This window comes from Bombus flavifrons, chromosome 8 (genome assembly GCF_040668555.2).
Source record: "Bombus flavifrons isolate JBK064 chromosome 8, iyBomFlav1_principal, whole genome shotgun sequence".
NCBI classification, from domain to species: domain Eukaryota; kingdom Metazoa; phylum Arthropoda; class Insecta; order Hymenoptera; family Apidae; genus Bombus; species Bombus flavifrons.
In genome coordinates this window covers 16482443-16605297 of record NC_138449.1, presented here as the reverse complement: position 1 = coordinate 16605297, position 122855 = coordinate 16482443, and the positions used below count along the sequence as shown (strand labels likewise).

Here is a 122855-nt window from a genome sequence, read left to right as displayed (position 1 = left end):
TGGAACCACCGCTTTGCTGTTGCATTCGATACTGTACTGGGTCCATAAACAGCACAAATTTTTTTGGCCGCCTGCTCCGCCTTTTCACCTTGGTCGTAGTGGTACTGAAGAATGTATCGAATTTTCTCTTTTTTTATCTCCATTTTCGAACGCTGTAACACACAACTGGCTTCACCGAACACAAAACTGACAAAGAACCTTTTTGATGCGTAATATCACCTTGAAATCGGTGTATACTATGACTCGATGCGATGTGCACATCGTGAGATATGGCTCACTAAAGACATCTAGCGAAAAACGCTCAGAACTTTTTACTTAACCTAATATTTATTGGCAGAGCGACGCATTTCGGAATGCGTAGGACGCTAGTATCGCTAGTTGCTAATTAGTTGGAGATAATGCAACAGATATTACTTATCGTGGCATTTAAAACTTTATAGATGATAAATATATGCAATATATATATATATATATATATATATATATATATATATATATATATATATATATATATTATAAATACTGTAGCGAGTATTCAAAGAACGATAGTTTATCGTAGTATACGTTATTGTATAATACTTTGATCGCTCTTTTCTATTATACATTCATTTACACTTTATATGTTTTCTTATTTTATGGAGGATGATTATTGGATAGACATTTGAGAGCAACAACAGAGATGGAGATAGAGATAGAGGTAGAGATAGACGCGCATAAAGGATGTAGATGTGCAGAGAGCGGTGATATGGTACGTACGCATCTCTGGGGAATAGGAGAAAGAGCAAGTTTGGAGGAGATTACGGAAGAAGGAGGATGATGTTTAACGTTACGGCGAACAGCATAATGATGTAGGCGGTAGAAATATAGGGAATAGAAGATAGAAAGTGGCAGAGAAGAAACGAAAACGGGGGAAAAATATATAAAAGCTGACTGCTTAAGCCTTAATGCGCTCGGAAGAGAAATTGATATATAGGAAATAGATGTATGATAATAGGGACGAGTGGAATGACACGAGCAAGGGAGAAATTCTGTGAGAAAGCAGGAACGGGCGGCTGGAAAATGGAAAGCAGAGACGATAGAAGATATAGCGGAAAGATGGAGGAGAGAAGCGGAAAAGGGGGAAAGAAAAGGAGAGGAAAGAATGGCAGCTGGAGAACTCAAAGTATGACAGAGAATACGTGAGACGGAGACAGGGAAAGGTACGCTTAAATAAGTGAAATACCAACAAGAAAAATGAAAAGCAAAGAAGACAAAGATGGTAGCTAGATTCAGAGTATTCGGAGTATTCGGAGTAATTTAAGTGGGTGGCTAGTAAATACTGGACGAACGAGGAGAAAAAGAAATTTAAGAATGGACGAAGAAGGTGATAGACGAAAGAAACTTAACAGGCAATAAGTGGAGAAAGATATTTGTTATATATGTTAAAAGATGCCTCTGATAAAAGATGACCTTTTATACCCTTAGAAAGGGATCGTTAGTTGTAATAAGAAATAAGTAAAAACAAGGATCAAGGAAACGTTTTCTACTTTCTCTACGTGTACGTACATATTTCGCTATATCGTGTTCTATTTATTAATAAACGTATATTCGTACATTACATATATTACCCAGAAGTTTCGCTACTTTGTTTTACATTCTACTTTCCACGATATCATTGAATTCTCTGAAAAGAGGAGAAAGCGATCCATCCATATTTTCATCTTGTTTTAATATCGGAACAGATCGATAAGAGAAAATTGGAAAGATAAACCTTTCTTCGCTTAATGCATACCTCCCTTTTCTTCGACTTGTTTTTTCGTTCCTTTCGGTAACGGACTACCGACCGATTCTCCCGTTTTGCATCCGTCTGTCATGGTCCGACTGTCTTTTTTTCTTTTCGCAGAGACGTTGTTTTTTTCACCGAAGCCGGCCGGCCATCGAGTATCGATACAGTTCTCCTCTGGTTCGTACGTATCCAGAGTGCAATAAACTTCAAAGAATCTCTGACCAACGTACCAGCGAATTTTCTCCAAGATGATTGCAATAAATTACAATACTATTATTAAATCATTACGATGCGATTAGAATAAAACTATAACAAAACGTAATCTCGTTTCTGTGTTGTCTTTCGCGTAGAACGTAAGATAGATGTTTTTAGCTGGTTAGGCGCTCGACCATATTGATATTTAAAAAGATGTAAACGATTTTAGAAAGAGAAAGCATTTAGAAATAAGATATCATAAATAGTGGGACAGCGATAGGGCAGAGTGATGGAATGACTGACAGAGTGACGAAAGAAGACGAAAGAAGACAAATTCGGTGAAACGAGCAACAGTCTGTGCTAAATAGAGCGGCAAAGCGACGAAAGTACAGAAAGGCGAGCGAGTTGGCCGAGGCGACGGAAGATTTAAAGCCGCGAATAAAAGAGAGTGTGTGTAAAGTGTAAGGCGTAAAGAAGCGGCGACTGCGAATGGTGCTCGAAAAGATTCGTAATTTTCGTAGAGCGAGAAAAACAGAGTGGTGTCCATGGAAAGAAAAAAACAGAGTTTACGGTCGGAGCGAAAGTAACGATGTAACGAACGGAAGGACGAGGTTAAAGTAACAGGAAGAAGATGCGGTACGAAGGGCGAAAAGAAGACGGAAGTGAGGTATGTGTAACAGCTTGGAGAGACGAGTAGAGAGCGAAGGAACGGGTGGAACGAGGAAATAACATGGCAACGACATGGTTAAATAGAAGGACACGCAGAGAGAAAGAGGACGTGGGAGTGGAAGAGAGGCAAAAGAGAGGCGAAAGAGAGGCGGAAGAGAGGCGGAAGAGAGGCGGAAGAAGAGGAAGAGGCTGTAGCTTATAGCTACGGCTCGTGCTTGAAATGAAACGTTCGTGTTATATTTTACGGCCTTGATCCCGGACGAACATCTTTTGGAAATTAATTACAAGTGGCGCGCTCATCCTGACTAAGAGGTTATGTACCGGCTATGAATTAAGTTTTATACTCGTTTCTACGGTTATACCGTTACTGCCGCGGCTAACGAACGAGTCGGTGAGTTTAAAAAATGGTTTCGCGCGAGATGCGCAAACGCGGTAAATTGACGGAGGTGGAGACGAGAATGGGGGAAGAAGGAATTACAAAAGGGGGTGGATGAAGGTTGGCAAACGACAGGATGGTTCGCAACGAAGGCGATTAATCGGAGAGCGTTAAACGCAAGGTCCGTGGCGAAAATTAATTTCTATTCCCTTTTTATATACGTCTGCCACGGAGAGGTGAGAATAACGACCAACGATAAATAACGATCACCGATAAAAATATAGCTAGTTTGATAAAAAGATAGATTAGGTAAACGGAATGGGAATAGATCGATAGAAAATAAATTACGAAGAAAAATTCGTTGGTTACTCGCAATATTTAGATACGATAATTTAACGATGGTCAAATTTTCTTCATCCACCTACGTATAACGATAGGATCTAGTTGTTAGGAAATTGGGATTAGTTTATCCTTTTCCATAGCCATTTACGTAAATATTTCAAATGCTAAATTCTCTTATAATTGGTTTCGCAAGTTGTAGAAATTAGAAAGTTGATTCGAATGATTTCAAAGTAAATGGTGAGAACTGAGAGAGAGAGAGAGAGAGAGAGAGAGAGAGAAAGAGAAATATCTCGCGGTAATGGAAACGTCAAAGGGAAAATTATAAACAAAGAGAGAAGAGTATAGTATAGTGTAGTATAGTAACGGTGTGTAAGACACAGTGGAAGAAGAAAAACGCTTGCCAGCTAAACAGGTTTTAGGTTAACGAAATCGCTTCATCCTGTTTTCTCACTAGTTCACTGTCGATATCGTTTCCGGCAATGAGTCATTCTTTATAAAAGGGAAGATCCAGATACCAGAAACCAGTTTCACGCTGAATAGTTTATTTCAATCGTGTTTCGTGGTCGAATACTATACTAAGGCGTGTTTCGTCTAGACAACGAAATACGATACCTCTTTTTCTATCGATGACGCGCAAATTACAGCGTCTTATAAACAGCCTAGAAAAATGGGGGGAAAAACAGACAGACTAGATTTGCTCGTATCGAACAAAATTGTTGGTTAAGCCGCTTCGGGCAAGTAACTAAACGACGATGAATACATAGCGAACAAATTTTAAGTGCTATCGAATATCATCCGTGTATGAGACTGATGCGAGTCTTTGTTCGTGCTGTTCGAAATAAAAAATTGTCTACAGTTTGTTCGTAAAAACATAGCCGATGATTATCTTCTTACCATTTTATCGTTATACAAGTTTCAAGTCGGTATGTTTCTAAAAAAAACCAATAATACCAATCTAATTAGTATCCATTTAATAACGATTAATTAATAAATTTATCTTCGTTACGAATAGAAGGACGAGGAAGAAAGAGGATGCGTCTACTATACGTAAAAGATTCGAGTAGTTCCGCAAAATGTAATCTTACGTCATACGCAACTGTAAACAAATTATAAATATAACATTCTCGACGATAGGTTGGTTTATTTTTCAACTTGGAAATTGTTCACTTGCATTTAGCTAGGTACAAAGACGTGCAAAGAGTCTGTAGGTCGTCTGGCGTAAATTTGAATATCGAAAAGCGATAACGATACGGAAGATTTTGTCAACCTCTTCTCGTGCTCGTTCGTCGCTCGTACTGTCGCTGCACTTTGTTGCTGTCACGGATTCTCTCTCAATCGATTCTCTCGAGTCACGAAAGTAAACTTTTATCCGTACTTTTCGGCCTGTACTTTTTATACATGCGAGTGCCGTTCTTACAGCGGAGGTTTCTAGGTATTACGATGCTTGTCGCGTGTACTGTATACAGGTGTACCATCGATCAGATTCTATGGCGTGCTCAGTACGACGCGTACGTTACGCACGCACGATACCTTTTGCGAGTATCTCGGAAACTAGATTTTTCGCAACTTGGGACAGACCGATGGAAAATGTTATTCGCAATCATGACCCCGACCACGTATTCGGAGATGGTCGAAATTAGCGAGAACCTAGCTTCCCGACAGGTTCACCTTATCGGTGGAATGGCATGATCATTTGTTTGAACCGAACGGAATCTGACAATAATTATTTCAATTGAAAAATTTAACCAGAGGTGATATATACGTATGTATGTACAGAGCGTCAAACAATATCTTTCTTCGTTGAACGATCATTTTACCTTACAGTTTGATCGTAAATCACTGCTTCTTCTACTGCTGCTGCAGCAGTATTGATACTAATGAGCGAAAAATACGTGCATTACGTATGGGCGATGTAACGAAGTGACGTACAAAGTGTTTCTCGTATAAAGCAAATCTTACATAAAGCAAAATTAAACGGATTCGAGCGGTACATTACGTGGTAAGCGAATATGTATATACTTAGGTGGGTGGCTGTCTCGAAAGTAGAATTGTTCGCACATTCGAAAGATAGAGGTATTTGTGCGTGAAAACGATTAGTTTAGAAGATATTACGATTGTAATTTTGTAAAATCTAGCTGGATAACTTAATTACGAATATCATTTTCTCGATCGTGAAAGAGTTTAACGACCGACCTCGTATTACACCTCGTCTTTCCAAAAAACCAGAGTAGAGAACGCGAGTCGAGACTAATTACTTTGATCCGATCGATCGATCGATCGCGATCGAATTAAACGGATTACGTCGAGAACATCGAAGACCAAGAAGAAGGAAGAAAAAAGACGAACGTTGAGGTGGGGATTCGTGGGAAGGGAAGGGAGGGGTGGGAAGGGGAGGGAGACTGGGCGAAAAGAGGCGCGTCGTGTATGGTCTTGTTGTTGTTGTACTCAGCGGCAAGCCTAGTCGAATTTCTCTCTCATCTCCGCTGTCGGTTGGTGCGAGCGTACAGTCGCGTTTCTACGTGCGTATTCACCGTGTCGTGTCATATGGACGCATCGCGCCGTTGTCGAATACGCGGCGGTACGTTGGCGGGAATGCGAGAATGGGGGAATGCAGGAATGCGGGAATGCGGGAATCTGAGCCAGCCTGGCCGCGGATAAACGATAAGGGGGCAAGGAAATCGGCAGTGACGATCGTAGGATTCATCTATCAAAAATAAATGCTCGAATAATCGTTTATCGAATAGCTTTGTCGGTACAAAGATTTGCTTATTCGGCGTGACACGGTATGATTCTCTCTGTCTAATTTTAGAAACGAAAAAGAATCTCCAACTATTTGTAGCAGTATGATGTGAATTACGTAGGGGCTGATAACTCGCGCGATAAATCACGGTAAATCGTTTCGAATGTTGAGAGGTGGAAATTGTAGGACGAAACTAGAATATAAAAGGATTAGGTTAGACGGAGTAATTTCTTTATTGCAATTCGATGAACTTTGTGAATTGGGTGGACGAGAAGACAGGAAGAAGGAGGTAACGAGGAGACGGCGGTGATCTATTTGTGGATCGATTATTCGCGTGAGGAAAAAAAAGAAGAAAAAAAAGAAAAAGAAGAAAACTGTAAAAAAGGGAAACCGAAAAGTGAGATTCGAGAAAAGATGTCTTGTGCAAGGTACTACTGCACTTGGGAATATCGAAATGGCGAAAGAAAGAAAGAAGCGAGGCGTCGTTGAAATAATTACGAGCCGTAAGGCGAAGGGGCACGATAGGTTTGTGTCCGAGAATTAAAAACGCTGCTGGAATAATTCAAATTCAGGAAAAAGAAAGTGTGACGCGAAGAAGAGTGAGAAGTTGTAAAAGATTGGAGCAAAAGTTGGCGGAGATTGCGAGACTCGTCGTGTAATCGTCGCGTAATCGTCGCGTAATCGTCGCGTAATCGTCGCATAATCTTCGCGTAATCTTCCCGTAATAGAGAAAAATGGGGAAAGAAGAAGCAGCGGAATAGTAACATGACCGAAATAGATAAAACGAACGAAATTTGAACGGTCTAGGTGCGTTTGTGAGTTAAGTACGAATTTCTGATGGAATAATTAACCTGCTTCTTTCGGTAATATCGTATATGATAATATCGCAATTTTGTGTGTGTGTGTGTGTGTGTGTGTGTGCGCGTGCGTGCGTGCGTGCGTGCATGCATGCATGGGTGTGAATGAATGGATTTATCGTTGAAATTTATCGTTGAGAAAGGGGAGGAACAGCGAATTAAATAGATGGGCTTTCTCTTATGCAAATTCGAGAAACAAACAGGTATGTGAAAATAATTCGTAATTGATAATGTGATATAGAGGAAGATAAAAAGATGAAAAGATAGAAAATATACGCGTTTTATAGAAGGCTCTGGTATAAAAATATCAATGAAAAATAAGCGAAACTTGCTTTCCTAACACTGCGAATAAAAGATAAATTGGAAACATCTCGAAGCAAGGAACAACGAGGAAGAACGAGGAAGAACGAGGAACAACAAAGAAAAAACTCGAAGCTTCGAATTGAAAGGAAATATGTAAAATACGCAGTAGGAACGGAACTGTGAAATCAATCGCGATACTTGGGAAGGTGAGAGATTAGCAATTTGCTGCACCTGCGCCGATAGGTTATCCGCTGCATGTGACGGAATCACGAGAAGAATTTGAGATTAAAATTCAAGTTGCCCTTAAACTGACGCTGCTGCTCTATCTGATTTGGAACAATAAAGCTACCTTGTAATTGAAGATTATCCGAATGCAGTTGGGTGCGTGCAACACGTTGCATTATGCGATGGACGCGACAATTTAATCGATCGGAGACGGCTTACACGAATTGTACGAATTGAATTTTACGAAGATTAACGACGAGTAACGACGAGTAACGACGAGTAACGACGAGTAACGATGTCTACCGATCGCGCAAATTCCAACACACGCGTTAAAAGTTTATAACACAACGACGTCTCATTAACGGACAAAGATTGCCGATTCGACAAACGATTCTCGTGAAAAGGCGGTTCTCGTTTGTACGTTTGTCATTTCCACTTGTACCTTACCGTTTTCTTCGTGCCGTTTAACGTTAGCATCGGACCGTTTTATTATTATTTACCACCACGGTGAATTTACGCGATAAAGCGATACATATAGAGAATAATATAATAAATAGAGAAATAAATCAAATAGTAAAAGAAGAAAAGCGAATAAATAGAGGAAGAAAGGAATAACGGTAGGGAAAGCAGAGTGTATTTGGTCAAATAATTCCACGTATAACGGCCAGAAGTCGTGTGGGTTCTTGGAAAATCCGACCGAAGATGAGACTTACTCGAGTCAAGGTCTCCAAGTATACATAGCAGCAGAATCGTCGAGCTCCGTGCTTTTCAGAGTTTGTTGGAAGTTGTGTGGACGAGCAACGGTCATTTTGATGCTTGTCGATACTTGGTTTCGCGATTTAGATCCTTTCCTTTTTAATCGATCAACGAGTTTGATTGGCTTAACAGCAATTAACGGCAAATAAGGGCAAACAACGGGAAATATTCGTTACCAGGCTTCGTACAAGCTTAATATTTAATATTTCAGCTGTTGTAACGGTCGGCGCAACGTTCAAGTCGAACATCTAGTTAATTGAAATATCGAATATCTAATTTAGTAGGACACCGACGTCTCATCTTTAATCGTGAAAAGCAGCAGTCGAGTGCGATTTTCAACGGAACGATGTTGGGTGAAATCGGTGAAATTACGCAGCGATCAGTTTCGAGATATTCAAAGTGCTGTTCGTGTCCGACGCTAACGAGAAATTTTCTTCTTTTGTGGTTGCTGTCTCTGTCAGCCGGTGTCGCTTGTTCCTTCAACAAATGTTGCCCATTTGGAGAAGTTTTCTCAGGGATGTCGAAAGTGGATTGCGTTGCGTCGCCACGTGCTCCGCAAATCGTTGCCAGTGATCCTACTAACAAGAACGTAACTTACGGCCAACTTCCTATTTGCCAGAAGCCTGAATACATTACCACTCTGTCTCTTGATGAAATCAACTCGGCTGATATTTTACAGGTACGCGATAGCGGTTGTTTGTTTTACTTTATGTTTGTCGATACATGTTGCAAATCGTGCTATATAAAGAATCGATGCAGATCTTGCTACCACTTTTCTCAGATGAAACATTTATGATACAACAACGATAAGGGAAAATATTACGATAATAAGCATGAAAAGTGACCGCAGGATGACGCAGCAATTAAGTTGCCAATGAAAGTTTAAACTTTTTCGTATTTACAGAGTCCGTACTGTATCGATATTCTGTACAACGATATCACTCGGGTCGTTGTTCCGACACTCGTGCATTGTAAATCGAACGAAGACAAGGATCGAACACGTCCATTCCCAAAAGCACCATCGTTATCGGAATTTTTAAACGTCAGAAAATGTTGCTCGAATAATACAGTTTTTAACGTAGTAACGGGAGGCTGTGAATTCGATCGTTATTACTCGAAAACGAACAATTTCTTGCCGTTACTCACTGATTACTTACGGGAAAACGAGCATTTTCCGAACGTGGAGTTATTTCTGCTTCATACAGGCATGCCGAAATGTTCATCAGGCGCGATCTTTACGCACGAGATCGATTCAGCAGACATCATCAATGGAACTTTACAGGTGAGTGGATCCTCGAACGTGAATTCGCGCCACGCCAGATTCTCCATTTTTCAATCTCCAATCTACGATCTCCAATCTCCAATCTATTCGTTATATATGTAACTAATTATTTCCTAATCATTTAGTTTTCAATCGAGTTTCTAGAACGAACGAAGAAAATATAGGAAAAGGAAAGAAAAGAAAGAAATGAAAAGAAAACTTGCCCACCTTGCCCCAATTTTTTGAAATTATACCGTAAAATGTAACAGTGTTGTAATGTATACCATCTGGATCGTTAAATCCAAACCATTTTTTTTCGAAACCACAATATCTGTAACAACGAAGGTCGTAAGATAAATAAACGAGTTGGTCGAAGGATCTTGGAATTTGGGGGAAAAACCATCTTGTTACACGAGGAGAAACAAATTTCAAGGATAGCCAATTATATGTATATTTTTCCAAGCGTTCATTTACTTACGTGACGCATCTTCTTGCTCAACTGTACTCTCTTTGTTGCATTTATTTGAATTCTATACCATTTATAAAGATATCGTTATCAGCATATCGTTAGGGGCACGCCAAACTCGATATTCCTGCTTGTTCTCTGCTTCAGATAATATGTTTTCACAAACGTTTCAGCGTTTCTGTATACTTTTGCGTATACAGAATGTATATAGTATATACAGAATGTATGTAGTAAAAAGTATAATATTCAGTTAAATATAATAGATCTGTATATACTTAAACTATTCGATATTCATAAAAGAGATACGTATACGTGGTATTAGGAAAATAGCGAAAAAGTAGAGGAAAGCCGGAGCAAATTGATACGGTTCTTAGCTTTCGATTAAAGAAATTGTTGTTTTACCTCTTGATACATAGGTTAGAGGCGAATATTCGAAAGAGTATGATAGAGCGTGAATAAAACTAGTGGTTAAATTTCACTGTATCAAGGCACCCACACGATTTGAATTTGTCGAAGCGTTTATCCAACAAAAAGGTAGGAACTTTCCGGCTTTAGTTACGCGAACGATGAAGTCACGCATGCAGAAGCTACGCCTTAAATTATAATAAACAAAGTTGGGACGCGACGCAAGCGTTAATTCGTTCCAGGTTGCAGCAGCGGCCAGGCATTCTCTAGGCTCGTTGTTCCGACCCGATTTTTTCTCACCGTATTCAGCAGGCACGGTTTCGAACGGATAAACGGAATATTATTAAAGCTCTTATTTCCATGCAACACTTTTACCTTGCTTTCTGTTTTCTTTCTTTTGCTGTTATCCACTTATATATGCTTACAATCTGTATTTGGTGTATTTTCCTTTCTTTTCTACAACTGATTGTTTCTTCTTCGAAGAATTTTCTGTTCTCTAATTATCGAATATTTCAAATATATCTTGGAACGTGAACGTGTTATTAGCTGTTCGATGAAAGATTTCTCCTTACTCACAGAGAGTGTACGAATTTGTATTTTCGTACGACAATCTGATCGAGGGTTCGAGAAATTCCGGAAAAAGAAAAGGAAAGAAAAAAAGATATCTATATACACGATTAAACAAAATAGATTTAGCTATTATTTTTTATTATTTAATTAATAATATAATATTATTATTATATTTATGCTAGTTTACTAGAGATTTCGCAATCAAAGCAAATACAAGCAAAGTCGGGGAGATTCACTTCAAAATACATAATACGAAAATCAAATTGTAAGCCTAGTTTTCGACAAAATTCGGTTTGAAAATTTGTTCAGTACGCGTTAATTTACCAAATTGCCAGTTAGACAGGCGAGATAATCGACAGGTCGTTCCACGCGTGAACGTTGAAAATGTAGAGTACCATTCTTTCGTCTCGAGTCTTGTCACGAGGAAAGTTGAATTTTAAAATCTCTCTAATACCTAATGCGTATCCCGAGCTCGTTGTCGACAACAAGTATTAAAACAACACATTAGAAAGGCTACTTTATTTATATATTAAATTATATTTTCGTACGGGGAACGACCTTCTGTCGATTGTCCATTACTGTGCCTTCCAATACGATCCTCTTATCCTTCGTGTTTCAGCCTTTTACTCCGTGCCGTAGCAGACTGCCTATTGTATACTTGCCGTGATTACGTTATCCGTCGTATAGCAACGAAAAGTGTAATACGCAATGTTACGAAATTACTAAGTTAGTCCATATCCTACGTATTTGACGCGTCTTTTGTTTTAAATTGAATTTTAATGGATCGCGCGATAGATGGTTCACGAGTCTTCTCTTTTGTCGATTGGAGATTCTACTTAATTATTGCGTGGTATTAGATCGTAATGGATTTTTAATTTGCTTTGTCCTTAGAGTATAATGGACTTTTAATGGCTGTTTTCGTTTAATTGGTTTCCTTTTAAAGCGAAAAACATCGCGACACGGATATTACGTTCGTATACCTCGTGTTGTTTATGATCTTTTACAGATATTAAAAAGATCAACTGTTCAACTTTGAATAGCATCCTTATGTTGTCTCGTAGGTACTTTAAAACTACAAATGTGTATGTATTCCTGCTACACCCGCTTTTCTCACTCAGGTATACGTTTCCTTTTGCCTTTCTATTGAAACGAGAAATGCATTCCTATAGAATTACCTGCCGAAGCAACGTGTAAACGTATAATAATATTTTATGCATTCTTTAACGTTTAACGCGTTTATCTTCTTTATGTTATATACATAGGTACGTCGGGTAATGTATATCACGCAATCGTCGTTTAACATAATAATTTTTATAGTATAAGATATCTTTTTTGAGGTTTTCTTTAAAAATAGATTATCGGATCGAAATACAACGTTGAAGCAATTTTTCGGAATTCCTCCAACGACCATCTTATTTTATCGAGAAGGTCGGAAACTTGTTCGAACGGATTTTGTACGACATTTTATACGAGTAAATTTTATTTTTCATTCCTAACTATAGGACGCGATGCTTGCTCAGCTATTTTGCAGTATATGCTTCGATAACCTTTGCTCGATATCCAGAAGCGGAAGCGACTAGGTGCAGGATTTGATATTTGAACTTTATGGTTCGTGTCCTATAACTTTAAACTTCCACGACGGGTAACGAATTCGATAAGAAGACATTCTGTCGGTCCCCTTTAATTCGTACGTCGACCGTGACAAAACGAAACGAAACGAAACGAAACGAAACGAAACGAAATGAAACGACAAAATCAAGTTACATTTTCCCTCCCGATATTTCCACCTCTGAGGGCACGATACTCTTAGGCATCTTTTACCCTTTGTGTCGTCGAAAATAGACGCGACATCGCGCCAGATTTACAGATACACGGCCAATATTTAGGACCCTTGTTTTCAAAAGAATATTTGAAAGAGTATTTGACTGTCCGATTTTTTAAAAGAATATTTTCAGTGGCCCACCCGGATCGAACGAAGCGTTGCGACAGAATCCACCGTGATTTTTGCATTTTGTGTTTGTCATGAGACGCTTATGTCGCGTGCACTGTATAAACGACGGATAAACGACGGATAAACACGGATAAACGACGGATAAACGACAGATAAACGACGGCTGGAGAAGTTTGTATTATGAAATTTTTTATTTAGCTAGCATTTTTTCCCCACTCGGTTCAATCGCGGTAAAAAGACCTATAGAAAAATATTTGTACGGATAAAAGTGTTTCGCGTTTCGATGTTTTTGAATTTGGAAATCCGAGTCATAGCTTTCGCGGATGTAAATTCTACTTTCTTTTTATTCCGCATGGCAAAGCTATTGCGATACTTTGGTTGACAAACAATACGATTAGTTTAATCGCGTTAATCTTGTAACGAAACTTGCTATACGAGAGAATTATCTCGTTTTCGAGGACCAACCTGATGCGTAATCCGCGAGCCTGTAGGATGGAGTCACTCGCGGGCGAACCTGGCGCGAGATGAGCGAGCCGCGGCAGATTGAAATGCGATGCGAAATTGGCGGCGAGTTTCTGGGAGAAAGGTGACGCAAACGAATTCGATGCGAAATCGACGAGTCACTGGCAGATTGGCAAGCCTGGTGGAAGGTGTTAGAAGGGTGAAAAAAATACAGACGAATCTGACGCGCGTGAAATCGGGCAGCCATTGGGTTGGCAAGATTTTCTGTTCTATCGAGGCTTTCCTATTTCCTCGTAATTTACCAGCTTCGTAATTTTCATTGACAAAAGTCGACACGACTCGAGCGATAAAGCCGTATCGTGTGAGTAGGCACGTTCAACTAAGTTGCGAAGGATCGTTGACTTGATCGTTAGGTCTCACGTAACTAGACTCAAATTTTCAAACGCCGCTGTTTTCATTTTTATTTTTGCACTGTCTACCGACAGAAAGATGGCTTTCTTTAAGCATCGCCTTCTGATCTTGGAGAAAAGGTAGAAATCGCAAGAGGCGAGATCTCGCGCGTAGGATGGGTACTCGAGCACGGTGTTGTTTTTGTTAAAAATGAATAATTTGTTTGGCGGACAACGCGTCGTGGGTGAGCAATGGCTTGGTTGTTAACTTTTGCAATCCGACATTTTTTGACCGAGCGTAAAAACACGCTTATATTTGAAAATGCGTCAAGTTGTACCGACTGACACGATCGAGCTGAATTTTCTCACATTATCGGTAGTCGAAACATCTTTTATAGCTGTTTGTTTTTTTATCTCTACCCTACCACTCTCGGTTTCCAAGCTGTGTAAGGTCATTCTCGTCTTTTTCTGTCGGACCTCGTATCACCAACAATCGCGGCCTCTCTCCCTCTTTCTCCCTCTCTCTCTCTCTCTCCCCCCCCACCCTCTCTCTATAAATGTTTAGAACAAAGGTGTTTTTGTTTCCTACGTGTTTTTCAAGGAATTTGTACGCTGCAGATGGATTTAGGATGTTTTCTATCTGTAACATGTGCGTTTCTGTTTCCATTCTTTTTATATGATAATCGAAACTACAGTTATACGAAATTAAAGTTAACACATCCGTTAAACGAATCTTTACCACTACTACCTTGCCGCTATTAGGATCGTAATCCTATGCTAATACACATATATATATATATATGCGTATACAATTTTATTTATAACCACTTATGTCGGAGTGAATGTAACGTAACAAGTAAAATTTTCTTTTTGTCACAAATCGTAGCTCTGTTACTCAGGATGCTCGCTTCTACGGCACATTGGAAATTCAACAAAATTTTCCAGACAATCATCGTTGTTATAGTAAAGATGGTTCCTAAGATTTTTCAACGAGTATGTTTCCAAACACCCTCCTCGTCCGTCATTTCACATGTAATTGCTCTTGCATCGTTCGTATGAATGCAAATACAACATCCGTACTTAACGATCCGTACCCTTACGATCAATTCCTGGACGATACTCACTGACGATAGCAGCGACATCCATAGCGACGTTTCGAGCTACGATTTTTTCCCGGTCATCCGGCGATAAATATTGTTTACCATAGTGTAGCGTGGCGCAACACGACGTAGTAAATGTAGTTTCGGATGGTCAGAACCTTTATCCCGACCGGTGAAAGGATGCGAACGCGGTAAATAAATCTACGGGGCGTGGTGGCGGTAGCGGTAGCGACATAGCAGCTGTAGTGGCGGCGGCGGCGGCGGCGACGGCGGCGGCGACGGCGGCGGCGGCGGTACGCCGGTGTGCAATGGCGTAGCAGCGATGCGCCGCCGATGAAACCGAGGACCGCATTGCGGACGGTATCAGATAGAACAGAACTGTCTAGTTGCAATCGAGTGTGTCCTTGCATGCACAGTGCGCCCGGCCGTTGTAGCCGCTGCTCGATAGTTTCAATTTTGCTTTTACCTCTAAATGCTTTCCATTTAAGAAAATTAAAGAGACATCGGAAACATCGATGATGGATTACGATAATAATACACTTTTTTTTTAGCATAAAAGATCGTAACGCGGCATTACCGTGATAAAACAAGACTCGTTTCCCATAGAATGCCGTTGTTAGACATTTTTTCTAGTTTTGCAGTTAACCGCACAGATAAACAACACTGTTAAATATGTCTGGTGAAATAAACAGTGCTGCTTTCTCTTGAAATACACCAGTACACTAATTACACTATGCTGATGTATAGTACAATAGTACGACAGTGTATTGGTTCGTATGTTATCGATTAGAAATGAAACGATCTTAATATGTATCGATTCGTAGATAAAAGTGGAAGCAACTTGTTGTAGAAATTTTCGTTAACGAGTCTGAACCGTTATTCGGAATAATAGAAACGAGAGATTGCGATGAATCTGAAATGTGGAAAACACTGTTGTTGGCTGTAGAGAATCGGAAGTTTTATTATATTAATTAATCTACTAATATCTTGGCAATAACTAACAAATTCCAATTACGTAATCATAATTTTCATAAACGCATTGGAGTTTAACTAGAGTATTTTTAGAAATTCATATAGACAAGCCAGATCTTGCTTCAGTGAAACGTATTATGAGACAAATACTTCTTATGCATGGTTATTGCGAATTATAAAAATCTGAAAATGGTTATACCATATTATATTGGCGTAATATTGTTCATTGTATTGTAAGAAAAGTTAAATTAAGAGAAACTTTATACCGACAGATTATCATCTGTTATTTTATGAAATGTGAAAAAGAGCGGTAAGAATTTTGCTGGGGAAATTCTTTCTGCTTGTCCGTGTTGTCTAAACGTTAATATCGACGATAATATCGATAATATCGTTATATCGATAGGAATGAATATGTTATATCGTTGAGGCACACTGTTAATTCGATATAGCGGATATCCGGTTTTCTTCGCGTGAACGTGAAAACAGTCGAAATTTTTCTCACAGCGGATATCGAATCTTTGAATCTCGTACGAATCAGTCGCCTCTCGTTTAGGATTACGTAAAGTGGTCCCGTGTAATTTTCTAGGTGACACTGGCGACAGGGAAAAACGAATCCACGATGGAGAGTTTCTTCATCACCGAACGAAACTCCTGTCTGGAATTGACGCCGCACTTGCGATCGAAACGCCGGTTCGTAGTCCGTGTGTGTAAGGAGGTAGAATACTGTCGGGACCACCGATGTATACAAAAATGTTGTCCGACGGATGCGGACGATGGCGGCAGTTACATTTGCTCGCACATTGCCAAGTCGGAGAAAAATTTCTACGAGGAAATTTCGAATATTACCGGAGCAACTTGGGATATGACAGGTCTGTATCGCGATGTTGCACGATCGATGGCTGTTAAGTTAAGTTACGTTTGCCTAGCGTCGATTGCAGAAAGGTCGTGACATTTTTAAAAGAACAGAATATAGTATGGTAATACGTGATAATATAGATCCATGTAGTAATATGGGTATATAACGTGAACGTGGTAATATTTTCTCGAACGAGTTGTGTTGCACCGAAATCATAGAGGACGCAGCATCCGAAACACACCAAGCTATATATATATATATAAAGTTACTATTATTTTGCAATTAGTTACTTACACATCGGTACAAAAGATTCTGTCGGAATAAAATCGATTGGTTCGAAACGACGAATATCGCCATTCTATCGTGATCTTCTCTCTTTGAGATAATTTTTTTCTGTTTCCTAGCTTATTATGTATGTATTTTTTTATTTCAATAAGGCTCCGTATATATTTTCTTATACACCGATCGATGCGAATTATTCCTCTCTACGTATAAAAAGATGTTTTACACGTTTGTACTGCATAGAAATGATATCATTTTGTATGAATGTTAATTTTGTAAAACTTGTCGCACGAAAGAGGAGGAAAGAGGAGGAAAGAGGAGGAAAGAGGAGGAAAGAGGAGGAAAGAGGAGGAAAGAGGAGGAAAGAGGAGGAAAGACGAGGAAAGACGAAAGAACACGTAAAATAGTATTGTTGCGCTTGTGTCTTTTTTTGTCTCTTTTATAGAACAAGTTGGACGAAATCGAGCAAAAAATATCTCTCATCTAAGAAATACGTCTTGCGAGAGGAAGGTGACGAAAGTAGCTTGTCCCGAATCAACTAATCTTACTTATGTATATCGTCGGAAAGAATAACCAACGTATTAACGAATTGGTACTAACGTAAATTAATACTAAACGTAACGATCTGTGTAGAAAACTAATTCTCCGTTTCCTCTGTTATTCTCTTGCATTATTTAAACTTGCATTTCTTATCCCTCAGAATACGGTGTGCGGGTTGGACTCGATTGTCCTAATTTTTACGAAGAAAACATGAACGGTACATACAGTTTAACACCAAACGGATTCCTCAAACTCAGTCCGTCGGTCTGGTTACCACCAGACATGTACTGCGTGGACAGTCTGGTTACCGACAACACCGACGGTTTATTAGCTTTTATCTGCTTCTTGAACGATAGCGACGATACAGCCAGGTGAGGGATTTTACTTTCTACTAGACTCGAATAATAAAGAAAATATTTTCCGTTTTATGGCCTTGGTTTATTAATATTATTTCCGATATCGATGCCTGATTTCGATGCCTGTTGCTTGTCTATTTCAGCATAAACCGATTTCGGTCAAATTCCGCATCTACGTATCGTACGACTGACATAAATCATACGAAGTATGTTGTTTAAATTTCCATTCACTTCTTCGCCGTCCCGAACAATTGGAATTTCTTCAAAGTCTTTTTTACACGTGGTCCGCCTAATCTTATTTCATTTTATTCGCGTAAACCACGTCTTTGCAGTTTTTTTTCGAAAAACTCGAGTCGGTTGGTCGAATTTGAAGAAAGTCGATCCGTTTTAAAAGGGGTGTTTGGCGAGTGTTAGGCGAGTGTTAGGCGAGTGACTGTACATATACGCGCGCAATGTTCAAAGTCTTGTCGTCGACGTCGTCGTGCATTATTCGAGAAACTGACGATATAAAAGATTGGACTGCTCTGGAGAGGGATGCTGGTCAGCCGTTGAAACCGGAATTCCACATCTTTCGCGGCAGCGCGTATTGTGTCTGCGCTGCATCAATGCCAGATAGCCAGGTTGTTTGCCAGTGATGCTGTGACAATGTATACGCTCGTACATATATCTTGATGCAGAAGAATAAATAACAATGCTACAAGTCCATTTGCCTGATGAATAGAAGAACGGCGGCCATTCACCGGTCGTCATACGAGTCGCAACGAAGTGGCTATACATTCGTGTTTGTTCATTCGCTTCTTCCGCTATAATATACATATGCCTGTACATATCAGTTTCTTGCGTTCTTCCGCTGTTTACCGTCATTTATTGGTGCACTGTCTCGATCATCTATCGATGATATTGCAGTAAAGCCTGCTGGTTTAACCATCAGAGATCGTTTAATAACACAACTATCCGTTAAATCTGTTAAAATAACGGTATTAGCACGGTATTATTGGTCGTTGCGCGTGGTGAAACCATACGCACGTTTTTGGAAAAATTAATTTTCATTATTATTCGAATAGAAATAGAATTCTGTGTACTTATATTATACGGTATATATAATATCAACGTACACGATGTACGTACGTATGTATAGAAGTAATACATTGCCGTTTAGAAGTATGTAGTCACTTGACATCTACGATCGTATTTCGCTTTGTGTACGTAAGTACGTAAATTATCGACGTAAATTCGGTTTTTAAACAAATTCGTCGCATATATACGTACGTATATACCCAGCTTACGTTTTCAGTATTGTATTTCACATTTAATATCGTCGTTTAATATCGTCGTCAGTCCGCTTTGTAGGCTCGATCCTTTCGTTTTACTATGCACCGTATAATTTTAACGCGACTCTTTGTGTCGTTAGAAAAAGTAAAAAAGAGCATCGGGTGTTATACAAATATGCACATACATATGTTGAGTGACCGTCCCTCTATCAGCCGTGATTCGCAAACGGTCGATAGACGAGCGATACCGTTTTGGAAGCCAACTTGTTGGACTTTTTGCGCTTTTTGGACACAATTATTCAGAGCGTGCTAATTTTCCCTATGAAGCGCGTTATAGCAAAAGTCGTGATCATTTTCCTTTTGCTTTTTTTTTTTTTCTTTTTTTTTCTCTTGCAACGAAACGACATTTTCACCTACGAGTATAGTGTAAACGTCGACAAAGTAAAAAATATCAGTTTGCATTGGTTTTTACAGGCGTAAGTATTTTTCCATAAACGGGATTCACATTGGTTCTATTCTTTCTTTTCAGATTGATAATTTCCTCTATTCTAATGGGAACCAGCTGTATCTTTTTATTTTTGACACTGATCGTCTACCTTTCCCTACCGGTGCTTCAGAATCTGCATGGTAAAACTCTGATGTGCCATATCGCGAGCCTTTTGGTAGGTTACCTTTGCCTAACCGTAATACCTTGGATAACAGCGGAAAATGACAGTGTTACACCGTGCGGTATAGTAGGTAATGCTGTTTATTTTTTGTATAGTTTTCGAAATAAAAGTAAAACAACACGTACGAAATATCCAAGTTATCGGATATAAATCGTTTAAGGTCTAGAACTGCACGTGGAAAGTTTCAGCAAATGGTAAAATTCAAATTTTTTCACGTAAAATTATTCAAACGATCCGTTGACGGCTTCGAGCCATAAATTTACGTAATACGATAGTTTCAAAAATAGAGCGAAACCACGGTGCTTCGATACGCGCGAAACTTTCGCTATTTTCGTATCGCGACCAAAAATTATCGTCAATGCACGAACTGACTGCTATCGTGAATGCTATCACGAACGTATCGCGCTTTTGTACCTGTAGATGTAAACACATTGCGAATAAAGTCGTTCGAGAATTGTCGAAAGTTGAACATTCTTTTCGAGGAAAAGGGTCGAGTCGCATCCCGTGGCCCCCTTTCGATTGGCTTTCGATTCTCACGACGAGTAGCATACGACGCGATACAAAAAGATTTCATCTTGAATTTCAAGGTTGAAAGGTTAATTTTGCATTGACTTTTTTTTTTTTTACAAATCTTCGCCGATCAGCCTCGCGCTGATCAGTACAGGTTTTCACATTCTCTTTTTTTCATACTCTGTATATATTAAAATTATGCAAAAAGATGTTGAAAATTATGGCGTAAAGATTGTCAAGAAATTACAAGCCTATGTTCTACGACCGCTTTATTTATCAGCGTTTGTCTTCGTATTTAGGGTACATCATGTTCTTCTCCATGATGTCGGCGTTTTCCTGGTTGAACGTCATGTGCTTCGATATATGGCAGACATTCGGGTAAGACTACTTACTACTAGTCGTTTAAGTTATTTTCTTCGGACCCGTTGCTCAAGCTTTTTACATTCTTTCCTGTCTATTCCATCTTTCTTCCTTCTTGCTTGGTTATAATTTTCGTGTAGGTTTTCGATCTGAATCGAATAAATGTCAATTATAAATGAAAATTGAAATGGTAGAAAGAAAATTAGTTGGAAAATATGAAGCGCCCTCGATCAAGGGGAATCTTTATCTGCAAAAATTGTCGAGACTATCGCGAAAAATACTTTACGCGTTAGATTCAAGCATCTTCCGCGTAATAGATCGCTATGATAAGCTTTATAAAGACAGTTTTTCTCTGGGTTAATCTGTTGATTTCCGCGTTTGAAAAACGTATAGAGGTGTAAAATATTTGAAATTGTTTCGCGTACGATGTTGGTTTATCGAAGGTTTTAGCATGTAGTTTCCCATCCGACGTTGAGTCGTTGTAGAAGTTTGTGTCTCCTAGTTGTTATTTTGCCCGGTTACATACATATGCACATATATAAATATATAAATATAATCATCATAAGCGCGATATTTGCCGGTAAGCTTAAACGGTAATTATATCGATCGCGATAGAGACTACGGTGAGCGGGAAAATTGGCATTTGCGGCGGCTAAATCATACCGCTACTTGCTACTTCTTTCTATATTCGATCCGTCATAGATTTGTTTCCGTGATGTTTGTGATCATATCGTTATAAAATGGGCCTACGCTGCTTCTCGGCTATTAAATTATTAGTTACTACGTAGCCGGTACATGTTCGCCGCTTGGTCACCTACTAAAACGATAAACATACAAATTGGTCGCCTCTCTGCCGCTCGTCCGCACTATGGCCTATTTCACGTATAAATCTATCGCTTTCATTTATTTTTCACGGAGATGCGAAGATAGAGTGCGTGAGCGTGCCGAAGAAGCGATGTAGAAATAGAAAGAAATAGGAAGAAATAGGAAGAAATAGGAAGAAATAGGAAGAAATAGGAAGAAATAGGAAGAAATAGGAAGAAATAGGAAAAAATAGGAAGAAATAGGAAGAAATAGGAAGAAATAGGAAGAAATAGGATGAAATAGGAACGCTGCATAGAGGCCCGTCATTATGACTGAATTGTCTAAGAAGGGGTGCACGTTCGTACACGAGCAAATATGCGAGTGTAACTCCGATCAACGGGCGAAAAAGACTCTGCCTCTATGCAGCCTCGTCTTTTCTATTCTCAAATTTTTATTCGCCGAGAAAGAAATTTTTACTTGATTTTTCATTCGAATTCGTACGTACACGGTAACATGTGACGCGCGTACTTTATCTTTATATTTCTATGCTTACTTTCTGCCGTTATCTGTCACATTATTTGTTTAACTCGTTTAACTCGTTTTACCCCTCGTCGCCCTGCTTGTCGTTTTCTCTTTTCTCCGTTCTTCTTTTCTTCTTTCGATTAACGAACATTTATAATTCATCGTATAACGACTTTTCTATATAACGCCGTTTCCGCAATAAAGAAAATCGTGCCAAGCCTCTGTCGATATACACAGAGATTATAGGAAATAACTTCGTGTTAATGTTTGAAAGATTATTTTAGCGGGATCTGAGCGACTTGGCTATAGCCGACGCTCGGCTTTAGTTTTCAAGTTACAAAGCAATTTACGTTTAATATTACATGGAAGTGCATGTAAAATAATCATTATGCGATTACGCGTGGCGATGATGATTTCGTGGTACACGATTCCTATTTAAATCTAGAGGCGATAATCTCTACGCTCTACTAAAGACGTCCGCTATATCTATTTTTCGTTTCGAATGGCACGTGAAATGGCACGCGAAATAGCACAGATAAAATAACATTATACGCTCTATACTATATAAGCATATATATATATGTAAAAACCTCGCGATATCGCTTGCAATTTCGCTTACCAACACTTTCGCTTATTCGCGATATTTCACCAAAACAGATAGAAACTTTAAACATTCGAAAATCTCTTTTGCCAGGAAAGTACACAGTATCAGGAGTCAAAATCAGAACAAAAGATTCCTGTTATACGGTGTATATGCGTGGGGCGTGTCGATGTTCATCATGTTCATCTGTATCCTGAGTGACCAGATGCATATTCTGCCAGAGAATTTGAGGCCTGAATTTGGTTTAGAACACTGTTGGTTCAACCGTGAGTTATCAATTATCGTAGAAACGATAAGCTCCCCGTTTCTTTTTAAACGCTTAAGACGAGGTTGGATCAAGATGCGACAATTACGAACGTCATTTTTATCGGGCTTGTTATATTCTATTGGGTTGAAAACTTGGATGAAACGATAACGTCGTGCTTCGACCAGTGCTAAGATAAATTAAGCTAAAAAAGCTTCAAATAGCTCGCTGCTTATGATAATTTCAGGTTACTATATTTCTGTGCGTTTAGAAAATCAAAATTCAAATGAAAACGTTTCGTATAGGCATCTTTTCAACCACAAACATTGACATCTCTCTACGAAAGCTCGTGGTTAACAAAATGACGGCAATACCATCGAATTTACCGATTATCCGGCTCAACTGGAATTTCGAGTTGTCGCGGCTCGGTGAGAACGTACGATAGTACGTTGCGGTAGAGCCGCAGCTAGCTATATCGCCATATCGAGAGAGAGACGTTAGTAACTTACTACTGGAAATATCGTTGTTGTTGCAGCGCTTTTGGGACACGCGGAATTAATTTTCTTCACGGCACCAGTCACCATCCAATTGATAACGAATATAGCGTTCTTTATTCTCACGGCGAAGGAATGCAACAAGGTGAAAGCTGAGATAAGCAGGGTTTCATCTTTAGACGTTAGGAGCAAACGATTTCACAGTGACAGAACTAAGTAAGTTTACTTGTCCCTTGAACGCCTTTTGTCCTAGTATTATGTCGGTTTGCGAGCATCGATTGAACATCTGGTTGTACGTCGAAGTTCCGTTTAGTAAAGTAGTAAGACGACGAAAAATGTAAGGGAATTCTATTTTGTAACGATAGCGAGTAATTATGGAAAATATCTAATAATTGAGATTATAATTGTTGTTACGAGATTAATTTAATAATTCACTACCTATAGGTTACGATCGTAACGCTATATATTGTTACTAATTCAGGTTCATCATGAACGTGAAGCTATTTGTCGTCATGGGTATATCCTGGAGCGCCGAGATCGCCTCTAGGTTGCTGAAAACATACACCGGAGTCCAGTACCAGGATGAATTATTCTATGTGACGGACGTGGTGAACAGTCTTCAGGGTGTTTTGATATTCGTTTTATTCGTGGTGAAGCGACGAGTTCACAAAGCATTGAAGAAACGACTAGGCTACGGTTCGAAGAAGAAACGCGAAGCCAGTTCGACGCTACAAGATCCGTACAGAGTAAGAAAAAGCGCGAGTAACAGCACGCTAACGTCCAGCTTTGGAGTTAGCTTGACACCTTGACACCTTGACCAAAGAATATAAAATTCAACTCGCGACAGAGAATCACGTGTTACTACGTGTTTCAAGCTCGATCCAAAGCTTACTTCCTTGTGTTTCTTGTCTTATTAAATACGTACTTGGTTTCAGGTTGTGTCACTTCGCCTTTCTCACAATTCTCGTCTCGTTTACTATCGTTTACTATCGTTTACTATCGTTGTCATTTTAGTAATTAGCAAACGTTTCTCCAACGACGAGAAATGGAATGTCGTAGGGGCGTGCGAAACGACTCAAAGAAATTCGTTGCCGCCGAAAAAGGGAACGAAAAGTATTGCAGCAAAGCATTTGTAGATCGCTACGTTAAGTTTCGATAAAGTTTCAACTTTTTGTAGGAATAAGAATTTATCGCGTAGTCGTAAAAATTAATATCACTCGTTGTTCGCGGAGCTGTTTACATAAATCTGACGAAACAAGCTTCTACTATCTTTTTCTAGCTTTAGTAGCTTTTCTACCGTATATCACTGATTTTCAACTAAATTTAACGAATCACATAAAGTAACATAACGTTTATTAGAGTCTGATCCATCTTGTCTATCTTAGCAGACGTGATACTAGCGAATAATAAATAGGAGATAGTAAGGCAAAAACGGGCCTAAATTCTAACGAAGCGAAATTTTTAAATATGTCCTGCCGATATTCGTTATTCGTTATTAGTTATTCGTGTTTCTCCGTGTTTCTCCGTGTGTGTAATTGTAACGGTAACTGTGTGTAATTGTATTATTTCTATATACATATAGGTTATACTATATACATGTTTGCAACGTTATATTCTCGGCCTTATATTTCTATTATATTATATAAAGCTGACATAGGTGACGAGAAAGTTTAGGAATTGGCGCCGGTGATTCAGTGACAGAGAGCGGCGGCGGTACTCTCTTTTATAATTGTCGAACAAAAGGCGTGCACCGTTGGGGAAAATGGTCGCAGTTTTAAAACCGGCCTTGAATCACGCGGACGTACGATACGCGGCTGTTTTCGAAATTTTTCTGTTCGCGCGAGTCGAGGGAACGTTGCGACGATTATTCGATGCACACGGAAGGAAAATAATCGCGCCACACTATATTCGAGATTTTACAAAGTGGAAACAGCCGCAGAAAATTACTGTGAATCGTACACGACTTGCCCGAACCTTTGCAACATTCCCTGTTGGATTCGAACGTTTTCTGCGAATATCGGTTTATGGTGTCTCTCGTAACGTGCATCGCACGGGAATTATTCACGCGTAAGAGCGTTTATTAAAATATTAGTTGTTAAATATAGGTTCGACAATCGAAGGTGAGGCGGTACGCTTTCACTTTGAACGGTAGTTCTTTTTAAAACAGATCTCCACCGATCCGAAGCCAATCACAATCACCTGCCGTAGCTGTGAAAAATATTTTTCAACGCTCTGTACAATCTTTAGATACGAGACAAGATAGTTCGCGACAGCTTACCTCGAGACAGAGTCTGTTATTCTATTTTATGTTATTTTGCGAAAATTGTGCTAACAAAGGTACTTGGTGAGTGCTCGGCGTGTTACGCGTATCTCGAGTATTAAAGGGGAATCGGCTCGGACAGCTTACGGCAGAATAAATTAATAATTGCGCTCGTATGTACCACTTTTGTCGCACTTTCAAACGGGATAAAAACCAGTCGTTTATTGGTTAAAACATTCAAGCGAAAAGTACTCTTGTTTTCCTATAGTTGCTCTATAAAAAAAGTAAACAACATGATGGATTTATTTACGTTACGAGGTATCGATCGTTCTTTATTACCTTCGTTCTTTCGCGCCACTATCGACTTCCGTCTCGCTTTCCGGCTCGAAGATCTCCAGTCTCGAAAATCCGATTTTTCCTCTCTAATTTTCCTGCTTCTTCTTGCGTCCACCGCATCGATGCGCAGTCACGTTGTCTTTTTACGTTTGTCGCGTTAAACATATTCGCGTAATAAGAACGAAGCGAACGGAAACGACAATCTACAGTTTGATGTCTTCGTAGCACGTATTTTTACATTATCGTTGTTTCCACCCGTTGTTTCCGTAAAATAAGCTGATTTAAGAATATATATTCAATTTCACGATTATACTATTTCTAAAAAAATTTCAATAAGAAATTGTTTCAAGAGAACCGAAGCACAGGTAAATTGCTAAACAATTCCTAAAGATCGAAACAATTGCGAACAAGCGACTACGAAAGAAAGCGAGAACCACGAGAAAAATTGACATTATAATTATTGCCTTTAATATTAACGTAACAATAAGATTCAGAATTTGGCGTGTTTAATAGTAAAATTTTATTCTCGTGCACAATCAAAGTTTTATTCTCTTCCCTCTGGCAGATTAATCCTGAGGTGCTCTTGAGCTAATTAATTAATCGAGTAATTTACGCGCAAATACAGAGTTTACTTCAAGTTTCAGTCGATCGATTAATCAATTTCCCCTCTCTCCGCTACGTTCCTCTTTCGCTCTCGTATTCAAGGTTAATTATACAGGCGGTTAATATTCACAGATATCTACACGCTTAAATACGTGCGCACAAGGAGACGTATAGGTTTCTCAAACGTCTGTAAATTATAACGAACAGTTTTAGAGTAGACAGTTTTCGATTGAATTTGAACTGGAATTGGAATTGGAATTCGAATCTAAACGAAGATTATTCGTTTAGTGGGAGAAAATAAGAGCTTTCGGTCAGGATTCTTATGGAAAGTCCAATCTTACGTTATTTCTATTATTTCTGTATAGATATGTTTCGATTTAAACAATTTTCGATCGCACTTTAATCGGGATATAGCCAAATATTTTTAAATTTATATTTAACATATAGATAACAAACAAAACAGTTTTTAGTTTATTTTGAGCTTATGTTGTACGTAAAACAAACAAGAAATAAAGCGGTAGAAGTAATATTTTGCTTTGAACGGATGTTTCTCTTGGCGATAATTCTTAGATTTCGTCTTAGATTTGATATATGAAGAAAAACTAGTACTAAAATAATTTGTCTAATAATAATGTGTATATGATCTGAGACAAGGAAATCCCATTAAATCCCATTTATCGCAGATTGAACATCATTGTATCGAATGAAAAATAACAATAATAATATTAGAAAAATATTTATATACACGCTTGTAAAATATATGTATGTGAAAAGATACTTATTAACGTGAGAAGGCATTCGTTTTACGCGGAGATGTTTGAAAAAAAGAAAAAGGGAAAGAAAAAGAAAAAGAAAAGAAAGCAATTTGATCGTAGATTTCGTTGTAAAGTATACTTTATGAAAATAAAGCGAAAGACACGCGTATAATTTGATATTTCTCCTAAAAGATGTCGTGAACGATCGTCGAATCACACACGGGATATTCATTCATTCTCAAAGTCCTTTTTATCGCAGGATTATCAAACAAAAGAAAAAGAAAGAAAACTCTAGATCGTGGATAAATTTCATCGATGATAAAACCTATTAAATCACAACAGTCTTTATTTCTTTTCTCTTACATTCCTTTACACATTTAGATTGTGTTGTAATAAATGTCAAGATTCGTCGATTACATACGCGTACGAAAATGTTTGTCGATTATGTTTGCTAACAGTAAAATTTCTTTTCGTCAAACCGAATCATTTTATCTTATTTATCTTATAATTATTCATTTTTATCGCTAATTATCCAAGTATTATAATTCCTTGGTCACGTTAAACGCTAAAAAGAACGAAAGTTAGGACTTTTCGTTTAAACAGATCTAAACTTGAAAATTCAGAAACGATGCCACGTTTCTCCACTATTTCGTGCGATTTCCTATGATTTCCTATGATTTCCTATGATTTCCTATGATTTCCTATGATTTCGTATATGCGCATCGTTAACTGCAAGATCGCGACAAGATTTCACTTTCTGAAAACGAAGCTCGTTGATAAATTGCTCCATCACCTGTTATCGCAGCTTTTACTACGCAAAGTCATCTTTCTCGAACTAGAATCAAGATGTCGGCTGACGCTTCGAAGCAGGAGACACATTGATGCTCGGATACGTTTCAAAGTTTTTTAATCTACACGTTATATTACGGTTCCTGTGGTGATGTTGGACGGTAAAGAGAAGAAATAGGGAACGTTAATTTAACTTTTCGCGATGACTGGGCATAGAGAATTGTCGAATCACAAAGGATCGTTAAGTAATATCAAATAATATTAATTTGATGTATTGGCTTGAAAAAAGAGGATACTCTCCACTCTTTTTCGCTGCATTCCGCTATTTGCGACCAGCGGCCAGGAGTGAGAAAGTATCTCGGTGTTACTCTCTTTTTGTTTTGATAATAACGAAATTTTGTAATTCTGTGTCGGTATTCTAGACCGTTGGATTCGGGAAAAGAAAAGAATTAAAACAATATAGAAAAGTTTCTTTTCTCCTTGCTTAATTTTTTGTTACCCCTAACCCATAGGGTTATTATCTTTAACGATCGAATTAAATTTAACGAACGTTCTTTCTTTGCTTATATTATTATCATCATCATCAACATTATTATTATTATTCTTATTATTATTCTTATTGTTATTATTGTTATCGTATCGAGGACAGATTTTGTCTAAGTCGTCCTCTGTACATTTTCTCCGTAGCAACAACGAAAAATGATGTAAAAGTGATATTAATACGCTTTTTAATCTCTATGAATCTAGCTGGTACGATTGATATTCTGATCGACGTTGCGCCAAGTTTCTTTCACGATTTTATCCAAATTATTCTCTAACCTGTTTATCTTATTCGGATATGGGAGTGAAAATAATAAGACAAAGGGCTTGTTCGTCGCAAGATAATAACAATCATCGCAGTTGGCCAGTCGAAAACATTTCATCCAACCCCGTCTATCTATTTATCTACGTAAGATTTGTAAGATTTGAAACAACCCACTGTTTCTGCTAAATGACCTATGTAGGATTTAAAACAACCGACCGTGAATGTACGAACTACGAATAAGACACGGTATATCGTCAAGCTAACCTTGACCGTTGCAATTTCGCAGGTTCGTTTCATTTCGATCCACGTACACAAACGCATACCTGCGCGTACGTTTTCCATGATCTCGTCAAGGGAGCCCAATCACCTTTTTCCATTTCCTCGTCCGAGTCTGGAACTCGATATACAAAGATATACAAAGTAACGAAATAAAATACAAACGAAATGCGAAATGCCTGCTAGAAGATCTACAGAGAGAGAGAAAGAGAGAAAGAGAGAGGTGGAACAGGGAGAAAGGGAGAAAGGGAGAAAGGGGTCGCGTCCGTGCCCGTTCAAGGGGAACGCCTCAAGCCTTCCTCTCGGTTGCGGTCTCCTCGAGGTCTGGGTCTTCGTTGATGATGGAAATGTCTCGAATCGAGGGTCTGCGTGCTTTCCAGCCCTCGGGGGATGCCGTAGGAACCGTGGTTTTCTTTAGAAGTTTCGGCCCTGTCAGCGAGATAATGATCGCACCGGCTGGAGCGGTGAGTAGAATCGACAGAACGCACATGGTCACCATAGTCTCGGCATAATACACCTGTTCCGGATCATTCGGGTCCACCTTATCGAGAGTAGTCGGTGCAAGTGCAGCTTGCACGGTTGCCTTCGCCATCCAGGATAAAGCGATGAATACCTTTTCCTTGAGGTTCAGTTTCGAGCCGATTCCGACAAAAATGGTCACCACGATGCGAATTACTATACCGGCTAGCAGGCAGCTTACGCCCAAGTACACCGTTTTCCCCTCCAGTTCGTCGATCTTGATTTGAGCACCCGTTACACCGAACAAAATCGGCTCGCAGATCATCCAGAAGATCTCAAAGGCTGTTGCCACTGGGTTCTGCAAAGAGAATGTGCGACGATTAGCGAGGTTCACGCGGTGCGACAGTAGCTAGCGGTCGATATTAGAATAGCTCGTATTCTGTTAATTGTATTTCTACAAATAGATTACAGCAAGGAACAACAAGTAGATTATAGTAAAGGATAATTATCGAAGTGGGACACGTAGGGCGAGCCACGATATTTCACAGATATATTTCCATGGTTCTGTAACGTTTAAAACAGTCCTTTTTTCCGCTTTATGCGTATAAAGACGTTGGCGTAGCGAGAAAACAAAATATATATGTAGGAGCGCGGAAGGAGAGAACCACAAAGAGACAGAGATACAGCATAAAACCGCTCTAACACACAGCTCTAACGTAAGAAATACAATAGATATAGAATAAAAGTTGCTCTGTTTTTAGTCGGTCTGCGAATATCGATGCGACCGACCGTACGGGTCGTTTTAAAAATATATCGTAAGTTGTATAGTTATCATACTACGCATATCGCGTAGGTTATCGTTTCAACCAATATACGTATTGCGTGATACGTGATATACGTGATATACGTGACGTACGTGATATACGTGACGTACGTGATATACGTGATATACGTGATATACGTGATATACGTATATTAAATCAACAATTTTTCAATCATCGATCGTTTAAAAGCATACTCGTCGGAAAACCTTTTAATAAAATAACGTAGATCATTTTGAAATTTCAGGGAACGACTAGACGGCTTCGAGTTTGTCGAAATACTCGTGATGTCCGCTGTTGGAGTTTTCGTTACTCGATCAGCGATAGTCCGCTGTCATTTGTTTCCAGACAAATGCGATACACCAACAGTTGGCCAGCGACTAATCCTCTTACGCGTGGCTATCGCTATGTAACGGTGATACGTTCGTTAGGCGTTCACCGATCGTATCGTGAAAATGCGAATGAGAGAAAGAAAAGTGTGTGGAAAAGGTCAGGAGCTGATAGGAGTATCCTTTTACAGAATTGCGTTGCTCCGAAGAACCACTTTCAACTCGGCGTATGTTGGTGGGACAGATTTTATCGAAATCCGCCACAGTAGGAAGAGGTGTATCAAATTAACGTTAAAAGTAATTTCCCCTTCTGTGATCAACGAGAGAGTCCCTTGATAAAAAATGAACTAGCACGGCAGTGATTCGGGCGTAATTGCACCATTTGATTTATGTACCTGGTAACGACCCCCGGGATCTTAGTGTGTCGCCAGTTTCTATATTATATCGTACGGACATTGATATTTTTCACAACGCCTTTAAAACTTGCATTAGCCCAGATCCAGCCTCGAAGCTGGATTATTGTTGTCACGATAGTCGAATATTTCATAAAACCAACAACCGGCTGAAGAGCTTTCCAGACTTATGCGATAATTAAACTTTTACAAGAAACGATATACTTTCTGTAATTTAATACGATGAATAGAGTAGTAACACGTGAATGCAATTTCGAACGTAATAAACGCGAAATATGTATCTATGCGAGCCAGAACCGATACGGTAGTTGATATATTAGCATAAAGCGGAAAATTATCTCTCTCTACTTTACTCTACTCTTCTCCAATCTTTATACGCTAATTTTACCATGCATATCTCACACACATAACGCGTATAAATATTGGCTCATTTTAATTATTTAAGTCTAAATCGTTGAGGTTGTATTTAACTTGAACTAAGAGAAACCTTCTAATATCCTATTTATTCGTGATTGAGTTCCAACTACTATTGGGGTATAGTCATATATATCCGAGGTAAATCATTCGACAAGTACGACCGTGATTTGCTAAACAATTGTGACAACCGTGACACGATTGTAAAGCGTCGTAAAGCATTGCAAAGCATTGTAAAGCCAAGTGGAGACGATAATATTAAATATTAAATGTACGTTTAATTTGTAAATATTAAAATATCAGAGTCAGTCGACGCGGTTGGAATAATTTACCATATCGTAGTACCGATATCTCCTTGGTTGTAAACATTAATCGAAGTAAGACTTTTATCGAAGTATTTGGTTATTATCGTCGTAAATCCAATTTTAACAGACATAATGATAACTCACTTTCCTCGCTCGTCTTTCTCACAGTCATTTTGTTACTTTCACCAATTAGCACGGGGTATCGTGATCAAATTCTTTATCGCGTCTTATATATGGATCGTTAACAGGAATTTGAAATTTTCACGATAAAAGGATAGGACAAGTATATATCGCTGGAAAGCTGAGCCCGTTGATAATTAAAGTTTCACGTTACAGGCATTTTCCCCGAGAAATCTCCGGCTAAAATAGGCTTCGAATCTCTCATGAATCACGGCTTCTCGGTACGTGGCATCGCCACGATACAATTAGCTCGGTCTGGCTGGCGTCGTAATTCTTCCATTCTCTGTCGTGATAGATCGTCAATATCATTAATATTTCGCCTTGGATATTGCGGCTCTTAATAACGTCGACTTAACGGCTTCGCTCTTTCTCGCTGTAAATCAACATCATTAATACAGCAGCCAACACGCTGTTGGCTTTATCGTCTCCAACCTGCAGTCCAACCATTAGAACGACTAAATAATTTCTCTGCATCGAATAGCTTCGGTAGAATAGCCGTACGACGTGTAGCGATGGTTGTTTCCCCGTTGGAAAGTTTCCGTTCAAGTACGTATCGATATTTGTGATTTTCACCGCGATATTGAAACGATATTTGACACGACTCGATCGCAGCCAAGGATCAATTTTGTCGTACGTCATCGATAGAAGTCGACGCGACGCGGCGCGACCGTTGTTGATTTCGTGTAATTGAATCGCATCGCTTGTACGCCCGGTATGCGTTAATTAACGCGGTCCGATCGAATAAGTTAATGAACGGGTGTGCGTTGCCATCGTCTTACCAGCAGCTAGCGTCGCTTCGGCGAGAGGCTTTTGGCGCGATCTGTAACCAGAGGAGCCCTCGGTATTTCGCATAATCGACGAAATAATCGATCGTCGGTGGAAAAAGGCGAACGTCGTTGTATAATTCGTCGCATTCTTTTCATCGCCGTTTACTTCAGCTTCGTGGAAGAGATAGCTTTCTGTATTCGCAAAACCGACACGCACGCGCATTAGAACGTAGCGAGAAATTAGTTGCGCGATCTTTCTTGTCTTTCTTATCTTTCCTTCAAAGACAGTTCGCTTCGATTTATCGTCTCAAAATCGCAAGCTTTGTCGAGAAAATGTCTCTCCGTGTATTATATACGCGTTGCTCGAACGAGAAATTGCTTTCGCGTACAACCTTGACACACTTGTACCGTACCGTTCCAATACCCATCCACCGAACATGGGGCCAAATCGACAGCCGAGAACATAACTAAATCCAAGGACTTCGTCAAACTCTAAAGACAAACCTTCCTCCTGTAAACTACCTTGGAAACCAACAAACCCATCCGCAATTTCATCTGCTCGACGACAGATACGCCGCAAACGCACGACGTTTCTCTCCCTTTTACCTTAAACGGAAACAAACTTTGTTACTGCCAACTGCCAGCTGCCGCTGAGTTTAAGCTAACGGAAGGGCAAAGGGTTAGAGTACGACGCCCGACGTTCCTTCTTGTCGCCAGCTTCCGGTTGGTCATTCCGTAAGTTTGGTCGCGATATTTTTCCCACGCGGACAGGTGATTTGTCTGTTAGCGATCCGTGTCTTTGTTTCCGATCTCTTTTAGAGATCGACGCGTTGACTCGTTGGACGGAAAAAGAGGAACCACCGATCGAGGAAAGAGAAATATTTTCTAGGAGTTGGCAGCGCTTCCTGTCTTCCTTTTAGCGTCGTCGTTGGGCAAAAATTCGACTCAACTGGAAAAACTCGTCGCTTCGATAATCCTATTAGGTCTTTGCGATAGAAATGGCCGAATCGTTGTTTGATCGTCGAGCGCGTGTTTCAGATAACTTTTCTAGTCAAAGCATTTTCTGGTTTAGTGCAACGCGTCGAACGTTAGTGGAACGTCGGTTGAATCGTTACGAGCCGCAGCTTGGGACAGCGCGTTTTATGGAATAAGTTTACGGCGTATTGGGATGGAGATACGCGCGGACGTACTCGACGCTAGATTAGCAAGCCGTAGAACATGTTCGCAGAAACACTAAGAGAGATAGTGGCGTAGACGATCGTCGATGCGAAATCGAGGAGTTGCTAGGAAGTTGGAAAATAGCACGTACGAATCCGATGGGAAGTCGGGGAGCTGTTAGGAGGTTGAGAGAAACGAACGAACGAACCTGATGCGAAATCGGAGCGTTAGGCTTCGAAGTAATTCGAGTCGAATTTATATGAGAACGGAAATACGTATATCGTAACGGAAATCGAGTGTACGTATACGATATTACGTAGGCGTGTACGTTCGGTTTCACGCGCTGTCGTTGCGAGGACCAACGTATCTTACCGTTGTAGGAGCAGACTGATCTTCCTCCGATCTAATCCCCGATCCAACTAACGTCCGTACAGAGAACAAACGAAGAGATAACGATACGAAAAATTAAATCTCTATAAAGCTGTTTCTCTGTATAAAAACGAATTCGTCTTGCAAGAATGGAGAATTAAACGAAATTTCGGTTAAACATCGGCGTTAGATCGAGCGCTAGAAGCAGTGGAAAGTTTCAAAGAATTAGAACGTTAGCGATATTCGCAGCGAAAGGAGCGCGTCGTTCTTTGTTCCGTCGCAGACGAATCAAATTTTCGCTGGCAGCCTTTCTGCCGAAAGCCTCTCACGTTGACAAAACTTCGAAATGCAGTTTTCCCTCTTGCGTTTTAGCATAGACACCGCGAAGACAACGTTCCGTCCTCTCCAAACGTCGTTTAACGTAACTCGGATTTTCTCGTCGCTTTTCATCGAGAGACTCGAAACCGTTCAGGACCGTTTGTCCTTTCATTAGGATTTAAGTCTTGTAGTCGCGATCAACGCGAGGAAATATTATTAAAATGCGGACGTCGGAATCTTTTTAGTCGAGTTAGTCAAAGTCAGAAGTAACTTAACGAAACGAGAATTTTAGATTGGTCCAGGTTTTTATTCGAATCGGATCGTTTATTTGCAAAGTTACGAATTAGTTGATAACTGCATATATTAATATTCATCTTATTCGAATCGCTATAATTATAGAATATTTTATATTACCATATTTTCAGCCTGATAGTGCTCGATGCTTATTCGTGATCATGTTACAAGATTTGCCAACGAAAGACCATGAATTTATTTCGCGTTTTCAAAAATATTTCATTAGTACTAAAAATTCAATTATTTTGTCATAGAGAGAGAGAGAGAGAGAGAGAATTATTTTCATCAGATACTCGATTCTGTACATGTGGTCTGAAGCTTCGTTCAATTTTTTCGAAAATCGGGTGGAAAAAAACTGTCAAGTACAGTTTTTGTTACTTCACCGCTCGTCTATCTAATTCAGACAGAATCACTGGGACGTCTTTAACGATCGCGAAATGTCCATGGAATATCGCTGGGATTACCGGAACGTCGTAAAAGCATCACGTCGCTCATAATACCGAGATTGTGCGGAATTAAATTAAATAAATCAATATGCGGCTGTGTTACCGTTAGGTAATCTAGATTGCAGGTAAACAGCGACGGTAAATATGGAGACTGGTGGTGCGACGTGCGAATTCCACGTGCCGTTTGCGAATGTGCATCGACATATTTCCATATTATTTGGATATGGAACGGGAGGAGTACAGGAGGAGTACAGGAGGAGTACGGGAGGAGTACGGGAGGAATCGGTTACGCGTAATGGTAAAACGGATCACGAAACTATAACTATAGTATAGTATCGATTCAACGAGGATCGCGCATCCGCGAGTTGGAAACTTGGATGGATTTCAATTTCCACTCGTACCATTGTAAAATTCGTGTGACTGGAATAAAACAGAAGCGATGTTTGGCGATAAAGGCGACGGTCGCAGTTAACGGCTGACGATTTTCGTGAAAACGTTGTAAACAAACGAGAGAATGGACGAGGTGAATCGCGGTAAATATAAAAGAGGTAAATTTGCTTTATTTTACGAAAGAATAGACGCGGTTGTAGATGGAAAGGCGAAAGCGACGCTAGATGTGGAACCACGCGAGAACACCGATGGATTCGGCATCGAATCTTACAAGATAGACGAACGGGTCGTCGTCGTCCCAGAGGAAACGTGACAGTCCGCAGCAAGAAATCGTGGTATATTCGTCAAGTTGAAATCGCATTTCGGGCTGATGAATTTCGCGATCGGAGGATCAACGTTGACAGAACGGAGACGTAATCTGCGCATAAAGCGAAATCGTATTTCGATATTGACCGTGGGACCGCGATACAGGCTACGTGCCGAGCCTCCGAGTCGAAGGATTTACGAGCAAAGTGTGAAAAATATTAACAGGTTCGCCGTTACGGAATCGCCGGTCGACTGAAACGGATTTTTCCTTCGAGTTATGGGACGTGGCGATAAGCGACAGCGTACTTTTATCACCGTCCCACCGTGGTGCTGAACTGTTGGTGCTATCGAAAATAAAACGATCCGTGTAACGATAAAACTAAGTAAAAAGTAGAATTATCGTTAGCGCGTTATTGTCTGACGTTAAGAATAATTGTTTCAGTGCCGTCGAGGGAATAAAGGCGTGCAGTTCTACGACCGTGTCGATTGCTACACGCATCGGAAATATTTTCTTATTGATCGTTGCGGTTGTTTGAATTTTCTGCCGAATGATCTTGCCTGAACGACGATAGACATGGAAGATCGCACCGGTTAGCAGCGGTGTCCGCTAACGACGAATTCCAACTTGGATTTTCAAGATTCGCCATGGCCGATCCCCCATACAGCGGACGGTATACTACATATTTAAGAAATAGTTTGAGAGTTTCCGCTTTGAATCGAGAGCATAAAGACGCGATATATTTAGCCGCGATGGCTACACTTTAGTTTCGAGCAAACTACGTTTCATCGCGTTTGCCAGTTGCGAATTGTAATACTCGCTGGTAAGTAAACCATTTCGAACGTATGTATTTCTTTATCTATATCTGTTATTTTATGAATCAATTGTCATAGATTCTCCGTTTCCTACGCGTAAAACCGTTGTCACGTTTTCTCGTTTGGCTTATTCGAAATCAAGCCGAGTCCGGCAAAATCGTTCGACCCGCGGTTCTTACTGTTTTCTTCGCCTTGTTAAGAATCGGCCGACAAGCAAAGGTAAGTTGGACTCTGCTGAAATTTCTAGAATTTTTGAAGAAACGTATCGTTCGCACTCCTTAATTTATACTGCCATTTTGTTTAAGGCCGTATAAAGCCACGTTATTTAGACTCTTGGCTCGTTTGCCTTTTCGATTGCATTTTCCTCAAGTATACGTAATAACAACCGTCAAGTACTCACCTACATACTTACCGTACAGATGTATTCCCTTTCGTTACTTTTACTCTAGTCGACTAGGTCTTTCTCTCGGCTATCCGAATTATAATAAAAATTAACATTTAAACTTAAAGTTCTTTCGCCAGAGTCAGAGTCTTCTCGCATACGTATAACGATTTCCCTGGGCTTTGTCAATACCTTCTTTATTTTATTAATTGTCAAATATCTCATTCAGATAGCTAGTAACGAATTAAGAAATCGTAAAAATTTACAGTCATTTACCGATGTCTCGATTCCGAAATTGTGGCGGTGAACACGCGTAAATCGATACATAAAAATTTTGCACGAAAGGATGGATCCGTCTAAAGGATGGATGCGAGCATCGAGAATCATAATTTTGAAATAATGTAAAACATGGATGTCGTCGTTTTGTCTACTAATTATCCACGTTCCATTACACGTATTTAGCCGAACCGGCGATCTCGAAAAGCTTTTGCTCCATCCGCAGTTATTAACACGGTATTGTTCCCATGTTAGTCAGTTTCCATGCTTTAACCATTTCCACGCAATTTAACGATCGAACGAAAGCTTTCTACTCTACAGGTTGGCAATTGTGTTGAAATCATTTTGCCCCGGATAAATAAAATAATAATAATAATTGTTTATGTGATTAACGATCTCTTCCCCGAAGATATCATCGATTTGAGCAAATTTGGGCAAAATGTACGTAAATGTAATATATGATTGCAGAATATTCGTAACGTGCGTAAACACTTAGTAATTACGTTTAAAAATTTGCGAAGACAGGAATGAAAATTGTTCCTAAAATTGTTTAGAAATAATCGTCAGTCGTTTCCACGTGATACGAAAAAACGTATGGCGATCGATTTAAAATTCTAACGTCTTATCATTGCGCGAAGATGATGGATCGCGGATAGTGGCGAAAATGGCGAAAAGGTAACTTTGAAAGAATAACTTAAATGTATAAGAAATTGACTATGACGTTATTCAACGCCTCGACCTTTAGATCGATACGGTGAAGCCTATCGTGGATGATCGTCTTAAAATCGGAATATGACTGTTACAAGGAGAACATTTATGATTCCGAAGACATATTTTCGGATTCGAATCTGGTTGACGGCGGTGAAAAATCGTGTATTACGATATTCGATATATTCGAAGGACGGTTTTTATTCCAGCTGGCATCGGCGTACCGGAAAACGATCGATTCTCCGCATCGCATCGGGTCGATCGATCGTTATTGGCATCGTCGATTTTTAGTCGCGCTAATCGTTCGAAATAAACGACGAGGACAGCATCGGTCATAATTTGCGCTGGCAATATCTGGCTGGCCACAGTCGCGTCACGAAGAATACGTGCCAGCTGGTGAGCGCGACATACCGATGGCTACGTGTCCAGCAAGCCCGACGTTCGAAACGAACGTCGCGCCGTCGGCTTGAATATTTCACGAACGCCAGGGATTATCGCGACCGCCTCGTGAACGCCGACTTCTCCACTTTCCAATCGTTTTGCGATTTTACGACGGTTTTTCGTTTCTTTTCGTAGCGTTCCGAAGTCTGTTTTTAGGTCTAGCCGGTTGCTTGGCCTTTGCTAAGAGTGAAATGGTTGCTTTCAATTTTCATAAGTTTGCATTGGATCGGTAAAAAACGTTTCTTCTATTTCAAGGCCGCAGGCATTTTCGGGAGAAAATATAACGTTACGATAAAGCGATAATTGAAGTTTAGCGGAATTTAAAGATACATTTTTCACCAAAGTTCTTTCATCCTAACGAATTTTTCCCGTCGATAAAGAAAAACAAATAATCGAGTAGATTGGAAGGTCTCGACTCTTTTTAAACGTATCTTTTTAATCGTATATCGTACGATATAGCAACCAATATTTTTCCGTAAGATTTACGATACGATATCGAAACATGTTCTTCAAGATATTTTACGTATCTGCTAAAATAAATATCGTTCTCTTTGTCTGGAATCTGTCTGGAACAAATTAGCTTAGAGTCTAGTTATAAAACGAAAAGTTTGACGAGTTTGCAAGAGCATTGGGATCCGCCGTCACGAAAGAATGTATCTTTCCTAATTTCTAACAGAAATTGAACTACCCCTTTCGCGGTAAAGTCTCGACGTTAGCATTTTTACTTTCGGCGATTTAGAACGATCCAATAATTGTTTTATAGAATCTATTTTCTCGAATGTGGTAAAATTCGATCGAATAGAAAATAACAAGAAAAAAGAAAAGAATAGATATTGTTAGAAAAAAGGACGAAACGTAGTAGTAATGAAAAAGTGGGTAGTTTAGTTTTAATTATCGCAATTATTGCGTCGAAGGTAATTGATTTAACGATGGCTATATCGGTCTATCGATGCTTCGTTTTCATTTAAAGGAGCAGAGGGACATCTATAATATTTAATGAAGCGATTGGTGATAGTCGAGTTTACTATTGTAGTTTCGTTACGATTCGATTAAATTGAAAGCAAATAGCACGCGCAAACTGAAATTGTTTTATTTATGAAGACTTCGGGTATATATGTATTTCGGAACTGAAACTAGTTCATCCGATATACATCCATGCGAGAACATACTTTTGTATTTTTGTAGGTTTGTCGGAAAATTGATAAAGCCAATAAACATATTTTGTGAACGTATCAAGCTATAAAATAGGACTTGGATTCGAATACTGATTTCGATATAACAGTCACGCGTGAAACATTGATTTTCTAAAATCGAAAGTTAATGTATGGAATAAAAACCATATTTAAAATAAAATAGTCTGTTCTTATGGTAAGAGAGTATTCTACGCTAAAAATAAATTGGGAATCTGATAGAACGGGGAACACTGTATCGTATCGTATCGTATCGTACACGTATTGTATCGAGACGTGAAAAAAATTCGCACGAAAGAAAGATTTGGGATAAGTTTTACGCGTCACTTCCACCAGCATCTATAGCGTATAAATCTATACTTGCGTTTAAACTTAGCAAGAGCGTGTTTTAAATCGTAATAAATGTGTAATTATTTTCATAAATTTTTCCAAATTGTAGATAAAATAATTAAAATTCATGAGTAAACAAAGGGGCACAAAATAAGAAGATAGAACACACATGTGTAAAAACAAAATTTCGTTGCCTTTCTCTAAATATGCAAAATGTACTAAGAAATTTTGATCGACACGTTTTAGAACATCGTGCGTATTTAAACAAAAATGTATTAAATATGTAAATGTACTTACGTCGTCAACTTCCCAGCCTTGCGTCTGCCAAAAGTAACAACTGACGAAGGCCGCTGCGACTACCGCTAAAGGTCCAGCACCTCCAAGCTCGATCGCCTCGCTTCCGAATACTGCCAGTAACCCACCTCCTAACAGCATCAGTACTCTCATAGGCACCATGAAAGGCTGAAACATCCCGAACGAGCAGATCGATTAGGACCTTCGATCAGGCCTTCGAAGATAGTCGTTTTCACGTTGTCTAACTTAATGAGAATTCATTTCTAAAGTTTCCGTACTGCCGATGCGTCAAATCGCGAATATCCGTTTTTTCAACTTGGTACTGTGAGAAAAACAAAAGAATTTTCGGTTTTTGAATGGTCGATAACCGAACGATAACCGAAAAAAAAAAAAAAAAAAAAATCGTCCAAGATGCGTCGCGTTTGATAGGTCGATAGCCAATTCGATGCTCGCAATCGCACGTTCGAGTATCCGCCGAACGATGACGAACGAAGCCTTCGTTACAACGAGTACTAGAAAATGCCTGGGCAAAATCTAGAGAGTGTCTACTATCGAAAGGTGTTCGATAGTCTTCCCGAGAAGAAGAGGAGAGGTTTGAGCGGCCGTCGGTTACCGTATTTGGAGAAAATGGATAAATTTTGGACAATGCGAGATCAAGGTTTGGCAAGGAACAAAGGGAAACGAGAAAGAAAGACTGTAGAACAGTTTTTTTTTTTTTTTTGTCAAACTAAAAAGTAATTTTTATGTATTACGCATACATTTGCAAAATGAAATTACAATTTTATTTTAGCTACTAGAAACTAGCAGCTTATTTGCGTGGATTAACGTTGTGGATTAAAGGTGCGAGGTAAGGTGCGATACATAGATGCTAAAAAAATCTACGGAAAGTATTGGAATAATCCCAGCCGTATATACCGTATACTCTATGTTGTAAGTACCTTTTACTCGACTGATAGATTTTTGCCTGATTTATATTATTCCTTTTGTTGGGGAATTACTCTGCTGCAGTAAGATTATTCACAGATTCATAGGCACGTACGGAACGAAACGGCCTTTGTTTCGGAAACTTCTAAGAAATTTATCATGTAAATTTTCATCGAATAAACGAACTTTCGAGTTAATTACTTGTACGTAACTAACTCGTACGGAATGTATAAAATTAGTTTTACTGGAACCAAAACCCGGATTAATCTCGTCTACCAAACAGATCGAGTCGCGATTCCGTTCGTGTCGACAATTAGATTATTCACCTTGACCTCCTCGAAAGTGCTCCACTCTGTTTCTTACCCACGCTTTTTTTCTCCGCTCGATTCTTTCGAGCTACACTCCCGCTTCATCTCCGGGCAATTTCGTCGGCGACGGTAAATCCGTCCGCTTTTAACGAGCGAGTCGTTAAGGGTAAGCCACAGTTTGCGAAGCTTCACGGAATAAGACGCTAACCCCCCGCCTCCCGTCGTCGCCACCTTTATTCGTTTTGTTCGTTCTTTTCTTTTTTTTTTCACGAACCGTCGAGCGGATCGAAGATCCACTTTCGTTTGGAATTTAATTCAATAACGCCGCGGATTTGTCTCCCTACTGTTCCCGTCGTTGTAAACTTTCACCAAGGTCGTTTCTTTTTCCACGTAGAGAGCGAAATTAAGTTTACTCGTGCTGAATTTTCGTCCGAGTTTCGAACGACGAATATTATTTTTGTCGCGCGTTAAGGGCGGTGTACATGCGAAAGAGGGCGAGGCGAAATGTTTGTTGGAAATTCCATTATGTCACTTTTAATTTACCTTGTGGAAGCTAGACGTTCTAAAGCTACCGTCGAAAAAAAATGAAATCTCGTTACTCTCGATAGTTGATATCGAGATATCGATATTCTGATATCGATATTATCGATATATCGTTGAAAAGTATATATTCCGTTTGCGACCGTTGTAAGTCCGAAGAAAGTCTCAGGTATTTGTTTGTATGTTGTCCTTTGAAACATCGATTATTCATGGAGATATAGAGAGAAATATTAGACATAGAGTAGATGCGCGATGATACGTAATTTTGAAAAGAGTATCGGAGCAGAGAGTGATAAACCGCGCGACGATAAAGCCTACTTATGCCTCTGCGTAGCATCGTTTTTTTTTTTTTATTTCTACCGAAGGAACGTTACTGGTGAAGTTTGATCGTTGAAGCTTTGCACACCCTATACGGATATACATGTATATGAACGTACACAGATATATACGGTTTTAAAATATCTATTTATACAGATATTTTTGATTTTTTCATTTAACAAACCCGAACGATTCATGCTACGTATCGTTGTCTTACCGACTTTTTACATGGCTGTAAAATATTGCTAGATTCGCTTTTGTCGGTTCCAATTATTTTCAATTACACGCTGTACGACGCGAATGACGGTATTCTACGATATTTCAAATACGACGTAGTGCTCGACGCTTAATAAGTATTTAGTAAAATCTCTCTCTTTAAATCGTTCAAGTTGATATCGTATTATAATTTATTATAATTTCACTTGTGCCCGTTAAAGTTAAAGTTTATCCTAGTGGCTTTTTCCAATTATATCAAATTATATTAAGCTTAAAAATCTTGAATCGTAAAATCGTAATCGTTCTTGGTCTGAAATAAATTCGCAGAAATTGCACGAAACTCGCTTCCCATTTCGAGCGCTGAAATTGAAGAATATGTAGGGAACGAGGCGAACTTTTAAACGGTCGAAAGCAATCTGAAAATTTTAGAAGTACCCAGCATCCACGGGGAAGCTCGGTGTATCTGGTATTCGATGGAACCAAGAGTCCTACTACCGTTGCCACCGTGCGAATGAGTTTCGCGATACGATGCGACGTCGTCTTCGTTCTTTTTTCCTCTCTCTTTTTGTTCCTTTTCCTTCCGTTTTCCCCATTCGCGATCGATCTCCGACAAGAAACGTAGTCAAAAGGATTCGATTCCAATATCTACCGACTATCGTCACGATTTTTCTCGCTGCTATTTTCTATGCATACGATTCTTCTCTCTGTCTCTGTTTTTTTATTTTTGTTGAACCAACCTCGTTTCGCGAGTACCGAGAGAATTTATTGGTTCTCCGAGAGAGCGATTAAAGATCGATATTTATATCGACGCGACGTATAAGGTTATTTTTCTAGAGAAATACGGGACGAGGATTTCGTACTCATTCGATACTCGACGCTATTGTGGCAAAATATTCTAATTCTTGCGTGTTTCGGTAAGGTTTCGGTAAGGTTTCGGTAAGGTTTCGGTGCTATGTAAGTAAACGAAACGGGAATCGTTTCTTCGGAACGATATTTCGTTTACGTACTGACGCGTTCCTATAGACGCCGAACCGATAGAAAAGCGAACCAACGTCGTGAGAAACCGAGAACAGATAGGAACGCCGGACAAAGAGAAGAATGGAGAAATCCTTTAAAACGCGAATGTATCCTCGAACAAATGTAACGAACGTCTTTGAAAATACGTTTAAGTACGGTTAAAGCTTGTTGCACGGTTAAACGCTAAATCGAACAATTATTCGACAGAGTGGAATTACAGTTTTTATCGATATGGTAAAACCTTGATTATCCGAACCAAAACACGACACGGCTATTGGACAGAGATTCGGACGAGAAGGCGAAAAACTTTTTTCGCCAACGCCAACAACGGCGCGTGACGCCGTTATATCGGAATAATATCGGAAAACGCGACAGGGATGTCGGGTTTTCGAAATTGTCGGATCTTGCGATATTCTCCAGCCTCGAAATACTACCAATTTCAAGTTCTTGCACGCCTCTGCCGTTCGAATAATCGAATAATCGAATAATCGTCTTTGTATACAACAAGGTTGCTCATTGTGAAATACGTATGGAGTATATCATATACAATCTTCGCTCGTACTTTTCCGATTCTTTCGAACGGAAATAGTACCGTCATTGTTTTAAAACGTTTCTCTGAAATCTAAGCAACGAGTCTTAGCCGCTGCAGGTATCTGCCAGGATACCTTATCCGTTGGGAGGTGACACCCGGAAAGTACCGTTGTTCTTGGGAATTTTCAAGCGTTACGTTTTCCGTTTGCGCACGATAAACGTTTCATCTTCTTCTACCACGAAATTTTCCATTTTCCATAGTATATAGGCAGCCGAAAAACGAACGGACAGAACTTGCGGCAATTCCTCGAGTTGCTCTCAGTGCCTCGTATAGCATAAGCAGTCGTAAACTAAACGGTTTAGGCGATACGTGAAACAGTGAAAAGAAAAGAAAAAAAAAAAAAAAGAAGAAAAAAGAAAAAGAAAAGAGAAAGAGGAGGAAACACGCAGCGGGAAAGGTAGCGGTGGCCTTTGACAAACGGATTGCGAGGGACCACAGTCCTTGTTGCACGCAAGAGCGCTTACCTTGGAATCTCGGGACAACAAAGCTATCCAAAGAAATTTCGAACATATACATGTAAATCCAACTCTTTGATCCGATTATTATTCGATCGTCATTCGCGACTATCGAGAACGCGTCCTTACGAAGTTCTGCTTTTCTCTTGCAACGTTTCCCATCGTCTACCGTCAGTCCCTTTCACGATTTGCCATCGGAGACCCGTTTTTTCCAGTCTAGAATTGGTCAAGTACGCGATTCAAAGCGAATTGCAGGAAGAAAGAGGTTGATCGCGCGGGTGGCGGAAGAGCACGGGAGGCGATGCAGGTGGCGATGCGGCAAGCAAGCGTTGGCCGGCTTTCCGACCGAATCCGTACACAAACGTTTAATTCGCGCGAATCGATAAAACGCCGTTGGCAGCGTCGCTAGCTAACCCTCCGGCTTCGATTCAATTTCGAACCTTTGGCAATCGATATCTCGCGGACAGCGGCGCGTACGCGTCACGCGTGCAAATTGAATATCGTTCCGGAGCCCGATCCTCCGCCGGATACCTTGTTGCGTATGATCGTATTCGTGGACGGGGAAAGGTTCGTTGCACGCGTTTGTTCGCACCTGTCGCGTCTAACCCGACTTCTCGTCGCAGAAATGATTCGTCACGCGACCAACGTTCCCGTATCGAGGGAGATTTCTCTCGCCTTGATTATCTTTCTTTCCGGGGGAAGAATAGGATTTAAAGGTAGCTTTTAATCCTTAACTACGCAATGGTCAATACGGTTACGGTATGATTTCGCGCCTCTTGCGCACTCGGCTGTTTTCTTCTTTTTGTGCCCACCTCCTATTCATACCATGCAGATGATTAGTCGCTACACATCGAATAACCATTTATTCGACGGATGTCTGAGTCGTTGTATTTTTGTTTAACGTCTGCGTAAAATTCGATATTTGGTACGTGGATCGTTTCGTGCGCAAGCGTTGATAATTCTTCTTTCGGCCGATCGAAATGGTTCCAGTAGCAAGTAGTAAATATCATGGAACGAGTGTCATAGATGGATCGAACGGTCTTCCTCCGATCTGAACGCGATACGATTCGTTTGGAAGACCCAAACGAATAAAACGTTAAATACGATTTCCTCTGGAACATCAACGAGATATTCTCCAAGTCGGTGTTCGAAGATGCTTTTTGCGTCGCGTTGGCGCGTTTCGATATGAAATGCTACTTGGGGCACACAGAGTCAATGTAACACCGATTCTAGAAAACAGTTGAGATTCGATATTTAGACCAAATAGATATTTAAGACTAAACGGCACGTCAAATTTAGACGTAGCAGCGATTAATTTTGCCGATGGATCCTAATTCGTAGAATGTAGGATGTAATTGTCTCGTGAACTTTAGAAGCTACCCACTAAACCAACGCTTTTCTCTATCTCTAGCCGATTAGTTACTATCCGTAATTAGCGATTAACTGGTATAATCTGAAAACGACCAGAAGTAGAAATAAACGTTGGATACGAGCAGACGATAAAATTGTTCCGTTAGTTGGATAATAAATGAAAAGGGGAGACGTTTTATTCACCACTGAAACGTAAATCACGGCGCACTGGTTGCAGGGGCAAATATAATTACTTATCCCGGTGAACGTTTGGCCGAACCTCGGAGTCATTCGACCGTGGAATACGTAGAAATTTAATCAAGTATCAAAGTTTGCTTTAGGTTTAGGCACGTTCTACCGGATCGCCGTGACCGAGGACTTTGCGGCGAGTAGCCTCTTAGGGATCTAAACTATATTCTCCGCGCGTATTAAGTACGAATCGCGTAACTGTCCGCCTACGTAAACTGCATCCCATTCTTGCGAGTAGCAACGATGCGATTCAAATTGAGATTTGAAAAACGGAGCAGAAATTGCTTCCGCTCTAATGGCGACACTGTACGTTCATGGACATTCCAGATGGCATAATATGTACGCAACTGTACGATAGGTAAGTTGTTCTCGTCGTACAAACAGATTGATTCGTCTAGCTAGCAGGACAGGAATACTGGAATCTGGAACGATTAATTATATCGTACGTAACGGTACGCATCCTTAACGAAGTGATGTTTAACGTTCGAAGGACGACTGTTCGTAAAAATCGATCGTGTAATACGAGAACTCGCCATGTCACGTGTATATGTGTGAGCAGTTTTCGATCGACACAACAAGAAGACGTACAATATTTTTCTTAATTATTGCTTTTTTTCCTTCCATTTTTGTTAATCGTATCGTTACTTTATCGTAGATATATATAATTGCAACGCTACACACCATTTAAAATGGGATAATTTAACCATTTAAAAAGGATAATTGTAAACCCTGGAAAATATATAGGTTCGGTAGATAGTTTGTCTATTATAAACATATAGCAAGGAAAGAAATTAAAACTATCTCACGATTGTAAGAACCTTGTACAATGAAAATCAATGGAAGGAACAGAGAAGAGAAGAGAAGAGAAGAGAACGAAACATAGATAAACGAACCTGTTTTCCAATTATTCGAGCAAAAGAAAGGATTTATCCAGCCACCTTTGTCTAGCGACAACTAGCGGATCCTTCGTCAACATCGAGAGACGAACTTTTGCCAAGTCCTACTTAAAATTGGGTCTTCGATCGTTTACTTTTACTCGGTTCGTAATTTTAGTTGGGATGGCGATTAAAAGTTCCAGAGGGTAGATATCTTCTTAAACTCGTGGCAAATTTTTCGATCGGTTCGTGCGACTGACAAAGTTTCTTCGAACATGCGATTAAACGTAACTCGGTTTCCTGATTATTATATAATGATAAAAACAAACAGTTGGAAAACAGGTATTTGCGGATAATAGGAGCTATCGCGCTACTGCGTTCGCGCAGTACGTATTTTGTATTATTTCATGCTCGATAGAGAGAATTCGACTGGTAGGTCTGCGGACAGTGATATTCGCATTCGTTTTCCCCGTCGTTGAACGAGTCGTGTTCCAAGAAGGAAAAAAGTGCGCGAAAAATCTGCGAAGATAGGGGAGAAAGCCAGTGGCGGGGTAACGATCGAAAGCAGGCTTACAGATCTAACGGTAGTTGGGACGCGGCCGTTTAGCCTGCTGGAGACAATCGGTCGTGTTGGAAGAGGGATCCAGTCGGTTAAATAGACGTAAAGCAACGTGACTCACGTGCAAAGACGAGATACGATCGACGTGATTGCGCGATACGATCACGAAAGAAATAGCCAGAAACAGAAAGGAATGTGCTTTTTCTACGAGCTTGTTTTCCACGTACTTTTCTACGTGCTTTCTACGAGCGGATTCAGCTTCGCTCGTGGTTAAGGCCGGATGAAAGCTAAGCGAGAGCATCGCGAATCGGACATTGTGGAAACATTGTTTTGTTCGCGAAGAGCAAGCGATCGATCGGTGTCCTCGCGAGGCACGATCTTTTGCCAAGGGGACTGAAATTTCGACGAGCAACGTTTCGACGAACAATTTCTGTTTTTATTCGATTATATCGATCGTATCGATCATATCGATACATTGGTACATTGGTGCGTGGCAATTAACGTTAGTTGGTAACAATAGCAATAAACGGCAGCTCTTTAAGTGGTGCGTTAATAATAGCCGATTATATACGGCTATTATATCCGTGAGGATATCCGGCCGGATATCGATCCAACGTCTAACCCAACCAACCTATGATCCGTTGATTTATCTATTTTTCATTTATATATGAAAGACGATCGGTATCGGTATAAGTTTAAGTAGTAACTAGGGCTTGAGTGTGGACTATATAAAAATGCGGTCATCTGTATGCCAGAACCAAGTGCAGCCGTAACATAAATTTAATTGGAGCTTTTGCGAATATCTCGGAAACGAAGGCCGAACGGGGCGGTTACGTGTATGGGAAAAACATATTTCAAGGTCGTAATATAACTGCCTACTTAAAATTTTCAAGTTGGCAAGACGCGTATAATTCATCTATCCGACATATTCGATAAATAGAGATGGATAGTGAATTTTGAATTTGTCGAACGAAAAAGTTTGTCCTACTTCGGCTGAAAGCAACGAACAACCAGTTTCTATCCGCGAGGGTTGATCGAAATAATTGCTGCGTCTGTCGCGCTAAAATTTCATTCGTCTCGCCGTCGTATCGGTCTTTTAATTTCTTCTCAGGGTGTCGTCGGAGCTGGAATTCGCTACGACAGATTCCAATCCCGTAGCCTCGTATCAAATCTCGTCGGTGACAGATGGCGGTGACGCGGGTTTTCATAAACTTTGTCGCCAATCGCGTTATCGACGTCAAATTCAACGGCGGATGTTACTTTAAAATACAGTCACGATATTTTGCCTGATAAATATCCTCGTCACCGTGTCGATTTTCGTTAAAGCTACGCGTTTCTCGTCGGGCAACCATCTTAAGCGACGTCTTTCACTTGCTTCCTTCGATCTTGACGCGTTCCCGATTTCGACGATGTCTAAGTATGCCGCAGAAATTAGCAATCTCGACAACTTTTTCCTACATACGTGTAGGAGATGTGTAGGAGATACGTAGGAGATGCCAAGCCAAAGTACCGATTCATTATTTTCCCGCTATCGATAAACGCCAGCCACGTCTAATCCCTGAAACCGGAAGTTATATAAGCAGTTCTAGCCTTCGTCGTCGGGGAAGTTTCGATTACAAGAGCAACAAATTCTGCCCCAATCCGATGTCCAACGATATCCAACGATATCCAACGATTTCCAACGAAACATCGGGCGATCGTTCATCTAGGGACTAGATCAAACGAAACGACTATACTGTCGACTTGCTGTCGGAGAAATCACTGATCCCGCCAATACACCTTTCGCTTTTTAACTTACGTCTTTACCGATCCAGGCACGCTCGTGACAAATCATTTTTCAACATCCTGTGCAATCCTTTTTCAAGTCGATAGTTCCTCCAATTAATTTTTTTCATTACTTTTCATTACCTGTCGCTTTCGCGGTTTTCTTTCTTTCTTTCTTTCTTTCCTTCTTTCTATCTACGATACATACGTATTATCCGTACACGCGTATGTATATAGACGAAAGCCAAACCTCTAAACAACCTATCGAATCGTTATTTACCGCTACGACGATGAATAAAATTCAACGCGGTAGCAAACAGAGTCGTTTTCGAGTATCGGAGAATTGTATGCTCGGAGAATTGTTGCTCGAGAGTTCTTACGAGCGTCGCGCGTTGCATTCCTTCAAGATCGTGCAACGTTTCCGTACTTGTCCACTGTTACGCTGTTCCGCTGTTGCGCGATAGACCGGCGATTCGCGTCAATGTCGTTTCCGCGAGATCCTGCCCCTCGACACCTTCGTACGCGCCACCGAAAGACATTCTTGCCACGCGGCGAGACGGCGAGCTCGTCCTCTTCCAACCCCTTGGACGTACGATCCATTTCACGCTGCAGCGAGCATACCCGTCGACTAGAGTTTTCTTACGATTGCTCGGGTTTGCGGGATTAAAAGAATTTCAGTTTATTGTAATTTTATGGCGAATGCAAGCGCGTTCCTTTCTTCCTGTTACGCTGTTCGTTACTGCTATTCTAGGATTTAATTTTAGTGAATTTTATGCAGTAGCTGTCTGTTCTTGGAAGTAGCTGTTTGACATATATCTTATAAAATGACGACGTTAGAAGATTTTTATATTTATATATCTTAAATTTTGATTTGTTAATTTAAGCGAAATGCCTTGAAGGGGAAGTCTGTACGAGTACACCGCACTCGTATCTGATATATCGGTAGCTCCAACCGTGTCCATAGGCAATTCTATCGACATCGATAACGATAACGATGTCCACTATTCCCTGTGCAGAAACGTACTCGAACAGGGGGACACCAGAGACGATCGTGTGCGATTCTGCCGATCGACCTATTGGTCTATTCTCTTGGCTTTGTCTCGAAACACCGTTTTGGAAATCGCATTTCTTACCAGACTATTTGCCCTGCCTTGCCGAGATGAAATTTATAGCAGCACTCGATCTGTTCGAATCTTCGTCCGTATTTATCGTTTGTCGCGAATTCTCGTATCGCGTGTTTCGACCCTCGTGAGAATTACGATACACGCGTCCACTATTTTGTCATTATAAATTTACGTTCTGTACGATCGAGCCAATTTTATCTCGTTGCGCTTTGATTTCGTTAAAACGGTTTTCGCTACGGAACTTTTATCGTACCAGACAAGGGGATCGGCAGTTTGCTATTTTTCAACATCACCGTCGAACGAATTGTTTGATCGTATTTAATTTGGAATACCAATAGTAGTTGGAGAGAAAGTCGATTTATTTGTAATTCTTAATATGCCTAACGTTCGACTATCTCCTCCATGGCCTTGAAATACGTTGTCAAGGTCGTCATTCCTATCAACTTTTTTCCACGTACGTTTCCATTTCATCGATTCCAGCAACTTGGTGGTCAGCGTCGTGTCTGAACGATTATTTATCGAAACGCTTTTCCTTTCTGTTTGGTTGGATTAAATATCGTAGAGTATCGACGTTCATCGAACGTTCATCGAACGTTCGTCGAATATTGGTAACAACGGGCTCTAATTATGTTCAAGCTGACCCTGTCAGCTGTTTGCAACAACGTAACCAAGTCAAATGTCATGAATTTACGACATAGTAATTGGCAGTGTTTAATTAGTGGCAATTTCAAATATGTCTGACAGCAGTTTTGAATTAAAGCGTGTCTATTTGCGATTAACGAGCGTAATTAATTATTATCGACAAATTCGTTCGCTACGAATCGCTACCGTAATCGAACACGTTTCTTTCTGTCATTGCATTTACGCTGTATACCGTTTCTTTCTCTAATAGCTGAAAGGAAGATGTTTCTCTATCTTTGTCTCTAGTCGATTAAATAAACGGAGTACAGCGCGAATATGCGTTTAAAACGTTATCAAAAGTACAAATACGTGAAACTGTTTCGACTTGTAAAAATAGAAACAAGCAATTATTACCCAGTTATTATCCGTTTCAAAGGATCCAGCAGTCTGTGAATTTTAACCGATATTCCATGCTCTGAATTATAGTCTGTGAACTCGTACCGTTACAGAGGCAAGAGAAGAACAAAACGTAATCCGTTAGCCGTGTTAGTTAACGGAAACGAAACGATACGTAAGAAAATTAGCGGCCCTTGGATAAAGACGATCCGAGTGCCAAATTACTTGGTCTTGCGTACTTGATAGTTTAATTATAAACGTAATTACGAAAATAGATACGCAAGAGATAAAGCGATAAGCCGATTTTTCAGATTTAAGCCGTATCGTCTCGCGGAGGCTGAGACGAATAAGCAGATTTGATGTACGATCGCAAAATGGTTGTTGTACGTGGTATGCCAGGTAGGTTATACGGAGGATGGTACCGGAGGTTACGCAGGTTCCTAATCCTGAGAAACTGACCTATAAATCTTCGAGTACGCTTGTCGCGGTGTCTTGTACCCACTTGGCTTTACGATACGTTAATTGCCATTCGCTGCTATTTGGCTAAGGTAAGGGTTCTCGGACCTTTTGGCCTTTTAAGGGTACCGGGCACCTTTTGGCCACTCGTTACTTTACCTTCATTACTTCTTTAAAGAATTAACATTTTCTTAAACGTTCAACGTACCTTTCCGTTTTAGTACATTCAAACTAGTACATTCTTTTTAAACGTTAATATTCGAATTGGTTTGTACGATCGAGTAGATTTTCTGCTCCAATTTTTATTCAACGTTCTTTCTTCTTTTTCGTTACGAACGACGACGAAAGAATATTTAAGAATCGTGCAAGTTATACGAAAAATCGGTTCGAACAAAATACGAAAAGCTCTAATAGGTTAGGAGGTACGCGTGATTCTTTCATCTCAATGTTGTGCCAAACATCCTTTTACACCGTTACGAATTCTTCTTGTTCTCGTTCGACTCTTACTTGAAACATTTTTCCACCTAAGCATCGAAATACTATCGAAAATATCTCGTCTTATAGCTCTCAGCTCTATACGTATATCTGTATCTATATTTATTTATTTTACTTGCGAACATAGGACAAACAGTGTTACGTTTTTCAAATAAGAGAAGCGACGAAAAGAAGATCGAAGATTCCGTGAAATTGTTCCTCCTTCTTTCCTTTAGTAAAGATACTGAAACTCAACCGAGATCAAATACTATGATAATTCGGATGTAGTAGACGAATTTCCAAGCGAAACATCCTGAATTCCAAAGCCAGCTGCGTTCATAAGGCTGCTATAGTATATCTTAACGAAGTTGTTCTCGGCATCGTCAAATTTTACCAAATTTCTACGATCGAATTCGTACGATGGAAAACGACAGCGTTGTTCGCGAGAAACCAGGTCGTAAATCGGAAGCAACTGGTCGAGAATCCAGCTCTGTCCACCTCCCTCGACAAAGTATCCGAACGTAATAAAAAAGAGCCTGAGAACCGCGCTCTTTCCACCGTTAACGAACCTCCCATCCGCACAAAAATTTCAATACGAATCAAGCTCTCGAAACGATTCGGCTCTCCGGTTATCATACGTCGAAAGGACTCGGTTCTTATTGGCAAAAGTTGGAAATAGGAAGAAGAAAGGAGAAAAATCTTTCCGCAGCTTCTTTTGCCGTATAGAGATGGCTCGGGACGAGTATTCCTTGGCGAAACGTTGCCAAGGTTGCGAAAGGGACAAGAAGAAGGGGCAAGAAGGGGCAAGAAGGGGCAAGAAGAGGCAAGAAGAAGGGGCAAGAAGGGGCAAGAAGAGGCAAGAAGAGGCAAGAACGGGCAACATCGGTGAAACGCTGCCTGTTCGTCGATCGACCCAACGGCCCGCTTTTACGTTTCTCCTCTCGCGTTTTTAAATCATCTCCACCTCGGTTCTCTGAAATTCGCGGCGAACGAGCCACTTTGCCGAAGCCGGAAGCAAATTTCAACGACTCGTAGGAAATCGATCTGTCCCTTGTCTACTTCTCTTTCCACCGGTTCGTTCTTTCCTTTCTTTCTGGTTTTGGCTCGTGGCTGCGGGAAAGTTTGTTACCGTTGTTTGTTCAACTCCTAGGAGAAACAGGTCGCTTGGTTCGATAATTTTTGAATACCTTGTACGCGATATCGCTGTTGGTAGACATTTATACGCGATGAAAATCGCGCAGCCGATTTTCGGTTGTTGGCTGTTTACTAACAGGATTGAACTAATCTAAGCTAAAGATTTGCTTCGCAAGCAAATAAATGATCATCAAAAGCATGTTTACGATAGAAAAGTGGAACGAGCGACTAAAGCGGTCGAAATCAGTGGAAGAAACGGCACAGAATCGTCTAGGTTTCGCACTCAAAGTTAAATTAAATTCCTCAAAATTACGTGGCTGATATCACAGGCTCGTAGACGATACCCGTTATTTCCGAAAGATCTGCTTCGATCTTTCACCTCGAAGATCTAACAATCTCGCTGAACAGCAACGACCAACGGAGAGCGGAAGATATTACTAGCCAAACGGCAAACGGTAATAATTATCGGTAGGGGAAAGGTAATAAGCGGACGGTGCCTACTTCCGCCACGGAATTGATAATTTAGCCGCGCCGTGGCGGGCCAAGACGGATAACGTGCACATCGCGTCGGATCGTGCGTCCGCGTGAACAACCAGCGTATATTATACGTCGGAACGCGAGGCGAATAATAAATTCTGTCGGCTCCTTCTCGCTGGCTCAGCCCGGTATCTCGCGATATAAGCGATATAAGCGCGGCTGGTCCGCAGGGAATCGTCAACAACCGCGAATGTGCCACGTATCCGATGAAAAACGGCACCACCGAGCCACAACTGGCATTAACGAGCGTAAACGCGAGAACGCTTCGTGGCAAGGTCGACGATCTGCCGATGCGAGCAAGTTGGCTTAAAGATACTTGCTCGAAATAAAAGTTATCGTTTCTTAAAACGTCGATCATCGACCGTTAATATTTCGCCTACCGCGATATTGCTCGTTCCTTTTCAAGATCGTTACAGCGCATTTTTGTTCCCTGTTAAAAGGGTATTAATCGCGTATATCGAAAATATTCCGACGGTAAGTAAAAAAGAAGCGAATCTAATATCGCAACCGTACCGAGCAATTATTATCGCGAAACGATGATATTGGAAAGACGACGCCGCGCGAAATATTACGCCGATGTAGGAATATCGTTTTTCAAGCTTAACGCGTTAACAGCACAGCCAAAACTGCTGTTACGCGATGATCTCAGCCATCGATAACTTTCTAATCGATGGACAGATGGTACGTGTTATGAGTAACCTTCGTATAGATTCGTCGCATCGTCGTCCACTTTCGGTATTGTCAAAACCACGCGAGATCAAAGAGTCGGGAAATAAAGAATCGGCCCAGTTTTCCTCGAGCCCCGTGTCTCTGGACCGGTGTCTTTCGTTTGGAAAGAAAAGCGGCTCGGCTCGTTGATCCCGTTTCCGTGCAACCAGTTCGCAACGGTCTATCGCCAGCCGTATCCTATCGAGATGGTTCGCGAGGCTTGTTTCGAGCACGGCGTCGCCGTTAAACAGCGGAATCGAGGGCCGCGTGCCAAAGCATCGTCTTTTATTGCACAGGGATCGGGTCAAGCGTTACGGCATCGTGAATCATCCACGCGATTAGTCCACGATTCGTAGAATTTGTTGAACGAATGGAAAAGCGCGGCGAGGGCTCTTGGATAATTTACAGCGTCTTTATGGTATAGAATCCGTGTCTAACGAAATTGTTGTACAGTCTGGGTCGCGATCTAGCGATCCAGCGATCCAGCGATCCAGCGATCCAGCGATCCAGCGATCTAGCGAAATCGAAATCGAAATCAGGCGTTTCGATAAAGGCCAGTGTCGGTGTCGGGACCGTACGATCGGATCTTTCATTCGATATATCGTCTATATATCGTCTATATATCGTCTGCGTATACAGCGGGGACGATGTTTGTTTGTCAGACCTTCGGTACAATGGCCTTGTGTGCCGATCCTTTTAATCTACCACCTCGTTGTGTCGCGTTTGTTCGTTTTGATCCGTGTATTACCCGTTATAGCAGATCGTTCGCCGTAACTTTTGCCGATCACCGTGATACGTTTGCAGATACGGCAGAGACAAGCGGTCGCGCGCTGCCGCGCGACGTGCTCGAATTTCCTGCGAAACTCTAGAAAACTAGAGTGTGGCCGAACGTGTGTGGCGGTTGTACGAGTAGAAAAAGAAATGGTTCGGAACGATGGGTTTACGACGTGTTTGAATTTCATGAAAATCGAAGGGGCAGAGCCCCTCTTACGCGCCATCATCAAACTTTCATGCATACGTTGTACGCGTCGTATAAAACCGGCAATGTACCAGTACCTGCGTCCAAGTTACGGTATATTTGTCGCGAACGTATATTCAGAGAAGAGTGGATATACAGCGCGAATAGCGATCTGAAAGATACGGTAAACGCTAAAGATGATCCCACTGATCATCGACCGAGTAGTATTAGGATCGATGCAATGAAAGCGAGTAAAATTTAGCGTACTTACATCTCCCTTTTCCGGAACATATTTAGCCAGCCAACCCCATAGGACTCCAAATCCGAGACCTCCGAGAATGGCAATAGGACCCTGCAGGATCTGATACCAGAGCGCATCGTGGGAGAACATGATGCTCTTTATTATCCCATGGATCGCCACTGATGCTGCGTCATCGATTCCAGACACAGCGATGATCAAAGTTGGAATGCCCTGAAGGGAAACCAATAACGAAGATCGAATAAGTACCTCGATGCCAGTGATTATGGACTATTGATCGAGAAATAAATCGAGCAACGATTAAATTTAAATCTGTAAACGATTTTAGCGATTTGGTGAGACGCAGAAACAACGATTCATACAAATCAACGATTTACGTTGTAAAAGACGTTATAAATATATATATATATATATATATATATATATATTTCTTTTTCTTTTACAACGTAAATAACGTTTGAAAATAACAATAACTCTCAAGTGCAAAACAGCGAATCGTTGTTTCATAAGAAATCATATAATAAGAAGATGTCTAATAAATATAAAAGACTGTACGCGGCGTTCCTGGATGCGTCGTTTCAAGCGAATGTTCCTTTAGAATTATTCCTGGACGCTCGTGTTCCTCGATGTATCGTTCGAGAGTAACAGCCGACTATCGTTTGTTCTTCGGCTCTCTTATGCACGTTCGAGTAGACGCGGTCGCATCGATCAGCGACGAGCATCGCGCGTCGTGTTATCGATATCAGGGTAAAAGATATCGAATCGTAAATATTAAAATTACAGAAGTAAAATTGAAATTATATCCACGCCAGGAGATAGCGAAATAACGAAGAAAAGGATTATTAGCCATTCTGAAGGAGAAATTTTCTTACCGAGTTTGATGGCACGATGAACAGCATCCCGACAGAAATCGACGGTTTCCGTATTTTTCATCTCCTACCCCCATAACTTTCCTTATTTTCCAACGACGACTACGACATCCGCGACTCGCGGAAACCTCGTTATCGGCTGCAATCGCATTCCATCGCGGTAACTTCGAAAACCATTAAGGAACTTTAAGCCGGAACGTTCGAGGTCAATGAAAATAATCCGCCGTTTGATAGATAGAAGGGAAAGAGAAACGAAAGAGAATTAAGAGGAGGAAGAAGAATCTAACGAGATCACGCTCTCGCGATTCTTTCGAAGAGCCATATCTCGTATGGGATTTAAGTTTGACGATCGTTCTGGCGACTTCTTAAATCGCGTTGAGTTGCTCCGTCGACAAAGGGATTTCGATTCGTCAGCGATTTCTCCAAAGATTTGTTTCGTTGTACGTTCTCCTTTTGCGCGATCGTTTCGAAGGTTTGGTAGGAGGTTAGATTTGAAAAATCTTTCGTCGCGTTGTTTTTTTTCTCTTGTTCGACGGTGTGTATATAAACGTTTATCGCGTTCGCGCATTGCCGATCGAATGGTATCTCGGTGCAGCGCCGGCCCCAGGCTTTCTCGCAGCCCTATCGTGGACCGTTCACCCAGCGGAGATCCACTTTGTGGAAGAACAGTTTTTTAATTTCACTTGGTACTTGGAAAATTTGTTCAGCTGTTTGGTAAACGTGGATGGCCAGTCAAGTGGGGTCATTTTCGAATGGCCAGGCTCGGAACTATGGTCCTTCCAAATCGTATTTCAAGACGTTGATGATTGCGAATTTCCGAATCCGTGAATAAAACGGCTTTGAGTGTCGCAACCGATCCGCCATAATTTTCATTAAATTATTTAATTTTAGAGTGCTTCGTTTTAACGTATATTTTATATTTTACACTTAATACGATACGCTGTGAGTGGCGCGTATCGCGTAAAGTATAAAGTATAAAATCACCGGTACCGGTTGAGTACCAGTTAACGAGAAATCTAGAAAATCTGTTTAACATGCAACGAATAATGCACGAAATCGAATATTAATTTAATCAATTAGTTTGGCCCGAGTCTAGCCTTTTAAGCCTGTTATGTTCTCTTCTTAACTAACCCTATCTACTATCTACGATAAACCTTCGACTTAAATAAAAACTCAATGGCCTCTGATATTCTAAACGACGCTAAAATAGCATTTATACAATCGCGTACGCCAACTATGAAATATCCAACATGCGTCTTGCCTCGTCTCCGCGATTCTAAATTACCTCTATCTACGCCGTATCTTCCGTTAAAACGTTTGAAATTTATTTCCAGAGCGAAATACAGAAACACGATTATGCCCGGAAACACGATTACTTAAAAGTACAACGAACGTGTACGTAGCACGCGGGAAAGGGACGAGAGAACGAAGAAAGGGTTCCCTCTCTTTTCTTTGTCTCGACCTCCTCTTTTTGATTCCTCGGGAACCTTTTTGATCTCGCGGTTAATGCGAATTACTCGGCACATTCTCGACAAAGCGTTTAATTTCTTCTCGCTCGCGCGGCTGCTTCCATCGCAAGAGCGACGAATAAACAAAAAGTCTCGTCTAGATTTTTCGACTCATGAATATCACATTGCCAGGAATGGCCTTTGCACTCTTCAAACAGCTTCCACTCCATTTTCTAAACTGAATTATTTAAGTCCTCCCACTGTTTCTCCTATCTGCTTCTTTCTCTCTGTCTGTCTCTCTCTCTCTCTCTCTCTCTCTCTCTCTCTCTCCTCGTTTGCGCTCTTCTTCATCGTTCAGTTCGTTCTCGCTAATGTTTTTCACATTATCATTTTAAACACGACCGTATCGTTGCGACGCGTCAAATCTTCTGGACGTACCAACTTTTGTCCCTGGACTGTAAACTTCGCATCCGAGCTGTCTTTAATGATTCTGTTTGTTTGCTGTTCGGTGACGGCGATGGCGTTTCGTTGAATTTTTCTTCGTAATATGTACAATCTTGGGGAAAAATAATTCGATGACTTGTATATTTGTAAATGACGGATCTATAATTTTAGAAAATGTCTCTATATTGTGTCGCGTAAATTTTCAAATTGTAATTTTTTACAGTAGTAGTAGCGTATAATGTCTAAACACGCAAGAAATCGTTTCTCTTCCACAAAATATTACATCGTTATAAATGGAATTTTGACATAACAAATCGCCTTGCAATGATAAACCTTTCAATTAGTTCTGCATACGTTATTCGCATTTAGTGAAAATTTAATAATTTATCGTTTCATTCACTGCGTTAATCGCGCATTTTTTGTTAAATGTATTCTTCTGTTTCTAATCTTTACTTTCGCTTATAATTCAAACAGTTCCAGTATATATATATATATATATATATATATATCGATACGATAGAAAAGTCTCGTATTCTTCATAATTTTCTAATCGTAAATTATCAATTAGAGCTTTACTATAGATTCCTGATATTCGAAATGTCTGATTTCGTTTACGAAGTGTTTCGGACGCGTACGATGGTCCCGGGCAACGGTCATCTCGATTATTTTCAATGATAAAGCAATCTGAAGCGAAATTTGTGAAAGAGAAGTTGGAACGTGGGACAAGTAGTGACGGGGCGTTATGGTCAGACCCCTGCGGTACTGAATTAGTCATTCATGGGAATTGGTTGGCGCCCCTTCGTGATTCGACGAATACGTCGATTCGTCGATAAGAACGGTTACTGACAGGCTGTTCCGAAGGCAAAGATTACCGTCTGAATATCGATCACTCGGCCATCCGCAAACGATATCTTCGACAACCTTCGTAGCATCGTTCCAAGGATGCACGATCCGCGACAGAAATTGTCTTTCGTGATTATTCGGACGCGTTTCTTCGGCGGTTTTATATTAACGTCTCGAATAACTGGCTGAGTAACGAGCATGTATACGTAGTTACAGTTGGTCGAAACTCTTTTCGTATAAATTCTTTGAAAAATTGTACAAAATTACTAAGAAATTATTATAATTCAATGGTCAGCTTCGTTTTTCCAATCAGAAATAAATAATCAGATATAAAATTAGTTTCGGCATCGATGTGCATTTTATATATCTCTGTTTTAAGGTATTTGGGCTAGCCGGCAGAATTGCTTGCAACTCGAACGAATACGCCAAGCTAAATACGGATAAATTTCATTTTTGATTCGATTTGTTTACGAGTTAACGCGTATAAGTGGACTAGCATAGAATAAATTGTTAATCCAAGTTTGACGAAAGCAATCAGTTTCTTGTAATTTTGTCTGTTACGTATCGTGCAATAAGCATTTTATACCACGGTACTAAGTTTTCAATTTTCGTTGTTACCTTGGCGATACTAAGCTACTTTATTTTGCATACTTTTCTTCGATGCTAACAATTGTTACAGAAGTAGAACCGATAGGAAAACATAACCTATGTGGTAAATTCCATCGGTAAAGATCCGGCTAAATCCAGCCGCTAGTTTAATCTGCCGCAATTACGGAACGCTGTTGAACCTGTAATCCTATCTGATACGAGGTAAATAGAGATCCTTCGAATTTCAGACCATCCTGCTGCAATCTGCGCAAAAGTACCGCCGCAACGTTGATCTTTTTAATCTAATTAATTTAATAACGTCTTTGATCCCGCATCAGAAGCATTATAGGAGCAGATTAACTATCACAAGTGTTATATAAATATGTTCTATTTTAACACGTATTTACGCCTATGTTATTAATTGTATAACATTGACTTTTATTAATAAAATGATTCTTTATATGTAAGAATTTTGTTGCAGATTTTGATCGTTCGATCGTCCTTTTCGAACAACAAACAAGAAGAACGATCATTTTTGACGTTTCGATGGAAAAAGCCGAAAAGGTCGAAAAACGGGAAGGGATGTGATAAGGTGTAATTTCGTATTTTATTCTATTCCGCTGTATCGGGTCGTCCTCGAATCCCGCGTCGAAGAGGATCTCGACCATGGAGATTTCACGGCATCTAACGACCACTGTACAATTACTGGCCGGTGCTGTTTCTATCTATCTATGATGAATTTATCGTAATCGGCGATTCTAGGCGTATTCGATCCCCAGGAAACGTTTCTGCTCCTGGAAAGTCGACTCTCCGCGGTTTTCGAAGTTTAAGTAATCGAACGACACGCGAACAGATCACGATACTAAATAGACGTAGCTTGAACGCAGCCGACCGTTCTTCGACTCGCTTTTCGCCTTGGCGTTGAAGAGATACGCGCGTTTGCTGTTGCAAAGATCGTTTGATTATTAATTACACGCGAGGGCTCTCCAGCGACGATGACGAAATGTATTTATCAAACATTGTCCGTTACAAGAATATTGTAAACGATATCTGAGATTAAACAGGTCGAAACGTACAGAATAGGAGAAAAATTGTCGCGTTACTTGATGTTGTTACTCAGGGGACAATTTTTTATTAGAACGTTGGCTGCGCTACGGATGGGCTCGCACCAAACCAACAATCGTTCTGATAACTTTAGATAATTGCGAAAGACTGAAAGAAAATTAATATATCTAGAACGCAATTATGAAATTACAATGATAATGATAATGTCAAATAGTTGGAAAAAGAATTTGCGTTAATCGGAAGTACACCGTGTATAGATCAAACGTCTCTTCCTCGTTCTCTCTTACATTCGTCGCTTATATTCAACGATATTTTGCACAAATTGGTATTAACGTGGTTTTATAATCTCTCGAATAGCACGGATGCAACTACGCAAAGTCCTGCCAACCGTATGAAACGCGTTTTTCTTCCACGATTCGGGAAAATTCAATCTACCAAAGAAAATGTAGCTGCAATTTCGCTAGCACTAACTGTATGTCGCACGGAATCGCATGGGAAGCTAGCTACGTACATTCGAAATGTATTTCGAAAGAAACTTTCTCGGTTACTTTGAAACAAAGTAGAGTTGGTAGCATCGGTTCGCGAAAAGACTCGTTCGCTCGACCACCACCACCACCACCACACCACCACCACACCACCACCGAGCTGGTTGCGAATTTTTCCCGCGTCGCGTCCTAAAGAAATTTAATTAGCGTGGACGCGCATTCGGCAAGTTTACGACGCACGAGCGTTGCGATCGTATCGCGCTACCGACTAACGGATGCAACTTGGCGGGCATTATCTGTGAACACATCGCGTCTGGCCGACGCATCGTCCGCGACATGGAATTTTCGCTCATGTTGGAACGAAACTGCTTCGAAGTATACGGAAAGAACAGTATGGTTGCTGATAGAGATGGTAGAAAAAAAAATGATTTATCTCACCTTGGCAACTCCGTAACCTTTGGCACGTAACCTGAAGAGGCAAGGTACTACAACGGCCGGCGAAACAGCAGCTACTACGCTTCCAAGCAAGAAACCCCATATCCAGGGCAAATTAAGAAGATATTTCGTTAGTACAGCTACGACGAGTGCTTCGACCACCCATGGAATTAGACCGAGCTTCGGCACCGTAACTTTCAACCTCTTCAGGGCGTTTGGATCCAAGTCCAAACCGGCTCTCGTAAGGATAATAACTAGAGCGACCTTTCTGTAACAGAAAACACGAGGATTAGCGACTGATGTTTACCGTGAAATACGACGAATTCTTTTCCAAAGGAGTCTCGACGATGTCCTCAAGTTTTCGAAAAAGTCTTTCGTTTAATTAGCACGTTAGCCCTTACGACGTTACCTACTGGTTTATTAATTTACTAATTAAATTCGACCAGACCGTCGATCTCGTCTAAAGTAAAGCAACCTGACCTGAAACTTAGTCTCGTTTTCGCTCGTACGGTTTCGTATTAACAAACTTAACGAATAATACTTCTAAACGTTCGAGATAATCGGGGCCACTCGTTGTTAACGTTATCTGAATTCAGAGCGGTAACTTTAAGTAAAACTAATGTCGCGAAACTTTCGAGAAAACTCGACCGACGATGCGAGTTAAACGGGTTTCGCGCTTTAAAGTCGCGTATCCTCGACTTATTTAACCTCTTAACTACTTTCTAATCGTTTGCTCGCGAACCAACCAAGTTAGAGGAGCTGTTGCGCTTTTCAGCCAGGTCACTCGTGTTTCAGCTTCGAGAACGTATCCCTCGTGAATCTGTCTCGAAGCAGAGAGGGGCAGCTTATCGTTGGAGTTTGCGTCTCCGTTTGCATAGCGCGTCGAAAATTCGACGCGTTTTCTCGAGATTGCCGATGCCTCGCAGAGGCACTCGTTCAGCCAGACCGAAACGCCGCTTCCTTTTCTCCGTTCCTCTTTCGCCGAAGAAACTCGTAATAGGATAAGTTTTGGACGGTCCGACTCCGCGAACCGGTTTCGCAAACTCGCATCTTTAGCGTCGATGGCATCTTTAACTATCCGCCAGACTCGACTTCTCGTCGAGTACATTCTCCGGCTTTTCGAAATTCGAACGACCTTGCGTTCCCTGGGCCTCGTGCATTTTCATTTACATAGCGACGAGAACGAACGATGCATCGACTTTCCCATTTCGTTGGGAATTGGCGGACATAAGGCTTCGATAGTTTTAACGCGGTTATATTCTCTTTTCCATAGAGTTACAATTGTCCTTCGTAACGGACTCTTTGTAGGTACGTTTGTATCACGAAGTAGGGTTTCAACAGCGTTAGTTCGACAAAAGAAGCTACAGATTAAGTTTTATCGTGACGCGTACGTAAACGCTTGACATTTGATAGTCGTGTAACGCGAAATGTTAATCGTACGATAATTAAGATCAAACAGAAATTGTTCGATCGTCTACTGATCGTACGTTATCGCCGAAAGAAGTAGTTTTCAAATTTGAATAGGTTTTTCGTACTTGGTATTAGATAACCTGGTTGCAAGACGACGATACTACATCGGCAAAATGACAGAAAATGCTTAAATATTTTTAGTAGGTTCGATATCGGTTAGTAAAGTCACATATAGGAAAAGGTATAAGTAATGGAGAAGTAGAATGTAAAAATCGTAAAATCGTAAAATCGACCATTTAATTCGTCAACCATGGATTCGCAGGTGTGTCGAACGCCCGATAACAGTTGAAACTAGGATTTCAGCATCGTATGCCGTTAAGAGACGATGTTAAATAAACTCTTCGAATAAATATCACATCTCGTTGTTTCTATCGAATAAGCAAAGATTTCCTCCGTGTGTATCTTCTATTTAAAAAGATATTTTCTCGCTCAACAACAAGGATATACTACATACCAATGGTATAATCTTCTCAATAAGAGAAGCATGTTTCGATGCTTCTACTCGTAGCAAAAACTCGTTAGCCGGTTGTTGCCTTGCTACGTGCGTAGCACGTATGTACATGTATCGTGTTTTTCACGAATTATTTTACTCCGAATACCGAGTCCCGCTGGAAAACGTCCATTGCCGGCCTTCAGCCACGCGGTTATCTAAATATTTCAAAATTCCGACTCCTCGGGGGAAGCATATCCTTTTTCGAGAACCACGTTTCAACGACTCAAACACGCGCGGCACAATTCTATTCTTCTTGTTGTGCCAGGTCCGGCCAAGATGCCACAGAATGCAATTTGATTCGTGCGTTTGATCCTTAGCCTGTAGCCACGTTTTACGTAAACGACGATTACAATTAAAACTCTCTATATATCCTTGTTACGATCTGATCTTATCTCTTAGTATGTAATTGTATTAGTACGCTCTTCGTATTATTAATTCTTTCGTCCGTAATTACCGAAAAAGTTGTTATCCGAATTATAATCTTTTTCCTTCGTAAGCGCATAAAATTCAACTTGTAGAATATCGACTCGACTATCTAAATAACGATGGACGTTAATTTTTCCAAAAGTTGCACGTGCTCTTAGTAATTGCGAGAAAGTAAAGAGGCTCGTTGTTTCTACGGATAACCGACTTTATACAATTAGAATCCAAGCTGAATACGATCGATAGAACAACGTGTTAAATTGAACGCCATAGCGAACTAAAATGAATTTCGTTTCGATGTCGATCAAAGAGAAGGAGGTATAATCGGGTGAAGAATATAGGAATTTTCATAATCAGAGCTCGTCATAAATAGAGTTTAAATCAAAATTACTATCGCGTAAATAATGTCACAAAACTGTTACGTTCCTCGAACGTTTCCTACGATTAACTTTCTCGAGATACGTTTAAATATTCAGGGATTCGTGCGAAATCTCTCACGAGTTGGCAAAAAGTTAATTTTTTCAGTGACGTATCGATATCGAGAAGAGGTATGTACCTATTTTAGTTTGTAGAAATAAGAATCAAGATATTCGAAGAAAAAAGAAAACGTAATTAAATTAATTGGATTCGATTAAATACTCGTCGTATTTCTTTCTGTCGTTTCTTCTAAAGTACGATCAAAGTTTAATATCGAGCGCGGATTCGCGGTTGGAAAATTTCATTCTTCGATACGGATCGGATTAGATGTTACCGGGGGGAGGAGAGAAGCTGCGAAAGAAAAATTTCCATCGCCTAAAGGTGAAGCTTCTGAGAAAATTTATACTTTGCTATGCTATTTATATTTTTTATTATCACCGGCGCAATTAATCGAAAACATCGGCTCGACAAAAGCTTAATGAAAACTTTACCCTCTCTCTTGCTCTTTACTGCCTCGCCTCTTCTCCACCTGTCCCTTTCTCTCTAAGGAAAAGAAGATAACCGCGGTATATGAAAGCAAAGGAGCAAAAGAGGAGGAATAAGAGGAAGAAGAGTTGTTTGCGAGAGTACAATAGCACGTGGACAAAACGTTGCTTGGCAGCAACTATTACTTGGCGGGCATTCGTTGGCCAGTTCGTTGTTCCGCGGCCAAAATGTGTCGCGCGAAGAACACTTGACCTACATCTATGCCGGGCTACCGGTGAACCAGCGAAACGTGCTCTAATTTGAATTAATGGTTGGCTGTAATGCGCAGAAAACAACAACACCTACCACCAGCCAACCTTTACGCCCCAGTAGATCCAATCGTTCGTTGTTCGGTCGTGGTTGGCCCCGACCTCCTTTTTCCGGGACTAGACTTACAAATCTGTTCTCCGTGTGTTTCACCGATCATCTTCCTCTCGCTACTCGTCGCGTCGGTCCGAGCGCGTTATCGTCTTATCGAATTCCAAGCATCGGCTGCACCTAAGAGGCCCGCGTATCCTGTACGTTTCACTTTGATCGTTTGCTCGTGCACCGTGAAAAGACAGACGCGCGATGTAGCTCGGCGTACGCGTTATCGTATTTCGGACAACTTTGCCAATTTATCTCGATTAATTAGTTAGTTACTCCGCGTTTAAACGGTTTTACGTCGGAAAGTATTTTTTTAGACCAAAGCAACGATCTCGAAACGTACGATTGCGACGTACCATTTCGAACGAATAGTAATCGATAATGGAATGATCGAAGTCACAACGGCGGCCGCAATGGACTCTAAATTCGCTTTGGATAAGGTGTACGGAGAGCGTGGCAGGCGTTATCGATCGAAGCAAGTACGGGTCGCGTACCCTGCATGCATTCGTACGAATTGGCCTTAACGCCTCTAACCCAGAAACGCCAGGATTCCTGGCATGCCAGCGCGACCCTCGATAATCTCGATCCGCGCGATCGATGCCACCCACGTTTCCCGCGTCTGCGATCTGTTCATCCACAAGCTTGCGGACTTAGACCCTGGTCGTGCCACTTAATCGACGATTACGTTGAGTCGATTACACGTGCAAACCGCGTGCGTCCGCAATGACAGCGACTCTTTACTTTTATATCTATTTTTCTCTGCAGGTTATTGATTCGCGTTCGTTAGATGATCGAATAGTATTCCGTTTCGAAGGCCCGACATTTCCTTTCCAAGTCGCGTACGGAGAATTACTTGCTCCGGCTTTTTACGGACGATTAATGTTAAAACTGGCCGAGTTGAAATGGCAATAAAAATATAGGGCATTCTCTAAACGTTAATATTTTAATCGACTTAAAGATTCGACTTAAAGAGGAAACAATCGCTACGTGGTACGTGCAACCAGTCAACGTGTGTCTGTAATGCGCGTATACACGCGTGTCAGCGACGAAGCCGTCCTACTGTTACGTAACGTTACAAGCTTATTACCGTTTGTACAATGGCCGCGAACACCGTTCATCTGCTGCCTTCGGTAAATTATGACGGTCCAAGTTTTCGCGAATCGCGATTAATCGACGAGAGAGACGAGATTTCGTTGTTTGTCAGTTATTTGACGTAAGAAATTAAACGAGAATAAAAAATGAATCTCGCACGTTCTATAATCTTCGTGTTTGCAAATTTTCAAATGATCGTAGATGGACGAAGACGGATTTCTGCATTTTCAGGCTCTAAAACTTTCGAACGTTCAAACGCGATAACACACCTCTATTCTATAAAGCTAGAAAATGACAAGTTCGTGTTCGGTACTGGTGCGCTCGTAATTCAACAATTTTTCCAACTGGCATCGCAGCCAAGTGTATATTCGAGTTAAGTTTCCCTGTATAACTCACGCTACGTTTCCTATACCGAACTTGTAAATGATAATATACGTACGATTCGCGTGGTCGAACGCGGAAAAATATCTATTTACGTGTATTTAAGTCTTTTGCCACGGCTCGTAAATATTTGCGAATCGAAAGCACGCGAATCTAATACGCAATCCGTTATCAGATGAAAATACGAGAAATCTACGAGTGTCATAGACAATGGCATACGACGATGTCTTGAATCTCCTAGTATAATAATCACTTCGATAACGTAATCTTCCAGATTACCAACTTCTGTAACCATTGTTCGTACGCAGCCGATCTAATAAAAAAGGAAGGCATCGCCACTTTTCACTTTATCGCCAATATACAGCGATACGTTTACAAACCGAGTTGCAACAATAACATAACGTTAGGTCATCGCGATAAGACACATTTTTTTTACGGTAAAATACGAATAGATGCTTAACGCGAATATTTCTTTCTTCGGCCAACGTATCGATTTGTGAGAAGACGACTTTAAAGGGAAAGAAAATCTCGAAAACTATAGAATATACGTGGATTAAAATTACACCGCCATATGTTTTACGGCAAGTAAGCTTACGAGGAAACTTTCAATCTGAAAGTCGAACGTCGCTTTTGTGTCACGGATTTAGCAGTGACAAACCTTGCACGCTCTATCGATAGTTACGGATTTACGGCCCCTCTGGACGACCGCAGACTCGCGGAATCGACCATCGTGGAAGAGCCAAGAAGTCCGTTTAACGAGCATCTTCGACGCGTCATTAGGTCTCGGAGGATGAAAGGAATGCCGCCGGGATCGAAGGGAATGTAGAAGGACGTGATCTAGGATTTGGTAGTTCGACTTGTTTCGATCGTCTCGCTACGGACGCGCAAACGAGATCGGCGATTCTTCCGTTCGCAGAAACTTGCCACAATTTCTGTATTCTCCGTATTATATTGTATTTTTACCGTTATTTTAGCGAATTTTAAAACGCAAGAGATTAAGTCGGGTGTTGACGCGATGTCTCCCGTTACAGGAACCCTGGGAACCTGTAAACTGTAAAAAAGGTCGCTAAGGTAAAGGAGGAAAGGTGTATAAGCAAACGCAGCAACGGCACCAGCGAATCCAGCGTTTCGATTTATCGACTAGCGCGACGCGTCCACGACAATTCGAAATGCCTACCGGTCTGACACGAATTGCTGAAAATATTTAAGCGTTGCCAGATCTACCCACACTCATACATATATATATATATATATATATATATATAGCGTTGTTGAATCTCTTTTAATCGTTCTGTGCGAGCTTCGGTCATCGGTGTGGTAGCTGAAAAATTAAACAAACTGAATTATATGGTATCGGAAACGAACGAGTAAATGCGGGTACGTTCGAGTGAGAACGCGGGTTTGTATCCGAAAAATCGAGCTTTGCTGTTCGACAGTTCGGCACTCTCGATTCCACGAGATTCTCGACAATCCCTTACTAAAAAAAAAAAAAAAAAAAGAAAAACCGATAGCTCGAAGTACGTCAACTATCCTCCAACCTGGGCGTAAACATGCCAGGACAACTAGAATACCTTTGCAAACAACCATCCGAGGGAAAGAGTTGGCTCTCCGTGAATCAACGTTTTCGACAACGGAAACTTCGTACACGATGTTTTATTCCACCGTTTCGATTTATTTCCCTCCCTTTTTTTTACACCAACCGACTCTCCACGCGTGTTGTACCACGTGTTCCAAAGCACCCTTTATTAATATTCCCCCGAGAGGCTATCTGAAAACATCGTTCCACCGCAACACTCCATCGCACAGGTGAGATTCCTCTTTCTCTCTTTCTCTCTTCCCGTCGCGCGTATAGTAAACGAATCTCGATAAAATAACCGATCACTGATCGACGAAGCCTGCTGATTACCTACCACTCACTACCACCAACGTATCTTCGTTTATTCGTTTATGAGAGGAGGGAGGACTCGTAAAAGAGGAACACGACGAGACCATCCACGAATACCGAATCCACGAAGTAATACACGATGGAGCACAGCCACGAGTTATTCAATCGCGCATATACGTTTAACAAAATTAACGCTTGCGTTTGTTCAAATTCGTCTACTTTAAAGCGCACTCGTTTATTTTCATCGCATCGCTCGGATCCTAACGTTTAACGATTAGGTCAGTTTATACGAGTTGTTTATATCTTTTAATAAAGATGGGTGGCTCTCTAGCGTCGAGAAAAGAGAGAAAAAGACGAAGAAGATTGGAAATGGTTCGCTCGAGATAGAAAATGCGGCTTGTGAAACGAGCGACCAGCTAATGAGCTGCTGCGGTATCGGTTAGGCCGTGCAATTTCGAGGTCGGCCATTCCCCGACAGATTTACATCACGGGAACATTTGCGTAGACGTAATAGCTTGGGTCGGACGCGGTGCGGATACCTCGATGCAATATCGAAGCGCAACGCGATTCGGCTTCTGTATTGCTCCACGTTGCGAATCGAACCGCGAACGATTGTCTTTCGGCTTCTCTTGGGACTGTTAGATTCACGTTGAACGTCGTGATATACGAGTTTCAATTCTGACAGTTGCATGGTAATTTAACAGTGGAACGTAGAAGATCGTATAGTCTGTACGAGATAGTTGTTTTTGGCCGTTTTGCTTTAGATAACACGTTTGGAAACGCACGTAGATGGTGAATTAATTGCGCGCAGGAAAGCGTACGTAAAGAACTAAACCTTTACTGTTTTCTGTATTCAACGTAACAACATTGCCTTCTGTGTTGCAATGACTTTGAAAGTATCAGATCGATTATATTATCGCGAAATTAGTAAACAAATTAGTAAACAAACAACGGCTTAAAAGTATCGCACAATGTTGGAATATCTAGTGGCAATTATCGTTATCTTTCGCTTAAACTTTTTCCTCGTTTATACACGTATCTTGCAACATTGTTGAGAACATAACGATTAAAATAATCTTCGACCATCAAGGCGAAACAGAAGATTTTACTAAAAACTCTCCTAACTCTCCAGCGTCGATGTCCAACGAAATGTCGCTGTAAATCGTTGTAAAAGTCGTATTCGAATCTTCGAAAGAATTACGTTTATTACATACAACGATAGCTGTGAAATGTCGGATGTTGGCGAAACGTTCTACATTTACGAAACGTGACTCGTGTCGAACGAACTGGCCAAAGCGTTTGTCGTCTAATTCGACCGGAAGAAGGGGAAAATTGCCGCTCGGTTTCCACGCGATCGGGTGTTTTCGTCGATTTCATCACGGTCGATCGACCTTACAGCACGTCGAATACACCTTAGAAGCTCCGAAGCTGTCTTGCCGTGCTTGGACGAAACAAACCCGAGACGCGCGCCGCTACCTACGTAATATCATAAATATGTAAAAGTTGTTTCTACCAGTGCCTTCTTCTAAGATATTTTTCTGCCGATAGCATGCATGTGTGATTTTAACGTAAATTTGTCATACTATACTAAATAATATTCAAGAGTAACACCGAGACGATACGTATTTTTACGATACGTGTTTTTTCGTCGTTCTTTCGAGGACTACTCGAGGTTCTACGAGTATGTGGTATTAGACGTAAATCTAGCGTCGCGTGATCAACGCGGAAAAACGCACTACCTTTTGACGTGCTTGGACAAACATAGAGACAACGATCTTTTTCGACTTTGTCCATTCGTCTACCTGTGTCCCGTACAAGGTACGTACGTACGTGTAGGTTTTTCTACCTTTTGGCCCGGGCCATGTAGCTTAAAGGTTGTTAATTAAAAGAACTCGTAGACGACGAGTAACTAGACGCTCGATATAACAAAGTAGCTGTAATAACGGAAGACTCGCGAATATCGGAAGAGAAATTTTTGTAAGAAGAATAAACGCACGATTATGAAGCGGATTAACGAAAGAACGAGACAGAGTTCTCGATAGCCAAATTTTCTACGGCGTACGACCTGTACACGGCATTTGGTAAGGATAGTGTTGTATCCCTTTCTATAAGAATATCAAATTATAGCCAATGGCTTTTTCATCGGAAGCTTTAAGAATATCAAATTTCCACTCGAATGCTAAAAACATTTGCACTTTTGCCGCGAGCCACCCTTGCGCGCACTGAGCGTCGAAGTAACACGTCGAACGAATTACGTTTAATTCATCCATATGGGACCATCGACGTAATATGTACATTAACGCGGTCAATGTTCTCCCTTAAACTCGCTGTTAAACCCTTTCTATCCGTGCTTGCCTCTGTTGTTGTTACAAACGTGGCTCGAAGCTTTCGAAAAGAAATGATTTCGAGGAGCGACTTGTGACGAAGCCGACGAAGCCGACGAAGCCAACCAAGCCGACCAAGCCGACCAAGCCGACCAAGCCGACCAAGCCGACCAAGCCGACCAAGCCGACCAAGAGATAAAGAGACCCTCGAGTGTACGTGCATCGCTCGTAAGCGTGTATATACACGTTACATGCTACGTATGGATAAAGTAGCTGAATTTTAAAATGGATTAATACGCGTCAGTTAAACGGGGACAAGTGTTTCGCGGCACGTTGAACCAACTAATACATGCAACGTGTCCGCCCTGGTTCGGTAGATAGACACCAACTTTTGATACGAAAATTGCGACAATGTTCTAGTGGCTGCTCGACCCTGTTACTTATATCATCGACTCGACAACCGGATTTCCGTGGAGGAAATATCCTAAGATCAGAGTGCGCGATAATTAGGTAATTACGTGCTTCTATAGCGATGACCTTTGAACGAAATTTCGATCGTCCTACGTATACGAGTAGCATTCGTTGCTACGTGTGTATGATGTACAAAGTTATCGGTATTCTTCGTACGGCTTTTAAATAACGATTCGATCGATTGGTAAAATCATAGGTGAATTTGAGAATAGGAATTTTAAAGGAAACATTAATATATGTACGTATACTTTGAGATTACTTAATCAAAACATTGCAGAGTAATGCATTGGTAGAATAAGAAATGAAAGTATACAGAACAAAAGTTTACAATTACCTAGAACTTATTATTTTCATAGAAAACCGAACAACTAACAAGCGTAATAAAAAGATTATCTGTTGCTAATCCCTGATGATAAAAGAAGAGGTGCACCGATACATATGCAGGTGTATTAGACGCTTTTATTTCGATAAAGGAACTGTTGTAGACATTTTTCTAGTTTCTTGCTTCTTATCTTAGATACACGCGATTAAGGGTTCGGTTGACGTAAACATAAAAATAATTTTATACAACGTCGTAATAAGCGTCGTCGTAAGTCTAGCGTCAGAAGCGTAAACAAGTAAAATTTCGATATCTCGATCGATGCTAACTGTCGTTTTATTTCAGTTTATATCGATCGCGCGAATTTGAAAATAAATGCACGCTGTACATATTCGGAATACGCGTGATCGCGTCGAGTTATCGCAATATTGTCATTTTACGAAATATGTTATTCAGCCGTCTTTCCGGAGTACTTGCTTCGATACGACACGCTGTTCGACGTTCTATCGTTGACAGCGAGTCGTTTGTTCGCATTTTGAGGAATTCGCTCAATGAAAGAATATCGTCGACGCGTTTCTTTCTTTGTTGTTGCTTCTCGATCTACGTATCGCACAGTTGTAATTGCGTAAAATGTACGAACAAGAAGGATAACGTTCGTAATTTATGCTGATTAATAATCGGTTGAAAGTTGTTGAAAATATCGATTTCTACGACAGATTTCCACGAATAGGAGTAAATAATCGACGACAGGTTCTCTTACGCGTGAGAATAAGTCGAAAATGTAGAATAAAATTTGTCGAAAAGAAAATTTGTCACACGCGTATACTGGTATCGTTATTGTTCGAAAGTCGAGTTTTTGACGAAACGTCGTTGAATTAGAAACGTTGGAATTGATGGAGGAAGAGGCATCTTCGTCTGGACGACGATATTGTCAACGAATCGGTGAAAACGAATTCGTTTCCTTCCAGTTTGGAGGCAAAGATACGGCGACTAGGGAAAATCGAAGCATTTGGGCCTCCTCTTTTACCATAATAAACCCTCCGACCGGGATGTTTACGCCGGACAGAGAATGATAGGTAACGCGGGTAAAGCCGACCAAACACATAAGCGATTCACCGGCACGCTCGCTTAGATAGACCAAGCCGCGTTCTATACCTATGCAATGTGCAAACATCCATCGGCCGATCTGGCAAAGCGGTCGGAACCATAGTCGAACGATTATCGACTCGAGCGATCGACTTTGTTGCGACGACTGTGAAAGTATGCATAGAGTTGGATTCTTCGATGAGAACGCGAAAGCCTCTGTGTCGCCAACTAATCAACTGGATCGCTTTGTCGATGTTTCGTTTCGGCAGCACAGAATTTCAAAGGGTGTATCGCGAAGGATACGACGCGAATAATCGACGTTGTAACGATTCTGTCGCGTTATGCTCGAACGATGAGTATTTCCATGGGTCTCGATCTATAAGCGTATATCTCGATCATAAGTTTTGTCTTCCATATAGAGTTTCGGACGAACTTTTCAGGCGAACGAAATTTTGGATAACGCAACCATTGTACCGTGTTTGTACGATTGGAATGTAACGAACAAATTGCCAACTTACCAACTTGCCAACAAAAGCTGAAACTTAGATTTCTTTAATTCTTCTAAATAAAGTATCTACGTTCTATGCATCGATACCTATCCAAGTGGACAAACTTTTTTGTCGTAGCGATCGTCTAGTACGTCTTTACACGTAAAATTAAGTTAATATCTATCGAATCGATACGAAACGGATAGATTGGTGTTTTTTTTTTTTTTTTTCTTTTCTTGTTAAACAACTGTATATACTGGTCGAATTTGACAGATTCATCCAAATCAATCCTAGCGTCGTTGTCGATTCGAAGTTGAACGCTTGTCGATGTTTAGACGTCTACCGACGATTAAACGTCAAATACAGGCCGATGTTTGCACCAATTTGCAAGACACGCGGTTAAACGCTCGTATATAATCTATTAAGCGATATAATTGCAAGGGAGAATTCTACAAAACAGCACTGTACAATTTTCTAGAATAAATTCCAGGAAACTCGTGCTAATAATAATAAGAAGCTAATCTTTCGTTTAAACTCGTGTAACTTATCCGTAATTTATCGTATTTGCGAAAAAATGTAGTCCATCTAAATCGATTTGAAGGCATTTACCTTTTATTCGGTATCGCTATCGGTGTTCCCTTTCGATATTAGTCGAACACGAGAAACAAACATGGTCCGTAACTTCGTTATATATAAATAATTGTACGTTCTCCAGAACATTGGCGGAACGATTGCGAAGTAATTTCTCTGATTTCGATTATTCTTCGTAAATTATTCTTATCGATTCTATTAATCGGCTGTCTTCCTAGATACGTTAAAGATGCTATTTTAGGAATAAAAAGTGAGAGAAAGAAACGACGCGACGGGAGCAATCGCGTTAAAAAATTGAAGATCAATTTTACAACTATCGAAGGAAAAAGAAGGGAAAGAAATATCGTAAATCACGAGGCTACAAGCCGCACGACACGGTGTAAATGTTTCAGTGACACGTGGCTGGTCGGCGGAGGAATAAAATCGCGAGAAGCCAAACCGGAAGCCGTAGGTTGACGGCTCTATGTCTTCGTCGGCCGCGACATCTTGTCGTCGCAGACCACGTTCCTGTAAAAAGTCCACGAGATAGAAGGAAGCGGATGGGTGTCTCCCGGGTGCGCTCCCGAAGGAATTTTATAGACTGCTGCCGGATGTCGCGTTCTATCCGCTCTGCTACCTACCAGTAACCTCTATGCGTCACGGATCTCGCAAACTCCTTACGCGAGAACGAATTCCGTCCAACGGTCGCCGAATAACCAAATACGATTAACATCGGTTTTCAAATTTACACCTATTTCAAAAATATGAAAGATATTTTTTCATCGAAGAAATAGATTTCAAGCAACGATTTATCAACGATTCAGATATTTAATAGAAAGTGCTAGAATAGAAATTTTCAAGCGCTTCTATACTTTCTTGTCTTTCGATTCAAATATTTGAGTATAATTCTAATTTTACGATTAATTAATCTGTATACCACGATTACACATTCTACCAATGTCCTTATTCTTGTATTTCCTATTTCCTATTCCCTTATTCCACGCGAAGCGATAAAGTATTAATAATCGGGTCGCGCTAGAGATGTCTTGTGCTCGAAGCAACACGAACGAAAGCAGGTCGTGAGATATGCGATATCTCGTGCAAATCGTCAGCAAAGGGTCGTTCGATCATCGAATATCTCGGCTGTAACGCTGCGTAGGAAAAAATCGTTCTACGATAATGGTTCGTCCAAGAACGTGGAAAAACTAATTGTAGCTACCAATACGCACACGCGTACATAGTGTTCGCGATAGTATCCGCCGCATGTTATATCCAAAACGTACAATTTTCTATCTCGAAGTAGGAGAATTTCATGCAAGATGGCTCGCTTGAAGGACGAGTTAGTGTATTATTTGCTCGTAACCTGTTCGCGAAAAGATGTATCGTTTAAAAAAAAAGTGACGTTTTATCGTCTCAAAGCAATCTGACGGCGATATTTTAAATTCACGTCCTATCTTTCCGGGGTGTTTCATACGGAAATTCCCGGTGGGTCTCCAGCGTCCTGACAGTTTTCCGAGGATGTGCACGACACGGCTTCCCTTTCGAGCCAACCTGTGTGTTTCATGTACCATACAGAGAAATACATCGAAACTCTCAGTTTTTAGAAAATTTCGATTAAAATTGCGAATCGTGCAGCGCCGTACTATTTCGATAAAGTTTAAAATCAATAAACGTACTTTGCATTAGATCGTCGATAAAATATACGGAGAGATATCGTTTTCTAGTCGAGAATGCCAACTCTCGCGAGGCTTCCAGAAGTCCGATCGCATTCTTCGTTCCGATCGTTTTCATCGTATTTTGTAATTCTATCGTTTCTAATTTCCACATTTTCCTGCTACACGTATTTTTCGTATCAACGAAATTGCAGAATGTCGCGAGGTTTGTGCGTTAACGCGAATTGAAAATTATACATATACAGGTATGTACTTTATTGTCGCTCTAATGGAAATTGTTACGACGAATTTGACGTACAGCGAGAAAGTGACGTTTGAAAGTCGTGTTTCGCCTTAAAAAATGTAGATAAAAGTCCCGTTGTAAATAAAAGTTGGCCGCCACATCGAAGATGCAGCAATTTTCTGTACGACGATGCAAACGAGTCTACGCCTATGCCTCTGTTAAATATCTTTTCTAATTCGCGCTCGCGAATTCTTCGATACTCGCGTAGGGATTAAGAGCGGAAAGACCTGCGCGATTGAAACGGAAGGAAAAGGGAAAGCACGACGGCGCGGCGCGGCGCGGTGCGGCGCGACGCCCGGCGAGAATTTCCTCGTAACTCCTGGCAAGAGGACGCGACGCCGTGTCGTTCGCTGAGATTGCAGCTCGTGAAAACGTCTCGGTCCGCGCTGTTTGCGTTGTCTATGCCTTGGATAATGTGTTCCGGTCTGGCCTGTTATTAATTTCGGTATGAATCGTATCACGTGCTTGGCTTATACGTTTGCTTCGTTTTACTTTGCCGTTACGACGTTTCACTGTATGGCGGGACTTTTGTTTTCGATCAAACTACTGAAAATGCGATCAGCCGTGATTTATGACCAGATATAAATCTAAGACCGCCTGATCGTTAATTATATCGCTAAATAACAAAGCTGGATCGGAATAACATCGAAGGCGATATCGCTTTCTCGCGATTATGCAACGTCTCGATAGTTTAATTCAAAGTAAGAAGAACATGGTCGTTTCTCCTCGCGTTATTTCGTTCTTTAGATAAGAGATTATTTAACCTGTACACTTTTATTACGTGTTTCGAACTCGATAAGAAATTAAGAATACAAAGTTTTAACTTTCTTTACAAGAAAATGTATGGAATGTCGAAAGCAAATCGGAAGAAATTGCTTCCGATACTACACTGAATAGTCTGTATTTTTTTTTTTAGGAAACGTAGCGTCAAAGCAAACGACCGTTATAAAGCTACATATTATATTGTCACTTGTGGCATAGGTGTAGCCTGACCGTTATCGTAAATGTCCACCGTAAACGGTGAGAACAAGGTCCGCCGATTATTTATAGTCTGCGGTATATTTTATTTCTCGCTTTTAACAATCGTTCGCATATTAGGTATCCCTTACTCGTGTCGTGAGCTTCTAAGCTTGTAAATAACGAAAGGAAATAACGTAAGAAAATAATGATTGCTACCATTAAGGTCAACATTGTTACCGTGACGAAAAGAACGAAAACGCGTAGCTAATGTTAGCGAAACGAAGGCCCGTAACTTTACCGTGATCGTAAACTCGTAAGAATTTTGTCTTTTTATTTATCCTTTTATAGCTTCTTTTAGACCTACTTTGCTCGAAATTTATATTCGCTCGTCGAGCTGTTACATTTCCTATCTTTCATTCAGTTACGTTTTTGCTACCTTCCGGCTGAAATTTATCGAGATCGGAAGCGATTATTTTCTATTCTTCGACTATCGTACGTCCGCTTGAAATATATGCACTCGCCAATATCGAATCGGACAAATATCGTTGGAAAATATTTCAAATCACTCAAGAAAAATGTATATGTAACCACTGTCTTTTCGTATTCTTCGGAATTAAACGAACGAACGAATCGAACGACAAGCGTGAACTAGACGAAAGTCAGGCGCGGCGGACACATCGCTATCTTTCGAAGAAGAAAAGAAGAAAAGAAGAAGATCGTTTACCGCTTAACACGCTCCATTACATCGTTACATCTGTTATACGTATGTGTTACACGTTGAAGCTTAAAAATACCGAATCTTTAAACGCTTAAAAATTATTCTTTTTACGAATACCCTCGATCGTTCGAATTTCCATCGTTGATCGTCCTGTTGCAGCGATATTACTGGACAACAGGGCCCATTTCGATTTTTCCACTCTGATGGACCACGCCCACCGCTATTATCGGCACTCGCGGATTCTTGTTGCGTTCCGAAATGCTGGTAAGTTTCGGGAAAGGGGCTTGAGAATCACGGCTCGAATATCGATGCGAATATCATCGCGATGCAATCGGATATACGCAGCTAGGTTGCGGTATGCACGTACACAGAAACGCGTAATGCAACGCGTTTCCATATCCAAGCTCTGCCACACGGTGATACAGCAATGGGAAGCGATGTACGAATATCACCCATGCGTCAAACGTATAAATCCTCGCCGCTCTCGTTTTTGACGGTTAATATTTTACGAATTGTAAAACCTAGAACAGCCTCGTCGTATACGTACTTGAAAACGTCCGTCATTTGCGCTCTTTTGTCTCTTTCCGTGCGTATCTTTTTCGTCAAACGTCCAATAGCGTTACCGATCAAGCATTCGTCGAACATACGCTAGGTTTTCCTACGGAAGACCGATTAGCGCACAAACTCGTCTAGTAAGGTCCACGTGCAGCCGATTGCTAAAGTTACAACCGGTTTCACTTACGACGCGTAACATCTGCTATTTACATTTAAATTACGTATTTTTTCTTCTTTCCTCCTTGATTATATATCGTCGCTCGTTAAAAAATGTTTCTATATCTATTGCTTCTTCATTTTCCCCCGTTTCCGCGTTCCTTTTTCTCATTCCCGTTTTTGCCGTGGCCACGATATTTCCATTGAAATCCTAATCTCCTACTGTCGGTAGACATTGTTAGACAATGACTTTCTGCCGCTGAATTTGTCAATCACATGTTCTACGATATCTCGATTATGTCGCGGTATATGCGTGCGATTAGACAGAGTACAGCTGTACACACGCACATACACGCGTACAAATATAATTCAATATGCGTAAACGATGATTTATGATTCATGATTTATGATTACGAGTATGAAATTAGACAGAAAGATATAGAGATCGTGTTTTGCGACGTACTGTGTTTCAGAAGACTCGGTTGATCAAATGTGTACGATATCGGCAACTTCGACGAATAATTATATCGAGGTATTTGCAAAAATAAGTTGTTCGTAGTCTGGTTACGCTGCGTGCGGATCGCTGTTGGCGATCAGTGCGGATACTTTAGCGAGTAGCGAACGCTATTCGTTCGAGAGGCGGCATATGAAAGGGTTGGCCAGCGTACGAGCAATAAGTTTATAACCGTTTAGAAGCTGTTTGCGAGTTGTTGGAGAACCGCGGCGTGGACACGACGCTGTTCCGCTGTTTCTGCCGGCGAGCAGCTCGCGAATAGTTCTAGTCGGTCTGGACAAAGCGTTACGTATCTTGCAATTAGTTAAAATGTGCGTTCAATGTGACGATGCAAAACGTTCGTGGTTTTGTTGTTACGTGAGACGAATGGCGAATGATAAGCACCGATTACTAACGCCGATTACAGGCTATCCTATCGCGTGCGAAAAATAGCGAAAGTTCGTTCTCTTTTATTCGTCTCGCAGACCTTTCGCTCGTGAGAAAAATGTTAAAAAGTAACGCTCGTAAACGTTCCGTATATACGGCGTAAACGATGAAAATTCGAACAACGACGAACGTGTCTTAACGTTGATTCGGGATGTCGTTGTACGTATTTCTTTCATCGATGAAACGGGCAACGACGTAGCGTGCTACTCGTTTCGTGCGAATTTCGCAACATTCGGTTCACGTAATACGTATCGTAGAACGCGTGTGTGCGTGTCAGACAAGATATCCTACGTTATTAGACGAGCCTTTAATGACGCCACGCTTCCACGCGCTGTTATTATATCGTCGGACCGAGCTAGCCGACATTCTGGTCAGTGATGTATCGTTGCGAAACCGGAATGGGGGATACGTAGTTGACGCGAATTATCGTCGCGTTGGACGTTCGGTGGAAAATTTTTCACCGTAGTGGATAATCGAGGTATTTGTAGAACCGTTTGTATTACACCGTTAACCGTGTAATAATCGCTCGAGTTCAAGGAATGGATGTTCTTGGAGTCGGATCTCTTTCCAGGATAATTCCGCGGCATATTCGATCGATAGCGAAACATTGCCGCGCACGGCGGCATAAAACGAACAAGCATAGGAGATAGCGGCAGAAATTTTTGGTTAGATGCAGATATTTGTAAATCTGACGGATCTTTAGCGTTTCCAATGGATGCGTGAAACGGTTTCGCTACTCGATGCTTTTAGTAGAAACAACAAGGACAACGATTTCAAGGATATATTTGCCAAGCCAAAGTAAGAGAAAAATGAAAAATATATAAATTGCGTCGGAGATTTCGTTTATTAGTCGTTGATATTTCAAAACGAATCGGAATATTTCCGATTATCACTGATTTATATTATTTCAGATTTTCCCTGTGCAAACAAATATACTTGCAACTTAAGCGATGTAGGACACGGTAATTGTCGGACTTAAAGAAGCATGTCCGGCAGTTTAGCTCGTACAAATTGTAGACAAAAAGACTATGACATTCGCTTTCATAAATGGTGCGGAACTTTGTATATACGCGTATACACGCGTGTACTCGCGCATACTCGCGTATACCTGCCTATGATATACTCGTTACGTAGGACCGAGGCCAGTAAGTATTTTACGCGATTTAAGAAACTGTTTCATCCAGCGATTCTATTCGTGCATTCAACGCTAGCGAACACGAACGTACACGATCGACGATAAAGGATATAAAGTGGATTCGAACGATAGCCTTGCGTCGAGCCTAATTTTCTTTGAACATCCATCACTCGAAAATTAAAGTATACGTAGAACAGTATATGTTCGTAAGACGTTATTTTCGTTTGTAGACATTTATCGACGCGCATTCCGATCGAATCGGCCTGTGCGAGTACCTGATCCCCTAACCCCGACTCTGGTTACTCTATGTCGTTCGGCGAAATAGCACGCGCTTCGCATATCGTTGGTAAAGGAATGATAAAAAGTAGAGAGAAAACGAAGGATTTCGGAAAAGTAAATTTTAATTTAAACCACACCGTTAACCGTTTATGATCAATTTTGTTCGATCGCATCAACTATAGGTTAAATTCATAATGAAACTATAGATCAAGTAACGTAATCTGTCATTTTCTCCACATAAAGCAACTGTTTTCTTGATGTAAAAAAATGTTAGTTTAAAAGCGAAGAAAACGACAAACGTTCCGAAAGCCACAAATTTGAAGTATCTCGGCAGATTTTAGGATTTACGAGAGTATCGAGGATGCTGGCGAATCGCGACAAAAAAGTATTTGTCCGATAAACGGCTGGATTAAAAGCGATTTCAATTGGGAATACACCTTGAATCCCCTGTGAACTCCTTCGGAGACCGTGATTACTATGCCGCGCGTGACATTGTCGCGTATGACCGCAACCAATCGTCATTGGTTGGCCTCGACGTTAAAAAGGGGCCACCTTATGATCGCGATGAGTCGATGGTTGCTTCGTCGAGTCTCCTGTCTTTTCGCTCTCTATGCGACACACGCGCGAGTGAAAATAACGATCGGTCGCGCAATCGTCAATGAAAATATCGTAATCTGATCGTTCTACGTCGATCTATCGAGGACAGGATATATCATCGCGAAATCTCACGAGTTAAAGTTACCTGTCTATCCTTTTACGAGAGTTTGTTAAATTTTGTTACGCGCCCTAAACTTCCGTATAAACATTACGACGAAAGGAAATTACAAACTTAACTATCCACTTGCAACTTTTCACCTACAAATCTCATCTTTTGCTTGCTGTGCGTCATAAGCAAATTGATAGTTTATAGTTGTTAAAGCACTTTAGTGGCTCATTTATTAGTTACAGTAGCGAGAGTATAAGGAGACGCGAATATCGTCGATTATTTAAGTGAAATTGTTTTTTATTTACACAGAGCGGCCGATTTCAATGGACAAATGCGAATTACTGGTAAACTATCCGCTGTATAAAAAAAAAAAATAAAATAAAATAAAAAAAGGTTCAGAGAGGAATCGAACGATTATTTAACTGGAATCGTATAGCTTTTTATACAGTAACCGATTCGTCATAACGTTCTCTATAAAAAATTGTCAACCTATTCGCTTCGAAAGTTTAGTTCGAATTAGTTTAGCAGATATTTTCACGCTTATTTTGTAAAATTTCCAAGGAAAAAGGAAGAAGTAGAACGAAAAAGAAAATAAAATGTAACAATTTTTCTTTGCAGGAAAACTGTGATTTAAAACTTGAATATCGCTCTCGGATGATCGATCTATCGTCACTCTCGCACGAAATAGCTGACGAACTGAAAATCTCCCTGTTATATCTTATCGCGAAATGTTGCGCGCTGGCCAGAATTTCATCCAGTTTCCTTCGTGTTTTTCGCTCGTCCCTCGTGTCTCGTGTCTCGTGTCTCGTCTCTCGTCTATCGATCCGTTCGATCGTACGATCGTACGATTCGACGGCCTTTCTATGTAATTCCATATTGCCCTTTGTAAAACGCACTCGTTAACTCGATCGGAACAAACTCCTCTCGTTCCCTCTCGTTGCCAGTCTAAATAGCAATAAAAATCAACGGAGGAAGAGAAACTCGGAAGTTTCAGACAATACTGTCAGATGTTGTCGCGTCAAGTGCCACAGTGTTCGAAATACCGTGAATCGGATAAAGAGTGGGCCAAAATTGAAAGCACTTTTCGCCCGCTCTCCGCGATTTTCGAACTGAATTTTGCGTCGAACGATACCTCATGATATTAATGAAATTAATGATAATGATAAAGATACAGTTCCACATCTATTGCCATTTTTTTTTTCGCTATTAGGTGAAACACGACAAAATCCGCAATCACTTACTTGCCAAACCAATAGCTGTATGGATATATAAAATATCGTACAATGTAATACGATTGATCGTTCCTTATGACAGTTTCATCGTTGAATCGCTGTCGACAAATACGATATTTCCTGCTTCGAGATACGATGTAACCTATTGTTAATAGAGTTGCTTACTGTGTACGCTTTGGACGCGAGTCGGCAGATTGCTTTACTCCAATGCCGATTCGGATGCGACTGGCGAATCGAAAGCCACGAGATTTAAAAGAAAAACTTTTATAACGCGCATAGCCGACCAATTTAGAAAACAAACAAAGCAAATATGTAATTTTGTCTTGTACTTTTGAAAGAGTTGAAACTTTTCCTTACTCCTTAACGGTAGAAAATAAATTTCGAATTGCCATACATTTAACGTTCTAATCCTGTTTACACTCCTTTCGGTATATCTTTTAAATCTCTCGGTTTCTTTATTTTCCAGGGTAAAACGATCGAAAGCTGCCGGCCGCGTACGTTTATACAGACATAAGCACATTCGTCAGCCCGATATAATACATTTCCGACACGGCAGTCGTGCTAATAATCGATTCCGGAGAGGCACACACGAGCAGAAGGAACAAATATTATCACATGATGCGGTGGAATAAATTTCAATTACGAAATGATGAAGTTCCATTTACAAATTCAGCCAAAGAAGTAATGTGTGCGTAACAGCACATGATTTTAATCACGTGCTCAGTTAAGTCTAACTGTAGTCACGCGCAACAGCGTAATAATTAACCCCTTAGCTCAGTTGGGTCAACGATGTCGTTCAACCAAGTACAAACATTCCGTCTCGGTGGCTCACACTTGTAAATTGCAACGTTTCATGGCACGCATCGATTCTCTTATCGTCCATTATCCCTGCGTTATCGCAGTGCCGCGTCACAGATCGCGTCAAATCTTTTGTATTGGATTTTCACCGATATCTCCGGATAGAAAAATTTTATTTATTTTTCAGCTTTTATTTTCATTTCATAAAAAATTCGCTCGCGTACGTTAATTGCGGATAAATAGAATGTTGTTCGTTGTCTAAATGTTCCATATTTCGCTGTTTTTTTTTTTCTTTTTCTTTTTTCTTTTACGTTCAACATACTCTATCCGTTCTCTATCTTTCTACAGTTAGCGTAAAATAGCGGAGTAGATGGTGTAAAATAGGGTAGAAAACGAAGACGTTTTCTCTCAATCTTTTCTCGGACTTGTAATCGCTATTTGTATACGTGTATCTGACATATACGTACATAAGAACGTAGGTAGGTTGCAAACAGCCTGACCTAAGAGAATTGCGGTTTAAGAACTTTCTTCAAGTATCGTAAATGCGACGAACGCGGACAATCAGGGTTATTTTGTATACGATCTGGAAATTTTATCAAAAAAAATGCATAATGGTAAATCAACGATTTGAAATAATTTCAAAGGCAACGTATCTTATCGAATTACATGTTTATATAATTTGTCTTTTTGTCGCCTAAATTTAGAAAGTTCTCGAAAGAACTGGAGATACGCGATTAAGATATTATGGTATATATCCGTTATTTCGATGGAAACGCGAAAAGCGATTCGGTATGAAAGCCCTAAACCCTAAGGCGATCGTAATCGATGGATTGCGCGTGTTTATGCAAATTCGTACTTTTACGTTCGTTTAAATTTCCGTAAATGCGCGATCATCCGTACGGTCTAATGATCGCTGTTTCCAGTAACTTTTCGGAAAACGTTTGAAACTAAGAAAGAAGATAAAAGCAAGAAGCGAAGAAAGACTCACCGCAAATTGGAGACAACGGTGACGTAGTTGCCTTCGATGGAGACCAGGCCGATATTCTGCAGTATAATACCGGTGATCAACATGCCGATTAGAGCAGGAAGGGTGGTCAAGGAGAATAGCCATCCGCCAAAATGCGCCGCTAAGCAAAGGGTGGCGAGGCCGAAAAGCTGACCACCGGGGGCGGCGTCATCTTTTAGCATCGTATACACGATGCCCCAGAGCAGCAACCCTAACAGGAACAGGCACAATAGCCGAGCGAATTTTCGGTAGCTTGGACAAAACGGTTGCGGACAGGCTTTCCTCCAACCCGTCGGCTCCCACGATGGCGTATCGTCGCGACCGTGGCATCGCGCGCAAAACAGGTACAACCATGATCTGAAAGAAGCATCAAGCCTGAACAAAGTCAAAGTAAATAGAATTGTTTCTTTGTGCTTTTGGTTATGTTTGCTTATGACCGAGAATTGCGAGAAATTCTCTTCCTCTTTGCCTTCTTATTCGTTTGTTTTAAGATAGCGCAGGAAAGTACCTCGATAGAAAGAAAACGACCATGTGTGATGGTCAGCGTTCTCGTATGGTCGCGATACGTTAGACGTCTACTCCGACTTTCTTACTCCCTTATCCTTTATCCTTTATATGTCACGATATATATCATACACGATACCACCCTCGATACCACTACGATATAACCCTCGTGTTAATCGATTCGTCGTCGCCGTTTCTACGAACCGTGTCCCTTACCTCGATTACCTATCTGCCGCCCTCTGCACCGATTAAAATAACGTCAGCCTTTACGATAATTTTATTCGAACGTAAGTTTTATTTAAAGTAGCGCTGCTGCCCATTAAAGAGCGTGGAAACGATTTTGACTGAAATCGCAGATATCGATGCCTGTACGACTATACAATGACATATTTACGTATTTATCGAAAGTTTCATTTCAGCAAAATCTCGTAATTGTATTTTCGCGATAAGAGCGAAAATTGAAAGAAAGCAGGGGACGAACGGATCTCGGTATTTCGTACCGATTTATAAGTTGGAAGTAAAACGCGCCATCGGAAGAGACGGAAGAAGAAGCAAGGGAAGAAAGCGAAATAAGGCCAATGTAGGAGAAGTTTCAGAGCGTCAACGTCGATGTTGATATTTTACCGTAAGATTCGCTATTTTAAAATACCACCATCTGCAAGTCACGCCTTTTTAAAGAATCATCTGTGCACCTGTTTGATGGAAATTGCATTCACTTTTAGGATTTTAATCCGTTCGAGAATTGGAATTTCGTTATAAAGCCATAAATATTTGTACGTGCGTTTTGAAGTTTTATCACCGAACGATCGATTTCTGAAGTAAACGAACAAATTTGCTTCGCAGTTGATTTCAAGAACGTTAACTCTCTCTCTCTCTCTCTGTTGCAAGATACGGTCGCTTGCGAAGTTATACGCGATGAATCCGGCTATTCGCCGATCCAATCTAATTCTTCGTGTCAACTTTGACTCTGTCTCTGACTCGGACTCTGACTCTGACTCTGACTCTCCTAAAAAAGCTCGTCGAGAATTCAGAAAGCGTCGACAGTAGCGTATACCTTGTAGAGTGCAGGCGAACAGACGATGTAGGAAACTTGGCGTAGAGCTTCGTTCAATCTCATTAGACTTTATGATCTTTATGATCTTATCAAGGCGATTGGAAATGACACGCTTTGTAACCGACCGTTACATCACGAACTACGCTTCCTCGATCCGTTACAATTCCCCCGATTAGGATTGCCTGCTACGAATAGTTTTCATTCGTTGTCTCCGTATCCGTATCGCTTGCACGCGGATCTCGCTCGGTGCGATGGTGCGAACGACGTACAGGTACGCGCGTTAAACGCGCGCGATAGACGGTGCGTTGGCATTTTCAAGTTCCCAACTCTGTTTTTATTTTCTTCGACTTACTTATAACCGACCAGTACCAGTTAATATCGTCTGATATATAAATATTACGCGATATCGTGTGATCGATGATCTTTTTTGTATCGGTATTGAAAAATTACGTACGTTTTTTGCCGTAACTACGAAATTACGTCATCGACTTTAGTACAATACGTTACAACGTTAAGAAACGAGTACGGTGTTAAGTACGGCGGTTAAGGAATCGACAGGTTAAACAGTTGCGCGAAGAGCGTTTAAAGCTTGGATGCAAGGCTCGAGGTGCCATGAAAGGGACGATATTTTTTATCCTCCATTTACCGTTACACGCGCGTAAGAGCGTTCAGGTATTACGTTCGTTGAAATTATCGTTGTATTAAAACTAGAAGATGTTTTGTGCGATATTTGGCAAGAAAAATTTAGTAACAAAAAAACAAAAAAAAAAAAAAAAGAAAAACGTTCCAAGTTTGTTTTCTTCGGGAAAACGTCTTTCGTTTAAACATATTTTTCCCATGATAGATTTATGCGGATACGTCTTCCTTTTATCGGTCTCTCGAACTGATTTCGCGATATGAAAAATGAAAGAAATACTTGTATTTATCATAAATATTTTTTCTAATCTTATTAAGAAAGATAGCACTGTACGACGCTGTCTTATTATCAACGTGAAATACCGGTCAGTGCTTATTTTAATAAAATGTCATTAAAAGTCTTATATAACTCGAGCCTTGGAAAGCATGGATTAAAATATCACGCTACCGCGAACTTTGCTTTTAAAAGCTGAACGCGATCTATTTTTTCTAGATTCCCGCGTACTCTGTATGTACGCTATCGCTATATCTATCGCATCGGGTTGTCGTTTTTAAGAAAATGTTTTAGAAAAATCAGCATCGATCGTACCTGTGTGTATCAAGGATCGAGATACTTGCGAGATTCGTTATGCTATCGGCGTTTCATATAACAATAAAATACCGATTTTACCAAATACGATCGATCGACGTTTATTAATAAGCTTGCGATGAAACTTGATTTCGTTTGATTTGAGGAATTTCGATACATTTCACAAGATAAGGGAAACCGGTGTACGCGATTCTTTCGCACGAATAATATTTACGAACGATCGAACGATCTATAACGCTTGGGTTCAAACTGTCCGACGATTCAACGTGGTCTAATCGAACGCGAAGATTGTTACGATCCAAGATCGACATTGAGAGGACACGCGTTTGCCCAAACAGACCAAGCTACGACATTGTCGGCATTGTCGAAGCTGCGTGAAAATGAACTTTTCCAAAATTATTAGGGAAAATATCGAAAGAAAAATGAACGGAACGAAGGAATATCGGACGAGGAACTGCTCGAAGTTTAACGCTTTAGAGCGGCTAACGATGGCGAATCGGCGCAGATTTGATTCTGATAGAATGATTCCGAAGATTCTTACCGTTCCAACTCCTCCGAGTACTCGAGCTTGTCCCTAATGGAGCTGGTCAAGCTATGCGCCGACTTCTTCCTGTTTCCATTGATCCTGCCGTTCTCGAGATCGAACTTGTGCTGCGGAATATTCTCCGCGCTACCATAGTTACTACTTCCATGTTGCAGTATCGATTTGCCGCGACCCTGATCGGAATTATACTCGGAGCTGGCGCTTATGCGCCGATGATGATCAAAATTGGGATTATCCATGCCGAGGATCTGATCGCTAATGGAGACGCGTCGCTTGGCTAACTCCTCGGTCGACCTGTTCGTTCTGTTACTCGTGTCGATCTCCATATCGTATCTCGGTGCCTTCGAGAACTAACCAGAACGTGCCCTTTAAGAAACCAACTTCTATATATATATATATATATATATAAAGCTATTCGATACGTGGAGTCGTGTCGTTATCGATTCACGATGTTTCACTCGATCGATTTCGAACAATCTCGATCAACGGAGATTTAAATCGTATGCAGACGAATCGAACGACAGTCGGTTGTATCGGCTGTCATCGGCTGTCATCGGCCGAATGATCGACTCGCAGTTGACAAGCTTTCTCGATAGGATGGACACCGGCTATGCGAGCTTCTCGATGTTTCGCAGAACAGAGGCGAAAAGGTCTAGTTTGGCCGTAGGAATCCAACTGACTTTCACGTTTCTCGTTGGAACACAGGGATATTCTTGACACACGAAGTCTTGGATTCGACAGGAGCAACGCGAATCCATGTACCCAACGTAGAGTTCGAGGTAGATTCGTGGAAAAAGGGTTTAAGAAAGTTTCTAAAAATCCTTGCTGTTTGGCCGAACGCGACCGAAATTGTTCGACAGGCTTGAGTCGCCGAGTGCAGTATGGATCACGAGCAAGGAGAAACGAACGAAACGCACCGTATCGTGTTACAGCGAACGTTAGGTAAGACAGTTGTGTCGATTCGATTCGCGATCGAGAAGGGAACAAAGTTTGCCAAGTCGAGGAAAAAATCGACGGACGATCGTCGGAGGATCGTGCAGAAGAAGCGGCTTTCCTCGATCGACTGCCGATGGAGACGAGAGCGGTCGACGATCACAGCTCGACGATCACAGCTCGACGATCACAGCTCGACGTTCCCCTGTCGACCGTTGACAGTGTACGGAGTCGCGTGACGATGACTCCGAGAAAGTCCAAACACGATGATCCCCGATCGTTGATTAACGATCACGCGCCTGATAGGGGAGCCAGCAGATCGTTAACAGAGTCGCGTGACGCTTTGTTTTTCCAGGGAGACTCGCTAACACCTCGCGCCGATATCTCGACGACCGCTTGTCGTCTTCGACACCTTGACCCGCTTTTACCGTCACGATCCTCTCCGCCGACGCTCTACAACGCCAGAGAGCTTCCTTCGTTCGCCTCGTTAGACCGACGTTCGAGGTTCGCGATGCCGGTTCTAACTCGCTTCCCCTTCGTACCTATTTCCTCTGTTCTTTCCTCGTCGATCGCTTTGCCTCTTGCTCCACCGTGTCCAGCAGCTACACTTTCCAACTATCCAACTATTATCTTTCAACTTTGCCGATAATTCTCTCGCTCGTTACCAAAGATCGTCGACACGATAGAACGCACGACATACCGAATACATGCGATAAAAGGTAAAGCTCGAACGAAGAGGACTCGTCTTGTTCATTTCGTATCACCGCACAGATTCTTCCGTTTCGACGAAACTTTTAACACTTTTCGAACACGCGTTTCGATCAGTCTCGTCTGCAAAGAATAGAATACTCTAATTAGCCTCGTTGATACTAGAATCGTGGCAGCTTGGCTGAAAATCTACGTCGATCGTCGCACGAAACGCGAAGCGTGGAAACGAATATGTACTGTGAAACGAGCACGGTTAACTAGCGACTAAACGCCGCAAAGTGTGCACCGCTACGCTATGTTTATACGAATGGTGGGGCTGGTAAAAAGTGCTGGAACACGGCTAAGGAGGGACAACGTTACGGCTGACGGAATAATTGTTACCGCGTTGCACAGGATGGGCACAGCTGGACACCTCATTGACAGTCTATTCGAGCCTAACCCAGCCGACCTGTCGTGCCCCTGATCACAACCGATGCCTCGACGCGACGCGACGCGACGCCACGCCACGCCACGCCACGCCACACCACGCCACGCCACGCCACGTCACTCCACACCACACCACACCACTTCACTCCACTCCACTCCACGCCACTCCACTTTACTCCACGCTACGCTATGCCACGCCACGCCGTGCCACTCGTTGATTTAGCAAGATCGGCGAGAATCGCGAAGGAACGGAGGAACGAACGGCCTCGGAATACGAGAGCAGACCGGCGATTATAAATTTACCGAGCTTCTGGAGCTGCTCCGTCGGAAGCTTCGTAAAATTGTTCATTGTCAGAGTCACTGGGCTTTGCGATAGTTTGGCGTTTTACGCTCTTCCTTGTACAAGGGCGAAGACAAAGGAACGGACTGTCTTAAATGTCCCTTTTAACCGCTAAGCACCGACGTTGTAACGCTTTAACGTCAATTCATTGACGTACGTATTTTTTTTTTTTTTTTTTTTACAAATATCATTCTCGCTTACTTCTCGTTAAACGTCGTTACGATGCGATACGAATTATTTATTTAAATATACGAATATTTTCATTTTAGTCGCGCTATATAATATCCGCGGATCTGTTTTCTTCTTCGAAGGTTTAAGGGTGTCGAGCGTTTAACACTTCGAACAGCTAGGAACATATTTCAAACGGAACACGGTTATCCAGACGAGTCCTGTTAGAAGATCTTCTACGCCATTTTTCCTATTACATGTTCTTTTTTTTTTTTCCCTTTCAACGACAAACCTTCCAATTGTTGTAATTTCTCGTTCTTGTTTTTTCTTTTTTTTTTTTTTATTAGATATTAATTGTAACGCAATCCGGTGTTATCAGATAGTTTATAACTAGACGATGGAATACTTTCTCAAGCGTAAAGCGTCCCCTCCCCGATACGTTATCGCTTGTTCGACAGTTTACTACCAAAAGGAAAGATTTTCCTGTGTAAGAAAAAGAAAAGAAAGAAAAAGAAAAAGAAGAAAAAGAAAAATACCGTTGCAAATATCATGTTGCCGCAATTCGAATCTAAAACTATGTTATATATATATCAATGAAATTTGTTCTTTTTTTATTCGTTCGATTTACAATCGATTTATAAAATTATTTTTCATTTAAGCGTGCCGCTTTCGTTTCGTTGATTCAAGAATAAGCGATTTCGTTGTTATCGACGAGCTGTAAATTATTTCGTTATTTAACTATCGAACAAGATAATTCCTTATTTCATTTTTTATTTAAATAAATCGAGTTATAAATATAGACTTGCTCAGGGTGATTCATATACGGTGCACACTTCATACACACGTTAATCGCGTTGAATACACGGTAGAATTTTTTATATACGCAACGAACTTTTCAAACGATTCGAAATTCCTCTGGATGAAAGAATCGTTGTTACGTCGAGTTTATCGTTCACTTATCTTCGATATACACGTCTTATTCGTTTATTCGAAAATTCGTCTTTCGAGAGAACAAGTCGTTTGCGCATTGGTAGAGCAGCGTGAGTTCGCTAGTGCCGTTACAGTGGTATTCGTAATATGAAAATTGTTTCCTGTAGCAGCTTTCGGAGGTAAGTTAGTGCTTGCTTTTCGTTAAAATGTATCGCCATAAGGTTTTCGCTAGTCGATCGTATAGAAATTTTGTAACGGCCAAGCGTCGGAGACGCAAAAACTGTTTTCTTCGTCGACGAAAGTGGCGCTCGAAACGTAATAACCGAGAGAAAACTGTGTAATTAAGCGTTCTATCTTAAGACGATTAAAAGCACGATCGTTATGCAAATGAGCCGGCAATTCCAAATCGATACGAACTGTATAAATCGATTGAAATTTCACAGTTTCCTGACCGTGGTAGGCACGCGCCTTTTCAAGGACTTCAGCACCAAATACCACACGAATATCGTTTCACACTCACGATATGTATGTATATTGCGAAACGCGTCGTTTCGACAACGGTTCGATCTACTCTGTACGTGCCACTACTCACTCGTTCGCATACTAAAACTTTGCGTCGAACAAAAGTTCGAATTCGTCGTTGACGATACAGTTGCGTCGTTACTTCTATATTTGTTTACATGTCGGTCGGTTCTGATTCAGGAACACAGCTGCCTAAAGCCAGATACCCAAGTACTCGATGTAACAGTCGGTTCGAACCAATTTAAGGTATATCATTTTAATTTCCACTTATTTGATCGATAAACGAAACGCATAGAACGGAAATTCAAATGTTAACCTATTTACACCGTTATTGACAACGTACTGGCCAACCACGACACCGATCCAGATATTTTGTCTCGATCGTTGATTCGAACGAGAATCATTCGACAGACGCGTAATATCGTTGCTATTGGTCCCGTCGTTTGTCTTTCGTTGATGGAAAAGAAAAGCAGGAAGAGAGAAAGTTATAGAAACTTATGGAATCGTAACGGTTTGTAAAATCGAATCTCTAAGAAGAAACGACTCGACGATGAGAATTAGCATGCGCAAACGTAAATGCGAAATCGTAATGAGCCGACTCGATGAACCGTGACTCGACTCTCGACCCTTTGTCTCCTCTGGCAATAAACGGCAAGATCGTTTGTAACTCGACCGAACTGGAAGAAAGCTCGAACCGCGTTTCGCTCTAGTCCGCTTCGATCGTATCGATGATCAGCAACTCGATTTCTATCGGTATCGTAATGAGCCAACGATAACCTAGGTCTCTCCAGAGGCAAGTATCTCCCACGTCGTTCTGATTAATTGCGTTGATTACGGGGAATAATTATTGAGCAGCGGAATGTTACGCGTGCTGTCGCGCGTGGATTAGTCACGATGCCTGATTCGCTCGTCACGTCGTCGTGTACTTCCTACTCACCGATCGTTCGATCAACGCTTTGACGGCCACGCTGAAATCACACGTTTCGCTCAGGAACGCCACACACTGTGTTTTAACACGGTGCACCGTTGGCTGCACCAACGACCACCGTGGCGTCATAGGAGAAACCGTGGCCGTAAAAGCGTTAAATCCGGCAAAATCGACGCATATATTATTTCGGTCCGATCCTTTGCTCGTTCATTCGTCCATTTCGTCTTAATTTTTTATTCCTTTATTTCTTATACGTTATTCGGATTTATCGTAATGTCTCCTTTCCCATCCATCCGATTCAAAAAAGAAATTTGTTCGTTCGTTATTTTTATATCATTTTTCGATCATTATTATCTTATATCGGTATTCGCAACTGTTATTTCCGTTTTATTTTAACAAGAAATTTATCTTACCATTGACTTTGTTTTATCATTCGACGAGTGACAGGAGGCGGAGTAATACCTCGAACAAATTTCAATAAAATTTATCGAACAGACGACTCTGTTTCTCCGTTTTGTTTGACATTTTTTAAATAATTAACGACGACGATTAAATGACTAATGGATTTTCTAGATAATCTATGAAACAATTTCGATCTCGATTATCCGGGATTAGCGCATACAAGGGTACAAAATTCCATCGGAAGAAGCATCGGTGTCGGTTTCTGATTTTTAATCCGTCGATTTGATCGTTGCATGTTCTATATAACGTTAGAAAAACGATGATTACAGCGAAGAAGACTCTTTTTGTAGCTTGTACACCGTTCAAAGTTATCCGTTATTTATTAATTTTAGACTAAATATATGTACGTATAATCCGACTAGGAATATAATGTACAGAAAAAGTCGCAAACCTTCTTTCGACCGATTCGTCGATCGTATGAAAATGAGCGTTACCATATCCTCTCCGTATGTTTTCCCTGTCCTTGGCTTCTCTTATCTTTCTCCGCATCTCTTATCCCCATCACGCGATGAACCATTTTGGATATGTTCAGCGACCGAGTTACTCGTATGTACGTACATATGTATATTTATATCGGTTGAAAATAAACGATTATCTATCATAGTATGTAAAATCGGTAATGTATTTTCTCTTATCTTCCTTTGGAATTCCTATCAACCATAGAACACGTTACGATATAAAGAAATTCCATAGTCTTTGAGTTTTAGCCCAAAGTGTATCGATTCTCTCCCTCTCCCTTTCCTCATTCCTCATTCCTCATTCCTCATTCGTTCGTAAGTTTCAGTCTCAAAAACCGAATACTACTGGAAACAGTCTCGAAAAGGAGACTGTTTCCGATCTTCGACTTGGATTTGTTCGTTTGTTCGGCAGCGAGCAGCACCGAGCAATTGGAACGATCGTACGATGCGCCGATCGGTGAGTGGTTCGTAAAGGTTAATTCGGTTGCTTCGAATAACGCAAATCGGAAGTACGGAGGCGTCGCGTGTTTGGCCGTGGTTGATCATCTTGCTAAACGCGCCCGTTTCGCCAGTGCGATTCTAACGCGACTAAAGCGGCTATCGTTGCCTAAATTCCGTGTCTAATTGGTCGCTAGCAGGTGGCACCTAGTCGACAGACCAGGCCGTAGACCGGGCACAAAAGATGGAAGCGTCGAAAACGACGATGTTCGTGTTGGCAAACGGTCGCGACCGATCTAATCCGGTGACGCGATTCATCTTCCCGCCGAACTGGAACGCGATGCGTGTTCACGGCTCGATCGCACGATATTACGGTCAGCGTTGAAAATTAATTGCTCGTCTTTTACGCATTTACTAGGTCCTTTACTTTTTCTATTTTCTCTTTTTTCTTCTTTTCTTTTCTTTCTTCTTTCTTGATTACGTTTCTAACGTCGCATCGAGCTTTCGAGTCACTGTTGTATATGTAACACGATATACGTCTCTTATCCGATGGTAATCACGTTACGCATAGAATCGTCTTGATACGGAAGGTTCAAGTATGACGTATACCAACTTCTGCACGATAGGATCACGTCGATCGAACAAAGAGTTGAGATTCGGAGCAGTAAATGTACCTACTTACTTGGCGTAGTGGATTAGAGGCGTGAAGAGCGTTCTAAAACAGTGGTTCTCAAACTTTTTTCAGTCACAGCGGACTTTAGAATATGTAGAGCGTAAAATTTACAACAACAGATACAACTGTTGAAAGCAACTAGTTTTATCGCGGGGCGTGATCTTTGGGAATCGCTGGTTTAGAGTATTTACGATTACGCGATCGAAGGATGCAATACGATTCGGGATTTCACGGATTAACGATCACGAGCTTTATTGCTTCGTTAAACCCAAGCTATCATAGCGGAACAATTTTTCGATGACCGCGTTAAATTGGCTGGTTCCATTTTTCTTTTGATCCTATAGTTACCGATATCGACGTTACAGCCGAATAAAATGAGCGAAATGCGGCTCAGACGGTACAGGAGCTCGTTGTAATATGCGTTTCGTCGTTGTCACGTTAGGCAGCGGATACATATCTTTTCTACGCTGTTAAATAGGTAGGCAGCTGCTACAACTATAGATATGCGGCGAAATAAACTTCTTAAATATTCGCAAGTGGCAGAATTGTCGTATTATCCGAAATATCGTCTCTCTCTCTTTCTTTCTTTTTTCAACTTTATCACTCTGTTCGATTCGCACGAATTTTATACGTATAACTGACGAAATAACCGTTGACAAAAAGACCGAACCAACGATTTCATCGAGTCGAATGAAATATTTTGCGTCATAAATCAACGGCTATAATAATATAATATAAATAAATGTACAATTTACAAACTAAATATACAAACTATCGTTGGAACGATAAAATTAATGGTAACGCGTAATATGTAATTAATTCTTTGTTTTCGAGGAATTTCTGATCTCAAAGCGTCAATTTCATTCGTTCGGTAAATTCTATACAGTAAGTTTGAAAACATACTGCATCGAACACTGGATATGGATCGATATAAAAACGCGATAAGTCGAATCATATGACCGCAATAATCATTTCTTTATCGGTTCGAAAAGTTCCTCCGGAGGTACGTCTTAATACGATTGAAATCTCAATTACACGTTTTGCATCGAATCGATAGCTGTCAATGTGCAAACATAGTGAAGTGCTATCGATATCGGGGAATTGAACAAATCTATGACTCTGTAGAAAGTGTTTTGGAAAAAAAATCTGATATATTCGTAGATTACTAATAACAGTAGCGAAAGCTTAAGAGACACTCGTGCGACTGCTCGTCGTTTTTCTTTCGTTTTTCCACGACGGTGTAAAAGAGATCCGAGTGATTTCTCAATTCGACAACGAAACTCGAAACAGAGATACCTATACATCTTAATCTTTCTTCGCGCATCGAACGAAGTTTCGTCGATTTTTCCTTTTTCATATGGTTTGTTATTCTCAAAATGAGAGACGCTTCTGCGCATGTAGCGACATCGATAGATCCTTAAAAAATACTAAAGATGTTTCCTATAACCGGTTCGAGAACCGAAACGACAATTTTGCCAATTTTCCCGAAACCATGCTTTCTCGTTTTTCCACTCCTTTCCACGATCCATATTTCCCGACCGAGACAAACGCATCCCACTTTCAAACGCATATTTCTCCATCGCTGTCGGACGGAACGAACGTATTTCATCGGGCAACGAGTGCACGCGTCGCGAATCGTCGTTCTCCTAATCATGATTTCGCATACCCGCGCGATTGCAGCTCGCGGAAGTCTCGAATTTTCATTCTTCATTAGCCATGAACACATGCGATCGCTGACGCGTATCATCCGCCGATCGAACATTTTACATGCATCCTGACGTGGATATTCGAATTTTCTGCACGAGGTTAAGCAGCGATTTTTAATTAATCAACGACTACTTGGCACACGTGTAATTGGATGATAATTGGCAATACTACACAGCGTAGAGGAGGTGATCGTTTCACGCGGTTAAGACGATCTGCTTCTTCGTTTGCAACATTTTTACCGGTTATTATATACTCGAGAAAGCTGTCAGTCGTGTATGTGCACGTACGAAACACGTACTTTGTTCTACGCTATCTACGATATAGTTTTTTTTTTTTTTTTTTTTCTACAAGGAATCGCCTTCCCATTTTCGGCTTTACCATGTACAGTTGAGAAGTTCATCTTAGAATGGATTATAAATTTACTCGCTGACTCGAGTATTTTTCCTCCTTTATGGCGATGCATACAGAAAATTTTACCACAGGCACACACGCGCCATTATCTTTTATTCGTTTATTCGTTATTTATCATTTTTATTTTTATTCGTATCCGAGTGTATGATCCGTATTATTTCAACATTCGTCGTTAACTGTTAACCGTATAGATAGAAGAATTTGCAATGTTGCAATGAACCAATCGAATATACGGGAAAGCTTGAAAGAAATATATGGTAATAAATATTTAATTTATTTAAAGATATAATACATCGCTCTATATAGGATTGGACAAGAGGTACGATAGATCGCTTTTACCTGAGTCAGTTTTACCGTATTTTCTAATAATAATTGAACTATAACGTAGTATAAGAAACGCTGCTACGCGATCTCACCTGTCAAATCCAGAAGAATTTTTATCGTTCCTGAGGTTACAACCTGATTGCGGAAGAACTCGTCGAGACTTATCCGAGAAGCCGGTATTTATTTGAAACAGTTTTTAAACGTTGAACGAAACTGGACGATGTTGCAAAATGGTAAGATGCTTGAGAAAATGAATTCGATTTACGTCACTGTACTTTTTTGCACGATGTTTGAACGAAAGGAAAATAAAAATTTGGGATGTTCCGCGATGAGATTGTGCGAGGAAATATTTTGTTATTTTTGGTTTGTTTGGTTACAAAGTCAAAGTGACAAAAACAACGCTGGATTCCGTTTCACGAGTATTAATATCGTTGCTGATAAATTTCAACAGCAAAGCGATCCGTCGCACTATGCTCGAACAGAGAATTCTTCGTACTCGTTGAAAAGTCCTATTTTCAAGTTGCGTCACTTTCGAAACAACAACGTTTCGGAAGAACGAAACCGCAGGGAGAAGGTTTATAATATTTTAAATCCGTAATTTCGAAAGCGAATCGTCCCTAAGGTGGCAACAGTTTCCATATAATTCGCTGCATCGTTGCAAATTGCTCTACGAAAGGAAACGACATACGTAAATTCTACCGGTGTCTAACTTTCACCGAGGGAGAACTTCCGTCAAGTGGTATTGCCGCGACTCGTTGACTCGAGATCTCGTCTCGAAGCACTCGGATGTACAACGTGGGTGCTGTCTGGACAGAGTTCGTTCGATCCACGAACTCGTCGATTGTCGCGACGGCCCTAAAGAATTAGGCTTCCTGGCAGGCCGTCCGTCGTCTTTCGCGTTCGAGCTTCGGCTCGCGAGTACGCGAATTTTCGTCCTTCGTGCGACGCGACCGTAGCAGTCACGCGAGAATCGCTCGTCGTTCGTCGTACACACGGCCGAACGGCCGAACGGCCGAACGGATGAACGGATGAACGCATGAACGGATGAACGGATGAACGTGGACGGAAGATGAGACGAGGGTAGGAGAGAGAAAGAGAGGGACGAGGTCGAAGATGGCATTGGAATTGCAAATATCCCTCTCCCACGTTTCTCTCATCTCTGTGATCTATCTCTTTGCTGCTCGTCCGGTCGCTCGGACCGACCCTTCAACGCACACGCGACTCGTATCGCGAATGATCGCGGTCGGAACAATTACCGATACGAGTTGACGAAGTTATACGATGTTGCTTGCGTTGATCGATCGTAATATCGGATGACTTGATCTTGAAAACGAAGTCTCGGATGAAAAAATCCTATTCTACGTTTCCTTCCTTCTTGCGCGTTTTCACGAGTAATCGCCTCGTGGCCGCTGCTTCTATCCGTTATTCGTTCGGACCTTGCACGTAGTTTCCAACACGCGCTACAAAACGGTTTATAAGGAAAATTTCTTTTTATCCGTTCTTATCCTAAGGAAAATGCTTGAAAATCTGCTTTAAAGAATATCTTTAGCGGATTATCCATCTCTCTTGTGGCCGTCTCTAGCAGAATCACGAAAGTCGTCAGCAAGAATCGAACGCAGATGCAAATCGAAACAACTCGGTATCATTTGACGTGAATTATCGACATTTCCGAATTTCCTCGCAGGAAGCATGCTTAGTTTAGTTTGACAAACGCGATCAAATGTTGGGAAACTTTGACTTCGAAACTACGAAACTCTCGTAATACTTTTAGATGGAACGTATCTTTCTTGCTAGTACTATGCGAAGACGTGAATTTATTTTTCAAAATATTCTTCCGGAATTTCAAATAGCTTCGAACACGGAAAGAAAATTTCCATGTTTGCGAAATAGTCGTGAAAAGTCTAATGCTCTGATTAAAAACCGAAGAAAATGGAACGATTTTTACTTTTGAAAATACATTTAAATTGAAATGCAATTGTTGTTTGCAAATGAGTTGCAAACGTACTGCTTCCCGTGGAGAAGAAGCCTTCTTCTTGTCGGTCATACTCGGAACGAGACGAACCGCGTGAAAAAGATTCGGAAGGTATGCGTACATTACAACTATTGCGTATCCTTACAACTCTTATATAGAATATAACAGTATCTGGACCAATTTTATTATTCTTTTCCTATCCACTGTACGTGTTTACACTAACTATGTCTTTTCCAGCGTAGAATCCTGCATCCGTCCAATTTATTCGTAAAACAAAGAATGTTCTTAATAATGGTATTAAAATTTAATCTTTCAACGTTCGCGAACTACGATCTTCAATTTCAATTCTACGAAATCAAACAGACGCGAGTTACAGCGCGATCCAAGGAAATGGAAGAGGGGAGATTTTGCGCGATAAGCGCCAGACAATGCGATTAGGTACGAAACACTGTACAATTATTGCTTTTATAACAGGTTCGGCAACAGAATTGGAATAGTGACGACTATACTGCCGAGGTCGGTAACTTCGTTAAGAGGTGAGCACCTCGACATCGTAGTTGTTGCTAACAAGTTTTAACACCGAGCAACTCATCTGTGAGATTGAAATTGCAGCGAGACTGTAGCCGAGGGAGAGAGAGCCGGTCGATCGAAGACTTTTTCCAACGTCGACTAACTGGCTCTCGTTCGCTCTTCCATAATAATCGATATTCCGAGGAGACTAGATGGCTATTAAAAAGAAATGTCCGAATTAAATACTCTTCGGTACGAATGTATAGAATAGTATGTACGTGTGTTAATATTTTTTATGCTAACGGAGAAAAAAATTAAGACGCACAAGTATCTCGATATTTAATCGTCTACATGCCTTTTAACGTTCCGTTAAATATTTTGGCAATCTAGATTTTTGTAAATTTCTTAACAAATTTTATCAACGTTACGTCGTATCTCGTCGTGTTTCCGTAGAAATGAAAACGATCGAAACTATTAAAATTTTATCTGCCGCCGCTATTTTTACTCTCCGTCGTACAAAGTACTTACACATTTCCGAAATTAGACAGCAATGCCCTTTACACCGTGCGAATGTTCGCGCGTTATTTGACGAACAACAGCGCGCAAACAAAAATTTAAACACGTAACAGCATCAGCACGCTGTTTATCCGAATACCGAACAACGTGCTAAAACTTGTTCCGATAGTGTTAGTTAGAGATTATCGCGATCTTTCAAACATGCGTTTCGTGAGAAACGGATACTGCGTATCTTCCAATCATCCACATATATACAATAGATGCGCGTGCTTCCGCTTTCCTTTCTCTTAACGTCATAACGGCATAGTCCTAATGCCACGAGGATTTACCTTTCGAGAAAATATACCAACCTACCGAGTGCATAGATCGATGCCTCTCTCGAATAGGCCATACGAACATGAACCGGTACACAAACTGGCGTCGAAATAACCACGATCTTGACGCCATCGCGATTCTCTCACGCCTCTTCGAAACGCTTCGAAACGCTTCGAAACTCGATATCGCTTCGCAATTTATCGCGAGACATCGTGACGCGAGTTATCAGCCGTTCGAGCATCCAGATCGAAACTCGGCGAAACGCAGAGGACGCCTAGTATCGAATTGGAAGGAAAAAGTGCGAGCGAGGCGACGAGAGCGAAGGTGGTGTCAACGCAGAGTGCAGTTGCAGTTGGTTCGCCTCGAATTAGCCTAAAAGCCCGGGGCAACGGGCACGCGATAACACCGGTGGAGCACAGCTCGGCCTCGTACATCACCGAGAGATAAAGGGCTGGCCAGACAGCGACGGAAAGTATAGCGGTTTCGGCGACGACCTTCGCGGATAGCTCGTGCGTGCAGCTGCCGCGCACCACGATCATTCGATCTGTTCGCAAGACGGATAACCGAGAAACATCACGGATGTCGGTCGAACACTCGCCGCCAGCGTACCCGTCCCGTCCCTCTTTATGCTACGGCTACGATCCGGTAAAGGGTCGTACCTGAGTTGCCAGCGAAATCACTCTCGTAGATTTCGATGGATTTAGAGTGGAAACGTGCGTATCGATAACGATATACGATTTTCTTTTTCAGGAAATGACCGTGAATTACGAGGCTCGATCATCGTCGCTAGAAATATGTAGATAATCGAATGAAGAAACTTCGATTCGATTCGATAAAAAGTTTAATGTTTTCGAATCGGAATAGAAATGGAATCGGAACGAGTGGAATTGTCCTCAGGTTTCCTTATACCCATCGAGTCCGGTAGTATATTCTCTACGGTACTGTATCCGACCGAAAGATATAACCACCGATGACGTAAATAAATAAAAGTTCGAAAACTACCGCAGTTTGATATCTCTCTTGGAGAGAGAAGGTCGAGTGGCGACACGCGACCACCTCCTTTCAGACGTTGCACGAGTAGAACACGTACGCGATCAAGATAATTTTACCCCGAATTTCAAGATGCGGCTGAATTAGGCGCTTTCGTGAACACAGGTTTACACAGACCTTCGTCGATTCAGAGACGCAGAGTCACGGTGTAGCGGTGATGGTGATTCGAGGCAAATCATTTTCGAACAGCCAATAAATTAGAACGAAATAAAAACGATCCAAGTCCGTGAGATAACCGACGAGACGCCTTGGTACGCGATAAATTAAAGTCGCATTATCGTTGTAACGTTACAACATTGTTTTCGGAAAAACCCTAAGCGGATATGAAATTATGAAAGTTACGAACCGTGAACTTTTATACAAGCTTGGCGTAACGACCATGACGCTTTTATCCACGTCGTAACTTAAATAAATCGTTGCTTTGAACAAGAGACAAGAAATTCATATAATAATTTACATATCGTAGAGTGAAATATAGAAACGATTCAGAGTCTCGTTCGCACATAAGTAGGTAGGTAGGTAGGTAGGTAGGTAGGTAGGCTCTAAGTATTTATTTTTAAATTACTTGTTCAGACGTGTGCAGAAAAAGAAGAAATCTTCGTGCAAGATTCATCGTGGACACAGGCAACCGTTTCATGGTCGTTTGCCAGAATTTAAGAGATAGAAGGTTCGACACAGCCGACCGTGTTAATTAAGTTTTCCTTCAAAATCTTATATTTCTTTTCGGCCAACCTCTCAGAGAGCGCGCTGCACGACCAAGTTAAAATGTATTTGCTATTTCCACGATTCGTCTGGTGCCTCGGGTTAGTAAGTTTCCAAAGAATACAGTCGATATTATTTTATGTAATCTGTTGGCCACTGGCGTTAATTAATTTCTCGATATTCGTTCGACCGCTGATTCGAAAGGTCGTAGTTTCGTAAGTTCGTGCTAAACCAGGGGTGGCTGTTGGATATTTCACTGTTGCAGCTGTTGCGCCGTCGTGTAATTATTCGGCAGATAGGAGAATCGGTAAAAGAGAAAGTACGGTAAGACAGATCGTGGAAAATGGAGCTGGAATTTCTCCTCCGTTTCGTTGCAGGCCGGAGAGGAACATTTGCAATTGGTAAAGTTTGAAATAATTGTCCGGAGAGAAAGCGGTATTTCGTTGCAAGAAAAAGAAAGAATTTTCTTTCTTTCGTTTCTTATTTCTTCGCGTTGAGAATAAAACGATTATGATATTTCACTTACGGCAGATAATTTTACTTTTTTCATTTGTCGATGAAAAATGGCTCGGCTTTGTCTTTTTGTTCGAGCGTACGTAATTCTCTCGCTTTTTTTCTTCGAACGGTTTAACGACCATCGGACTCGAAAATATTAAATTTACCGCGGCTTATTAATAAAATGATATTTCTTGCGATTTCGAACAAGCTGCAGAAACGTTGATTCCGACTTCTTCGTGCTTCTTCTGCTGGCAAAAGTACGCTCTTTGCAATTAGACCAAATCCGATTCGCGATACACGATCAAAATCGTGTATCGGTAATTAAAGCGGACAATTGCTTTTTACGTCGATAAAAATTACAAAACGTCTTTGATCGTTCGTATAATCTTCGTCACTTTTAAACACGTTGTAGACTACATGTACATACGTATTCCGATCAGTGTGAAATGAAACGCGTAACACGGCTGTAAGCGAAACACAGACGACTCCGCTATTGGGCGCATAACTTTTTAAACGCTTTTATCTCGAAAAGTAGTTTTCGCGCGTTAACCTCTTCTTACCATGGCGCGTCATGTTTTAGACGTTTCGACTTTAGAAGTTTGAGAAGGAAAACGTTACCTTAAATGCGACTTAAATGCCAAGCATGTGCGTATATCGTTTCTCGCTCTATCGTTTAACGCGTATACAACTTTAGGGTACCTTTACTCGCTAGGTAAAGTCAAGAATTGGGATATTAACAATTTTTGTTGTCACGGGTTCAGCCCTTTCATCCGTTCAAATTTCCATAAACGCAGGAACGAATGAAAAATGAAAATCGGCAGGATACGCCGAAAGGGGAAAAGAAGAAGGAAGAAGACAGAGAGGAAAGAACAGAAAGGCCAATGCAACGTATTATCCCGTTAATCGACTGTCCGTGGTTCTCGTGACGAGGCGAGCGATTTAACGAGCCACGTCGTTATACACATGGCAGAGCCGCGCGCACGCGTCTCCGCCAATAATCATGCCCCGGGAATTATTCCTTCTCTCGCGATCGTTCTGTCGCGGACTTCCGCTAACGTCTACTACCAATTATTATTAGTTCTCATTATCGCGACCACGAAAATTTTCCCGACGAGAATTATTTTTTACTCGGTCGGATCCGCGCAACACGCGCACACGGCCGGCCACACGATTTTTTTCTTCCTTCCCTCGCCTTTAATAACCTATATTTTTTTCCAGCGATAATGCGACGGAAAAATATGCTTGCAATTTATTTGTCGAAGCACGAGCGCCAAGTGGCGGGCAAATATAAGGGTACGAGGAAAAATGGACAAAGAAGACGAAGGGGAGGGAGGGGAGGGATAAGGATGGAACAAAGTATACGAGGAAATATTACGTACTTCAGAAATTCATTCGTAATTATATACGCGCGAGAAATGTATAATTACCATGTACGTGATAAACGGCGTGAAAAGATGTTTGAAACAGAGCTACTCGAAACTTGGAGATTTATCGGTAATCGTTGCGTTGATCAGGCTATTTCTGCAGGCAGAAACGAGACTACGGGAACAACGAATATTTTCTGAACTAACGATTTACGAATAACGATCAAAATAGGGGAAATCAACGCTATTAACGCGTACTGAAATTAACGCGTAAAGCCATAAGGTGAAAACGCCGTTCGCGACAACGTAATAGAAATAGCGACGTTGCATAATAGAAAAAACTCGCGAACAAGTAGAATTATCGGTCGACCGAAGAATCCTGCGTTAAAAAGGCTATCCAAGGATGATATATCGTAGGAGCAACTAATTCCCTGAAGATGTCGCGAAATCGTTTAGATCGTTAGAAAGATGATCGGAGCTTCAAATTTTGAATAAGATCACGTTTCTTTGTCACGAATGGTCGCTCGTGGCTATTCGCGCATCGGTTGTTATCGGAATTATTATTTGAATACCGGAAAGAAGTGGTTGTCGAGTGGCGTGTGTGTGATGTTTTAAATCGAATTAGAAAATATCGCAGTTTGAGTTGTTAGTTAGGAACGTTTCCGATTATGTTAACCAGCTGGCGTTGGTCACGTGGAACGATGATATTGTTTTGAAGAAGATCGTAATGTCGTTTGCACGTCAGATTTTGAGAGGAAAAGAAGCGTTTTAGGTACTGGAAAAAACTAGTTTCACGATGGCCTTGTCACGAGACCACTTAGTTCGCGTTAGAAACCCGCATAGTTTGATCTTCTAATTTCGAACGTGTACACTCGTCACACAGGTGACAACGTGAAGCAGAAAGGAACATTTTTAAATAATTAGTAAGAATGTTCGGGAATGGAGTCGTAGCTGGAATACAGAATTGCACGAATGCTGGAAAAGAAAGAAACGAAAAAGTACGGTGTCTATCGAAGATGTTTATTGCTGCAGTTTACAGGTATACGACGTAAACGGACGATTACTCGTCGATAACGTCATATAGAAATAAGGATAACATCGTTTAATCGCTGATTCGATGAAAATTCCATATACTCGATATTAGTAACGTATTCGTTTCATCGTCGTATTCGTTCGAACACATCTTCATGAACAATGTAAGATAAAAGCATTATATTTTTCTTACATAGTACCTATTACAAAATAATTAAGTACAATAATGGAGATAATCTTTGTAGCGTTAGACAAAATTGCGTCTACGTAATAAACTTTATAGTACATTTACAGCACATTCTTTTAATATCGGCATAATATACCATCATCGAGGCTTGACAGTTTTCAGGTCTAAAAGCTTACAGTCTTCTTTTCATATGCGATTCGATTCTACAAATCCACTGCGTACTACGTTTACGTTACTACGATACGTTTAATCGTTGCACGTATCTGTTCTAAGAATTAATTTTGTCAACGTTCGAATTTTGACATTTTCTATCTCAACGGTAAAGGAATAAAAATATAACAGAAGATAACGGAAGAAGGTTAAAGCTAGAAATCCAATTAAAACGAAAGGATTATCTGGCGGAAATTTCTTCGAGAGAATTTTGTACTGCGTTATAAAAAACCTAAAAAAAAAAGAATTTTTTTTTAATTTAAACGTAATAGCTACAAAGTTTAATGCTACTTTTTCGGAACGTCGTTAGCACGGTTTCGTCAGAGACATTGGATGCACGCGTTGATCGAAACAGCGAAAAGTAATTTTAAGTCAATATCGCGAGCCACCGATTAGATACGTGACAATAACTTCGATTAACGCGGTAAATTCAATCACCGAAACAATTCGGGCAATCCCCGTCCAAATACGGGCTCGCTTTATGGACGTATATCTTTTTTCTAACCTATCGACGCGTATGCCGGACGCGGGGTCAAGGTTTTTCAACGAGAGTTTTGCGGGAAATTCTGCCGCGTGTTCGAATTTCTTTGCGGCGCTTTCTTCGTAAACGTTACGCGTAACCTGCTGTGGAGATCGTTTCCCCTACGAGCCAGGAGATTAAACCCGCTTAATAGAAAAATGACAAAAACGTTCGTCCTTTGGAAGGAAGATTGCGAGAACGTTGAAGTTTACCGTATTAAATTTTAGTCGCAATTAGAAAAAAAGTTCGAAAAGATTAGAGAAGATTAGAGAAAAAGCAACATGGGTAACTTTCGTTTCAATTTTCCGATTAGGAAGTAACGACTGTGAAAAATATGGTAATTGTCTGCAAAAGATATTCACGAAATATATCAGAGAATAATGGAGAGTATCCGATGAAGCGGCGAAGCGGTCGGTATATCGCGATATTTCATATATCGGAACACTGTCGCATCGAAACGTCTACTCTGACATTCTAGGCACATACGTAGGTCTACGTATACCGTAAACACGCGTATCAACGAACCACCGATATAGTTACATTGTTTATTATAATAGGAATCGCGTATCGTACGATTAATCTATACGTACATATATAGTAACAAGAATTTACGCTTTCCAGTATCCGAAGGATTTTCCAAGGATGCTTGTATTATTTAACTCGAACAACGATATAACGAGTCAGCTTTAACCGTCCTCTCCTTCTCCTTCCCTCTCTTTCTTTCTCTTTCTTTCTCCTTTCCGGAATAGAAATAAATAAGAGTATGCGCTAGTACAAATTTTCCCTAAATATGTCTTCGCTCCAAGACACGCATAAAAGCGTAAAGCGTAAAAGTGAGCGGAGCAATTAACGAATTCTTAACCTCTTAAACGAGAAATTATGCGAAGCGAGAGGCACGCGCACAGCCGACCTATGCACCCGTTTCATTTTTTTCTTCTTTCGTATTTTGCTCGCGAAACAGTCACCTTGAATGCTCTAAGAACGAAGGAGCGTGCTTGGCAGTCGTACGTACTACTTACTCGTAATGTCGCTCTATTTTATAGGACCCCGACTTTCTTGTCATTTTTCTGTCACGAGAAAAGAAACGGAGAAAAGATACGGAATCTTGGCGTTAAATTAAAAAATGCAAATGATTTTTGTACTCTTCCGATTGCCTCTAAAACCCAAATGGAAAGTTAAATCGAAAGTTAGTCTGTTCGCATCTATCGTTACACAGCGTGTCTACAAATTTCTGCCATTCGAAATAGCTGTCAAGCGATAAATGATACTAGAAATGACGATAAAAAGTATAAGAACGGTGTTTTATTGTTTTTTACGTAGATGGCGACGATGCGAGCAAAAATATTCAAGCTTACTTGGAGGTTGTTGCGTTGTTTAAGTAGGGTCGCCATATTTTTGTCGAAGTGTAAATCACACGATGAAAGAGCAAGAAAATACGAATTGAAAATGCTACTTTTCGGTGACATTGAATCGATACAAGGTTGCGATAAAGAGGAGAGGATGAAACCGAATGAAACTGATGGTAATGACGTGTACCCTGTTGCTACATACACTTTTGGCTAGAAAATCAAAGGATGAGAAAATTTTCGTCAAAAATTGTTAATTTTCCAACTGTTATAGCTTGGTACGGAAAAATTACACGACGATCCATTCGGGGTCGTTTCGACGGGCAAAGTTTCTACATTCGCTTCGCCAGTTTGATCTCGCTCGAAGATGTTTTTACACTAGCTAGCAAGCCGGGTGGCGAAGCGTACACTGCTTTCTTTCGCGAAAACTTTATAGAATCGAACGATTCCACCTTCCACCGTGTTTGAACAATTTTTCCTTGCCACTCTAATCACCGTTAACTAAAAATCAAAAACTCTGGTCCGTGATAATTCTTTAAGGCTTGTGTCGAACGCAGAGATGCACGCAACCTAAAGTACACCACCAGTTAGACAACGAGAAGTTGCACGGTTAGACTTGCCTTTCCTACGTATACGTTCAGCATGTATAATTAATGTATGTACCTAATGCGAGCGCACAAAACATACGTTTCTGGTCCTGTAAAATTTTGGACAAAGAAACTCGTCTTTATCTCGCTGGATACAAATTATGCACTACGCTTACAAAAAAAAAAAAACATGCTCGAAGAAAGTCGATTCTCTAACTTTGCTATTTAATACATGTGCTTCGATTTTTGCTTAACAAATTAAATTCCGTTTGTCGTTATAACGCAGAAATACACGAAACGGACGATATTTTCTTGGAACGATACTTATCGGCCAAAGTTTATAACGTAGGTTGTACGTAATAAGATGCAGCTGCATCTGGAAAATTTTCCATCGAATATTCGATAATGTATACCAGTCGGAGTCTGGTAGAATTCGCACCACACCCATCGTAGAAGCACAAGTGTCATACGGATAATTTCTCGTATAACTTGAAACAACGCATTATCATCGCGTGTATCGTACAGTGTGAAATATCTAGCGCGTGATTCCGATCGATTGCAATTTTTTCACAATTTCTTTTACGCGTTATCCGACAAACCTTCGAAAAGAAATAAAGCGAAATTTATATTTACACGTGTTATTTAACGATTTATTTTATAAATTTGTATTCCGCAAATTATTTCCCTAAATAATTATTTATTCCGTAATAAAGCTTTCGATGACGGTAGGTATAGTTTCGTTACGTTCTTGACCAAATGGTCATCGCTCTTTCACCGATGAGTCAAGCTTAAGTTGGTCTATATAAAAATATCTCCTACCGTAGACCGATTAGCGTGATCTTAACCTAAATTTCATTGAATTTTTTTGCCAATATCTTGGAAATTAAGATGCGGTACGTACGAGAACAAGTTTTTCGGAACATCGAACTTGACATGTTTCGGAACATGTTTCGGGATCGTTGAAATCGACGAGATCGTTCCTATTCCGAATAACTTGATCGGTTTAACAAACTCTTAACAGCGTAAGAAAATTACACGGTAAGAGTTATACCAGGAATTTTTCGCAGCTCTCGGACCTTTCAAAACGTTTCGCTGAAACCGTTTACAACTCGTCACTGGTGCTAAATACACGTAAAACGTATAAGAAAGAAATTAACGTTACGCGAGAAAATTGTTAATTGCAATTTTTACGCGAATATCGATACATATTTTAAACGTTGAACGACCATTTCCGTATCGATATACGTTCGTCCGATCGGCAAAACAAGAAAGATAGAACATTTACCGGACGAATTTCATTGTTAGATATAGTTGTTAGATATAGTATTATATTAGACCTAAAACTCGACAGACCATCCAAAATACGTATAAATCCATCGTACGAGTATAATTCCATATTATTTCATCGTTTTTCTATGTACGTCAACAACGAGAGCATTTAGAAAAAGCATACGATGACGTTTTGCGTTAGCAAGTTCGAAGGACAATTATCGTTCACTGATTCGCAACGACGACTTCACACGACGCTGTGCTTGTAATACCGAATAAAGAAGAGATTCGTGACGGAGAGAATCTCGGTTACGTTTGTCACAAATGTTATCCCTCCCTTCTTCCGTCAATGCGTCTCGAGTTCTCTTCTTCCTGCGAGTTACGTCGAAACCGCGATAATGACGACTAATTGACACTGACGAAGGCTATTCGCGGACCAAGTCGAGAATCGTACAAAATCTCTGTGACGCGCTCGTTCGAAGCATTCTTTAACGCATTCGTTCCGTTGAAAAAATGATTTTCGATGAATTTTATCAAGAGTATGTGAAAAATACGAATTATATTCGCATATGATGTATCCAATCGTACAGGCGCGTTATACCGTGGACAGGGTGGAAGAAAGTAACTGTAAAAACCATCGCAACGTGATTCTACCTACACGCTTTCGGATCCGCCAACGTTTGTAAAAACAGTATCTTGAAATTCATGGTCGAATCTTTCTCCGTTCCATCGTATTCTACTTGTCGCGAGGATAAAAAGTCCGAAAGGAGACGCGACGCTCGACCGTTCTCTTGAAAAAGAACGATAAAGTTTCGATAATTTGGTGGTACGACCCGGCGACGCTCGACCGCCGCGTAGTCATCCGACGAACGTCAAATTTCCGCGTTATCTCGTTTATATATCAACTGCTAGATTATCTCGTTTCCCTTGCTATTGCGTAGAATGGTTTCGCGTTGTTTGTGCCGTTGAACGCCGTTGCAAAAAAAAAAAAAGAAAAAGAAAAAAAAAAAAAACGCTATAAATTATGCAAGTCTGGAAGGTAAAAGATCGATAAATCTACGAAAACTCTTTCTTCGCGTCCGTTTCGGTTTTATTAGGCATCCGTTCGTTAATGTTCGCCGTTGCGATGAAAATGCAAATACAGACCATTAATTTTAATTTTCGGATAATCTTCTACGCACTTTCATTGAGATTTACTTTGCAACGGAGGCGAGGCTGCAACGAATAATCATCTCGCGAAATGCACCGCTGATGCTTCTGAATTTCGATCGACGAAATTCCTGGAAAAATTCATCGCTTTACGCCACACTTACCATTCGTGCGTAAGCGAATATTAATAGATTGTTACATAATTTACGGAATTCTACGACAAATTTGATCGAATAACGAATAAAAGATATAGGTAAATAACATCGATGGAATCAAAACACTTACTTCGATAGAATTGAGGGCCACGGTGTAAATGTTTACCTACGTACGATTCGATATGTCGTATATGTTTCATCGTCCGGCCCTTAACGATCATCAAAAATTACTTTTAAGAACTACCGTAAACTCCCGTATCTCGGAAATTCTAGCGTAACGATACAAAAAGTTGACGGCGAATTGCAGCGATGCAACATAGGAAAAGATCGTGCAACTGCGTTAAAAAAGCCTACCGTTATATTTCTTGCTATCCGTGATCCTAGGCTACGTTCGTACGCAATTCCAATATTACGAGATGAAGCGCAGATACCGTCGAAAAACATCCGCGTCGCTGACGTTGCAGCTGATAACGTGTTTCGAATTAAAGCGCAACACCCATCGTTTGCAAATCGGTTGGCATGATTATAAACTTCGAATAGATCAGAGATAAATCATCGATTTGGTTGGCATGCCGATATAGGTGCATATACGTATCGACGCCTTGTACACGCACATGTATTTACGAACGATAATGACTGGACGCGTTATTTCGTTTATCCTTCGTATTTATTCGCCGTATATCTTCGTTTGCGCGACCATTACACGACGTACTAACGGTGATTTCTCGTGCTTTCGTTAAGACGATTATGCTAAGAATTAGCCGATTTTTTATCTCGAGTTCATCCTTCGAAAAATAAAGGGGATGGCGAATAGGAAAATTATGCGGAAATATGGAGAAAGTCCCTATCGAACGAATTCACTTCGGGCACAATTTATGGAAACTAGACGTTGATTACGAACTCCACGTTCTCGCGTAGTTCGCTTTCATCGAAACTAATTATTAAAATCGAAGCTCGATAACTGAAGTCGATGATCGTCGATTGAAACCGAAAGACCGCTAATTGCTGGTCGAAGCTCTGTACCACTTCCCCGAACTTCGTTTAATTCCTGATCAATCGATAAACTAATTGTAAGATCGCAAACTATTTGAACGTAATTTTAATTCCATCTCGGTATCGTTCAAATTTTCAGTTAATTAAAAATCATAACGATCAGCACAAGTATTTTAACGAGGCTATCGCCAATATCAATGGATAAAATTAAGAAAGGTAATAAAAATTAAAAAAGCATTTAGACTTAGACTAAGGGCTGACTCCTATTACGATCGACTAAAATTAATTATTCTTTCGCTAATTACAGAAGTTTCGTCTTCCTCTGCGATTACAAGCATACCGCGACATACGAACAATTAAAACGAGCCATCGATCGATTTTAATTGAAAAATATCTAATAAAATACATTGTTATCGTCAAATTAAATGTATGCGTGTGCGTGTTTACATATCTTTAAAAATAGCCTTCAGTTATTCGACGCTAGCACGTATGGTTCTCGAGCTAGGTCCAAGCTGAATGTTTCACAACGGTAAGATCGATCTCGTTTCCTTAGATGCGGACGCAACTGAATCTGCACCTGTAATAAGTGATACAAGTAGAAACACGTTTCATGTAGACATATATTATAACATTATAACAGTGTAGACGCAGCTTTAGGCTGTGCGCGCACCAGCGACAAAAGTATCGCTTTGACGTTTATATATGACGTTAGTAGAAAAAGAAGAAGAAATTGAACTTCCGATCGATGGGGAGGGGGGGGGGGAAGAGGGAGAGGGAGGGAGAGAGAGAAAGAGCAGAAAATAAAGTCATCCTGCAGTCGCGTCGTCAAATGCGCGCACGTCCATATAAACGAATGGCCTTTTTTGTAAGCGACAAATTGTCGCTGGTGCACGGAGAAGCTTGCTATCATTAACGCTTAAATTAAACGCTTAAATTAAACGCTTAAATTAAACGCTTAATCCGAATGTCGAAATATCTTATACTAGCATGCTGTTATTTATCCAGCTCTGTATCTCTCGCTAGAGCCGTAATGTACCGACGTTTTTTTCGTCGTACGTCGAAGGATGATCATTTTACTATCAAAAGTAGAAAAGTTAGTCTCCATCTATCGTTATTCGATTTCCATTTTATTTTCCATATACGCGTCCCGTTGATCGTCGCTCGAAAGCTGATCGTCGGGCAGCGATCAATCACGCGGAATCGCGATTTTTTCAGTTCGTGCGAATTATTGATAGCGTATGCGAATGGTACAGCTGCGGGCTCGGAAACATTTTATCAAGCGCCAGAAAAAAGCCAATACCACGATCGTGGATTAAAACTTGCCGACCAGCTCGCTCTATTTGATTCGGATGCGAATTTTTACTTACAGAAATGATTGCGTTTTAAAGCTGATAACCACACTTTTTTTCATTCCCTCCCCGATCAGCGGTCGACGAATTTTATGTTACCAATTCTTTTATCTCCGATCTTTTAAACAATTTCTTAATTTCTACTTAGATAAACTCGCGGAGAAGCTACCGGTTATTCGATTTCGATGAGTTTGAAATGTATCGCGGACAGTTTTTAGTCAGCTTAGTTTTTCGCTTAGTTTTTAGCTTTGCTGTTTAGGGTTTAAGCTCGCCCAACCCTCGTTTATACATATACCATGTGTACAGGATACACGCTATAAACGTAAGATAAGGTGGCGGCATACACCGCCTACGGAGACGCAACTATACGCAGAATACGTATCTCGGAAGCCAAGGCCGACCGCCGGTTACATGTACAGGGAAAACACGTTAAAGATGGTAAATTTCATAACATATTTCAAAACCACCGAAATCAGAGAGGAGGGGGTAGCTTCTCTGCAGTTTCACGAAAATAAGTGTCGATAAATCTTCATTGTTTCCCGACTTGTATACATATAACGTTAGCAGCAATCTCGCGTAATTCTGAGATACGTGCTTCTTTCGCTTCTAGCCCATTTGCCAACAATTTCCTAGTTTTTCTAACTGAAATTTTATATAAAAGAAGGTATTAATTTTTTCCTTATTTTTCTTTACCTTTTCTTCCCTATCTCTCGTTTCATTTCTGTTTTCGACACGAAGCAAATGGGAAGTAGAATTAATACAGATACGCACATTAATACGGAATAGTCCGCGAAACGAAGCACGAAATATTAGATAGAATTGGATGTTTTTTGGATCGATCGTTAGCACATGGATGAGAATCGCTACCAAAGTGAAATTTTTTCTCATTACTTTACATTTTATTGCAATGAATTCTGGCTATAATTGCGTCGGTATTGGTAGCCGGCCGCCTCACGGTGCTCGAATAAAGTAACATTTAACCGAAATCTAATTCTTATCTTTTGTTTATAGTTTATACAAGTTTGCAGTTAGTTTTCGTTTTGTCTGGTTGCCGTGAGACTATCGGAAACCAATACCGACCCATACGCTGCCATAAACGCGCGATTATAGGCACGATTTACTGTAACGGTATCGATAGACTTTTCGTTCGAGTATCTTACAACTATGGACGTCCGTGGCCACTATACGTATAGGAAAAGCTGTTTTTGTTCAAAACGTCGAACTTTACGACATATTCGAAAAATCATGGAAATCAAAGGGGACGCGTGGCGTTGTTACAGTTTCACCAAAGTGTTCACGATTGGAAAAGTATTTTAAGGCAAAATACTTTCTTTTAATTCTCTAATGCAGACGAATACCGTGATATCAGAGTAATAGCATTTTTGTAATCTTAGTTTCCATGCTCTTTGCGAACAAAAATAATTCCTTGATCCTCGTTATCATCGGTACAAGATATTACGTGTAATAACACGTAGTTCTTAGCAATATCTCATTCGATTCTGACTCGAAGAATTTTTAATCCATCTGGTTTATGCGTTATACACGATATTACTCGGAACCGCGTATATACAAAATTAACAGTGGATCAAGAAAAAGACTCGTTCTATAAATATTACTTCGTGCAGAATTTTATTCGTCTCATATTTTCTGCACGTTACAAGCACCTAAATGCTCTGAATAACCTATTATCCCTATAATTAATCTTGACGATCCCTTGCAGAGTAATCAAGCCCAGTGTCTACTGCCGCTGTACAATGTACCGACCTATTTATCCCGAAGCAAACTTAATTGATAATTTCTATATAATTTTCATGACAAGGCCTAAATATCTCTATTCGCGGATAACATATTTTTCTCTTCGTCGTAGAAGAATAAAATCCACTTATCGTCTTTTTCAGTTATCTATGTATTTTTTTCTATATATATATATAATTCATCGTTAATTCCATAACTATTCCATACGATACATGTACTTGTAATAAATCATCTAAAAAACGGGATAAACGGGATATTTTATCAACTTTCTTTGTTTCGAACAACTCGACGAACGAGTTGAATTTACATTTTCAAGATGGACTAGAAAATAGATCGATTTGGAAAAGAGAAAGAGGAAAGGGAGCGCGAAAGCAAGATTTGTCTCAAGAATCAGAATTCTCGTTTAGATATTTTTCGCGATTCTTTTCAGGATATAGAACGCATATTCTCAAATACATAGTTGAGAGTCTTTTCAAGTTTATTCAACCAGATAGCAATTTTTCGTTTTACCGTTACACGAGCGTGCACCACCCTTCCCTTTCGCCCCTGTCACCAGCAAAATGCGGTTATAGCAAAAATACAAGCTATTGCGTGAAATAACATTTCAGTCATCCGTGCTAGGTGAAATACTTCTGCTCGAGACGCAGATATCGCGAATTTGAACGAGATCAAAATCGAAATATTTCGCATCGCTGACTCCGTGTCGTGCAGACGTAGATTTTGGAATTTTTTAATTCTCGCTCACCTGCGACATTACAGCGAAGAACTGCACTTTATATCGAAACATTGGCAACTTCTGCGCAATTTTGTATGTTCGTGCAAAATATTACGCGAGAAACTGAACGAACGCGCCCGCCGTTATTAAGTCGAAACATATGAAATTTATTTGTAAATAAAACTTTAAGTACGTGCAGATTTCTTATGATTAAAATATCATACTCGATTAACGTAATTTCCAACAATTATATAATTTGATTACTCTGTTTATCTCCATCTTTTAATCTTTCGACGAAATATTTATAGTAGGACAATCAGTAAAGTAGATAAACGATTCAGCGTATAACGGTTGTGCCATTGCAACAGCATCAACTTTCTACTTATCGTGAACTAAGAGCATTCAAATTTCTTCTTCCTTCTTATTTATCGTTACGATGATTCGCGATTACAAGTATCTTCTTGAGAGATGGCAAGAATATTAAATCACGTTTTCTACGATTATAGATATATTTGTATTCCCAAGCGTTACAGAATTTTTAGTGCTCGAGGCCACGCGAAGATCGTGTTATGCATCCTCGTTCGAAAAGACGTCTAAGACCATAAAACTTTTGGTAAACCAAATGCACCGGAACGCCTTTCCGTCCGTGTTATTGTCATTACGTGTATCATACATGTTATTAATCGCACCGTGAGGATTAATCGTGCGATTTGATTTTGTGATTTGAAAACGGCGACAAAACACACCGTTCTCGTTGTGGGAATAATTCACGTAGCAAGTCTAATAATCCCACGACCACATATTTGATTTCTACGAAGGTTCTACGTGACATAGGATTTAATACGCAAATTTCGAACTTGTCGGCTGCGAGTTAATTTTTTTGACCGACTTCTCCTCAAAAATTAATTTTTTGGAAACTAAGTTTTCTGTCGAAAATAACATCGTCATGCACGCTTTGAACGAACGAATGGTTAGACGAATAACATGAAACATTATTAAGAAAGATACTTTTTGGTAATACAATAAATTGAAAATACATCTTGTATTTTCGGACAACTTTCTTCAACGTATAAATACTTGGTAGTAACTGCCGGTGCACGACGCAATATCGATTTTACGATAGTCTAGGTCTGAGAGTAATTTATTTACAGAATTCAGTTCGTCTTATCAAGGGAGCATCGCACGAAGTTAAGGAGGCAATTGTTCGAAAGCTGTCGTCTCAACTTCGGCATTTGACACTGTATTAAAAGTTTGTTCTTTTCTCTGCGATAATAATAATAACACGCAATGCAAGGAAAGAAAGTCTCTTAGAAAGTTTATTATTAATAAAACTAAAACGATAACGTTGTTATCGTTGTTATTTCGTTGTTATTTCAATGCTTTGGTATCAAATACTATCGCGATAAATAGTCTTTAGCAAACGAAGATTATTATTTGTGTGTTCCTTCGTGTATACACACCGTTATAGGACGATCCTAGCCATCGATTTCAGCTGTTCATTTTTCCGAATGTTCATCTATGCGGTTACGAACAAAACCGCGCGCAATTCCCGCAACCCCAAATCCTCCCTCGCTGTATGCGTGGTAAATGTCGCTTAATATTCGATTCGATACGGATGGCGATTATCGGTATCGGACCAGATATATCTGCAGCGCGTTTAACGAGCCATTCACGGCTACGCAGAGCCGTTCCGCGAGCCTACTACTCTTAGGATCTACGTTTCACCTTAAACATTAGAATAGTTAAAAATATTTATATATGACCTATCTCTATACCTATCTCTATATGTATAATCATAGAATTAACAGAGATATTTTAACGATATTTAGACAATTTGATTTTTCTTCTTACTTTTCATCTCTTACCTTTCAAACTTCTCTCTCTCTCTCTCTCTCTCTCTCTCTCTCCCTTATTTTTTTGATCGATGTTGACAAGCGTAGCAATCGGCATAGGCACACGTGTAAGTTGACGACGTACACGCCCGACGTAAAACCACAGAATGTATTAAATATTGGCAACTTCTGTCCGAAGCGATTCACTCGGCCTTTTATCGGAAAGAACAATTAAAGATTCAGCGACACGATCGATAACCAAGTTAACGTTAACAGTTTCAATGCCACGAATGCAACTTAACTTGAAATTTACTTAGCTCGACGAAAGGCATGCGATAAACGTTCTGTTTCCTTACGATCTACTCTATCTATAGAGCAATTTATTTTGCCCTTTTAGATTAACTGAAATGCAAACGATCGATGATAAGAATATCTTTTATATTAATATCAACGATCTAAATGAGAAATTTTCGAGGTTATTCGAAAGTTGTATATTTAGCATTTTTTAACATGTTTCAACGTGTTTGGGATACCGTATGTTTCTTTCCATACGACGAAAGAGCAAAGAAATACGAGTTCGGAGCGCTACTCGAATCAGAAACACCGCAATAGAGAAGATATTGTTGAAACGATAGACAATGGACAAGTCTTACTTACTTTTACTTTCTTTATAGACTACGTGTGTATGTATATGCAAAATTACCATTTTTGCTTACTAAATACCGTTGTATTCCGTTTGGGAACGACCGATTCACCGCAAAGGCCGTTTCACCTCTAACAATGCTTTTTATATATGCGCACAAAAAATTATCCAAAGGTGTGGAGTTCTCGTAAGTTCTCAATGAAATCTGGCAGGCGAATTTACAGCTCCGCCGTCATTAACAATACCATAGCAATTCGAATGTAATCGTAACGATGTTATCGCAACTGATTGTCGACTGTTGCAACAGACTATTACAGAATATTACCAGATACGTGTTCTTGTAATGTCGCAATAATGTAAAAAATATTCTTATTTATTTCTATTAAAAATGATTACCATCGACGAGTTAAATTTGTATCGATCCATATAAAAATATGACCGCTACAAGGTGGTCGTCCACGTCAGAATATAATGTAACACTAACGTGAAAAAAAATACGTATCTCGGAAACTAAAGTCGAGTATGACTACTAAATCTGCAGAGAAAAGTTGCTCAAGATATCGATCTTAGAGATATATTTCAAGATCGTCGAGATCGGTGAAGTCTGACCTCGCTATTCCATACAATTACCGAAAAAAGACGATGCTTCTCATCCCAATAAGAGAAACGGGAATTGATGTGTTTAAAAATGCGATATCGATAATAATCGATAAGCAACCTGCAAATTTTCATGCATTTATGCGAAATTTGAAGATGCAAAAGTACATATAGAATGCTTATAACGTTCAAAAATATGCAGTAAAATATTCAGAGTGATTGTTATAATTTTTAATAAGTAAAACTTCTATCTAGGTCTTATCCTAATTTTGTTGTGTTCATAAAAATGTACATTCACGTAGATACTCGCGATCTAGTAATAGTAGCAAAGAAACGAAATAACGATAGCGACGCTAGTGTACAGTCGCTTATCGGTCACTTGTCATATTTATATATTATATTTGCTGTGTCAAATTTAACGAAGGTTTTGAATTTTTTAGCTTGTCTTAACGGTTGAGTGGAAATAAAAAAATGCGTTGTAAGTAAATAACACCTAGTACTCACTGTTCCGCCGTCCAAACGAAGACCATAACCTCCCTTCTGTTTCACTCTCGGAGACGCGTACAATGGATCCAAGGTTACCGCAATTTCCGACAAATTCACCGAGAGGTACAGATAGAAATGAGAGCCAAGAAACGTAACGCATTATTTCGATCTCGTGCGAATCGGTAAACCGGCTTTCAAAGCAAAGAATGACGGTATGCGTCCGTCATACTAGCTCGATTTACACTAACGTTGTTTTCACACTATGTAAAGTTCTGACCTATCGCGTCTATCGATTCTCATGTCTAATGAAATATTTCTACGCGTTAACAACTATCGGACGCGAAACAAACGGTAGCTACGGTCAAATCGTTTGCTTCCGATCTAAAATTCCGCTTAACCGTTTTTCGCGTCTTTCTCAAACATAAATGACTTTTGAAATTACAGTCTTCGCGAGAGAACCGCGTTGCTAATACGGACATACATATTGAATTACGATAATACCGTCTTGCATGTCCAATTTTATCTTTACGAATTTCCGATTATGGAATAGTCATCGTGTGTACAGGGTTATCCGCTTAACTCGGAACACGCACTCGCGAGGCATAGAGAGTGGCGTACATGCACGCTTACTACTACAAACTAAAATCATATCGTGTCGCGCGCTATCTATGAGCTGTTGCTAGAAGCATAATTAGGTGAGAATACAGAGCGGTTTGATCGAAGTGGTCGAAGCACTTTAAATTTCACGTCGGAATAAGGTGGGAACGATTGCCGTGCTCTACGATCTGTTATTAATCTATTATTAATCTATACCTGACTTGTACGATGAACGAGCCTACGCGTTTTCGCCCGATGATGCTCGCGCTGCCGAAGCTGCGAAGCCACGTTTTCTTTTTTTTCTTCTTAATAACTCACATCATCCTGGATATTGGATAATCCTGTAATAATAAAGCGTAATAATTACAACGCAATTTTCTTTCGTTTTTCATCTAAAATCGCATTCAACTGTCAGAGTTGTCAACCAATTACAATGAAATTATTCACATTCTTACAAACATCGTGACCCCTTTCTCCATTTCATTCGGTAATTTCCATTTTTAACGTACGTGTTGATTTAAGATATTTGTCAACGATCACTTTCTAGAAATGTTGGATCGCTCCGTTGTGAATACGCGAGCTGTCGAATCTAAGAATAAGGAACGAGGAAAGCAACGCATACGAGACACCTCGGGAAATTCATATCGAGACAGACCAATTAAAAAGAATAGAAATTATTTTAACCGTCCTACGACCTAGATGCATAGATCGTTTGCGTTAGAGCGATAAAAGGCCGAACGTATGTCCGAACGACGGATTTAATATCGGTGTTTGATGCGATCGTAGAATTTTCTTGTCGAACAAACTTATGTAATAATATAGGAATCACCGCCTTTCGAGCGTACAGCCATGTTCTTTTCTTTGAACCATTGAAACAAAAAATCACTAAAGCTCTTTTTAAAAACATTAGATTCTGCTTGTCCATCGATAGGAGATATCGATCGTCGAAGCGGCCGCCAGATTAGCTACTCTTACGAATTGGCTGTCTAAATCGTTCCAACAAACGCGAGATAGCGCAGTTCCTATCGTCTTACCATTAACTCCACTGTCGCGGACCAACTCCCAAAGAAGCAGATAAAACTGTCGAGAAGTTCGTATCCCATTGAATTTATCGCTGTATTCAGTGGCCTCGAGTCGAAGAAACGAGCGACCCCTCCCTTCTTGGCTGTGGCATTCATCCGCTCGTAAGGACACTCGATCGATGATATCCCAATTCAACAGGTGTAGGAACGCCGAAGACGCGGGTCATACTAAACGAATTTCCGGAAATCGCGCCACCATGCCACCGCCGCTGTTAACCGTTGCGACGGGGTCGATAAAATTCGCGGCGATGCTCGCGAAATTCCGCTGTTAGCCTCGATTCGCTTGATTTCTGGTGCCGTTAGCTCACCAGGACACGCAATACCCATGTATACGGTCGTTGAAAAGGGAAGGATTCCGAGAAAGAAATGGAACGTAGAAAAGGAGGGGATACGAAAATGACGATTTCCTCGGTAAAAGGAACAGGTTAATTAAATTTACGTATATTATCAGGTTACTTTTTTGATTGAATATTTTTGTCTTTATTAATCTTCGATGTTCGAAGAATTTCGGTAAAGTGAAATAAGGTGAAAAGCCTAAAAAAAACACGGGTAACGTTCTCGTGATATTTGCTGATTAAAATAACTCGAGAATTTTGTTTATCGCCTTATTGCGTAATAGTACATATATTTTGTTCAAAAGTCTTTAACACCTCGGCTATGTATTATAGTATATCAGCTATTAAATAAGCGAATAAAATACAGCTTTCCCAAGGTTCGATGAAAGGACAGTGAAAAGAAAAGGGAAGAAAAAGGTGGAAATCGAGCGGGATAGAGTTTGGCGATTTCACGTAGAATAGATAAGTTGTCGGGAGTTTTATCGACACCGATGAATCGTGAATTTCGTGGTAAACCAAAATCGATTGTAAGAACTATCTTCTAGCACGTAGCATCTTGTAGGGAGGGAGTTCTCTAAGAAGAATAAAGTCTCGTCCAACGATAAGATTAGATATTTCTCTCGATCAACGAATTACGATTGAGTTGAACAAAGAGATCGGTGAAGGAGTAGAATACGCGAACAATTAAAAGAGAAACAGTAATATACATCGCACGCGTGTAACAGTCGCACAAGTGGAATAAGTTTTTCAAGGAAAACGAGCAACTATTTGGAAGCTTAAAGGAATTAATTACTAAACGCACGATGTCGACAACAAGAATAAACTCTAGGAAACAACGATCGTTTTTAACTGTTGAAATCCATCATTGGCGATTTCGATGTTTCCAATCGAATTGTTTCGAGTTGCCACACTTTTATAATGCGTACACTTTCGTTGTTTGTTCGAACTGGATACATTTTTTATTTTTCTTTTACTCGGCCGTGTCCATTCGTTCCTCCTTTCTTACAATTAGGTCAGTGAGAAAAATTCCGGG

The 122855-nt window shown here is 40.6% G+C and overlaps 2 protein-coding genes across 7 annotated transcripts; one reads left to right on the top strand and one right to left on the bottom strand.

The window, feature by feature from the left end:
* Positions 1-7522: 7522 nt before the first annotated feature.
* Positions 7523-24474, top strand: LOC138182263 (G-protein coupled receptor Mth2). 2 transcript variants are annotated; one of them, XM_069117925.1, is made up of 10 exons: positions 7523-8907; positions 9133-9510; positions 16391-16673; positions 17643-17853; positions 19639-19847; positions 20587-20665; positions 22668-22840; positions 23354-23528; positions 23794-24058; positions 24248-24474. In XM_069117925.1, exons 1-10 carry the CDS (start codon positions 8575-8577, stop codon positions 24446-24448), a joined length of 2307 nt encoding a protein of 768 aa, XP_068974026.1. In that variant the 5' UTR covers positions 7523-8574; the 3' UTR covers positions 24449-24474. The 2 variants fall into 2 exon arrangements, with proteins under 2 accessions (XP_068974026.1, XP_068974027.1); XM_069117926.1 differs by lacking the exons at positions 19639-19847; positions 20587-20665.
* A 4622-nt stretch (positions 24475-29096) lies between these two features.
* Nha1 (Na[+]/H[+] hydrogen antiporter 1) lies at positions 29097-120306 on the bottom strand. Of its 5 annotated transcripts, XM_069118801.1 has the most exons (7): positions 90999-91156; positions 88626-88994; positions 85284-85676; positions 62554-62818; positions 56386-56586; positions 40543-40707; positions 29097-29953 (listed from the first exon to the last, which is right to left on the bottom strand). In XM_069118801.1, exons 2-7 carry the CDS (start codon positions 88952-88954, stop codon positions 29426-29428), a joined length of 1881 nt encoding a protein of 626 aa, XP_068974902.1. In that variant the 5' UTR covers positions 88955-88994; positions 90999-91156; the 3' UTR covers positions 29097-29425. The 5 variants fall into 5 exon arrangements, with proteins under 5 accessions (XP_068974902.1, XP_068974904.1, XP_068974905.1 ...); XM_069118803.1 differs by lacking the exons at positions 88626-88994; positions 90999-91156 and adding an exon at positions 119827-120306; XM_069118804.1 differs by lacking the exons at positions 88626-88994; positions 90999-91156 and adding an exon at positions 119827-120304 and having other exon boundaries at positions 85284-85658.
* Between the last annotated feature and the right edge of the window lie 2549 nt (positions 120307-122855).

Coding starts and splice junctions, on each gene's coding strand:
- Nha1 (XM_069118801.1), bottom strand. CDS start 88,954: ATGGAGATCGACACGAGTAACAGAACGAACAGGTCGACCGAGGAGTTA. Junction 40,708..56,385: donor ATGTTCCGGAAAAGGGAGAT/GTAAGTACGCTA, acceptor GGGATGTTTCAG/CCTTTCATGGTGCCTATGAG. Junction 29,954..40,542: donor AAGGCTGGGAAGTTGACGAC/GTAAGTACATTT, acceptor TTCTCTTTGCAG/AACCCAGTGGCAACAGCCTT.
- LOC138182263 (XM_069117925.1), top strand. CDS start 8,575: ATGTTGGGTGAAATCGGTGAAATTACGCAGCGATCAGTTTCGAGATAT. Junction 20,666..22,667: donor GATATATGGCAGACATTCGG/GTAAGACTACTT, acceptor CTCTTTTGCCAG/GAAAGTACACAGTATCAGGA. Junction 22,841..23,353: donor AGAACACTGTTGGTTCAACC/GTGAGTTATCAA, acceptor TTGTTGTTGCAG/CGCTTTTGGGACACGCGGAA.